At 39.4% G+C, this 141,280-nt stretch overlaps 2 protein-coding genes across 7 annotated transcripts; one reads left to right on the top strand and one right to left on the bottom strand.

The window, feature by feature from the left end:
* Positions 1–20,907: 20,907 nt before the first annotated feature.
* CNIH3 (cornichon family AMPA receptor auxiliary protein 3) lies at positions 20,908–70,083 on the bottom strand. Of its 3 annotated transcripts, XR_012586017.1 has the most exons (9): positions 69,701–70,046; positions 51,964–52,120; positions 48,443–48,569; positions 45,086–45,154; positions 43,221–43,268; positions 26,937–27,049; positions 24,108–24,251; positions 21,737–22,035; positions 21,080–21,643 (listed from the first exon to the last, which is right to left on the bottom strand). XR_012586017.1 is itself a non-coding variant. In XM_074579021.1 (6 exons), exons 1-6 carry the CDS (start codon positions 69,779–69,781, stop codon positions 22,008–22,010), a joined length of 483 nt encoding a protein of 160 aa, XP_074435122.1. In that variant the 5' UTR covers positions 69,782–70,083; the 3' UTR covers positions 20,908–22,007. The 3 variants fall into 3 exon arrangements, 1 of the variants encoding a protein (XP_074435122.1); XR_012586016.1 differs by lacking the exons at positions 48,443–48,569; positions 51,964–52,120 and having other exon boundaries at positions 69,701–70,083; XM_074579021.1 differs by lacking the exons at positions 48,443–48,569; positions 51,964–52,120 and having other exon boundaries at positions 20,908–22,035; positions 69,701–70,083.
* Positions 70,084–107,056: 36,973 nt separating this feature from the next.
* Positions 107,057–138,734, top strand: WDR26 (WD repeat domain 26). Of its 4 annotated transcripts, XM_074579024.1 has the most exons (16): positions 109,234–109,307; positions 109,556–109,655; positions 109,793–109,849; positions 116,537–116,673; positions 117,285–117,382; positions 118,205–118,361; positions 120,049–120,105; positions 123,029–123,167; positions 127,226–127,366; positions 128,737–128,856; positions 129,605–129,750; positions 130,286–130,364; positions 130,930–131,059; positions 133,812–133,997; positions 134,930–135,004; positions 135,512–138,734. In XM_074579024.1, the coding sequence occupies exons 1-15, from the start codon at positions 109,264–109,266 to the stop codon at positions 134,959–134,961; spliced, it is 1,623 nt and encodes a 540-aa protein (XP_074435125.1). In that variant the 5' UTR covers positions 109,234–109,263; the 3' UTR covers positions 134,962–135,004; positions 135,512–138,734. The 4 variants fall into 4 exon arrangements, with proteins under 4 accessions (XP_074435124.1, XP_074435123.1, XP_074435126.1 ...); XM_074579022.1 differs by lacking the exons at positions 109,234–109,307; positions 120,049–120,105 and adding an exon at positions 107,393–107,892; XM_074579025.1 differs by lacking the exon at positions 120,049–120,105 and having other exon boundaries at positions 109,125–109,307.
* Positions 138,735–141,280: the final 2,546 nt, after the last annotated feature.

Below are 141,280 nucleotides of genomic sequence, written 5' to 3' on the forward strand. Positions count from 1 at the left end.
TCTGGAAATATCACACCGGTTTCTATAAGCTAGTCATCGAAACTAATCTAGCATTTCCAAAATGAAACTCCTCACTGAATCTTATATAAACCCACTTTGTAAGCAGGGTAGCTGGTTCTTAAAACAAGGAAAACAAAGCCTAAGCACTACGTCGTATTTCCATTAATTGTAATCGTATCAGGTCATCATCTGTATTCAATCAGCAGAAGACCATTAGATCACCCATTCTTTTGAGCACTACTCCCACTTTGTCTGAAGGAAGCAGGGACTGCATTGCACCAGCGTAGCCACCATGAGCTCTGTGTTTTGCCTACCTCTCTGCTGAAGCTGAGGAGCTGCATCTTTGGTGCATTCGAAACTGCAGCTGAGTTCATGTTAGAGACAGAGTGCCCAGTAAGAAGTCTCTCCCTCTCTCCACTAACTACAGTCCATCCTTAGACAAGATCAAAACATCAAACAACAGAATGTTATTCAAAGAACAGCTGAACACATATAACAATATTTACAGATAAACTGCAGTAAAGATACAGAAAAAGTGATATTTTTTACAGGAACCCTGAGATAGTCTGATTGTGGCCCAGAACAAACAAGGTATCTTACTTTTATTTATCCACATATTTGCCACACCCATGGTCCCACCCCAGTTGCTGGCACTTAAACCTACAGACACGCATATACATGCACAGCAGAGAGTCCCTTCACTTGGGACAATAGTCAGAAATGGAGTTTAAAACGGGGCAGACTGCGCTGATGAGGAGCAGGAGGCAGTCAGATGAGCGTACTGACCAGCCCTGCTTACACACAGCTGTCTCCTTTTAGCCCCTTGTCCTTCTGTTTTCTCATACTTGTCCCTCCTCAAACCACCTCAATCCTTTCCTTTCCCAATCTTTGGTTCCTCTCCTAACCATCCCATTGTAAGACTTGTACAACCCACAAATGCTCTTTCCCTGCATCCAATAACGTGTCCCAGACCCCCAGGCAGTAACAACCTGAGTTATTGGGCCTTCCCCCATCTGCCATGGTGCTTCTATGCTTCTTTGTGTCACAGAGATGAGACCTTAATCACAGAACCTAACATAATATTTAAAAATTTAAAAAGTAATTATGATTAATGTATTCAGCAAACTGTTATTAGATAGTTAATGCACTATAGGTACTTCCTCTAGGAGGTTCAGTAAATGTACACAAGGGTCACTGCCTGTGATGCAGTTATTTCTACGTAGAAATCTGAGATATCTTCTTACTCATATTACAGGTATTTTGTAAGAGGATTTAATCATTTGAAACTATGTTGAGGACAAGGAAAGGGAGGTTAAATAGCAAGAACTAATCTTTGAATTAGTATGACAGACCAGTTCTGCACAAAATCACACAGTGAGAGAGTGATCAGGGACTCACTTTTCTCATCTCACAGGAACACTGAGTATTTATTTAATTTCTTTTGCTGAAAATCTTTCAGTTAAATCATGTCTAGGTTACCCCTTTTCCATTCTTAATGATTACTATGGACTTTTCTGATATAAATTGCATCCTGTATTGTTGAATGCAATTTCAAATTGTTAGTCTAATTAAGGAGTCTCAGAGTCACAAAACATTAATTAATCATGAAGTATCTAGGCAGTACATGTGGATATGCTTGCTCAAAATAAACCAGCTAGAATTACTTTTCCTTGGGACTTGTGCTTCTTCAGCAATTCTGAATACTGAATACTAGTTCATAAGTGCAAAAGTCATTGCATTCTTGTCAAGTTTGCCCAGATAAAAAATACATCCAAGCCCTCTGCAGCACCACGTTCCCAATAGTCAGCAGGAGAGCAGCTTCGTTACATGGAATTGCTTTTTCCCTCACCTACTGCCTGTCTCCACTGCGTGGCTTCACACACACACGATGTCAAACACAGTGGGAAGTGCCGTACCTGCCCTTTATCTAGAATACAGCTTGCTCTGACACGCTGACACTTGTTCTCATACTTTGGAAATCAAGCAAGTACTGCGTTCTGTGCCTCGGGACGCAGGGAAACCATTGCTGGTGTGCTACAGGATTACCTGTACCCACGCAGGGGATGTTCGTCTGGAAGTGCCGTACTGGTGGTGTGGTCTCACACACTTCATTCAGACTGTGTATCTGCATAGGAAAAATCAAATGCTCTGAATAGCTTAGAGCTACGATAAGGCTAGTTTCATGCAAATTTAGTCATCATTTTGCCTCAGTAGTGAAATACCTTCCATTTTGATTTATTAGGAGCACCTGATTGGTGTAATTGTTATACAGTTACTTTTCAACCGCTGCTATCTTGAATTATTAACAACAGACAGTTCAGCTGAATAACAATGTTCATTTTTGTATAATCATGTGAACATGTGAATTCTTTCCTCTGGCTACATTATATGTGCCCTGCAATAAAAATCTGAGATGTTAAGGCTTCTACTCAAATAACCACAGCTGCAAAGAAGCATGCAACCCCTAGAGAGGTTGTCCCTTCAATTCTTTAAGTAAAATTCAGACTATGTAGAAGTTAATGGCAAAAAAAAAAAAAGGGCGTGGGGTGGGTGTATGGAGAGAAAAAAAATATGCCCTGTGCAGATTAATAGCAGAGATGAACCTCATTCAGTTCCCCAAATTGTTCTTTTGCTCAAAGTTTCCACCTAGATTTCTCCCTAGCAGGGAAAGAGCATGTGAGATGCTTGTACACACACGTTTTCTGTATAGCCTCTGAGCTGTTAAATCTGATATCAGAAATACAATCCACAAAGGCTGGAAATCCTGTGAGATACTTTTTGTACTATTGCAGGTGTTCAGATGCTACGCAACAGCAGCCATACAATTATCTCCGTAAATGGCTAATCAGACCCGTTACGCTTGATAAAAACAAGTCAAAGTTTAAGTCACCGTGGAATACTCAGCCCTTTGCTTCAATGCCTGAATGAGTTTGAAAGGAGCAGGCTGTTAGAATAAAAATAACAGATTTAAGTACTAGCTGCTTTTCCGAGGAGAACGCATAAGGGAGCAGTTTGGGCTTAGAAACTTTGACAGATTAAAAGGTGAAAAGAAACCAAATGAAGAACAACTTCGGATCTTATCTTTATGTATGTAACGTGAAATATATACACAAATTTAATTAAATAACAGACACAGAGTTATCAGATTTCAGTGACAGCAACAAGCTCCTGCAGTGCTTATAATTATCATTTATTCTGTGCCATGAGATAGGTCTGATTAGAAATTGAAATCAGCTAGCTTGAGTTCAGGATTGTACTCACCATGATTATTTCGCTCCTATGCTCTGAGTAATTGCAAGCTTCCCAGTCTCCACACTTGGAATTGTTTTCTTGGAACTCAGATGACCAATAAGATACAGACATGGAAAGACAGAACAAATTTATCATTTTAAGTTCCCCTTCCTACTCACCTTTCCTTCTCCCTTGTTAAGTGGACTTTCGTCTCTACACCATCAATTAATTTAGCCTGATTGCCTGTCTGCTTCTCTTGCCGTCTTTACTCTTTCCTCCTGATTGCAGAACACAGACCGTGAATTTATACCTTTATCACCAGATCCCTTTAGTTCAGTGAGACAATATGAAGAGCCACCAAATATTTATGAGTTCTGCTCAGATATTGTGGTAATACACAAGTACGACAGCAGCTCTTGGAACCAGCAACTGCTAACCCTTGCCAGGCAACTCTGAACTCCATATTATGCAGTTGTACATGCCAAGAAATAAATCACTGTCTGTTGCACATGTTAGTTTGTATACAGATTTTTGCCGTTCACACAAGTGTTCTATCTAGCCCCTTTTTATGCAACAGTTAACTCACCCTCTGTATACATCACACTTACAGAAATTGCAGTTGCATTTAGAGATACGCTTAATATAGACCATAAACTAAAATCACAATTCCTACGTGGTATTTCCTAATTAATAAAAAAAAAAACCTAACAAACTCTTAAGTTTTGTTGAACGTGTTTCCTCTGATTTGATTTACACTATAATAAAGCTGTCATGGTCATGCAGCACTTAAAAGCTTCTCTGATCCTTCCTCCTCCCGTAAGTCTCATCACTCAGTCTGGAATATGAAGCACAGCATCTGCATTAGTATTCATTGCGTGCACGGCAACACTGACCTAGTGTCTCAAGTGGCTTTAATATTTTACAGACACAGGGATTAAACTCCATGGGAACATTGCACGTAATAGTGGCAGGGCAATCAGAGGTGAAATAAAAAAGATGAAAATTAAAAAGATCACATTCTATGTGATCACGCATCTACAGGAAAAATAATTTTACTGTAAAAACAAGCAGTTAACTATGCAACCAGTAATTAGGCAAATAGTGTCATTATTTAAGTATTTCAGAGAATATTTGCTATGGTTAGTGGATAGCTGATAGCGATAGCTTGGAGGATATCTGATAACTTTGTTTAGTTCCTCCATTAACTGCTGTTTAATCCAAGGAATGTCAAATGTCATCACTTCATGGGATGAACGACCTGGATCACAAGTTCCCACAGTTGTCAAGCAGACAGCAAATACCTAATTGGTAAGATGGAATTTTTAATGTAGTTGTAGAGACGTATTTTGAAGTTCAGACTCTTTGACCTTCACCTCCCTGTCTTCTTGAATCTCCAGCTGTGAAACAAGGAGAAGAGTTGATGTAACGTAGCTGCTGGAGTAAGCCATAGGGATACAGCCATTTGCTTGGCCAATTCATCTGGCGTGGCAGAGCCCAGCGCTACTCTCCTCTGTCACATCTTTGTTATAGCACTAATGGAAGTTGAAAGTCCCCTAGATTCTTAGAAGAAATGGCCAGTGTATGAGTAAAAAGTTATGAGTAAAAGTTGTCTATGTTAGAGAAATAATTCTTCCATGCTGTAAAAATAATAAAGTGGCTGCTGCATGGAGACAGGGGCATTACTCACGAAATACAGTCTTCCAGCCTGATGGGTGCTTCGGATGCTTCAGAGAAGGGACTGAATTTTTCCTTCAGACCAAATTCTTGCATCTTTAGCTTTCTTGTATTTTTAGCACTGTTTTAGTTTTTAGCAATTTTGCAGTTTTATAATTTTTTACATTTTTTTTTATTTTTTCAGGCTTAGCATTTATGTGGTTCTTATAGCTTTTTGACGATTTGTTGGGTTTTGCAAAGTTTTCATATTTTATGTGGTTTAGCGTATTGTAGCATATTATAGTGTTTTCTGCATTTTTTGCAATTTTTTAAGTGGGTTTTTTGTGGGTTTATTGTGGTTTTGTGTGTTTTGCATGCTTTAGCAGGCTTAGTGTGTTTTAGCACTTTAAGCGATTTTTGCATGTTTTAGTGTGTTTTAGCACATTTTATCAGGTTTAGCAGGTTTTCCAATTTTTTTGTGTCTGGCTTTTTTTGAAGGTTTTGCATTTTTGTTTTTTTTTCATTTTTAGCAGTTTTAGTAGTAGAGAATATTCCTTTTGCCTTTTTCCAAGCCACAGGGTATTTCTTAGCAGCAATAAAAACAGCAGGGAAGCAAGTATGTCCCCTGGCTACATCAGTTTAATCATCAATTACCTCATTTCTGAAGAGGAACCAGCAGATTTTCACCAAGATGCTACAAAAACAACAGAGAAAAGCAGAGAAAAAGTTTTAAAGAATAGCATATTTTTAAAATTTATAAACAGGAAATAATATTTTTTAATTATTTTTCACTCATTTTTCTCTACTGAATATTTGTAAGCTTTTCCCTCTTCAAATGATGGGAAGGAATCTGGTAACCAGAAAACCAAATTAGGGTTTAGGCAGAATATTCTCATATTACAAATCACCCATGAGGAGTTTGGTCTCATTGCGAAACCAAAAATCTTTTCTAAGAACATATAAAAATAAATATACATAAACATAAATATAAAATCAAGTTGTTTGATCTCTATCACGGCTTGGGTTCATACAGGAAACTTTATATATAAAATTAGCAGCAATTCTACTGTTACTATAGTGTCAGAGCACAATATAAGTTATGTTAACAGTTTGTAGCAGTGGCTTTTAATATGTTCCCAGTACAGAGGTAGGAAGTGACCTGGAATTCCTACAATATTGAAATGCTTTTACAAGAACCAAACCCAACCCAACCAACAAATCAATTACGTTCTTTAATCCAGGATTCTAAAGAGCCCTAGAAATGCTGGCTTTTGCACATCACTGGTGTGAATGACCCAGTCTCACCTTGGGAGTCACCGTTCAGAACTTGGAGAACAGAACTGTAACATCTCCTTAAGGACTTACCAAGGTTTCAGTCAAACTCTCTGACAGCATAATAAAGAGCTAGCATGTCATGGGTTGGTTTTTTTTTGCTTTTAACTGGCATTTTTTAAGCTGGAAATGTGATGGAATTGCTATACCACTGTGCAACCCCAACTTGCCTAATAAATTAAATACTCCAAATGAAAATGAATGCATTTTTGATCCACTATTACAAATTGTTTCTATAAGTCAGAACTCAACCTGCTGTGCTGCTGAGAGCAAACATTGCTCTTTGGTAATTGAAATGAGTGATCACTTGTCAGGCACCAACATTAGTTATGAGAGTTTTCATTCTCAAACAGATTCTCAAGTGAATTAACTTCATTGACCTGAATCAGAGGATTACAGGAGCACTGTTTTACAGGCTGCCTTAACCATTGTCTCCCTCTTCACTCGCTGAATGTGAATAAAACTCAATAATTCTGATTAACTGTCAGTAAACTAGTATATTCCTGACAGCTAGCATGTAGTCAGACCTGAAAAACTTCTATGCCATGTGTCGCAAACCACAGGTCTACGAACTGCTCACAGCGCTAACAAAATGCATTCGATTTCTTACAAACGGGAGCTGAGCTGACGAACGTGTTTGGCTGTTATGCAAATAAGGACTTACAACTTCTTAAAACCAAAGTGATTCAATGATACCATTTTAAAGGCTTCTGCTGCCACGGCAACTTTTGTAATATGACATGCAACATGTTAACCACTCAAAATCCCTTGAATTCAAGGTACCCAGCATTTGTGAGCTGTGACATCAATAATATTCTTTTCTCTCTGATAATTTCCATCTGGAAATTTCCTTATTCATTACAAAATTGGGTATTTCAACATTCATCCAATTTTAGAGAGGGGAAAATCAATGCTCTTAAAAATAAAGTGATGCCTCATTGACATAAGTCATTAAGATAATCAGAAATAAATCTAGGCTTCTCTGTCATGTATTTAAAATATCAAAATATGCTGCCTCTCTTCATTAGAAAAGGCTTTCTTTTGTTAGTGAAATGTGTCACGCTCAATGTAGTCAAATTTCTTTGCAAGCTCTAGATAAACCTTGCAATGCAGTGGTGAGACACAGTATCTTAATCTCCATTATAAGGGTGAAATAGCAGAAGTGTAGAAATGTCAGGCCATTTGAGCGTGGCCACATCATGAACCTGTGTCAGAATAAATAATTCATCTGCTTCTCAAATTTGCAGCAATGACACAGAAAATCTACCTCAAAAGGTCTGGTGGGCCTGTTCAAATGACCATCTACCCATATCATTGATTATTAAAATAAACCAATGTTCTCGGTTTGGAGGAAGAGAAATGGCTGTTTGGGAAGAACAGATTTTTGCTTTTTTCTGAGTTTTCTCTTCTAGTCCCAGCAACAAGAGAATAAAGAGACAGTCCGAATTCTATGACTCTCCAAAAAGATTCAGTCCAGATTTTAAGAACAGGGTAGTTTTGATTTTATCTGAATGCCTTTTCTCATTCCCATCTAGTACATAATGCTCTGAATGCCAGCAAAACAAGTAATCATTTTCCATGGAGGTCTTTAATGACTCCAGTGGAATCTCCAGCAGTTTCACCTGTCATGGTGGTGTTTCAGGTGTTTCTGTTTGTGACTACCCACCCTGCTCCACACCAGAAGTAGTGGAGGTAGCAGATGTGTGCAGGCTCCCCAGACAATATGGTCTTCAGTATTGTCCTGAGAGTTCAAAGGGCTGGTAAATGTGAGCTGATACTTTCACTGAAGCGGATTAGGGAACACTCACACATACCATCTTGTCAGCAGAGATGCAGGAGCTATAGCTCCTAGAAGAGAAACAGTGATAAGCAGCGAGTTAAGCTGCTTGGGTAAGTACTGATAAACCACTGCAATGAGACCTGGGAAAGCAACTCCAGCAGTGGGCAGAGACCTTTGCTTGCGTAAATGGAGGGGCTGTGGCCCCATACTCCAGTTTATCTGCTATGGGTGCCAGATGGGTGCAGAGCTTTCAGACTTCCCATGCTATCCTGCTTCCCTCTGAAGATAATTTTTGTCATCCACTTCCGTGTTTCCTCTCTCCCCTCCCTCTTACAACCACACACCTCTTGGCTTGAGAAATCAGGATGAGCAATACTTCACTTTGGGGGTGCTCATGTCTTTCGAGTGGCTTGTCAGAAGTAATGTTTCTGCTGTAGAATCACAGGTCAGAGCAAAGAAGTTGCCCTACAGCTCTGTTTGGCCAAGAGCCTGTATGTTGCAAGGGCTAGTGCACAGCTTTATTTCAGTTTTAAAAGTGGCTGGTTTGGATTCCAAATGCAAATAAGGAATTGGACCAACTGGTTATCTCAGTCCAATCTGCCCAGATGGATATCTGCCCAACTGGCTATCACAGCTGGAGAGCTCCGGGAAGACTTCCGCTTCATGACAGCTATAATTTAAACACAAAAAGTAAACATGGATGTTGGATGTGAAGCAGAACAATGAATAACACAGAAAATAAAAAAAATGTGGTTCTAATCACCCAATCTAAAAATATATACAGTTATGCTATCACAATGAGGGACAAAGGCCAAGTTAAAGCATCGAAAAGTAGGTGCAGAAACACTTAGAGTTCTGTTATTGATCACTAAAAACAGATGACAAAGTGGTTCATGATAGAATTTGATAATTAATATTTTTAAGGTGATACGTCAGGAATTTCTGTCTTGCCATTCTCATAACCAAAGAGAATGGGGACTTTCAATGAAACTGGGAATACGTTCTAAAGCAGCAAAAGATGTTTTTTTCCAAAACAACATCTAATAAAATTCTAGAGCCCATGGCAACATAAACCCAAAAATGTAGTTATGCATATATAAAAAAATGTAGTTATAATTAATGCTTCAGTGATGTTGACTTCAGGCTTCAGAAGCTTGTATTATTCTTTGGCTATAAAAAGTCAGGATGAGACTTAACATGATGGACAGATCATACCATATCTACTAACGCACTATTAGATGTTCCTCTAAGACTCCGGCCACTGTAGGAAATAGGTCACTGAGCTAGACAGTTGGTTTGAACAGTTAGGTATGAACATCCACTGATATGATCATCCCAGGCACTTCGTAGGACTTAGGGTTACCAAAAATTGGCATCTATCACAGGATGAGGTAAGTCTCCTTTGCCTGCAGTGAAGACACAGAACAGCCACCTCATCCATGCTCTGGTTTCCTGGGATTCTGCTGAGTTATGCATGGACACTTCATGTGAATATACAAACTTCCCATTTTTCTGACAGCTGTAGCTCCAGACACCACCTGGCAGAAACTGAGAGGACAGGCAATGGAGGAAGCTTTCTAAGAAGGAACAAAGAGAGACAGCTAGAAGTTCAGCCACCATGACGGACTGTAGGTGGATCAATAATCCAACCAGTTAGTTGAATCCTCATGTAAAGAGGGGTCACTAGTTACAGGCAAATTAACTACACAGGCCAATAACACTATAAGAGTTTTCCGAACATACTGGAGAAACCAGACTCAAAAGTCAGGCTTAAAAGACGACAACACGTCACTTCCAGTATCACTTGCTAACCTCTTTCACCCAGTATTGATGAAGAAGCTTTCCTGATAAATTCATCTCTGCACATATAGCCTACAAGTTAATTCAGTAGTGACTGAAACAGAAATTTTCATAGTTGGATAGAATTCATAAATACCTGTCTACCCTGAGAGGATATAAGGAGTCTGCAGCATCACTACAAATTAGCAGAAGACCCTTAAACAACTTGTATACTTTTGCTCCACCTCTCCAGGGTTACTATATCACTTTAATGTATTGATTAACTGAAACACTGGAGAAATAAAACTAGAACTGGCAGAGTAGCCCATCATTTAACATAACAAGAAAGCTGATCTCAACGTGGGTCAGTTAATAGCAGTTCCCAAGGAGCTACTCCAGCAGTCAGAATCAGCAAGGCAGGATAGACTCCTACCAAGAGCGCATCGCTCCTGATCATTGGCAAGGACATGGCAAAGCAGCGCTGCTTCGTTTGGCCTTTGCAAGGTGTCAAGAACCTTTTGTTGACCAGTTGCTCTGTCTTTATGAAAGCCTTGAAACAAGGCAGCCATGCAGAGAGGCTTTAATACAGGCAAGAAACTATATTCAGAGTTTCTGCAAATCATAAAGTTCCAGGGCAAACTTTTAAAAGGGCAGGTTATTTTTGTAGCCAACAATATTGGTGACTGCAAAGGTGGTGCTAACAGTAAACAAATTTCCAGGTCTTTGAGTTCTCAGTGCTTGCATGCAGTAGTTCAGGCTCTAGCCGCTAGCAGGGTGAGGCACACAAACAAGTTGACAAAACAAGAAATGACAAAAGTAATGTCCTCATTTGAGAACACACTATTTGTCTCTGATAAAATTTGTACCAAGGTCTGGGAACAACGTATCTGGTGGAAATAGAAACGTGTTTCATGGATGTTAAAAAAAGCTGCAGATATAAAACAGAGCCCTGTGATTGCATGAAAAAAAGCATCACCAGTTCATAATTACTCCCAGTGCACTAGGATAAGAGATTGTCTCCAGACATGGTCAACAAATTCATTATACTTACAACAATATTTAAAAAAAAAAAAAAAAAAAAAATCTTTAAAAGGATGCCTGCAGTCTGGCAGCTTTTATTGGGATTTCTCTGGAAAATATCCTTCTACTGATCACGACATAGGTTTTCACTTACACTAGAAACACAGGGACAAGACTTTCTAATCCAATGTATCAGTATCCAGCACTCGGCTGAGTGCTCATAAAAAAAATAGATACAGTCATAAATCGTTTCTGAACTTCTTTGAAGCCTATAAAACTGCTATTACAATCTGAAGGAAGCTTGACAGGGTTCATAAAAGATTCATTGCTTGTTGTTGTAGACTTCAAATGATGAATGAGAGAAGGTACATTAAAATTCTGCTGCTGCCGCTACCTCTTCAGAAAGATTGTGGAGGATAAATACAGCTTCTACTTAAAGGCAACAGGTTTTGAAAGAGTGATTCGCATTCTCCCATACAATTTAAGAATCTTATTTAATAATTAACTTAAAGGGACATTGTCAGCTCTCATAAGGCAAAACCAGGATAGAAAATATAACCGCTTCCTTCACAGATATTCAAATCAAAATGCTGGCTGCTGTTGTAAGAATGACAGTGCTCTGGATGACAGGCAGGACTTATCAGCTTTAATTTTTCTCCCACAGACCTTGCTAACTGCGTTTAGGTTTTCAAGGCCAAGTCAAAGAATGAGCACATTTGAGAAATGTCTTCAACATCCCTTTAAAAAAGGCTCTCAAACGACCCGAGGTGGTATGGCTTACAATGACCGCACAGCAGCTCCTGTGAACCCGCCAACAGCACTTGTCAAAAAGGAATTTCAAACAAACTGTTAGAAAAGCCACTGCAGTCCAGAAATGCTTCCTCTTCTTGCTCAGTATAATCCCCTAAATAATATTACTGCTTGGACCTGCAGACACACAGAAATAACAGAAGAGCACTTCATTTTGTTCATTATATTAACAGACAAGAATTTATTTAACTTCTAGATAGCTTGTGTGTGTAAGTGCATATCAAGGAGCATGAAGTTAAATACTGAAGCGTTTAAAGGCTTATAAATGGACAATAAAAGGGATATAGAAAAATGTTAGATTCCTTTATAGTTCACCTCATGCAATCTCTTAGAAAACATATACGTACATAAAAAAAACCCTGTTCTACTTGTTGAACTCAGGGATCTAGAACTGAAAACTGGAAAAGTGGCCAAATTCAAGGGTGATATAAACTGTGGTGGAAGAAACAAAGGTTAAACATGTATCCACTTTGTAGAAGTCTGGCACTGTTTAAGATGCTAACTTCCCACGCGGTTTTACTTCCCTTCTGATTATAAACACTGGTCCCATAATGGAGCTAACCTGTGAACGCTCCTCAACCACTGCAGTGCAAAATCAAGTGCACTGGCTCGAAGGCCAGATGCCCACCAGTAACCTGCATGACTCCACACCATGAAAGGTTAGAGAGTGCTTACACCAGTACTTACAACTGGGACACGTTCCTGTCTGTGAATGCAGCTCAGCTGTTTTGCAGCTGGGTTGTATCTATAAAAATGTATCATCCTTTGCCAAATGGAGGCAGCTTCTGATTCAGTCTTTTTGTGCTACTGCAGATAAATACATTTAAATATCATATTCCTGTACACATGTGGCTTTCTTTGTATTCCAGAATAAAAAGGATTTATATCCAATTAGCCCATTTCCATTTGTACCTAGTTAAAACCAAAATAGGATAATTTCATTCTCAAATAAACGTCCACAAGCAGACAAACGGTCAGGGTTAGAACCAGTGCCACCATTTTAGCCTGAGGTTGCATTGGGTTTGCTCTCAGTGCTACACCAAAAGATGAGTAAAACAGGATGTCATTGTGTGATAAAGGAAGAGGATGAAAGGTTAGAGCAAAGAGGTAGTCAAAGGGTGTAGAATATTGAAATGGGGAGCTTTTAGGATGTTTTTATTGTTTACATTTTTGTAGGTTTTTGGCAGCATCAGATGACAGCATTACACGCATTCAGAGGCTAAAGCACACTTAAATTTGTCAGCAGGCCCTAAGGCACAGCAACGTAACAGGTCAGGTACCCATCTTGGCAACAGTGGAACAAATACATTTTGACTAATTCCACTGAATTCAGTTGCTTCCTCGCATGAGAAAAAGTATTAATTATTTATGATTATACCATCTAGACATGTAATTCCCAGTTACAGCTATGCAGTGCCAGTCATTACTCAGATATGGCTCCATCTCACAAGTGACATGACATAATCTAAAGTGACAAGACAGACAAAATGAGGGGGAAAGGAGCACTATCACCTCCAGTTAGGAGGTGGTGAGCTGAGAGGTTAAGTGCCCGCCCAAAGTGACAAAGGAAGGCTGTGTAATGGGCAAGAACCGAACTCTCATTTTCTCAGTTCTGCTAACTCAACCATGAGACCTTCATTTCTTAAAGAGGGATTATCTGGCTTTGCCTCATTTTTATATTCTTTCCGTGTGGCTGATTAGAGGATGTACCCTGCAGTTAACAGAAATGAGCAGACCACGCTCAGTATTTTGAAGTATTTAGGAGTCTAAGGGTTCATCTACAGGGAAAGTGAATCTAAAGAGCAACAAAGGACTGAAGACTACATTAGCTATTCTGCAGTAACTTCCTCTGTGGGGACTTCCAGTGCAAACTACCTGTGAAACTGCAGACTTTTGCTTTACAAGGCTGTATAGAGTGCAAACAGTAGCACCTGGTGAGGAATAGCTACCACGTGGCAAATTCTTACTGCTTTCTCCTGCGTACTGAAGTCTTGGTATGTGCACAGGTGTTTCATCTCAAGAGGTTCTTAGGATCCTTAGCTCTAAAAAGTAAATATCCAAATTAGACTTACACTCCGAAGCCATTTAGGAATTTTTGAAATTTTTATCCTTGGTGTAAAGAAGTTAATAGTTTGAAAAACAGTTTCTAATTCAATGGATGTGCTGGATTTATGGTCATTTGAGAACAGAATCTGAGTCCTTGAACAAACACAGCAACGGTCCATCTGGCTTCAGTTGCCATCTCTGATAGCAGCCACCTCCAGACATTTCAGAACAAAGTGGAAAATACTTTGTAATACATAAACTGGTCATTGGATAAACAGTCTGCTGCACTCAAACCATTGGCAATTGGATGGCTCCTGAAAGCTGCGGGTTTCTAACTCTTCTATAATTTTACTATTTCAAATGTAACTATGTAAGTATTTGTTATCTATAGAAAGGTATAGGTTCACATGGAACAATACTGAGTATTTGGTGACCTGATACTTGTACCTTTTCTGACAATGCGTTCATTGATTAAAATGGGACACACATTTCTTTTCATGTTTCACATCTTTGCCTCTCAATTTTCTTTCAGTGCTCCCATGGTTTTTACAGAATCATAGAATTGTCTAGGTTGGAAGGGACCTTTAAGATCAAGTCCAACCATCAACTTAACACTGCCAAAACCATCACTAAGCCATGTCTCTAGGCACCACATCTACCTGTCTTTTAAATACCTCCAGGGATGGTGATTCCACAACTTCCCTGGGCAGCCTGTGCCAATGTTTGATAACCCCTTAAGTGAAGAAATTTTTCCTAATATCCATCCTAAACCTCCCCTGGTGCAACTTCAGGCCATTTCCTCTTGTCCTAATTACAATTCATTTATATAGGTGGATGACTACTCAGCACTGAAAGAGCGGGAATGCTGAAAATCAGGCCTGAAGAGCAACATATTTCAAAGACATGGATTTAGTACGCTTTGATACGTACTAAAATGCACCCAACAAAAGGGTGGGTGGGAGGAAGGCTTACAAAACCAATGTAGTCATGCTGGTCATTAAGCATAGGAATAAATCTATCTTCCTTTCACACACACAATAAAACCCCACCCCAAAACAGTGAAAGCTGAAGCTCAAGAACAGGTCAGTGAAAATTGCTCTTGCCTGACGGTATTTTTCAGCCTGGAAACCAGCATGTGCTTGTAAAGACAAGGTTGGTCAACATCATTGACAGCAAAGGGCTAAGAAGAGTTTTGGACTCTGATGTTCTTACCTTCTGAAAGGGCAAGTGATTCAAAGTGACAAAGCGGATGTCATCTGCTCTGTAGTAAATGTGGCTACATGACGAGATGTTTCTGGGCAGCTGAGAAGACATAACCAAGCTTGTATTTGCTCATATTCTTGCAGAACTGTTGTTGTTGACAACGGCAGCATTCAAGTGGGCTTCAACGGTCAAGAGACCGCAATAAATGACATCAGACCTAGAAATTACCTTTGAATAATAAGAATCTCTAGAAATTTGCTAAAGAATCTGCCATGTTTGCTATATTTTATATTTGCATTTTATTTGTGGGTTTGTGGGTTTTTTTGTAATGCGTTTAAGTTTGCTACATACTGACAGTCTGGTAAAGTCTGAAAATGTGTTAAATATGTTTTAGAAAAAAACATGTATTCTTATTCCGAAAGATGTGAATGTATGTATTGCTATTATAAGCTACTATTAACATCACAATTAGTATCTCCAGTAAGTCAGAGCTGTCAATTAACTCTGTCAGAAACACTAATTATTTGAAATGTTTAGAAATTAACTATGGTCAAACTTTGCATTCCTGTTAACTGCCGCAGTCTGATTATCTTCTGTCTTATAATTTATATTGCTTTTTACACCAAGCAAAATACTGTATTACCAAAAAAAACATATTAGAGATGAAGAAGAAATTCTGGTTTGCTTGCACTATTGTACTGTTATTTACTTGGTAACTCTATATTACTATGTACAGGTGAGAGCTATTCCATAAGACTGCTGTGTTACTTAAGACACTTCCATAAATCTTGGCATGGTTTGTAGGAGCTATGCTTTCCAGTCAATATTACATGCTAATGGTCAGTGGTTGCAAATCTGTTTAACAAGACTGAAACTGTCAGAACAGAGGGGCGGTCAGATTTCTTCAGATCTGTCAGGAGACTGGTAATATTACGGATACTTCATGGGGAAAAAAGGAGCAACATCTATTCAAGCTTTGGACTGAGTAAGAGATTTTGGCTTTTTAACTCCTCACTCCATTTCCATAATATATGACCTAAACATGGGGTCTCATTATTATAAAAAAAAAAATTAAAAGCACTTTACATCCCTCAAAGCTTTACTGAGAGTTTTACTACCCAGAAAGTCATGAAATTGGGCCACAGAAGTACATTTTCTCTTCCATGAGAAGCTGGCCAGCAATTTAAAGGTAAGAAAATAACTAATTTAATAGCGTAAGCACTTAAAAATATTTCTAGAACTGTGATGTATTAAATTGCAGCAGAGCATTATCTGCAGTAAACAGCTTCGTTCTTAGGCTGAGGTGTACCACTGAAATACATCATTAGAATTTTGTTACAGCATGTTCATAGGTTATCTGGGAGAAAAAAAGGGGAATGCTGTACGGTGGAGCAGCATTTACCCTCCTTCCCACCTACAACTGCATTACTGTGCAGAACAAAAATAAATCAGAGCAACGTCTTTATGAGCAATGAATGATCAAAAAACTCACCAGAGTAGGAATATGGATTCAGATCACCAATGCAAAGTTCAGTGCAGCATGAATGGCAGTCTAGTATTTGTTGCTTCCCAAATAAAAAAAAAAATCTTGCTTTATTGCAATCTTTTGATCTCCTGTTTTATTTGTATCAACCCAAGCTTTATGTAGCATCCAATAACATTTTTGATTAACTAAACTTATTGGGTTTGGGTTTTTTTTCTGTTTTTAATTTCCATTGGCCACTTGGTGGAAACTGGACAATGCTAAGTAGGGCTCATAGGAAATAAGAGGCAAGATTTCCATTGATTTCCATGAAACCATATTTTTACCAAGTTGGTTTAACTTTCTTTGACAGTCTGGCATGAGCGCTGAAATGTTACACTTATCCCTCTGGAATGCCTGTTCCTCTTCAATTAATATAACTCAGTTAAATGGATGTGATATCAAGATCTAAAGGATGGGACCCCTTCCAGCAAAACTCTAGGGAATTTCCAGTGTGAAACTATTTCCCACGTAGCTCTACAGTAACAGACATTAACCAAAGTCTATTGGAAACAACAGAAAATCCCCAGTAAATTCAAAGATTTTGGACCATGTCCTGTAAAAAAAATTTTTTTACAAAAATATCTGTGTGGAAACAGAATGGAGAAAGGAAAAGTAATAGATTGTTAATACCCATACTAATGTATGAGTAATCATGACCTCAACAGCAGGGCCAGATCATAACAACCTCAATGCAGTTCCTGTAAGAAGGTGTAGGTTGAAGAACTTTTTCTTCCACTTTCAGTGTCTTAGTGCAAAAGGAAGATTATGGCCCAAGAAAACAGATGGAAAAACATTTCTGACAGCTTAAGTGCAGTTAATTATTTGTAGGCGAAGTATTCTGCTATCAGCATTGATTTGCTGTATTTGAAACTGAAACAGTCATAGCAGCAACAATTTTATTCAGCATCTCTGCAATTACCTGACTATAAATAGGACAGGCAGAACCGCAGAGCAACACCTTGCCAACAGGGCTACCTTTTCACCACTTCCAGAAACAGGCAGCTACAGGCCAGCACACTGTGTAGCTACCCCTTTGGTAAGCAGCTCATTCAGGTCTCATCTTCCCACATTTTTTTCCATCTCCTACCTTTTTCCTTTAAGCAGATTCAACAGTTATGAAAAAAAAAAAAAGGCATTATATGTATGGAAAGATTTCACAAGGTAGGTATCACCATTCTCACTTTACAAATGGTGCAAATGAGGAAAATTAATACACATTTAACTGTGTGCTCATTGCACACCTGTTTGAAGAAGCAGAGAGAGATGACGTATTTTCTTATGACTTTTATGGGATTTATCTGTATCACCAGAGCATGTAAGAGAAGGAAACTGCTGGTCCAAAGTAATGACATTCACCCTTCCAGGAAAAGAGGCAGGAAGGGAGCAGGCTTGGGGAGGAAATCTCTAGCCTCAACCAACCAACAAGGAGGAACTGGAGACAAAAGGGACAGCATAGATTGTTTCTCCCTTAAAAGTGTGACATGGGGAAGAGACTGTCTTGTGACCAAAGATCACAGCCTTTTTTCTGTTCTTCATCAACAGCTATGCAGTTCTTCCCTTGCTTTGGTCAAAGTATGCTTAGCATGTGTTCAGCCAGATACATGGCCAGGGATTAAGAGGACAAGAGATATCTTGTATCCGTCATTCTTCTTTCCTTCCTTCATGCTTCTCTTATAAAATGGCTGGCACGTGTAACAGAGAAAATCACAAACCTGGTCTTGAGAACAACCACTATTCGTGAATAGAACTGTTCAGAGGGCAGACCGTACAGCTACAACACAGAAGAATCCAGGGTAAATTTCTGGACTTTTTACAGTAATCATACACTTCCTGTTATATTACAGGCTATTTGGCTTTAGAAAAAAAAATCTGTTTTATTTTGTACCCTTTGACAAATCCAGGGAGACAATTCTGTCATTGTAAGAAAATCACTAATTTGAATATCAATATGAAAATAGTATTGATGTCTACCTGCCACTCCAGCAGCACCACTATGTAATGGTTTAGCACTGGACTGCAGCTAAGTGGTGATAGTCTGTTGGAGTAACCCAGCAAGATACTGCAACGCACCTGGGTAACAGCACGGAGTAAGGAACATGCTGAGGGCTCCTGTATCTAACTCTACTGTCTGTGAGGTCCACAGATCTAGCAGCTTCTTGATACTGCCAGACACCTTAGAAGGTCTCATTACTCTTGAGGTTTGGGTTGGAGATACCTGCCTTACATTAAAACTTCCTCCAATCAATGCTTTAGCCAGTTTCATAAATTATTTCTGCTCAGGAGAAGCATCATTAAATTCAATGAAAGGGAAAGTATCCTCATATTAAACAATTTTTCCATTGACTTTAAATTAAGATTTTTCTTAAAGAGAAACAAAATGCTATAGAGAGTGGTGGGATTACTGTTTTTGAATAAGGATTATTGGAAAGAACTGAGAATGTTAGCTTTCATTGTCCATTCATAGTAAGGACTACTTAGGGTAAGATACTCTCTAGAATACTCTGAACAGTTGTGATCATCCACTCCTAAGAAAGATTAATTTTACTGGAAAGACAACAGAGAAATCCTTTAAAGACATGGAGAATGGAAAAAGCGATGGTTCACTTCAAACAGAATGGAGGCTGGAAAGGACTGCTTGTTCTATGTTTCAGGGTCTTAAGCATCACAAAATAAGGTGTACTTAGGTTAATGCTGGCTCAAAAGCAAGCGGAATAAATTATCCAAGAATAAATTTACCCTGGAAATGCAGAAAAACTTTCTAGTACCAGAGCAGTGAGATCCTGGAAACACTTGCTTATAGCAGTAGAGGGATCAAACAAACTCTTCTACTTTCAAGTGGAGTTTGATAAGTATATTGATGAAGTTGCCTGAAACACAGAACTTGTTTCAAATCATCTAGCACATCCATTCAAGCATTATGTCCTTGAAGTCACACGATGCTACATTCAGAAGATCTACGTAAGTGCCACTTGCATAAAGTCAAAGTAATGCCAGCTACAAAAACTCACAGAGCTTCTGCCCAGCCATGCCGGCAAGCAATCAACCTGCTGGCAGTCTAGCTCATGCCTAAATCTCAGGATTTGAAACTTGCGTGTTTTCCTGTAAGATGTGATCATTTTTTCACCCCTCCAGCCTCACAAAAAAATGCCAGGCCTTTTGATGAAACTGACTTTAAAGCATGCATCTGGAATATAGGATAACTGAATTAAAATTTTTACACCTTCTAAGCATCCTGGAAGATGTATGGAAAGATTCAGTCACCTGCTTAGAGTTGGGAGTTTTATGAGGTAGCAAGATGCCTAGAAGTTACCACTGTGATGCTGATTTGTTCTTGTGAATCTAGTTCCTATACTTCTGTTCAACTAGATGCTTCAGTTAGGATGTAGAGAAGGAATTAAGTTACAGATAACTGTCAGTTTTTTATGGGTTGTGCGTTAACTTTACCATGGCAGCAGAGTTTTATCAGTTATCTCAGTAATGACACAGCAAAGTTTCTTAGCTCACTCACACTCCAAGAGAATACAGTAGCATCAGTATGATTCCAAGAGCAGTTTAGCCTCGTCAGTAGTGAGTGCAATCCAAACTAATGAACCATCAGAGACAAAATTAGCTTCCCAATAACCTGATTTGGCAGCTTTTTTGTGTGCTTCCAGAATTGGGAATGCTATGTTGTAAGAAGTTAAACTACACCCAGCAAGACCTACTGCCTATGGCTGTACTTGTAAGTTAAAGAATGTCAGCACTTGGGACAACATGGTCATCTAAATATTGTTAGAATGACCCCTGGTATAATTTTTGCACAGGCCGGCTAGCACTCTTCCAAGCAATGGTCAGGCACGATCTGGGAGTTGGCACGGGCCAGGAACAGACAGTTTGCATGCAGCAACTGTGCTTTGCAGGCTAACAGGACCTAATTTTGTTAGTGTAGCCAGATCAAACCAGAAAGAGCCATGGCACTATACACACGCAGTCACTCCAGCTCAGTTTGCACCTTGCCAGACATGAGATGACTCCATTCAGCCATTGCTTCTGCACCATGCTCTAAAACAGGGTATGTTAGCACAGAGGCAGTCCTGAATGTGAGACTGCATTTCTCCTGCTGAAGTCCTGTGCCCAGACTAAAGAGTCCTCAGAGTTTGGTACAGGAAGAATCTATTGTCTCTCAACAGCCAGACCGAATTTGGCAGGGTCAGCAATGAGCTACTGCTAACAAGACCAGCTGTCACCAAGCTGCAGTACAGATAGGCCTCACGGCACTGCTCTATGCAGCATCTCTGGTATCAAGATATCTTACTAGCTCATTCCCAGTGCAAGAACCAAGTGGTCTCTGTGCATGGACTGGTGTTAGTCTTGATCTTACAGGCTTGCCTATTACCCAGAGCACTAGTGGCTGCATTGAAATACCTTAGTGATTTTGAGGGAACCAGCCCCGGTCCACTAGGTTCAGCGCTGAAATATATTTAGCAGCAGTTCTGGACACTTGACGCCTTTGACCTGTCAATCAAACAGATTAACCTAAAATATAAATAGATTGTGAGTATTTATGTAGATATGTATTTGTATATACATATATATATATAAAGATATACAGCCCATACATATGAATTCAAATGTGAATTACATGATAAAATTTAAAAACTTTTAAATTATAAAAAACTGAACATCTTTCAATACAAACCTCATACAAGACAAAACCATTTCGTGCATTCATTTCAGCTCAAATTTGACAGCAGAAATAAAGTTGCAAAACAGAATTACAGACCATGATTAGCTCGTCCAGTATTTTGTTATCCAGCATTGTGATGAATATAATACCGCTGTTACAATCCTCCTTAATATATGTAAGGTTTTACCTCTTTTTTGCAGCCAGAGGAACATTGTTCTGATAAGCACTTGGCATGATTAGGTCAAGCCCAGAGTATTTCTACATATCACTGTATGTTATTGGTGCATCACAAACGAAGTACAGAAACATACTGGCTGTGCACCTACAGGAATAGCATATCATTAGAAAACAGCAACTGCAAATTATTTGTTATTGTTATGGGTGGGGAAAAAAAACACTGAAGCAGTTCTATATGATCCAACATCCCTGTTTGATTAGTATCATGTGAATATCCCTGCAGAACAGTCACATGTTGTATCTGGACTCCAGTCGGTGCTCATTTTCAGAATGTGTTGTATAGCTGTTCTTTCCATGTAAGATGATCTTGCTGTCTGCTTCCTCAGTCCAGAACTGTCATTAACAAAAGAAACTTTGCTCCCTGGAAGACAGTAGGGGCTACAGTTTACAATGAGTCCACTTAACCAAGCAGCATTATCCCTGAAGAGGTGAATAGTTCTGTAACTTGGCCCACCTTGTTGCATTTTTTTTTGCTTTGTTTGGGTTTTGAAAGTCATTTACTGTGCCACACTGAGAAATGGGAGATAAACACAGTTAACTCAGCCATTCTGCCGTGGTACTCTGCTTCTTCGTGCTGGGTCTCTCTTTCACATACTCTATTTACTTCTTGGGTTCAAAGTTTTCATCTCTTTGCTTTTTTTTTTTTTAATCATGTATCACTTGGCTTACCCATCCTTGCACCTCCAGTCTTTGTTGTTTTCAGTCTTTTAATGATCATCTTTCAGTTAAGAGCTCACCAAAGTGTAGATCATGCTGAATGTAAAAGAAAGACACAATATGAAAGTATTCTTTTGAGGCATACAGAGCACTTTGATTTTTATAACCCTTTACTGTCTGTTCCTCATGTCTGACTGTAATGGCCTGTGCTTTCCTTTGCATTCTTTCCATCTCCCTAAAGCATCTTAATCATGGTGTATTCAAGACGGGTATTAAAAAGCACTCAAGAAATAACAAATTCATTATCAACATCCTACTGCACCACAAGCTGTGTTTAAGCTTATTAAAGTGCAGTCTGATGTCTGAATTTGAACAGTGAAGAAACAAAACCATTTTGCTTTAGCGTGTTTGATCTTTAAAACTTCAACTAGCAACTCCCAGCAGGGCAGCCAAGTTTTCCCTTGAAATTGCATTATTTTGTTTCCCTTAGAAAAAACTTCATGCAATAGAAGAAACATAAAATGCAGACACCAGCTGGCGTGAATCCATAAATATTAAATGCAACTCTGGAAAGCAAAGAAATCACAGTACATTGCCACAGCTCCATTTTACAGCAATTCTAATTCTGACACTACCCAGGAAACCACATCAAAAGTGAATGTAATTAATACTACTTTATTTAGCACCAGGCAGTGGATTTTGGCTCATGGCCACGTTTTAGAATGAAGGAAGCAGGGCTCAGAGGAAGCTGCACAACAGTAGAGTCCCAGCAGAAATGCTAGACCACACTACATAGCTGACTTTGGCACGGTCTTTTAGCCAACACAAAAACATGGGGTTAAAAATGTCTCTCTCTCCAGCCATGCCTGGCCATGTCTCCTTGCACTACAAACAGAGCTTTTCTAGCATAACTGCCATGCTTTCCACTCACACCCCTGTGAAGAGGACTGGTGGGCAAAGGCACCCAGCCCAAGCCCACAAGCTACTGGATGCTAAACTCCTGCTCAGATTCTCATGTCCCATCTATCTCTGTGAGTTAGGCATCTAGAAGCTTCTTTGAGTCTGGGTCCTTCTACTTTTTTCTTCCCTCTCATGTATGCAGATGCAGGCACATATACATGCACATATGGACAGAAAACTTTGTTGTCAATACTATTTAAAAGTAATATTGAGAAACATCAACCTGCAGCAATGACTCCTCAAGATATGGGGAACAACAGAATAGATAACAGACCAGTGATCGAAGGAAAAATAACATTTATCTTTTTCCACCAGCATACAAACATGTCTTACGGAAGGATTACTGCATGAAAAGACTGGCTCGAAGAGGCACTCCATGCAAATACATTATGGAAGAAGGAGCAGAAGAAAGGCATCATAAAATACCTCCATTTGAAGTGTGTTAACCTTCGCTGTCAAGTAGTTTTATGGTGTGATTACAGGGGTGACTAAAAGCACCTTGGATTCTGCCAAGGCCTTACGTTCAATATGATCCTCATGTATTCTTGCACTGGGCATTTGTGACTGTGCACTACGGACACCTGACAGCTGAAAGGGGCAGGGTGGACAACACACAACTGGGGTGTGTATCTTAAAGCATGTACTTAAATGAGGGGTTTGAACCACACACACGCTTACCCTGTCATGAAATGGAGATTGTAGGAATGACTACAGGCATGGTGCGCCCTGTTCCTGCCCACCATCTACCTACCCATTTACTTACCATCTTGAGCATCACTACATCGGCAGCTGTAGTATTTTTCTTATGATTCTCTTGAATCACAAGAAGAAAATCAGCTGATATAGCACAGAATATAATTTGATGCTAAAGTTGTATATTATAATTTTTATTTGATTTAATGTCTTTATCATAACGTTTGCTATTTCACCCATCCTAAGGGACCATACAGACGGGCAACCATTTTTTTCCTTGGGTTGGCCCTGTGGCCTGGCTCAGGCCTCGGATAAATGCTTAATATTCTGTACTGAGGTGTCAGCAGATATAACCACATGCTGTTGTAAGTGAGCATGCTTCCCTGAATCAAGATCAGAAGCAAGTTCTGTAAGACTAAGGAAATAGGCCGGTTGGTTCCAATCATTCCTAAATACAACTTCACACGTCAAATGAAAAGAAGCTCCAACTTCGTTAGCAAAAAGATCAGACTTACCAGTACAGATAGTAGAAGAAGGAAAGGAGATAGAAAGCTAGCTTGCACCAGGCCTCTTTTTGACAGTAACTCAAGGTATCTGCATTCATGACCGCAGGTGGATCATATGCTAGCTCTGAACTATCTGCTGGGCAACGAAAATACCTGAAAGAGCAGGAGAAGACATCTGTAATGACTCTGTAACATTCTGTACTAAATATGTGCAGATATACACCCTCCTCATCACCAGCTCAGAAAAAAAGCAATCTTCCATGATATCGGAGGAATTTTCCTCTCTTTTTCAAGCCTCTATTTCCAGACATTAAAATCAGGACGCTAGTCTAAGCAGGCCGTTCTTACAGAACCAAGCAATTAATGAATATGGACTTTCTGTGTTCTATTAATTCTTTAGATTGAAACATTCTACCTTCCTATATTTTTTTTTTCTGTCTTACTTACTAATAACTTACACATTGTGAGTGACAACATGTGGTAGCTTCTGATCAGAGTATGGAGGAAGGATTACTGGTCTTTAACTGCATCTACACAACTGATTTCAGACACTATGAAGGGTGGCAATCTCAACCGATAGCTCAGTTCCTTCAACTCTGAAAAGTCAAAAAGTCAATAGAGTGTAATAGAAGAGCTGGCCGACCACACGTAGCACTGCTCAAAAAAATTTATCATCCAAATAATTTTAATTGTCAAATGTTTTTTGTCTTATGTAGAAGAAATTTCTAGTTGTTCTCAGCAATAACCAGATGTTTGAGAAAATCCTGACAAAAGAACTTTTTTTGGCAAAGGAGTTTTTGCCTCAGTTGTTTTGCAATAAAAAGCAAAAGCAAACCAAAATGGAAGTCCTCAACAAAGTTAATGAACTGCTGTTAGATAAACATAAATCAGATGAAATATTGTTACTTCTGTTGCTTTGAAATAGTAATGTAATCACTGAAGACTGCCGGGATTGCTTATAGATAGATAAACAGACAGATAGATAGATATAAAAACCCCAAACAAGTGACCAGCAGCACACTTTGAAAGTAAATGTTCTCATAACTTTGCCTTCCTCCCTTCCAATATTAGTCACATCCACTTACAATCTCTAATACCATTACAAATTCTTTTACAGAGACCACAGGTGAAGCCTTGCTTAATTATCTTCATTGGGATTAAGATATTACTAAGTAACTTCCCATGGTTTTGCGCAGAACTTTACACAATGAACCCAAACCTGTTTGTGGTTAAATGAGCAGAAATTATGGAGTAATTACAGCAAAGCAGATGGAAAACCATGGAAACAAAGACAATCAAAAGTTCTCTCCAAATGTTGATATCATTATTTAGAGTCTGACCATTTTCACCTTGGACATAAAATACAATTTTTTAATTCTTAAAAAACCCCAAACTTTTATAACCAGTATTATTGTCATACTTTGGTTGTTAATCCTTAGTAAAACAGCACCATAAAACATTTTTATTGCACCCAACAAAAAGGGAGAAAAGCACTCCTAGCTTCACTCCATTTAGCTTTCTGAGAACTATACTGGCACTGTAACTTCTGAATAATACACTTCATCTTATGACTCTAGAATACTACAAAGGTTTGGCAGAAAGTAGTGTAAAAAAAGCTACTACTTTTTAGTTCCTGGTTGAGATAATGGTTTTGCCTTCTTTACAGAATTATTCTTCAAGCTACTTCACAACAGAAGCTATCTGCCACCATATGTATCTTTGTAACACAAAGAGACCCTGACAGACAAAAATCATCTGTGCTTTTACAAACATTGTGGAAATGCAAAACTAGTGAAGACTCCAGACTGACAACCACAAAAACTGATATCTCTTCGTTACCTTCAGAGGCAACAGAAGGCTGATCCTCTACCAGAATGCAGAGGAAAATGCAGTAGCTGCACTGCTTGTCCAGAAAACATTAAAGCTGCTCAACAGCAGGTCTTACATGACCAATTCTGAAAGCCCCTCGGTGAATATAAACATGTAGCAGAGGTCCAGAGCAGAAACACTCCCCACGTTTTCACGTGGGCAGGGTGAAGTCAACAGCTCTTCATCTACTGCAATCTCTATTCCAAGAGTCTCTAAAAGAGACTTCTCTTGCAGAACTGAAATTCTCTACTATACAGCAAGAAATAACTTATTTTATATTGGGGGGAAAAAAAAAGCATAAAGCTGCCAAAGAAGATGAGAAGCAAAATTTTGTAAACCTGACCAGTCTCTATTTCACAACTCCAATGGAAAGGTTTCCTTGCTAGGGTTGAATGAATAGGTCCGAGATCTTTCAGATATGAACTACCTTACGACTCCCTGTCTGTGAAGTATTTAGAGCCCCACCAAGTTCAGATTCCAGCCTACTTAATTTTCAAGTTTTCATTCAGTTGTGGTGAGGGCATCCTGACCCTCTTTGGAATATTTATCTAAGTTGGGAACTTAGATAAATTTAGAAAGCCACATTTATAGAATTATAAATGATGTAACAATATGTGTTTTAATAATAAAAAGATACATTTAATAATTATTCATAATTTAATATCAATAAATATTAATAATTTCACAAATATCACATTACTTTTTTAAATAATAAAATGTAAATTTAATAATACTTGTTATTAATATTATAATAATATGTGTATATAAATAATATAATGATACGTGTTTTCTTTACGTATCCTAAATGTTCATGAAAAATGTTTACTTTTTCTCTGGAAACGTAAGTTTCAGCTGCTTCTAGGCAAAAGATATTCAACAATACTCCTACTACTACACTTCATAGTTCATACAATCTGCACATGCAGACATAAGACTAACAAGCAGTCAGCACATAAAAGATGGGCTTACCTCCAGAAGTGATAAAAAAGCAAAGGAACATTTAACCCCAGAGTAAGCCACTCCTGAGCACACAAAAACATTATGCAGAAAAGACTATGGATAGAGTACTCCGGCAACACCAGCTAAAAAGAAAGGAACAGAAATAACAGACGTCAGTAAAACACCTCTTTGATTTTATTCATCTAAGCAGTTTTTCAGAAAACAAACCATCTCTTCAAGTCTTCTGTGTGTCTATCCCTAGGCATACCTCAGCTGACAGACGGCTTGGCTATGAGCAATGAGCACAAAACGCAGTGCCAGGTTTGTCCAGGTTCTAACCATGGCTGTACTCCAGGGGCTTGTTGAGAGACATGGGACAAATCACTTACTGTCTTAGCTGGTGCTCCAGATTTCTGTCTACAAAACATAGATTATATTACTGCCTCCCTCACAGAAGCATTGTGAGACTAAATGAATGTCTGTAAAAGAGTTCTTAAAGAACTAAGTGTCTTTACTGATGCATTCATGAAGGAAATAATAAAGCTATTTCTGAAGCTTCACTTTGATATTGTAAGAGCATCCTTGGAAAACAAAAAGGCTCCTTCTACCATTTTGATATGTTATATACACCCTAAAGAGATTAAATCCATTACTACATCAGTATTGCGACTAAAACACACTAAGACAGGAAACTCACTTTCTCAGTAAATTCCATGGTTCCCCATACTACTTGTTTCAGACTCAAGATGATTCTTTCTATTAAAAAAGAAAGTGAGTGGGCAGCTGACAGAAGCAGAAATTTATGTGATGTTGATTCAGAGTAGTTATTTCTTAAGGTATTTTGCTTTTTTCACTGCTTTCACATTTCTTAACTGGCTTTCTTCTCTTGTTTTCTTCCAATGCTTTTTCTCAGAAATCTCTATTTCTTTACTTCATTCAAGCCATAGAAGAAATTGATTTCCAGCAGTACATATTTCTCAAAGCTAGACAATCCCATACAGAGTTCATCTGTATCCCTTGCTGCATCTTGGAGCTACATCAACCAAAGTTAAATTACAAAAAGCATTTGAGGGGCTTCTTTTGATGTAAATTAATTTTGATCTGTCATATAATTAAAGTGAGCTCTATTTTTTAAAACAACATAAAACCTACTATACAGCTACTCCCAATGCCTACCTACTCCCATATAGCAATGAATTCCATCTTCTTGGTTCTACAAGTCTTTCCACTCCACATGGAACATATTTTTTTGCTTTCATTTAACTTCACTACTTGAAGTAGTTAGTACATTTGGATATCTCTCTGTCTTTGCCTTCAACTTAAACATTCTCAAAAGCTTATCTTACGTGGATGACAAATCATGATACAATTATATAGTTCAGATTCCAGATGGTAGTTATTTATCACTGCCGGATTTTTTTTTTCCTTTCCATTTTTAGAATGTGATTTACAACATGACTATAACCTTTCCCCAAAGAATGATTCATCTTCATCACAAATTGCAGACAAGAAAGGTCTTCACGATATACATCTACTCACTAAGCATCACAACACTTAAAAGCATATTACACTCATTATCACATATTTGATTTCTGATTCCAACAGAATCCACAAACTTAGCAATAACAGAACCCTGATGCCTGATCAGTGGGCTGGCTGGTAATAACAAGGAAGGAAACCCATGGTGAAAATTTATGCAGAGCTTAAAAAAAAAAACAAAACAAAAAATCTGCTGTGAAGCTAGAAAGGAAACGAAGCAGTGGACTCTCAGAAACAGACTCACTTTCCAGTCACAGTTCCCGGTGTAAATTAAATCTACCTATGCTTTTGACAGAACAACAAATGGGTCATTTATGTCTCTTCACTCTGTGGTGACATAAATAAATAAAGGATCAGTGTTGATCACAGTTTCTGAAGAGGACACATGCAAAGAAGCAAACAAAGCCCAGCTTGCAAAGCCAATCACAGTTTATATTCAGGCGATTTACCTACGAGACTACATCTAAAAGGAGTCGAGAGAACTGAAAGCTTATAGTGTAGAAAGGCACTAACAGCAAGGCTTGTGAGGAAAAGTAAACTGAATAGCTGAATAACTAAACAACTAAAAAATAACACTGCCTCAGTTCTTGACTGTAAGAATCATCCTGCATTTTGACACAACGTCCTCTGAAACCAATGAAACTTTCAATCAGCTTTAGCAAACACAGGATTCGGCTCCTGGAGAGAAGAAAGATGATTGAGAAACAAAAACATTCAATCCTTATTGCTCCTGCTGAGGTAGTCAACTGCAATAGCAACTTCTGTGATACAGATAGCTGTGCAATAGGAATTAAACTAAGGTCTTTAATTCATTTCTAGGAGAGCATATGCAGCCGTCAGATGGTAAACACGTTAGGATAGAAACAGTATACTTCTGCTTTGAACCAGGAACACCCTGATTCAGCTAACAACCGCTGCTGACGCAGTTCAAGATGAAGTCTCAAGATGGTTATGGAACACAGACTTGAAGGAGAAACTGGCAAAGCAGCACAGTTCTTAAGGGCTGCAACTTGGTCACTTTGAGTCCCACACTAATGAATGTCTTTAGGAATTTATCACCAGAAATTCCGCTGGCTGACATTTACCTGTGGAAAAACATAGGAAAGACTGAAAAGGAAGCCAATTTCTAGACCAAAATGCTGCTAATCAGAAACACCTTTTGCTATAACATAAGCAACGGAAAGAAACGGCTATACCTTTCTAAGTTTTGTTCTGATATGTATATTTAACTAAATATCCATATTAGTAAATATTCAAAATACTTACTCACAATCCATCATTTGCATTTAAAATGTAAAATCTCAGGTAGGTATCATACTCTTATCATTACCATCTGACCATAAATATTTAGTACATCCTCATACAAAGTAGTACACAGATAGATGCACATGTAGATAGATTGTTCCCCTCTAATTACAAAGAAAATAAGGCAGGCTTTGCTGTGTGTGTTCACCTAGGCTTGGCTGAACTAAAGCATGGGAAAACAAGCGCTGAAGCTAAGCACCTGTCAGCAGCTTCTTTGTGTTTATAGGAATAAAGGCCTCTGTAGATTGCAACTGCAGAAGGGCATCTGTTGGAAAGCTCAGTCCTAAATAATTTTATTCAGTTTCCTATTTCCTAAATATATTCTGTTCTTACACAAAAGATAAACCCATCTTTTTCTGTCAGTGCTTTTCCTCCTTATTCTGTTTATTACATATGGATACCTCTTTCTCAAATGTAATTTTGCTTTTACAGAACATTATATCATTTTGACATGGAATGACTCTTGCATTTTGTCTCACCAGTGAACAGGGCACATAAAATACCTCACAGGAATCAAAACTGGGAAGATATTATAGCAGGAATAGTAATCGCCCTTCATCAGTGCTATTAAATTCTTATGCTCAGAAAATCAACTGTAACAAGCGACTCAAACTGTTTTCCCAGTCACAGTTAAGCCACTGAAATGTCCAGACCTCCTGCTTCTGTCCAGCACTTTGCTTAGGACCAATATTCCCAAGTGCTACATAATAATAGTAATTCTCGCAGAATTGCTGTTTCTTCCCCAGAAAGACTCTGAGTCTACATCAGTCTCTATGTGTGCATGCCACACTCCATACTGTAACCACAGATTTCACACCGTACCCAGAAATTGTCAGCCATTATGCACTCTACCCTTCCCAGGGTTTCTGAGAGTCTTCATTACACTGATAGAGGCTGAGACAATTTCCCTTCTTAGTGCCTGCCTTCTCCTCCCACAGATGGCAGAGGAAAAATACTGAAGAGAAGTGGAGGTTGCATTTCCTTCACCTAACAAGTTGTTCACCTTACAAACACACAAGAATCTGAAAGCACCACACATGCACTGAATCACTCCAGGGCCCCACATTAGGCCCAATCTAAGTGCATATGCTGCTTTATCACAGTGGTTAATTCTGCTGCACTTACTTCTCCTAAAGGATGCCTGCAGCTTGCCACTGTGGTGCTGACTTTGCTGCTTTTTTCCACCATATCCCTTGCTAAAGCTGATATGTAGAACATTTCCTCATCGGTATCAGGGAAAGAGGGGATGGACATGTACCCAAGGTTTTCAGAACACAAGAGTTATTTTAATTACACTTTAAAGGCCATCCTAACAGAGCCAGCCAGAGCTAACCTGGGTTACTGAGAAGTATCAGCTGCTGTATTGAAGGCACTGTTAGACCGAAGGGAGACGATTATTTAATGACTCTGAAATTCTGCTAATTGAACAACACAGACCACAAAAATCAGGAATGCAGTGCAAGCAAATGGAAAAAAAAAAAAGGGGGGGGGGGCAAAAAAACCCCATCAGAAACACAAGGAGAATAGCAGTAGCATGTGCATTAGCCCAGACCAGGCACGTATGTGGAATGTACCTACACTGAAACAAACAAATCGTATCTGCTTGCTTCTGCTATTGCACAAACCAAAGAAGCAGAGTCAACTGTGTATAACTTAAATACACAGACCATACATCTTAACATTTGCAACAGTTTTAAACATGCTGCTTTCATCGATCAAACACATTAAATTTACTGTTGAAATACAGGAAGGCTTCCCACTTACATTTTCTAGTGTATTTTTCTAATCTACTTTAAATGATTTGAGTTACTTGAGTTCCAAAACCTCCTCTGAAAGGCTGCCCTAGAGCCCAACAGAACACTGTCACAGTAAATATACTACGGTTTTGAGTCCAAATTTTCAGGTTCAATTTCTTTCAGTTCTCCTCTTAAAATCCACACTTGCTTGTGTTTCTATGAGCTCTGTTCTCTAGTCACTTGTAGCAATTACTTAGAAATTCAGTTGCGTAATTAAAATTGCTATAATACCAACCTATAACCAAAGCATTCTAAGCAATTCAAATCCATGTTATGCAAACCTCAAGGTATTTAGCAGTTTGCTACATAGATGTGTGCAACTAGCTGAAAAGAAAAAGTCTGGAAAATGGATTCCAGATCATCAAAAGAACAACCTGCAGCTGAGCCTACTAAGTTCACATATACAGCTTTACATTTTATCTGGGGGAGAGCAATGGTGCACTCATGCAGGACTCAATGTTATGGACCAAATGCAAAGCAGAAATAAAAGAAAGGATATAACATCTGTGTTTTCATCCCTCCACCTTTCTGGACCACAATGAAATAAAGCAGCACAAAGCCAATGATTTGTAAAGGAAATTTCATTATTCTAATGCACTATTAAGAGCAGTATTAAGTGGATGTGAACATTAAGTCACTCCACAGCACAAATATCAGACAATGAAATGAATAACACAAAGAACCTAATTACCATTCTCACAAAGCACTTCGTATCCATCTGTAACACAGTACCAGATCTAATATTAAAATAGAGGATTTCTGGATGCTCTTTCCATCTCAGCTACTAAACACGTCTATATTTAGGCCTATTGTTTCACTTCTCATTGTCTCATTTTTGCCTTCTGCAACATGGGGGTTATTATATTTAAAATCTATAGACTCCATTGGAGCTAGTTTATGACTAGACTATTTAAGCGTTGTCATAATACAAATAACAACCTTAACAAGAGTGACAGAGGAAGATCAGGTCTTTATGGGACATTCATCAAGAATATCTATAAATATTTCTGCATTGCAGTGCCTATGGGAGGTCATAACAGCCAACAGGTAAAGAGGTTATGAAACGGATTTAAAAAAAAAGACTTCAATATAAGGCCTGCAGGGCACCAGCACAATTCAAAAAGTGCCCTGTCCTTGGAAGGCACGTCATTGAGGCAGATGTGCTGTGATCTTACAAGGGTATCTCCTCTGCTAACTGTTCTTTTCCACTCAGCAGGGATCAGGAGATACCTTCACAACCTTTCTTTTTTTAACGTTAATTCAGAACCAGTAACGGTAGCTGGGTTAGCAACCCTGGAGTGAGAAATTTTCTAATTTTCACAACAGAGACACAAAATAGGGTGAGAAACGCTTTCTTGCCCTGCCTCACTATTGTGTTTCAGACACAACCAGCCAGGACACCCCGCAGCTGGGTTATTCTAAGAGCTCATACCGCCTTTGTCTGTTCTCCCAAAACTGGTGAGAATGACAATTACTACCACAGCTGTTCATTAGGATATCGAAAACCAGCCCCTCATTTCACAGGCAGGTCTATGAATACAGAAATCTCAGTGATCATTAAAATGAAGTTCAGCCATCTGCATGGCACAGGAAGGGCCCTCGGGCCTTCTCCCGGGGGTCTGCCTAAGATTGACAGTTTCATGAATGCTGAAAACTAAGTGTTCACTAAAGGGCTGTTTCTGTATCTGGCGTGTAAAGGCTGTCAGTCTGAGGGAGCAGATTTGGTACAGTGCAGACATGGTAAAGACAATCCCTGCCCTGCTATTCTAACAGCTTCATTGAAAACATCAGCATCTAAATGCATGGCAGGACACTTAACTCCAGCAGAAACAATTTTCATCCATATAACAGGTATGATGTAAAATCACTGCACTCTATTTTTAGGTATTATATTGCTTTTTGTAATGGTGTAGTGGCTTTATAGGGTCTGATCATGAAGAAAATCCATAAAGAACATTCTGCTAAACACAACGGTGACTTTTGATTTGACCCCAGTTTCTTTAGTTTTATCAAAATGCAAATATTTACTTTATTGCATATCAAATTAGAGCAAATACAGCCCATTAGCAAGTCAAATTTTGCCAATATCTTCAACACAGCTCAGAAAAACAGATGCATAAATTACATTACCCCAAGCAGCTGAGAAGTACACTGCTCTCAGGAGTATGTTACAGGCAACAGTTACTCATATACATTTTTGCTGCATCTTCAGCCTTATTCTACTATTACTTGTGATGTCCTGATACTGTAAGGGCATATGTTTACATATCCTTCAGAAACTACCGGAAGAAGCTGAGTTGTAAGGCAAGAGGTCATCTACTACAGGCTGATACTTTGTTTGCCACTTTGATTATTGAATAAACATTTAAAAGATGAGATTAACAGCAAAATACAGTCGGTTATCCTGAAATAGTTTTATGCTTAAATATTTTCATGAGTAATAATATTATGAATAACCATATGTATCTCCCTTCAAAAGGTATTTCAATTTCCATCACGCATCACACTGTTGAATCTCACTTACTCCCTCGAGTAAAAGGTGGGTAAGGACCAAATAGTGACTGAGTCACAAGTTTGAACTCTTCTCTCTTGCAATAGTTTTGTAACTTTTCCCCTTATGATCTACCCCTGCTTTAAACAGCTGTGCAGGCACAGCAGGATATATTTTTTCATTATCCCTAGGTAAGCTCACAGACATCTTTAGGTAACAATTGCTAAAAATAACAATTGTTATCTTCTAACTTTTGAAAAGTGCTGAATTCAGGAACTTGTAAATTTGCCTAAAAATAGTGCTGGCACAATGCACATAATAAATGAGCACCAGTAGTGAATGAACTGCCTGCCAGAAATACCCTACTTCCTCTAAGTTCTTAAGTCCTATCTTAAGGACTTTCTGTCCTGCTATGGTACTGTATACAAGGAAAGGACGAAAGGGATTATGTTCAGTATTTTTATTGCAATAGTAATCCTTTCCAGTAAATATGAACCCAATATATTTACAATAAAATAAAAAGCGTGAAGAAGAGATGGCACTATCTCTAGTCAAGCAACATTTATGGGATTATTTCTGCAGAAAGTATAAATACTGCCAGCTCTTTGGTCCCAATTCTACTGTAAGTTCTGCAAACCAGTCACTGTGCCAAGTTCCACTCTTTCTGATGAAATTAAAACTATTGGGGTGCCCAAGAGACTAACTGAATAAGGCACACCCCCATTTTATACCATTCCACACTTCATAGATAATAAATGTAACAGAAGAGTAGGCAGAAAAGACTTAAGAAAGGGGAGGAGAGAAGCTTTTAGATGATCTGTAGTGAGTTCCCTATCAGAGTGCAAAAGAGGAAAAGCAGCAAAGGTAATGAAGGTCTAAGTTTTATCTATACTGCAAATTTATTGCAAGATTCAGGGAAAATTATTATGTCCCTCATGCAAACAAAATCTCTACCAAGTGGGAATCACTATCAGTATATTAACTCCATCCTCTTTTAGGCAAGTTGCAGAAAACAAGCAAACCAACACAGAGCTAGTGAAAGTGTAGAACACTTCAGTTAAAAATATTTTACATGCTTTTCCCGTATCACCACTTCCCCGTCAAGCTACATTCTTCTTTCTTTCACTTGTACAACCTAAGAACAGCCCCTCTGTTTACATGAACAGCAAATTTAAAATTTATCTCATACCTCTTTTGACTAACAAGAGATGCTCTATACCAAAATTATCCAAACAGAACACATCCATAAGTCATGACTTCCATAAACTAAAATTTGTGTACCAATACATTTTTATCTAACTTCAAATTTTATCCTTAGTGTGTAAAGTTACTCATTCGTAATATAAAAATACCTTGTCAGAGCCACTCTGAAGGCCAGAAGAAAGTTGGCTTTATCATTTAATAGCAGTATCTTTCAAATAAGTACTGAAATACATGCTTACCAGTTTTATGTCTCTCACGCATGCTCAATCTAACGTACTTTAAAAAGTCCTAGGTGACTTCAAACAAAAGAGAACCTAAATTAATTTAGTTTTATGAAAGATGGTATAATTATAGTCCAAGTCCTAACTGACAGAATGTGTACAGCATGGCTAACTTACATCCTGCAAAATCTGAAGAGCCAATCAATGCTTCAGAAACAGCTGCATTATTCCAGTGCCTGCATGCAAATTCTAGAATTTCTTCGGAGGCAGCTTAGAGCTAATTATGTTTGCATATGTGTAGCAGGGGAGTGTAGCTCATACTCACTATGATGTTGACAGAGATCTACCTCATCATATTGTCTATGTTTAGTACTATTTCTGTAGAGTAAGCATCACAAGTCTCTAAGCATACGACACAATATGATTTCACTCCCAACAGTCATCAATCGGACTACAGTAGTTTGAGTCTGACTCCAGACTGGGCTGGATTTGAACAGCTGCTGTACAGATTAAAGACTACACGCAATTATTAACTCAATGAACCATCAGAGCCCTCAAAAACAGGAAATAAATTTTTAGCTTCAATTAAAAATAAAAGATCCACGCTATGCCTGCTAACCAGAAAACCAAGCAGCTCTTTGAAAACAAGATTTCTATCATCAGATCAGCTGTGCAACCTTTCCTTTCCTGTTGTGTACATGTCTTGTGAGTGTAAACAAATGTTCTTCATATTTATTACCATGTGGTTTTTGTAGCACCTGGCACAAGGCTTTGTATTTTAGCTGAGTCTGGAAGCATTGCTGTAACACAAACACTAAGAAAACACATAATAGAAAAGGAGACCCAAGTCTTGCTGAAAAAAACTCTGGCTGAAGCACAACAGGGCCTTTAAAAGACTGAAGTATGCAACTAAGGAAATAAAAAAAGAATGCAAAATTCAGAGTGGCAAAACATAAGTCAGCGAATATCCACCTAAAGACAACAAAAGCAGATTTGCTCCTGTACTGCATTTTCTTCCAGAAAGAAGACAAAGAGACTGAAACCACTCTTTTGAATTTACTGAAGAAACCTTTAAAATGCAAAGAGTCTTCATATGATAATGTTAATTCAGAATATCACTGCTGTCCCAGTAGCAGATCATATGTTTAAACCTCTAAAAAAAAAAGGAGCACTGAGCAACTGTTTCATATTCATATGGTTTATTAGGCCAGATAATAGAAAGTTCAGATCCTGATAAAACTATCCCATGTGATCTGATCAAAAGGTACCCTGACTTCTTGGAAATATGTACCAGCCACCTTCCTTCATGATACAGACCTCTCTCAGTAATGGCCAAACCCAAAGGGAAGAAAATGATGATTTTCCAACAAGTAAAGCATTACTAGCTCAAGTGAAGTGTTACGAAGGCAATAGCTGAATTGTCTAATCAAAAACTTATATTTCTTCCCCTCATTCTGCTCAGAGTTTCTCATGAGTTTCACTGTGAATTTCTACACAAATTCAGACATATTTGGTCATAACCACCAACAACGCACTACATGTTTTTTATCTAACTGGTGTTTAAATTATAATAACTTCAAATCCCAATTTAAGTCCAGGCCTATTCCACATGAGTTTATGCTTGAATATCAATCTGTTTCCCATCTCAGAGCAATAGAGACTGCTCCAAGCTGTCAATGTCAAGGAGGGACTGAGAGTGCCCACAGAGAGCTACCACAGCTGCTTTCGTTGTAATTCAGTTTTAGAGATGAATGGTAATCATGAATGTCAAACTTGAAGCTGAACCCTTCCTAAATCCAGGGATGTTCAGAAAGCTTTTTGATATAAACCAACTGTTTTGAGTCACTGAATTGCAGTGCAAAGATTGAAAAAAGGAAAAAAAAAAAAGAAAAAAGATTTGAGATGATAGAAAATAATTTTAAAAATAAATAGTATTTACTTAAATCTTTTTATACACAGCAGTGGCTGCTTGGGTACAAGCTTTTGCATTGCACTGAGTCATAGGGAGACAAAGTATTGAACAACTACCTGCAGTATGTTTTCTATATAGATAATTCTATATTCATTCTTCAGAAGTTATTCATATTGTCTCTTGATTAGGGCTTACGCTTCCGGTCACTCAGTAGGAAGAGTCTCCTCTCCTGACAGTTTTCCCGCTGCCCAGATGATAAGTCAAAACTCAGCATTTTCATCATATTGATGAGGTAAGAAAAGAGAGAGCATTAGATACATCAAGAAATACAACAGGTACTGCGAAACCTGTAACATTGATGAACTCTTTGGTCTCTAATGAGAGTGGACAAAGCTCATGTGCTCCATCATTGTAACAATCACTGTTAACGGGAAAAATGTCACATGGTGCCATTTTTTGTTCCCTTTGTGATCTTTGTTACAGTAGCAGTTTATCAGAACTCTGGATACATACGCCTCTTTGTCCAGCAAGGCAGAATACCACTTATATTTCCACAGTTCAAAAATACCTTTTGACTAGACTAAAAAGTCTGTTTTCCTCTCAGATAACACAAGCACCTAAACTTCAAAGATGAAACGTTGAGTACTGAATGATACATACCACAAACCTGATATGTATTTACCCTGCAGATCTATCCCTCTAGTGTGGCTATGCTGCACCATTTTCTTTTTCCGTCAAGTATAACCAAATGAGGAATTAAAATATCTTTACTGAAGTTGTAAAGAATTTACAGCACTAATAAGATACAGATAAAACTAATGCTGCTATTCCCAGTTCTGCAACAAACTAATTGTCTTATTGCTGTAGTTTCTGCCTACGAGATTTTTCAATCCCAGGAAGAAAGTAGGATTCCTTCCTACATATGGATGGAAACACACAACTTCAAAAATTGCTTGTGATTATACATCACATTTGCTTATATAGCCTTACATTAAACGTTTTAATGAACCATGCTATAGGCTTACAGAAGTACTCTGCTAATGATTATCAGCCTGCAGACTGGCTAAAAGAATGTCACGCATCTATCAATCTCTAAATCCATGATTAAGCAATCATCTGACATATCCAGAAACACAGTTAAAATCCATCACATTATCTCAGGCTTGCCAGTGACTACGAAGCAGAACAATGGAACAAGTGATCACTGTAACAACCAGCAAATTTATTAAGAAGAATATGATCAGTCAATCGAAATCAGCTATGGTGACACCTGGCATTCTTCAAAGCGGTACGTCCACTGTAGCTGCTGCATGCAGAGAATGGTGGGAGCTACTGGTAGGTGAAGGTCTGGAACCTAACAAGGTCCAAGTACAAAAATTATTTCATATGGCAATTACTCCAGCGCACATTGCTCAGTCTCCTTCACCCAAAATATGCAGGAAAAAAAAAAGCTGAATCAGGATAAACATGGAGAGAGAGGGCTACTTTTTAAAAATGCTGATCTCCCATAATATTTATCTACAGGTAAAGTAGAACCACCTCCATACTCAGAAAATACTGTTTTCATCTGCTATTAAGGAAAAGCTAAAGAGCTAACTTGTTCCCTGTTAGCTGATCAAATGAGCTCAGTAATGTTCCACTGAATGTGTCGTGGTTTTCTTCCAAGCTTTGAGTATGTGCATTCAACACTGACAAACAGGCATGACACAGACACAGGATCAAGCCTTATCTTCTTCCTTGGAATGCTCCATCTACAATTGAACCTGTGGTGTTAACCCACAACCCTTCAAGCTTCTGATTACTCATGCCTCTGAATTACTGTTACTTTCATACATGTAAGTAATTTTGACTTTTTTGTTTTACAGACTATTTAAATATGGAAACACACCAAAACAAAATTGTATGCAGACACTCAGGTGTCTGGAATTATATATTATGCTCACTAGGTTTTACATTTTATTTACAGTATCTCAGTCTGAATAGAATTTCCATAATTGCTCTTTAAGCTAACATTGGTTTTGGTTATTTACCAAAACCTGTAAATACAGTAAAACATAACTGTGGTGTGTATTAGGGTATATACTATGGAACATAAATTTTAAAAATACATTTATTTTATTTTTACAGAGCAGTAAAAACCAGAACTGAATCTGGTAAACACCAGAACTATTGAGTACAGAATAAATTTCCACCTCTACTACTGCGGATCCAGCTCCACTGGAAACCACAGTGACAGAAGTACTAGAACAGAACAAGCATTGGCAAACCCCAGCCTTCTAACTAAAATGTTAGAACTTGCTTCAAAAAAGATTAGGCGAAGAGGTTTTGTTGTTGGGTTGGTTTTTTCCCCAAACACCACACCTGCTAATGTACAATCTACTGTTGCTGTTACGACTGCTAGTACAGGAGTTCTGAAGTGGCTAAGTTTCATTATTCAAAAGTTGTCCCTGCAGGGGTTGTTGTCTGTGTATTTGTATTTTTCAAGACAGTTCAAGTTCATCTGGAACATCTTTGAGACTAATGTCACCTTGCCTGTGGTTAGATTTCTTGCTGAATTTGCTCTCTTCCAATCATTCCTTTAGGACTTGAAAAAAAACAAACCAAAACAAAAAACAACCAAAAAATCCCCACACCAAATAAAAATCAAGAAAAAGGACTGAGTTCTGGTACAATATTTTCTTACACTTGCAGTTTTACAAATTTTATGCCTAACTTAACTAAAATGCTGCACTACAGCAGGAAAATGAGTAAAAGTCTGTCTTACCTACCTCGATTCCCTCCCAGGTAAGTTCCAGTTCCAGTTCTGCTGTTCATAAATCACTCTTACTTTAGTTTAATGGAGTTCAAAAACAAATATTTGCTGATAATTTGAGAAAGGTCACTTATATTGTTCAGCAGTGTTTGGCATGAGCAAACTGAAGTCTGAAATACGTTCGCTGAGCAGGACAGCAAGTTCAATCAACTTTCCTCCTTAGTAAGGATTTCTCAAATTAATTAAAAATTACGATGCATAACTTAATTTAAATTTCCTCAAAGGTAAAGTAATAATATTACAGTGGTTGATTAATGAAATAGACTATGTTTTAATGTAGGAAATTCCTAATTGTCTTTAGTGCTAAAATAAGTAAATCCAACAGGAACCAATCAGGTAGGTATACTTCTTGAAATATACTGCAATTACAATTATATAATATTGCTGTCATCATTAACTGAATATATTTTAATGACCCCACAAAAGTCATGGTAGATCTGTATGGCACACCTTACCTATCCCGCTCCTCAGCAGGGCTGATGAGCCCAAGAAATCTGTACTGCTGTATTCTGTACTGCTTTCACTAGGCTCGAGACAACTCAGTCACAACTAGCTTGTGTACCTCTGTACAGCACTGCAGTGCGTCGCGTAATCCTATCCTTAGAGAAACAAAGGCAGTTTAGCATTCAGCAACGCTAGTGTATGTCCTACGTGAATCATGTAACACTTGTATGACACACCAATTTCCACACAATGGAACATTCAACAGTTTACAGCACACACATACAAACACAAATCTATACTATAAAGCCCCCAAAACACACCACTGAATAAAATGAGATGCCTGTATCCTGGGAGAACTGCATTTCACGCTGGCTTCAGAAAATAAGTCCTTCCTCTCATTTACTTCAGCATAGAAGAGATTTGATTATGGCTATACAAAGTTCTTTATACATGATCAATCGTTCTCAAGTAACCAGAAAACTTACACTGATCTAATTCTAGTTCTATAGCACCATAAAACATGGTGCATGCATACGTGCATGTACACATGCCAGCACCATATATATCTGCTTCACACGACCCCTACTTGTTTTAATGATATAGAAACATTTTCCCCAAACCAAACGTCAGAAAATGCCTGGCTGCAGAACAATTATATCCTCCGTTCTATTTCAGAAAATGTAAATAAGTTATATAATATCTGGGGACATATCACATACCTGGTCACAGCTTATTAATAATCTCCTTCAAGTAGTTTTGAAATAAAACTGAAAATCAGTCCTTAAGAAACTCTTTGCCCACTGGGATCAGATTTATATAACATATTATATGCCCATTTAATAATTCCCAAGAAACCCTTCTAAAACCAGCATATAATGAAACTGAACTTATTTTTATAGCCCACCTATAATATCTTTAAAAAAATAGATTTACAGCAGATCTTAGTTCTAATGTCATAAATAGCAAGATATCACCATTTTTAACCCTTTAAAAGAATTATCTGACTTCAAGACATAGGAAAACAGATGTGTTGGTGTTTCATAGAAACAGACCTAAAGTCACACAATGTTTTAATGAGGGATATATTTAGTGCTTGTTGAAAACATCGTAACTGCTATTTTCCTGTATCTATATAGCTGGCACTCAACTGTACTTCCAGAATTTTCACCAACAGCAAATCCTTTATACTAAATAAACTAAAGCTTTTTTTAGTGATTGACAGATTTGAACACTACAGATCTCTGTAGTTACTGCACCTTCCTTTTCTTGCATATAATCTCTCAATTAAAACAAATGTGTCCCCAAAGAACTTTGAAGAGGCTGAATTAACAAACTATTGAAGTGAACCAGGAACAAGCCAGTCCCCTATGAATATAGAGTCTGTAATTAGCCAAAATGCTCCACTTTGCTGTTCACAGTGAGGCTGAGGCTCAATAAAAGTTAAACACTGATGCAGGCAAGGCATTCCCATGGGGCTCACATATATTAATACATTACCACTGACCGGTTGCTTTACATCAAATAAACTGGAACACAGCTTGAAATTGGCTGGCTGCCTATTTAATAAAATGGAAAGCTATTGGTGATAAGTATTTTCTCCTATTTTCATATCCCTAGTGTCATAAACAGGCTAAGTAAGTACTTAAATGTGGCTCCTAACAGTACCGTGCTCATAATGGTGCCAAACAGATATGACTCAGGTTCTGACTGATCAGAGAATGACACTTCAGAGATTCTGCACAGAGTCAGTTACACCTTTAGATCACCCCAGACCAATAATCCCTCGCACTCACTTTCCCAAAACCTCTAAGGATGAGGCCATCGGTTTCTTAAAACTGTATCTGAAGTCAGTTCTTAGCTCGATTAGGATGCAGTCATCAGTCTACACTTCAGTGATGACCTTTTTAAGCAAAAATGCAGCATAATTTAGGTGGCTCCATTACCACTCTGAGGAAGGTAATTTATAGAAACGAATACATAGAATAAAATAGTTTAGAACTATGATTGTTTTGGCTTCAATGGGACAGAGTCAGGAGAACAACGAGTGTTTATGAAAACCCTCTTTCAAGGTACAGATGAGTAACCCATGAATGTATCAACCCTACAGTTTATCATCTCCTAATCCCTCAGAGACTGAGGCACTCAGCATCTCTCTTGTGTCAAGTTAAAATAAATACTATATCAACTTTTCTATTCATCCAGTTAAAAAACTTAAACATTAAATATGCGGCTAATAAGATATTTAGTTTATCAATTAGTAAGCCACTGTTCAAAAAAAGGTATTTCTAAAGCCTGTACTACAACAATATCATCAGTTGGTAGGGCTTTATAGCTTTTTTTTTTTAATAGGTGCTTTTATAAGCACCTCAAGCTGCAACTGCAAAACGATTCACCACCTTCAAAAACAATGATCCAAAATGAATGGGCTGATGTTCTTTAGTTTCAGTTCTTATTCAGAAATCCTCTATTATGTTAGCCTTTTATAATTTGTCTTACTTTGTCCTTCCAAGGTCATCATGACTTCCACACGTTGCCACTGGATGGCTTTAATTCTCATAAACTTCATAAATCCTAGGCTAGTTTATGCTCACCTTTCGCAGGAGGAAGCAAATACGCTCAATATTTCTCAGCCGCTCTCTCTGCCAAGAAAAAGTGGGAAAAAGGACGGAGATTAGCTGGTGTTATTGGTGTTATAAATTAAAGACAATACATTACAATTAAAATGGGTCAAGATCATAATGAATGGCTGCAGAGAAGCAACACATTATTAATCTGAAACAACAGTATTCAATTCTTACCTGCTGACTGCAAGCCAAATGATTTACCCATTTCAAAGTTCCAATAAGTTATTTTTTCATCTGTTACTGGGTGTAACAATAACTGGGGATTCAAGTCTGTGTTAGCCTTGAGCCAGAGGCTGCAACTTCTTTTTAAGTCACCATTTGTGTCTCTATCCAATGGTGCCAATCTATACCACACAGACAAAATACGGGCACAAGCAACTATGCATGGGGAAAAAGGAAAATACACTTAACCAAAGATATAAGAAATACCTGCTAAAAATATTCCTTTTATGTCAATATAAAAGGCATCATCATGTATACTGTGCAGAAGAAAGCAATCTGAGATTATTGCTTGAGTTATCACAGAAAGTTTCATATAAGAGCATCAAATATGTGAACAGATCACAGAATACTTTGCTGTGTTTTACTAGAAACTCTACTATTAACTTTTTGATCACACCACTAATATGACTGAAACAGGGATGGATTAACTTCTTTTATCCTGGAGACCAATTCCATTACCATTTTAAAATAAGAGGAAGTTATGTCCATGGAACACCTTACAAGTTTTAGGAAGACAACAAATTACTGGAATTTGGTGCATATAAATACACATTTCTTGTGTGCAGTTCTCAAGCTGGCAAAAGTGAAGTCAAAATCAGATTACTTCCGGTATATTCAAAACCAGATTACTTCCACTGAAGTCCTCTATAGGGTTTCTTAATATAATTTTTCTTCTGTTCTCATTCTTTGCTTATGTGTTAGTGAACAGTAAACAAGTCTTCTTATTTGAAGATTCACATAAAGATTACACTTAAAATCATCAGTGGTCTAAGCAGTACTGCAAATCCCCTGCAGAGTTATGAAACAAGGTTAAACGGCAAAGCACTAGCTGCTGAATCTGGTTATCATTTGTAGGCAATTCAATAACTTGATACTCTGTAGAGATCAGATTCAGCACCTGTCATAATCATTGTAATTCCCAGTGAGATGACGGGGAACCAAGTTCTGCTCTCAGTTCTGGTGGTACAAATCTGATGCATGTTAAACTGTAGTCAGCTAAATCACCCTAGATTATGGCTTTAATTAACAGAGGAATTTTCATATGCTTAAATCTGGGTTGCATTTTGGTTTGTTAGGAAAAACTGAGTTTACAGTCCCAGGGTGATATTTAACCTTTTCCATAGAAGACGCAGCAGAATGTGTTATTTACTCTTAAAGTACAGGAGAATTTAGAGCCCCCCCATGGGATAGAGAGGTCCAGAAATGCACCTCTTATCAAATCCCTTCAAGCTTTTGACTCATTGATACAGACAGTATGGGAGAAAGTGGTCATCCTATGCTTGAAAACAGAGAAAGCAAATTATTTCAAAAAGGAAAAATTGTGCCACAGCATGAAAACATAAAAAGAAAGCATTAGCATCATATTATATATCCTTCAGTTTTTGAACTTCCCAATTATTTTCCTGCCTCCTTCAGCAAAAAGGAAAGCTATTACCATAAAGAGTTGCCATCTGGCTTCTTAAGACTGGCCCAATAAATCAACTTTCCAAACTACAGTTGACTTCACAACAGATTCTACATTCATCTCCACACTCATACTTTCACTGACAGCTCAGTGCATCTTCCTTTCTCTCGTAGCTGTTGCTTAGCAAGGCACTGGTTGTACTTACTGCATGGACTGGGTTACACTGATCTATTGGGCTTTTGAAGTCTGTCCGAAGTTCATCAAAGGCGATTATCTGAAAAACAATTTTTTTCAAATATTGTAATGAATGCTCATTCAAACACTTATTTTTGCTTTAGGGACCAATTAGATGCATCACCTGCCTTCCTCCATTTCCCGAGAAAATACAGGAAACTAGCTCCCCTGACAAACTCCTTTCAGAACTAACTAGTTAAAACAAAACACGGGATACTCCTATATATGACACCTAGAATCCATTAATTTGTCACTCTGTAAAATCATACCTATAGCCTTTTCAGCATTGTTGCTTTCCAGATTTCCTCCCTCATATCAGCTAGAATTCTCTTCTCAAACTTCCAAATGACATGAAACTATTTCACAAACAAATACATCTCCTGACTTGATGAAAAAAGTAATTAGCTGCCTGAAACACAGAGATGCATCAGATACGCTATTCCAGGTTTAATAAGTACACAACAGCTCCTTTTTATTAGTTGTTAAACCTTCTTCAGATATTAATTCTGAATTAGTATCAGCTTAATTATTATTAAGCCACCATTCACTATCAAGCAAACTCCTCAAAAGGTAAACCACTCTAGAGAAAAACATGCCGTTCCTAAATTCCAGCAGGTTTTAGAACCTTACTTCATTAATGGAGACCTCACTAATGCAGAGATGTCTTTTGCTCATGTCCTTTAGTTTCCTCCACTAACTGTTGGATTGAGACACACTGGTAATTACCACCTGCTCTTAAAGTACATCAGATAAAAGTGTCCATAAAAATAATAATGTTTGATAATGTTTTCTTGGAAAGAAAACAGCTCTAATAACTCTCAGCATATTTCATTCAAAGATCTCCAAGCACATTCTTTATGTTTGTATTCTTGTAATAGCTTTTCTTCTGCTTGCTTCACCCAAGGAATGAAAGCTCACTATGACAGGTACCACATAAATAGATGTTAAAACAATGATTCCTTTTTAGACGATTTACAACCCAGGAAAGTATTTGTTCTCAATAAAAAGATGATGGAAGTACAAGGTAGCAGTGGAATAATTAGTATATGAGTGCAACAACCATTCTATGACATGTTACAGCACGCCTGCTGCCTAGCTGTTCAAAAAGTAACCAACTGGGTGTCAACACAGACCTGCTGTATAGGTAAAACACATTCATTTTACAGATATGGAATGCAGGAGCAGAAATCCTGAAAACAGCCTATCCATGAGTCATATAATAATCTGGTGAGAGGCTTGAGAATAAAACCTAGAGCTACAGTCCACAAATCTAGGCACTACTCCACATCTCACTCTAATGCTGCATTCATCACACTGAAGCACATTTAAACTCAAAAGCATGGCATTTTACAAGAGCACTCTACAGAATTCAATTTATTCAACTATGACAGTCAAAGTGCCAGATTAAACCACAAAGGGAACTATAAAACATGATTATAAGAAGTGAAGCGTTTCTCCCCATGGATGCAGTATCTCTACAAGTTAGGAACTAGATCTGCAACAGATGTTTAGGCTAAAGTAAAAGGGCAAATAACAGAACCTGTGAGAGGGTCTGAGTACAATTGTGAAGAATAAGGCTCATGACACCTCTATATTTAACACCTCTTGAACAGATCTTCATATTCTCAAACAGGGCCAACTGTTAAGAGGGTAACAACCAGTCAGATGCACACACTTCTGTTTGTAATTGGGTATCAACATCGGCACTGACAGCATTGACAGAAAGGGGAAAGGATGACCCCATAACAGGCGAGTGAGCTGCCTCTCTTCATAGCTGTGCCACTGATTTACTTTGGGATCCTACACATCTCCTCTTTGCCTCACTGCACTGGCACTGACTTACTTTAAGATAGAAAACTGTTACAAGCTTTGAGTGACAACTGTTTTTAATAACATAACAGCTTTTCTTCTTTTGTAAATGTAGAAATGAGCTGAAATTTCCTTAAAAAAAAAAAAAAACAAACAAAAAAAACCAAACCCAAACAAAACAACAAGAACAACCAAACCAAAAAAAAACCCCACAAAACCCAAAGAGTGAATGTGCTGTGCTTTTCCTTTTGGTAGTCAGTAACAGCAACCAGGATTTTGATCATCGTGACGTGACAGCCTGTCAGCTCATGCTGTGAGGAAAGACTGGTCTGAGACAACAACAGGAGGAACCTGAATACTAGAATCGTAAGATCGACCCCCTTCAAGATGTCCAGGAAAGCCTCCAAAGATTCACTGGACACAGAGATAGGATGATAAGCCTGAAGCGTGTTTAGATGAAGAACTAGGTTGCTCTGAAAAACAGAGCCATTAAGGCAGGGCTCTGTTGAGCTAGCCTTAGCTAATGCAGCTAAGTGTTGAAGAAATCCTAAATGACAGTCTGGAAAAGAGATTACCCTAAGATATACTACACATTTAGATTTCCTCATTTTTTGCTTTCTCTTTTTTGTTTTTTTTTAACCAACATTCCCAACTCTGTAGTCAAAAACATACTCCATTTGCTGGCATTATTTTATGTCATGCTTGCATTATATCTAAGTGCATTGAAACAAATATGACCGTATTAAGTACATTGTTTTCATGGAACTAGTAAGTGTATATACAATAGTCTCACAGACAAACCTTTTGGGATGCCTGCAAATTATGACAATGTTAAGAGACATTCCTGCTACACCTGCAAGAAACAGATTGAGGTCTAGTATCAAGCACACAAGATTGGAGGAAAGTCTCTTCGGTAAAAGTTTCAGTGTCTTTCTGGAAAGAGGCTGACAGAAATAAATCCTCCTCAATTTTTAACATTTTATTTCATAAAAGTTCCATAATAGTTCATATTTTGTTAATTCCTCAAGAACAGAAATCCAGTGATGATGCAAAGATATCTATTGTAATTTATGAAAAAGCACATTCCTGTTTCTCAGTCACAGTGAAAAGACTGAAAGCATAACATCAGGCAGGCTCACAACTAGAAGGAATATAAAGAAGCTCCCAAAGTGTGTGTGTGGGCGGGGGCATTGGTTTTGTGTGTTTGGTGTTGTGAATTTTTTAAGTCTCACAATGCTACGTGTCCTAATTCTTAAACTGAAAATGAGAAACGACGGAAACAAAGCTGTAGCTTCTTCAGATTGGTGGTTACTTACAGTACACTATGTAACTGTGCAACAAATGATTTTGTATTACTGAAAATTAGAATAAGGCTGGTTTGTGCTGTAGTGTGGTTTAAACAATTAATTAGGAAACATCTTCCTTTTTCAATTATAACTAGCCTTGTGTAGCAGCTTAATGCCCTAGGGGCATGTGTTGCCATTTTTCCCTAGAAAAAAACAAATAACTAAGTACTTACCTCCATTAAATACTTCACAATGCTTTCACAGGCGGAGCAGTGTTCTGGCCATACTCCAGAGAAACAATCTTCTGCCCATTTCCACTTCAGCTGGATGCAGTACAGCTATCTATTTCCCATACGTCAGCTGATGGGAGATGCAGAATTCTCTGGGATAGCATCCTGGTATTCTCAAGGTCTGTTTCACCTCCAAAAATTGTCACACTTACCAGCATCTTGACAGAGCAGTTCATTTGGAGGCAGACAATGTAATAGATCCCAATCAGGGCACCTCACCGTATGAACTGCCGCCATTTCACCCTTGTAAATTAATGTATTTTATAAACCGTTCATTATCTTTTAGTTATCCAATCTAATTTGATCCAGGGTGGCAATTAAGATTCCAAAACATACATACACATGGACACCAGCGACCCCATCTCTCCAAAGGCCACAAATAAACAGACCATTCCAAAGAAAAATGACTAGCCTCTAGCCACAAAGCTAAACAGATAGCTATGCGGATAGCATTTTGAAAACATGTGACAGGTACTGATCTTACGCAGAGGAGAAATTTATTTCTATTAGTAAATATTAACGGTGTACACAGCTTCATAGAAAGAGAATAAAGACCGTTTGATTTTTTTTTTTTTTTTTTTTTTTTTTTTTTTTTTTTTAGGAACTCCAAGAGAAAAAAAACAAGTTATCTGTTTATTTGCAAAGCTATATCAGGAAAAAAAAAAAAAGCACATCATGTTTAGCAAAAATTTTTATCATTACTGCAGAAAGGGGCCAGGGACTGAATGGGCAATGAATATTGAACTACCTTCTGACTTGGAGAATTTTCCCTGCGATTCCACATTGCAAAACACTGCAGGAAATTTGTTCTGCCATTTCCCTAGCTGTGCTTTTTTTCCTGTTGATAGAAGCGTACTTGTGGGTGTTATCCACCTAATAAAAGTAAAGGTTTATAAAAATACTGGTTGCATTCTCTGGTGATTCACACCATCTGCAAATCTCATAACTCCAAGTTTAAGTCAGCAAAGAGTTTGCCCCAGTTTAAACACATACTGAACAGATGAGATTGTGATGACAACGTATGTTTCAGAACGGCTACAATTGCAATGATATTTATAAAATTTGTTTTCATTACCTGCACTCTCTGTGCTCATCTCCAGACAATAACAGCTTTGAATAATGAAGTATTCACATAAGATTGAATCTGAATTTTGTTTTCCTCTTATGCTTCTGCACCCATCAAGCTGAAAATTTCACCTATTAATGGTAGGAATGAATTACAGTATCTCATTTTTAGGGAAGATTTTGGTTTTTTGTAATCACTGAGCTCTTACAGAAATATATTTTAATTGAGAATGTGATGTTTTAGGGTGGCAGTGGAGTTGGTGTGGGTGTGAATTCAGTGACAGCAAAGAAGTTGGATATTATTGCTTATTGGCATCTCAGAAAAGTTAAGATAAAACAGAACTTGATGACAACCACGCTAATCACAGAACAGAACAGTAACACTGAACATATGTTTCCTTGCCACCACCCTGTCAATTTACCACAATCCCGTCTTGACGAGGTTGATTTAAACCGTCTTTAATGGTTGATTTAAACAATTTCTCTATCCCACCACTTTCATACACAGCTTTCACAGCACCCATACTGCCAGTTCATAGGCTGCCTGCAAGTCAGTAGATGGACAGAAGGTGGACAGGTTTAGGAGCATGCTGTGCTCCTAAACTTCATGCCTGCCCATCAACTGCTGTACAGACATGTTTGCTGTGTTTGGGAAATGGTGCTGAACATTTATGATGTTTGAACCATGTTGATGCAAGCTGGGTGAGTTACTTTGTTGGCTTTTGTTGAGCAGAAGCAGAAACAGACAAAACATGTGAGAGAGAGTCAGTCAGGAAAGAAGGACTTGAAATGGAATATAAGTGACTATCTTGACACAACGGAGTACAGAGAGCCCGTAGAGAGATTCAGAGAACAGCTACATCGACAAAGTGACAGACTGAAAGAACAATTTTTGCTACTCAATTCTTATCATGATATGAAATGAATCTGAACAAGAAATTTATCTATGTGGTCAGTGAACATTTGTTCAAGATGCTTGTTCCTCTTCCCTCTTTCTCTTATGGTTGAATTGATGTGGTTCATGCTACCAAGCAATGTAAACACGGCAAGGAAAACCCTTCCCCCTCCATAGGGGTTCCTCTGAGTCAACACCTCCACTGTGATCTCCAATGAGAACACGTGTTTGAGCCTAAGCAGCTGTTGGTCACAATACTTTCAACATTCTTGTAATACCCTGTAAATCTGTAGAATAGTTTTATTAATATTATAGTCTCCGATATGTCCCAGAGACCATACAGGACCCATCAGGTAATGTAGATGTGAGATTTAAACTGCTTTTTAAGTACTGTCTTCCTCCCCCTCACCAGGGCCACTTTTTGTTAGATTCAGTACTCACAGCATCACAGATGACTGAAATCAGGTCTGAACCAACCTGACAATTTTAAGAACACCATAAAGTGCTGACATTAAGCTAGGAGAAAAAAATGGAACTAAATCACTGGGAAAAAAATCTGCCAGCGATATTAACAAATCCTGGTTATATGATAGCAAACTATACATGAGTACAGCAGAGAGCAATTTGGCCTAGTTTGGTTCATTAGCACAAGAAAAGGATGGAATGCAGGTTGTGCTATGACAGGAAATATCTTTTTCTTTTTTTTTTTTTTTCCACTTGCCAGTTCTTGAGTGTATTGTTCATTATTTGTTTTTACTAAATATCTGATGGGCATGGGTTTTTAAGGCCCCAAAAAGAAAAGCTTATTGTATTATAATAAATCAATGTCTTCCTACAACATCTTGATTGCCACTGAGCTGCACAGCACAGCTTTCACAGCCTCTGAAGGCAGAAAAGACAGAACTTAACTTCCACTGCAAAAAAATACAGCCTACTGCAAATACTGTTCACTCTATCGTCTACCTGCAGCCCTTCAAAAAAGGGCATCAAATAAAAACGTGAAGGTACAGTGATGGGAAAACATCCAGAATGTGTGCATATGCACTTTATAAACATTCTATAATTATCACTTACATAGAAAATTAACTTCATGGAAAGGACACAGTCTCAGTTAAGAACATGCACAAAGCTTTCAGACCATACTTGCACTTCTTTGTAACAGAGGGGTTATCAGCTGGTTCACTTTTTAAAACACCTGGAGCTGGGTAGACATGCAGCAAAAGAGTAGTTCCAGATTCCCTTCACAAGTCACTTTCCGTCTTCAGAAGAGTGGACAAAGTAGGCTGTTACCGCTCAAGTCAATTCAGGAGAAATGAAACAGGCTAAACACAGAAGACAATGCTGTACAGCATCACTGTATATGCTGACAGGAAGCTGAAAAACAATCTTTGTTCTAAGTCTTGGGGTTAACTTTCAAACCCTTCAGAGAAATATCCAGATTAGTACAATTTTCTGCTTTTTGCTTCTTAAACAGGGAACTTCTACGTTCTTATTTCGTACTTACTTAGCAAGATGAGCATCTATGGTGCTCCTCACGCATGTTCTTAACAGTAGTGCTCTGTACCCAGTACTGGATCTGTATTTAACACAGCTCATGAAGGTTTTCTGGCAAGCTCAGAGCTGCTTCAATGTTCAGGTTCACTAGTTCAATCTATGACCCACTGAAAGAGCACAAAATTATTCATTAAGGTTACAATTGTAACTATAGTAAATTCAGTATTTCAGTGAGCTACATACTAAAGAGTATTGTCTTTACAATGCTGGAGCTGTGCAATATTACAAGTTTACAAAGCTGTTCTCACTCATGTCCCTAATGACTACTTTTTGGGTGTAAAAAGACTTCCATAAAGTAATAGTTCCTCATAAAATAAACTGCTTCAATTCACCAGGGATCCAAAATGTGTTATAGTACAGATTCACTAATATTTACTTGCTCAGGGGCTGGGGGGCATATGGTTGCTCTGTACTATGTAAACAGTTCAGAGAAGGAAATGAAGAAATACATATTGAAACTGCAGTACTGAAGGATTTAAGGCAGCAAAAAGTAAAACTTAAGCTACAGTTTGATCAAGACATGGAAATCAATGCAACATACAAACTTTCAAGAAAATGTTTTAGGTCCATTTTAGCCTCATATTTCATCCAGAAAGAATAGCTACCAATGATCCTGCACACTAGCATTTTGTTAACTAGCACAGGCAATCAGATCCCCATTTTCAGTAAGAGGATTAGGCGTACATATCAGAGTTTTCAAAATAATCTATTTTCTCCAAGTTAGAAGAAAAAGTATTTCCAATATTTACAATAAACTGATTCTGAAAGAATTTCCAGATTTAAGACAAAAAGCAAAATTTTGTTCCAATGCTACATTTTTGCTTTGGAGTTTAATTTGGTTTTATGAAAATTAGATTATATGACATAGGTTTAAGACCTCATTGTATTTATTTTAAAGGAAACACACTGCTTAGTAGATATTGAAACATTTTCTCTTCCTTTCTAGATCAAAGTATCTCTTGTTTGTCCTGTAATGAGACAGTAATGCTAGTAAATGTTATTAATTTATCGTCACTTAATTGTCAAAACAGAATCCAGGAAAGAGAATTGAAGGGGACCTCATGGGCTGTCAGCTTCAGCCCCCAATTTCTGCAGACACCACATCAGAAGATCCAAGTGGTAAAAACACTAAGCTTATTTTTAAAATAGAGAGGAGGCATATGATTTCCCTTTTCACTGCTCCATTTGGAACACAGCACAAACCTGCTGTGAAAGTTGGGAGCCTTCTCCTAACTTTTAAATTTGTTCAGAGATAACACAAGCCGTGTATATCATTGCCAAGACTGCTTCATTACAACAGCTACTTAGTAAAATGAGAAAGTTTTATTTTGCAGGAACTTGCATCCAAATTGGCACCACTCCAAAACCATTTGTCTTCAATTCAGCAGAAACTCCATCCCAGCTCATGCTAATTGACATTCACACAAACCCACACATACACACACAAATCTTATGCATTACAGCCCTTGTATGTGAATTAATAACAGAGCTAAACGATGCTGGCACTAAATCTCTACTTCATTTTTTCTCTAAAATAGTGGATTAACTCTTGGGTGTCTGGAGCTTTTTATACTGACACCTGCCACAAGAAACTAGATGTAACCAATCCCTTTTCTGAAAGCCAAAACCTTTTTCTTGCCAAATTTGCTTAAGAGTGTTTATACATAAGTTACATGTATCAAATTATCCCTGCATTATTAACCCCTCACTTCCAACAGTAGGGAGAAGGAAAATCCTTATGAACATGAAAAAAAGGGCCATGGATAATGTGATAACACAATAATGAGTGGCAGAGAAATAAAAAATGGTGAAATAAGGTTCCTTTTTTGGGCTTCACCTGGCTATCCAGCAGGCTCAGCTCTCTGTGTCTCAGGGGACACCACACTCTCCCCTTGCAGATCAAAGCAGGGACCAAGTCCAAGAAGAACTCTGTGCCTGCTACTGCATGCCAAGGGAAGAGGTGCCCCTGACAAGGCAGTGCAGCCGGAATTTCCTCTGAAGACAACTTGGAAGGAAGTGTACCCAGTCAAGCTGTGGCCAAAGAGATAAGAAAAGCTGCTTGAAACGCTACCTATATGACTGCATCATAACAGCTTCAGTTTGATTAGCAACTGTCTGAGCAGAGAGGCCTGACACAGCTCTGGTCTCCTCTCCACCCCTGCATCAAAGCCACACGGCAGGAATTTATATATGGCAGGTGTAGGATTTGTCGCAACTCAGGAGCTTCCGCATTAGTAATGGAATTCAGCACACCATCTAGAAATTGGAAAGAGTTTTATACTGGCAGATATCACCACTGCTATTTAGGGACTTCGGTATCCCTTATTTGAAAATATAACTCAACGATGCACTAAAATCTGCTGCTTTAGAAAGCAGTTCAGACTCAGGAGAATGGTGTTAGAAAGCCCTATAGGCCAAATACCCACAGTATTTGCGTGAGTTTGTACTTCAGATAAGGAAGCTCTTAACAGAGTTAATAAATATTGCCTCCCTGGTTCACATCACAAGCTTTCAGAATACAGTCTTAGCTCCCAATGACATGCACAAATGATGCACTACCTCTGTCTCTTTGTAGCAGGCAAAATACATGCTAGTTTAAACATACATGCCCTGAAAATGTACTAGATAACATCACAAAGACAAAAACCATCATTCAGCTTAAACATTACTAATGCTGCAATTTTACATGGATATTTTATCCTAATGAGTGAAATATGCAACTCCATGTTGCATGTTAGTATCAAAGAATAAACCTTTAATCCTTGCCTATCCTTGACAAAGTTCCTCCCCTCATCCCTTTATTTGACTGTTTTTAAATTCTTATCTCTGAAACCCAGCAAGCACTCTGATATTTGTAACAGCACTTCCCCATTAGCCAGATGGGTGTATCAGTCAATGTCTCAATGTTATCTCGTATGACTTAGTTCCGTGCCTTTCTCCATAAGATCTCAGCTACAAACCTGACTGGTATTTCAAGTTGCCATATCCGGGCACGTTTGCATCCTAATTATACTTAAAGTGAGGCTTAAATCCCTCTGGAAGTTGCAGTTACATGATCAATGAAGCAAGGACAGAACATAAAGCAAAAAAATTTGGAGCGATCTTTACACTGTCAAGTATAATTCATTTGGAAATCACCCGTCCTGACTTTCTGTTAGTATGAAGAGCTCTTCTCTATTAAGAGTGACAGACAGCAGTTGATTAGAAAGATTATTCAAAATTGCATGAATGGATGGGCAACCTGCCTCAAAAGCCAGAGAATTTTATCCTTTTTGTCAAATTTTATTCCTTTTGTTAAACATCTCCTATTAAAAAAAAGAAAAAATGGCTCAAATCTTGGTTTTCATCACACCTGCCCATGCAACTTGGTACCTTCCCACACCAGTGTATCTGAAATATTGGTTTTTAGGAGAACCTTAACACTACAGCCAAATAAAGCGCAGAGAGGAAAGTGAGATGAAAGGTATTCCCTTTCTTCTCTTATCTCTCCCCAATGTATTTACTTTTCTGAATATTACACTTATTAATAAAAGTAAACAATAATAACAATGCCTTGCAGTTATAAATCTGAAACCAGAACACCCTTCAAGGCAATGAAGGCCTTAACAAATGCAAGGAAAATATAATTTCCACTTTTTATACAAGGGGAAAAATGAAGCTCAGAGAAATTAAATTATTTGCAAAATCAGTGGCAGAAGAACCAAAGCCTCCGGATTGCTGCACCATATAAAATGTTAGGGGAAACAAAGAATACTGTCAGTAGACTAATAACATATGAGAAGTGGAACTATGCATTTCTGTCTGATTATTGTACTGTTGTTCATCTCTAGAGCAGAGCATTGCTTTAAGCAGTGCCTTTTTGGATTAAGATTGCAAATGGTTTTAAATCACTCAAGGGTAGAAAATTGTTCTATCTGTCAGATTTCACACCAACAATTGTATGGCATTTCCTTGCTCTACTTAACTTGAATTTTATATGCTGCCACTATTAAGCAACTCTCCATGAAGAAATCTGAACACATTGCGAAGGCAAACAAAGCTCTTGTGACTCCACCCAGGGCTGCACATATACCTGAGCACCTAGTCTTCATCTTTTTATTGTAAAGATATCTTTATTTATCTCTACATCTTTTGTCTGTAAAAGGATGTAACATTTAGGCCAGCACAATTTAAACTTTTTAGGCTCTAACTGAAAGCTTAAACTAACTTAACAGTCATGAAAATCTTGTAATTTCTCAAGTATTTAAACCAGATCCTAAGACTTTTCCAATAGAAATCCCAATATGCAAAATTAAAAACATATAATCTCCATTCTGCAAATATGATTCAAAAGGTTTACCTATGGAATTGTAGAGGTACAATTATAGTACTCTAACTAAATATTGATGAAAATCCACAAAGGAAGGCTCTCTTGCCAAGAGCACATGTGCACAAACATAGCAGTCTGCATTGGTATAGTTATACCACCGTATTCCCCCGCATAAATAAAAACTAGACAAATGAGAAAAAAAAAAAAAGCACAAAAACTATACTGATGGACAAAAGCAGTATTATTGCTTCAGCTGCACCAAATCAGATTTCCAAGTCTGCAGAGAGGTGCAGCAGAAACCACTAAGAACAATTATTTGGCAGTCACCTGAAACAGTCCACCTATTAGTAAAAGAATTAAAAACTCCATCCACACTGTGAAAAAGACAGAAATTTCTCTTCAGGAGTACAACCATACTATATAAAGCTTTGAGTGCTTTGAATGGGAAGTTACTATCTTCATGAGTTACTGGTTATTATTGCAACATTACAGACACAAATTCGAAAAGGCAACGCAATTTCCGAATGTAAGGAATTCACTTGTTCTTGTTAGTTTTGACAAAACTGCTCAACAGCTGCAAAATTCTGTTGCAAGCACAATGTTCCCAGAAGGATGATTTGATAAGTATTTATTGACAGATTTCTACAACTGCTATGAAACGGGCTCTTTAAAATAATTTCATCCAACTGCAAGGAGAAACAGTTTTACTGGCTAACAACAGGATTCTGGGCACAGATTTTACTTGCTTACCACAGACACTGAAGTATGTTCCCCAGTTATCCCAAAACTGAGAGATATCAACCCTCTCCTTCAGGAGAGAGACAAATGTCCCACCCATTCCCCAAACACAGAAATCAGAGACTACCTGTGCTTGTACCACAACTTTATACCCACTCACTGTCTTCCAGTCTAGACCAGCTGAAATCCAGCCAGGCAAAATCAGCTGTGCACGTATAAACTGCAGTACATTAAGAGAAGGAAGACAGGCAAGCAAGCTGTGCGGGAGGGATGATGCTAATATAGCTGCACAGAGCCTGTTTCTAAATAGGCTAATAGTTTTGCTCCCTGCAGCAAGAACACATTTCAAAACAGACCTCAAGCGGAGGACGAATTTTTAAGGTAAGTCCAGACTGCCACACTTCCCTCCCTCCCCAAAGGATTTCATCATTTTGTTGTCACAATTTTTTTTCTTTTTCTTTTTTTTCAAACCTTAACATTACTGCACCCAGTACAGGGAAACAATTCAGAAAGTAGCAGTATTCTGTGAATCAAACACACCTTTCAACCTTTTTTAAAGGAACACAAACAGTTGTTACCAATATTAAGAAAAAACCCGACATATTCAATTAGCAACAAAACTGGTGAATACACTACATTATTCTGAACAGAAAAGAAGCTTGCATGTACATGGAGATGCATTACTTAAGTTTAATTACATTCAGCGTGGTAGAAACAATTCTTCTGCCTCAGTCGACTTAACAAATCATGTCTTCTATCTCTCAACAAGAGAACCTGAATCATCAGGCTACTCTTTTTTTTTTTTTTAAAATATGGATAATAATGTCAGTCCCACTGCTGGTGTCATGCTACTGTGCATAAATATACATTTCACTGAAGAGATTACAGAGGCAAGAGACCTACTCTTATTTTTCTGTATAAGAATTTTATACCATGTGAGACCATTCCACTTAGCAGGATACCTGTGTCTGGAGACTCCATGGGTCACGGGTGAAGCTAATGTCAGGGTCTGAATCAAAGGTAGCAGATACGAAGTTGCAACTCCCACTCTCTCCTTCTACCAGTAAATCTTACAGAGGATTTGACAATGTTTCCCACCAGCCCAAAAGCCCAAAAATCTGTGCACCTTTGTAGGCTACGGTAAATACAGGTTGAATCCCTGCAGCAATAGGGAACTGAATATAAATCTCCCACACTCCTTGTACTTTTGTCACAAGCATGCTGCCAATATTCTGCCCTGCATATGGTCTCCTCCTCCTACATGCAATGGAGCATTTTATGTGGATTCTTTCTAAAACAAACACGTTTTTCCATTTAGATAACAAGATCAAAACTTTTTAAACATTTCAGTATCTAACCACATCTGATTTCTTCAGTTCAGCATCAAAACCCCAAGATTAGTTACTCACAGAGCACCAGTGACAACAAATTGACATGTCGTATCAGGAATGCTGTCACTTGTTAGTTAGGTACTAACTTGATCTGATAGTCAGTACTGTCTTGAAAAGCAAACAAACAATCTGTTATAGGGTGGATTCCCAGTCACAGCCACACGTTCAGCAAGCTAAGAAGGGGCATCCTAGCAAAGGTCATACAGACTCTTGCACCAGCTTTTTCTTCTGTCCTGGAAAGGAGGCAAACAAAGATGATATCTGCAGATAAACTGAACAAACAGAGGTATAAAGTTAGGCCAAAGCTTCACCCCCAGTCTCAATCTCTTCAATGGGCTAACGGCAAATTGTGGGAGTGTGGATCCAAGCTTTACAGCTGAGGTGTTGACCTCAGATTCGTGGCTCTGATTCTATACTAGCCATTCTAATGGCTAGTGCAGATGAACTGGTTTGTAGACCTCCCAACCAATCAGGGTGAGAATGAAACAGCATTATTTTCTATCCACACACGGGAGTGGGGAGGACAGAACTCTGCTTTCAGCACAAATGAGAGCACTGTTTTGCCCTTGCTTCTCTTTATACTAAACTCCATACCAACTCAGAAAGCACAATAAGAAACGAAACAGCTACAATTTTATTTCTCACTACCTCTATATCACAGACTCATTACTACAGATCTGTACATCTTCTACTTGTATAGGCCAAATTCTTCACTACCCAGGCTTTATCCACACCAAACCGAGGACAGGCCAGACACGAGTTGGTGAAAGACCAAACACAAAAGGCTGCCTAGATGCAGAAGGTACGAGGAAGGATGGTAGCCTGGTCACATTGGACCAATAGCAGGTTAATTCTGGATGGAGGCAATATAACTGACTACCTATAGATGTGAGAGGGTGTTTTTTTCTGTCCTTGTTTTTCCTCAAAATTACAAATAATTTCTGATTTACCCCACCTTAAATGCAATGTGCTCCCATGCAACATTTCCACTTGTCTTTTTTTCTTCTTATCAAACCTACAGTATGGGGAATATGCAAGGAAAAAGACACAGACACATTAAAGACACGAAACTCCATCTTCATAAATTATTCTCAAAATGAACGGAAGCACTTTTTCTATTAGTTAACAGCACAAAGCTAATAATCCCAGAGCTAGGAATGAACAGGATATTTCTGCAGAATAAATTTGGGGAAAGGGTAGTAAACAGATGGGAAAATGTACCAGAATAGATACAACTAGAAAAAATATTTGGTCCAAAGAAGGAGGTAAGAGAATGAGATCAAAAGAGAAGATTTTGTTTTCAGTATCAGTAAGATAAAAGTCATGGATGAGAGACTGGCCAGCTGGCTAGTGCTTTCTCTAAGCAAGTTTCCAACCTTATCACCACACCACAATTTATTCTATTCCTGAGCATTCAAAGATTCTACATATTGTTACAAGCTATTATTTTGACATTTTTAATTTCTGTTACACAGATATAGGCTTGGGAGAAGTATTAGCCTTCCTTTCCCTTACATGTTCCTTACATTGAGTTCTCTTCCATTTCCTCACAGATTTCACATTGCTGCTGCTACTTCTTTTCCCCTCTCTTGTGTTCTCCATTCCTACCAGCAGTGATTTATGCACATTCACCAAAATTCAGGAAACACATAAGGGCATCTGGGTTCTGTTGCTAAAAAATCTGCTCCAGCATGTCAGACATTACACCATACCCACACAGAAGACTCATTACACAAGCTGTCCAAAAACGTTCACCACCTGAACTCCACCATACCTTCTGGATTCAGGCAGCCTTCTCAAATAATTGTCTCCCAAACAAGAATTCTGTGTTCCCTCTTGTTAGTCTCTTACTCATACATATATTTTCTTCCTCTCCTTTGCTCTTTCTTTCACATCTTTCTCCCTGAATTCTTCCCTACTCCAGTCCCGTTTTCCCCCTTCTCACACCTTGTTTAATCCCCTTTACCCACATAACAGTGGGGTCCACACAACAATGCTGTCTCAGAAAGGAGCCCGCTGTGGGGCAGCAGGCAGAAATGCTGCTGGATCCGTGCTTCCTGCCTCCCAGTGGCAAAACAGGAGCCCACCTGGACCAGCAAGAGGCAGGACAAGGGAACAGTGGCTCTTCTAATGCAGGCAGCATCAGGCAGGGATAACTGGATTCAAGTTCTTCCCAAGTTTTCTTTCCTTCTCAAAAAGAAGCCAAGCAGAACTTGGAGGAAATAACTCCAAGGCCAAGACACACACACACACACGAAACGGCCATCAGCCATACAGCGATGTTTGCAGAGACAAGGCAAGGTGAAGCAATACAGCAGCAATGCAGCTGTGGTTGCAGAAATATGGCAAGGGATACGGCAGCCCATAAAAAATGATCAAACTTTGAGAGTAAAATAACAGCAGCCCAAAAAGCATCCTCATCTGTTCACCTATATTCTTATGAAACTTCTTAGTTTAATACAGGAGCATGGTTAAAGCTAAGGATACATTTCAGCATAGCTCCAAACAGTCCTGCCACTTAAATGATCATCAAATCAATTTTCTAAAGGATCTGATAATAGTGTTTATATAATACTGAGGGAAGTGTAACACTGAAGATCACACAATCAAATTGATCTCAGTGGAGCCTTCATTACACTTGCTAATAAATGCCCATTCTGTGAATGTACAAAGCAGTTTATACTTAGATGGTGATACAATGTGAACTATTTAGCCAGAACTCATAACGCAATAAAATAATAGTGCAACAGAAGACTGACTAAATAATCAAACACTTGAAACAGTGACTCACAGCATGAAGATGGTTGGCATTTAAATGTATTCAAAAATCAAATGTCATTCTATTAAAAAAATGGTGCTTGTATCAACAATGCCTGGCACTTGCACGGTATCCGTTATCAGAGAATTGCAAGGACTACAGCTTATTAATTCTCACCATTTTGCTGTAGATCTCCTTAATTTTTTTAAGCTTCAGTTCCTCCAGTGACGTGCTTAGCTTAGACTTCCAGTTGTATTTAAAAAAAGAAAAAAATCTATCTCTGATAGCTAGAATATGACATGACCCACAAAAATGTAGAAATACAAAAGGACCCAAAACCAACTCAAAGGTTTTTCATGACCTATTGCATTGGTGAGGAGTTACAGGCAGTGGGACAACTCAGTGAAGGCACTATTCCTTCATCTCCCTTATGTTCTGCTTCATGTGCTCACGTTATCAAAATTGGAGCTGCAAGTTCAGCAATCCTGCAGTATCTTGCTGAGAAAACCTACTTCTATTGTAAATGTTTTGTGATTTTTTCAATACCTTCTAATGTAACTTTTCACAATGACATTCCTAAAATAACTCCTTGCTTTATATACTTTTTCAAGTGGAGAAAAATACAGACTCCTGTCCTGCCTTCACAAAATGCACTGATGATCCTCTGAATTTTCCCGGGCACATAATGAAACACTAAGAAAAAAGATGCTGTGTCCCAGTAGAAAAGTTCTGTACTCAAACTGGGGGGATAGGATGGAGAGACTACAAGGTGAAAAACTGGCTGTACCATCAGACTGAAAGGGTAGTGGTCACTGGTTTGAAGTCTGACTGATGCCCAGTTAGGAGTGGAGTTCCTCAGATACCAACACTGGAGCAAGTCTTGTTTGACATCTTCATCAATGACTTGGAAGATGAGTCAGATGGAGCAAGTTTGCAGATGACACCAGACTGGGGAGATCAGCTGACACACTGGAGGGCACAGCTGCCATTAAGAGCAGCCTTGATAAGCTGGAGGAATCGGCCAGCAAGAGCCTCCTGATGGTCAGTCAAAACAAAGGCAAAGTCCTGCACCTCGGACAGATCATCCACATGCACTACTACATGCCCGGGAACAACTCAGCAGAAAAGGACCTGGCCATTCTGGTGGACAAAAGGAGAGATATACAAGGAGAGACTGAGGGAAGTGGGTTTGGCTATGGTGGGATATAATTATTGCATTCAGTTTCCTGGTGTGGGTTAGACAAAAGTCAGCAGAAAAGTTCTCTCAGGGGCATGCACCAAGAGGACAAGAGACAAAAGTCAGAAGTTGCACCCACAGAAATTCCAGCTGTGTGTAAGAAGACAATGTTCACAGTGAGAGGAGTAAAGTACTGGAACAGGTTCCCAGAGAGGCTGTGAACTCTCCATCCAGGGAGAGTTCATAAGTCAGGAAAAGGCCCTGAGCAGCCTGGCCTAACTTTGAAATTAGGTCTGCCCTGAAGAAGAGATTGGGCTAGATGATTTCCTAGGTCCATTCCAATTGAAATTCTGATAACCTTTTATTATTTCTTTTAACAGGAACTGGTTATTTCTGAAGTTGCAATTATCAAAGAACATAGGAACTATTCTGTCAATAAAATTGCATCTTGGTCTCCACACCGCCATCACAAATTGAATTTTTTTATGGGAATTTCCAACTGTGAGACATTGGAAGTTGATCTAGTAAAGTAAATAGTATTTGACTTCTTCTACCTTTACCTCATCAGCTGACTCTGTCCTGTGACTTTAAGTGACTATCTCTTCAAAGGGTGGAAATAATAATAATTCTTACCTGTTTCATATGGGAGAGACATTTTGGTCCCACAGAAAGTGGAAACGTTTTCCAAACCACCAACTCCAGCAGAGTAAGTCTCTCGCTATCCCCAGCTCATGACTTAAGTGAGAATTAGTTTCATTGCCTGGTAGAACCACCTCCAGCTGGCAGCGGCAACAGTGTTTATAAGTGGTTATAAGCACTGAGGAACGAGTCAAAGAGAAGTCTAGTCTCTCTAAGGAGAAGATTCTTATTCTCTCCTGAGCTTCTTCCTCTTTCCAAAAAAATATTTTGATAAAAGGATATTTATGTTGAGATGGGGGAAATCCACTAAGCCAGAGGTCTGCGGGTTGAATTCAATGTTTTAAGTGTGATTTAATGCAGTATGTGGTGGTTGAATAAACAAATATATGTAACAAGAGCTATAACCTCCTGCCTCAGACTCAATCTGAGAGTTGTACTCAACGGTCTAATAAAATATGACAGCTATATTGCCTTGCTTATTAACAAGCATAGACGTTTTAAAAAAAGCACTAAAAATACATTATTTACCAATTTGGACACGAAATCCCTTTAGTAAACAGATTTTCCAACTAATCTGAAGACCAAAAAAAGTACTGGATATGTGACAACTGAATAACATTTAAATAGTTCTCTGAATATTTTTGTGGACGCACGAAACTCCACAGAATAATTTATTTTACACAGATAATGGAGTCTCTGGGACTTGTAAAGCATCTGGAATTATAGCCAGTAGCAACCACTCGCAATTTAAAACCTTTCTCCAAATAAATCTCATCATGACAGTTCAAGCATACGCAGAGACCAAATTTAATCTTTCCACAGCATTTAAGTCTGTGGTAGAGCCCAAAGTCTTCTATGATTTTTTAATTATTATTTAAGCATGACAAGGTAACTAAACTGAAATATACTTATTTTCCAATATATAATACTCTGCTCCACAGCGTATGCTGCCTGGCCTAATATCTGTCTGTCAGCATTAATGTGACAAACTTCGGAAAGAAAAGTTGTAAGGGAACTGTCAAACTATGTTATAGCCAGACCAATCTGGTTTTGCTCTGTCTTTAAAAAGAGTGGAAATATCAGACTCATTCCTTAAACTGTCATGACTATGAAACCTTCAGGGACAAATGTGCTTAGCTGCTTAGAGAAGAAAAAGTGTCTTCAAGAAATACGTATAACATACAGCAACAGCATTTGTGCAGCTGTTCAAATAAAATCAGATTAAGATTTGACGAATCACATAATTATCCAATATTCTCAGAGAACCGAATTAATGACTGATTAAAAGAAGCCCTGAACTTCAATATCTGAAAGAAAATTCAATCTTGACCACAAGTCCGTAAGGAAATTACTTTCTTTCAAAGACAGGCTCTAAAGCACTGTAAATGGGTTAAATTGAGATGACTGGCAGCCTTTACTGAAGAGAAGCACAGGTTCAAGTGAGCTCGTGGATCTCTTTCCTGGTTTCAGGTAAGAGAGACAGCTATCCTCCAAACCAAAATTACAGAAAGAATAAGACACTGATACACAAAGAATACTGATATACTAGCACCTAGTTTGTGACCAAAGGGCTTTGCTCAACTGAATTTGCTATGAACCCAAACTTTAAATGATTCTCTTGTGCACTTTTTATGTATCCTTAAAATTAAGGTTGCACAATTTATCAAAAATTAGGCTAGGAATTTTATGAGGAAGCCTAAGTGAGTCAGATACTGAATACTCACTAAATTCCCCGTATATAACTCTTGGAGAGCTTTCAAATTTTTTTATTTAAACTACTGAAACTTGAGTACTAATAAAATACAATCCACATCACCAGGACAGTCAAAAAACAGAAGTGGCAACATCTTATACATACATAGCATCTTCTGTCAGAAAGTAAAGGCATTTTAGGGGTGACATGCAGTACTTGGGAGTTCGGTTCCGTTACACACACTTAGTAAATGAGAAAACAAGGCCTAACTGTCTGCTAAACATAACACACAAAGCCAACAGCAGGAACAGCACTAAATATAGGTTCCAAGGGCTTCTTTCACTGGCGTTTGCAAAAAAGGATGCTTTATTTTAAAACTAAAGGTCAGTCTTAGCCTATATTACTCTGTTCAGCCACTGCCTCTCATTGTTTTTAAGTATACTTGTGAACTTGTGACTGCTAAGTCAGGCCAAAGTCATATAAAGATAGCTTATCAGGACTAATACTATTCTCACACCTCAGAAGAAAAATAAGGGGGCGGGGGGGGGAAGCATAAACAAAAAAAAATTCCATGCTCTGCTGCTTTATTCCTCTTCTGCTTGGTTCAAGTCTTGTCATGCCAGAGAGCTGTTCACAAATTCATTTGAATCACAATTACAACAGAATACTCCAAAAACCCATCAAAATTTGGTACAACTTCTCAGGCAGGCACCATTAATTTTTTTCACTGGCATGATGCTCCTAATACTTTCTGACAATCCTTAAGTACTACTGGTTATGAAGCAGTCGCACACACTCAAAGATATGCTGGTATGAGTTCAAATAGAGATAGTCCACCACATCAATTCTTTTTTTGAACAGTAATGTTTTTGGTATTTATGAATTGTTTTACTGCAGTATTATAAAGTGGAACCCTTTGAAAAGCTCTTTTCGTAAAGCTTTCCTTAAAATAACAAATCAAAAAGCGGGTAATTTCATTTTAAAAGATTAAAAAAGGGAAGGACTCAGATTACCCAAAACCAATGTATTTGAAGATAATAACAATGCTGCAGGACTTTACACAAGCATGTCACATTTTAAGTGATGACAAATAAACCACAATTTTGTCAACTTCGGTCAACTTCACTTCAGACCCAACTCAGTGCGGCTACACTAGAAACGAATGTGGTATGTCAGATCTTGTTGGGACTTCAAACAGACTTGGCGTAGCTCAGTTAAATGTTAACATGAAGCTAAATCTTAGTTCAAGATCGTTTAGGAATGGAGTAAAACCGCATAGTAAAAAGCTGTTTATAAAGAAGAACAAGAGCTGAGGACAGCAAAGTAAAGATTCCGCAATCATTAGTAAGACAACCATATACTCTGCTCTTGAGCTTACAACATGATCAGACGAGGATATAAAATTCTGCTGTTAGTTGTATCATGCAATCCCCCCATAATATGCTCAGCGACATCAGTACCGATGAGAGGACACCTTTGCCAAAACACATTTAAATGGCACCTCAGCTAGTAAAGCAACCAGAGCACTAGCGTAACTGCGTTTCTGCAGCAAGAGTCACAAGCAGCACATACTCAAATCAACTGTACCAAGGTATCTCTGTGTATTACTTTTTCCTCCCACAAGATATTCTTTCAACATTTTGACGCTCGCTAACTTCATTTGTAGACCGTCTCATTTAGCTGTTATACATTTGGCTAATATGGCTTCAAACACAACCAACTTTACCAAGCTGTAAACTTATGAGAATTCGAACTCAGGGGAAGGTTCTAGGACTCAGGTGGAAAAGTTTTCCTGAATTTTGAAAGTCATAGCGTTGCATAAAGTATACTCTAAACACTGAAAGAGCTGTTTGAAGCAGCCTATATAATTCTAGAATGGGAATGTAAGGTTCAATTAAATTCCAGAGGCTGGTTAGAAGAAAACAGGCAGAAAGGTCATCATCCTCAACTAAATTCTTTAGTACTTTTCCATAACAATGGCACAAAAACACCCACTTCTACATGATGTTTCTAATATTGTGCCATTACAGATAGAGGTAATGTGGTCATTGAGCAACCTAAATGCTTAAACAATTCCCATACCACAGAGACGGGTATTGGTACTATGTAGTACATGCAGAATTCAATTTTTCAGCCCTCTCCTTTCATTTATTACGTATGAGTGAAATTCCAGCAATAATATGTTAAGGTAAATCTTGTGCATAGCTTAAACAAATGTTACTGATAGCATCTAGTGTGGTTTTTGGGGTTTTTTTATCATGACACCACTGGCAACCTATATGAAAAGATCACTCAGAGATAGGAAAAAAAATTATTACATGTTCCAGATGTCTGAAGGAGTTTCTGTCTTTTATTTACAATTCCTTTAAAATATTCCAACCAGCTTCATTCTGTCTGTCCCCAAATAGTACAGAGCACAGGAATGTATGGAGAGCATTTAACTTCTTACGACGAAAGGCATCAGAAATGCAGTTTCCAAAAATAAAAATCCTCATTTTACCCTCTTCTTTTGTTTTCATTTCACAGTTTTTGTTGAACCTATTACATCAATATTAATGAAAATTATAATTCATCTGACTTCCCAGCAGGAAGAAAATGAGATTTTGTTTGATCCACTGTTAATTCATTCCAGATAACTGCCCAAACCTCAGCCAGCTTCAGGTTAGAACAATATGAAGTCCAAATGCTACCATTCTTTCTTGTCCTTTAAAATAATTTACAAAATATAAGTTCTCGTTCAGTCTTAGAACCTCAGAAATCTTTCAGAATGAATGCTCAGACTAATTAACAACTTATTCTTAGTAACAAAATGTGTTGGTTTTTTTAAAAAACAAACAAACAAACAACAAAAAAAAAACCTCAACCCAAAACACTTAAAAAGCATTTTAACAGGAAAATATAATTAATAAAAACCTCCACTGCCCTTATAAAAACCTATTTAAAATATACCTACTGTCCCTTACAACTATACTACAGTGAACAAAATCAGGTCACAGGGAAGGAGTAGGAGTTTTGTTTCTTGGGAAAATTTTCACACCGAGATGTTTAAAGTAAAAGAAACTCCTGTGACTCAATACATAAGCTACATGTTAGACTATATTTTAGAAGTAAGAAACCAGATTATAACAGTTCTTATAGAAAGGATGATAAAAATCCTTGTGTTTTGTGTATGTGGATAACGGGCATGGTCAAAAGTTTATTCTGGCAGGGTGTTAAATCTATTATTCTATGACCTTTGCAAACCACGTATTTTAATAGAATTATTATCTATTTATAAGAAAAGAGGGTACCAATTCTTGCTCTATTACAATGGAACAGCATTTCCAGCCATTTTCAATTTCAATCCCTCAACAATTTTTCCACAGACATAACAAACATGCACCAGAAATATAAGAGTATTGACAAAAGGTTTCCTTTCTTAGTTGCCTCTTATGGAGCTCTAATAGATTACTCTCCATAAATGTACAGACTGAAAGCTGAAAAATGTTCCACTAAGAGTAAATTTGCAATAACTACACTGATTTATCGAAGAATAATTTTCCTGAAGTACTGTATGTCTTCAGACAACAATTTTAGTCAAGAAAAAAAGATGACTGGTAAAACACAGTAGCAGAAATAAAATATATTTTAAAATTATTAAAATTGTCGTAGTAATGAAGGAAATAACCATTTAAGTTTTTGCAAGAGATTCAGAGTAGAATACACTTTTAACTCAAAACCATTTGAAGAAGCTGTAGAATTCCCACACTTTCGGGGACCTAAAGGTTTGGGGGAAAGGAGGGAAGAAAACATAAGTCATCAATTTTACCACTCCTTTTTTGAGACAACAGGAATGCAGAAGTTGACTGCTAGAAACCCTTTTCAGCCTTGAGGTACTTGACACCACTACAGTATTTGACATTACCATCACACTTTTGTGGTTTCATTACCAGGAAAAAACCTGTAATTGCACCATTAACAGTTCAGAACAATCATATTTCAAAGAATTCTCACAACAGAGTGATCTGTTTCATACTTCCAATATGCTTACATAAAACTAGGCTAGCATCTTTTACTCTCATTTCAATAAGAATAAATTCTGCACCTCCCTTGCTTGTTAGGCAAAGGAGTTGTTTGGGTTGGTTTTTTAATGTTACTCCATCAGGTATCTGCAGTGGCATTCATGAGACTTGCTCTCTTTTTCACCTCATCCCGTTCCACCCTGAATGTTTATGGCATGAAGTTATTTGTGTGGCACACACATAGCGTAAATAACTCCAAAATACGTAACCGTGTAAAAGAATTGCAAATTAATTTCACCATGGCAGAAATAAACACCTTCTAAGTCACCCGCTTAAGACCTACCACAGTCACCCCGCGTACAGTAAGGCACAAGCACCACTACTTCTGAGCGAAATGACCGAAGGTGGACTCAAACATCCAGCTCATGCGTTAGAAACGTGAGGAAGTTCGACGTTCAGATCCGGCTGTAAAAGAAGTCACGGACCTAGTAATTATTATCGGAGGAAAAACAACCTGACTGCTTCATCAGATACGGGGCGGTTTCTCCCTCACAACTCTCTGTTCTCTGTCAAGAAAAAAACCACTTGCTCCTACCTCGAAGATCTCACGTTTTAGCTCAGCCACTGCCAGAGCCAGGAGCACCTTTTACCTCGGCCGAAGCCGGCAGGTCCCCACAGGCACACGGCCGGGGTAGCACCCGGGCTGCAAGCGTTAAAGAAATAAAACAATAACCCACGCAAAGGTTTCACGGCGCGCTCTGTCTGTCTGTCCTGTCCCAGTCCGGCCGAGGGGGAGGCCTCGCCTCGGCTCCTCGGGCGAAGGGATCCCGATCCCGGCCCCGGCCCCGGCCCCGGCCCCGGCCCGTCCTGCCGCCCCGCTCCCCTCACGGCACGACCTCCGCCCCCTACCAACAGCGCCCAACCGTTTTTTTAACGGTCTCCGCGCGCGGCGGAGGGGCGGCGGGGGGCCGGGGTACTCACATGCCAGATGGCGAAGAAGATGAGGGCGGCGCAGAGGACCAGCGATAGCATGTAGCAGAAGGCGGCGAAGGTGAAGGCCATGGCGGGGACAGCCCTCCCCACCCCTGCCGCCGCCCGGGGAGGGGTCCCGGCGGACGACCGGGAGCTCAGGGACCCCCGGGAGCCCAGCGGGGAGAGCGGCGAAGCCACCGGTCGCCCTGACGGCGGAGCGGAGCCTCACACACACACAGGCAGGGCAGGGCAGAGCCGGGACGGAAGGTCCCCTCAGAGCCACTCCCTCCCCTCCGCCGAGCCCGTCCCGACCCCCGCAGCGCCGTCAGACTCTGAGGGGACCCGGCCCGGCCCCTCCACCACCGCCGCCGCTCTCCCCTCCCCGCCGAGGCGCGGCGGTGGGCGGCCCCGCCGGCGGGGCGACCCCCAGGGGCGGGTCCCCTCCGCGGGGGTGGTGGCGGCGGGGGGCTCCGCCGCCGCCCGGGCAGCGTCTGCCGTGAGGGCCGCCTGTTCCTGACTGAAGTCACATCACGACACCGTGAGAGGAACGAGCGTAGGCTGGGATCAGTTCAGGGCAAATCCTGACAAGGTAATTGTATACCTAAACTTGAAGTAGTTTGGGGGGGTTTTGTGTTGTTTTCTTTTTAATTGGTTTGGTTTTTTTGTTTTTTTTTTTTTTCCTTTTAGGATCAGGTTAATCTTGGTGAGACGTGCCCCAGTGTCCAGGCGCCTCGGCCTCGCCGAGGAGGGGAGCGCGGCCAGCGGAAGGCTGAGGCAGTGGCAAGGTGTCATCCAGCATGGAGAGGCCAGTGCCAAAGTGGCCATCCTCTGATGGAGAGAGGGACAGGAACGGGGACAGAAACCGAGCCTGGGCGCTCATAAGCTGAAACAGAGTAGCTCAGCAAAGTAGGATCAGCCCGCCCTTTCCCACTAGATGAAAAAGATGTTTACTGTTAGAGTAAATAAAGACAAACCTGTCTTAAATTAAAAGGAGGTTATAGCGAGGTAGAGGTCGGTCTCTTCTCCCAAGTAACAAACAATAGGACAAGATGAAATGGCCCCAGGTTGCACCAGGGGAATTTTAGAATGGATATTAGGAAAAATTTCTTCACAGAAAGGGTTATCGAGCATTGGAACAGGCTGCCCAGGGAAGTGGTGGAATCGCCATCCCTGGAAGTATTTAAAAGACCTGTAGATGTGACGCTGAGGGCCATGGTTTAGTGGTGGACTTGGCAGTGACAGGTTAATGGACTCAATGATCTTGCAGGTCTTTTCCAACCTAAATGATTCTATGACTCTAAATGCCACAAACTGGGAGAGTGCTCTTGATGACTTTCATGTATAAGCAATATCCAAATTGCTGAAGTACATATTTAAAATAAGGAAGGAAGGGTAAGCCCCTGCCTTCTTCTGCATCCATAGTGTCTCCAGACACAAGGGTAAGCCCCTGCCTTCTAACTGCATCCATAGTGTCTCCAGAGCCATTTCTGCAGGAGATCAGTTTCAGTTTTACCATCAAAAGTTCTTCCACCTCTTTGGAGTGCATCAGCTGACACAATGGGTCTCCATCCCTGGAGGTATTTAAAAGACATGTAGATGTAGCGCTGAGGGACATGGTTTAGCAGTAACTTGTTAATGTTAGGTTAACAGTTGGACTTGATGATCTTAAAGGTCTCTTCCAACCAAAACAATTCTATGATTCTATGAATATTGCAGGTTTGTAAGCAAAAAGTGTTCAAAAGAAAATATCACAGAGCCACCAGAAGTTCCATTTAAAAATACTCTGAAAACCATGGATGAAAGCTATATATTTGAAATATACTTACAAAACTTACGAAGAATTTCAGTTCACAGAATTTTTTCTATACTTTTATGTATACTTTTATTTCATGGTACAGAAGATTGTAATTCCATCAAAGCCAAGTTCAGTACAAGCTTTCTTTTTAAATATTTAAAATATATTTTTGTTTAAAAATATGGTATATTATTTTTAACATAATATCCACTTTTAACCTGAGGAAAAAGTCCTGATTTGGATCAAGAGTCAAGGCCAGTAATTAATAAACCAATCAGGAATAAACTGATTGATGTAACCTTTTATAATCGAGCTGCTCCAGACTGTACATGTGGTTTGATGCTTTAATTAAGAAGGACAGAACACGGCAAATAGTAATGAGCTTTGCTGTCATACAGGGATGCAGTAAATGCATTGTAATTCTCTGACCTTTTAATTCTTTTGTACCTGAAATCCTGCAGAGCGTATGCTTGCGAAAGTAAATGGTTTATTCATAACCACACACTTTGAAAAGAGCTGTAAATGAGGTACAGAAGTCATCTTTGGATTTACTTTTTTTTTTTTTTTGCCACAATTACTTGAATATCTGGATATATATTACATACGTTAAGATTCAACACAGAAAAACTGATGCTTCCAAGAAAACCAGAATAAAATATTTCTTTCTGGAGTACTTACACATATGCACACACACAGAGACATATATATATACATATCTATAAAAATATACATATATTTAGGTATCATAAAAGACAGAAGTGGAAACAACCATCAAATATCAGTTTAGGACTTAGGACTACACTCTAAGGTAAATATTCTCCTCTTTTTCATTGTGTCTCATATTCATTTACATCCCAGCTATGTATTTGTAACTCTTCAATGAACACCAGGCAAAATATTTGTTTCTCATTTTGCAAGGAGACAGTTCCACAGCAAAGCACTTCCAAGAGCTCACAGTCTTTCCTGGTACTGATTTTGAAACATATGTTGCCCATTAGCTGTATTTCTAGTAATTAATCGTTGCTAGCAGCTGACTAATTACAAAAGTTTCTGATATGCAGTGAAAGGAAAATCTATCGAGACGCGTTTAGGATGCTTTTGTCCTACCAACTTCTTCTTACATTATACCATGAGGATACCTTAAGTATCCTGAGATATTTAAGTGATAGCAAGTGGTGGAAAGATTTCCCTTTCACTCCATACGTCTCTGAGATTGGTCTCAGTAATCACTAAAAAGTCTTCCTTGTCTCCATTTCGTTACAAGCTCATTACAGCGCTCTGTGGCATGAAGACCTCGCAGCACAGAGCCGTTCCTTTGTCATTTCTGAATGAGACTGCTGCAAACTGCCGCATCTGGGGCAAAAGGTGCAAATAATATGGATGTGCCTGGCCCTTTTCTCAATGGTTTCTGTGAACGCAGCAGGAACATCAGCCTGACTATTAGCTCCCCATCCACTTCTAAGGTCTTGGTCTTAACCTTCAAATGAACTGATGAATCTGATTCTGGCTGCATGAGAAATTACAGTCAAGCACCCAGCTGTGCTCCTTTGAAATAATGCCTATCACAGAGGCCAGGACGGAGGGTGAGAGAGCTGAGGAGGCAGCATTATCAGCTGAAGGGATCTGGAATAGACAAACCAGACAAATACAGAGTATAACCACCTTTAGAAAAAAAGCTGGTGCTTTCAAAACTGTTATTTTAATGCTTCTTTTCCCAAAATACACAAAATTACATCCACACATTGAGACACACCTGGGTTTCTTATCTATTATTAGAAATAAAAAGCCCAGAGGTTCTGCAGCAGTCCATTAGCAAATGCACTAGTCCTTGCTCTCTGGTGGTCAGCAGCTCGTTTTAGCAGCCACAGTCTCAGATTTAGCACCTCATCTTTCATTCTGCTGTCTTCAAAATTTCACAAATGCTCGTGCTTCCTCCAGGTCGTGTATTTGCAAGCCGTTCCCAGAAGGGACCTCTGCTCTCACCCTGCAGCACACACCTGTAACCCGGGAAGGCAGCAGCAAAAAATATTCAGAAAGCTGAAGCATGGAGATGAATTTCAGACGAAGTAAAAAGACAGTAAGAAACAGAAAGTAAATTCATGTTCAGATTGATTAAAAAAAAATGGTTTGCATTCTCTCATCTTTAACCAGAAACTATTTATTTTAAATGTATTTTCTGATGGGTCACACAAGGTACTTCAAGCCTGACAATACTTCATAGCACAGGTTTTTACATGAACTGGTTTTGTAGGCTGTATCCCACAATGCACACAAACAGATCATGACAATGTGTTTGTAAAACCTTTGGAGAAAAGGTTTTTACAAAAGACTGTAAGGGTCCTTGCTTTACTTGAGCATATTAAGTTTTTGCATGATACAGTTAGCACTGAAGCATATTTTGTGGCTTGGGTTTGTTGTTTGTAAACAGGAAGTATTTGCCTTTACCACGCATATTTATTGGAAAATATGACTGCAGGTTCCTGAAGGAACTAGAGAATCAAGCAGACCTTCTTTTTTGCAATATAGTCTGATCCCAATTCCATACAGAGTCATCACAAGAGGACAGACGGTGGTGCTGCTTTTGTACAACCGGTACTGAGATGCTGATTTTCAAAGCTATCACTCTGCAAATATCATCGTAGGTCGAAGCACAAACAGAGAGGGTTTGGGATTTTTTTACTTAAGGATGGATTTTTACTTTGTGAGGACCTTTATGAAGGGACCATAAAAATTCAGTCACTAGGTAAATAATAACAAAGGAGTACATCTGGTGAGCAACAGACATCCCTTGAAACCAAATGACATCCAATGTTCCTATAGATGTTGTGAAAATAGATTTAGTAGATTTATGAATTCAGGATGTCCTTACGTTAGCAGGTCTTGGAGCACTTGATTTTATATGAAATGACCTTTTGTGCTAGATAATGAAAGAATCTGAAGGTACTGAAAGAAATTTCCAGTGGCTAATTTATAGAACAGCATCAGAGATGAGAAGAGACTGCTAACGAGTCCTTTCAACTCCCAAATAAGTACCACAACTGTATAAACCTAAAGGACAAGCCTTTATAAGACCAGTAGTCCCTGAAGTGCGAGGCTAAAATCACCATAAATCCACCAACAAGGTGGTATACCCTCAGACAAGGTGGTTCATAGTTTTAAGATTCATATATTATTGTTACATTGTAGAGTTTTAAGTGTAACATATTACTGAATGCCTGCTAGAGTAAAAGCCATTATATTAATTACAGTAGAGAATTGTCATTCATTAGATTGAGTATGTTTAAATAGTACATCTGACTCTCTCGGTTGTGAACTTCAAGTAATACTAAATTATTAACAATGCTAATATACAAATTGCCATCTTTGGTCTTACAGCTAATATCCCATAGAGATTAATAGAAGCATTTCATACCCTTACACATTATTATTTCAGATTATCTGCAGATTCCAAATGAAACGACTGCATTACTTCATGGTCAGTTCATTTTTGAAAGGTTACTTTTGCAATAATAAAGGCAAGTGACATTTTGTTAATGAAGTCTTATTCTCAGACACCAGGAATATGGTAGTTCACAAATCCACTGACGAGAATCTCATTTTACCGCCAGGTGAATAAATATGCTATTTTACCAGCAGTTAGCAAGAATACTGTTTCCACCCTCTTATATAGGAACTGGATGAATAAATTTTAACTACGTTATCATAGGATTATAGGAAAGTTCAGGTCGGAAGGGACCTCAGGAGGTCTCTAGTCCAACCTCCTGCTCCAAGCAGGGCCAAATGCAAGGTCAGACCAGGTTGCTCAGGGATTCTTCTGGTCAAGTCTTGAAAACCTCCAAGGATAGAGATGGCCCAACCTGTCTGGGCAACCTGTTCCACCGCCTGTCTCAGGTTGTCTTCAGCAGACTTGTCAGTTCACAGTCTTAATTGCCTTTGACATTACCTGATTTGCTTCTCGTCAGTACATGGAAATTTTACACAAGTAATTCTTACTAACATTGGTTAATCCTGCTAAGAAGGAAGTTCATTTGGGTCTGTGCTGGGGAGAGAGTGGGCTCCAACTTTATCAATTCTGAATAACTGAATTCCATCAAAGGAACAAAAATGGAATAACAAATCTTCTGATTAAGTAACCTATAAGAAATCCTTCATCAGTCATTGAAGATCCCGCAGAGTTAGCTATGCTAATAAGATAATTTGCATAAAATATGCATTTGTCCAAACACAGAAATAACATTCTGGGCTAAATTCCTCTAATTTTTATGGCGTTTCATTTTTTCCCACCCTGGAGCCTGAAATATTCTGCTAATGTACAAGCCCTGCTGTTGCTCCCACCCATTGCAGACTGTATCAGATCACACCTCATGGCTCCATTATTCTGAACAGAGAAGCCAGAACAAAGTCAAATATGTGATGCCCTTCAACAGTTCTCCTTCTCAGAGGAAGATTAAACTCTCTCATATTGAAACAAATGCTCTTCCTCTTTATCTCTTTATACTGAGACTGCTGCTGAATGCTCATCCCTGCTGTCCAGAAAACAACAATCTGGTGCAGTAAACCAAGGCCTGGTGTCTTCGCTATAGTTTAGAAAAAATTCAGTATTTCACCAAATCAACATATGTGTTCTAACGGAATTAATGGTCTTAGTCATTTTTAACTTGCATGCATAAATGAATAGTTACAATATGGTCTGCATAAATGAAAATGTTGGCTAATTAATATGTAAACATTAAATTACGGCTGCACTTATTCAGAAAAAGTGTTTTCCCTTTTGATGCAGTTTTATGAGAGGTGAGAACATCTGTGACGTGAAAGGAAGGCGAGGTTATACAGACATACAGCAGCGTGCACTGCTCTGACAGTACAAACGGACTGGTTGCCATCAGCTCAGGACCCTTCTAACCCTGCCTCCTTGTCCTCTGCCTCTGCTAAATTAGTATCAGGTTTTACTGATCTCTGTTCAAAGGGAAAAAAATAAATTGCCCAAAAAACACGAGTTGTATTATTAGCATATCCGTTACAGAATTCTTTATCAAATGCTGAATTTAATTAAAGATTGTCCAAACTGATCCCCTAAGCTTTTGTAACTTTGAAACGTATTTCTCATGTTATACCAGAGAGAAAACTAAAAAAGCATAAATAGGGATATTTATGACTGTAGGAATTAAACTATTGATTGTAGCACTCTGTATCCACTTAGAATTTCTAGTCAGTTCAGCTAAAGTCCCTTATAAAAACTATTTTAGCGTTTGACAACAAGAACTGAAGAATTTATCTGCAAATTGGAAAAATACCAGAAGAAAAGGTTGGAGGTGGCAATGGAGGAGTGGGAACATGTTTAGCAAGAAGTCTCATGAGAATGCTGTGCTGAAAGATCATTCCTGTTCTAAATATAAACCTTTAATACATTAGCCACCCTGTTTTTAACATCGTATAAAAAATATCTCGTCTGAAGCAGAACCAGCAAGACAAGGCGATTCTCTGCAATTTACCCATCTCTTATGAATTAGAGAACAGGAAAGGTTTGACACCCTGGTTGGAGGTTCTAGCGCATTTTGTACCACAAATATGTTATCTTCATTTGGGTTCTGTCGTTGGCTTCTTTCTGTTATCTTGAAAAGTCTAAATAAACTTGCCTAGACCACAAGAATCACATAATGAAAATTTGGGTCTAGATCTTAAGTAAATATTCAGAATGCCGTCTGAAATGCTCAATTTAACTCTAGGAACAGCTAGGAGCAACAGTGATTGTGATGTAGTAAATAAAAATTCTGCCCTTGTTTGGCTTATTTTTGGAAGTTAATATAAAATCTATCATTCAGAGCTGTCTTTTTCCAAGTCCTATATATTTTGTACCTCCATTAATCGGTAAGGACAAGGTATGCTTTCTTTTGTTAAACTGTCACTTTTCCTTCTGAGACCAAAGTGGTCGAGAAGTAACAGGCGCCAGCTCTAGTCATCCATGGTCTCCAAATGGAGCTCTCTCATGTTATTTCTTAAAGCCTTTACTTGTCACTCAGAACTCTGAAGCAGTTGTTCACTGGAAGATCAATGAAATACAAGTCTCAGAGATTACTAGAGAAATGGAAGAGCTAAATGCGATCTCAACTAGTCATTACCTGGGAAGAGAACAATGACTCGTGTCAACTTCAGCCTGTTAAACAGCCTTTAAGAAACTATTGTGACTCACAGTACTGCGCACGCACACACACACAAATTCTGTTTCTCAGTTCAAGGCATTTAGTTCTTCTCTAGAGAAAATAAGCTCTCTTCTCCTTTAACCTGCAACTGCCTTATTGGAATGTAAGTGCCGTTGACATCAGCCAGGTAATTGATTCAGAGGCCTAGGTGCTATATGTGTGTTTCTTGCTGGCTGGGTTACATAAACTAATGACCTATAAACTAATGTGAAAAAACACATAATGGGAATGAACGTGTTTTTTTCCCACACCCTAACAGATATTGTAAGACTTTGTTTTGGATTTCAATTTAAGTAGCTCTCAAAATCAAACTGCCTCGAGGCAGGTGTTTTCTTTGTGGACGTCGTTATCTAAAAGAAAAATATTTTCCAGCAAGTATTTAGGTGGCGGGATTATTTTGGCTTCTGAAGTATTCATTTTAATGACAATAATTATGTATTGAAACAATCAACATAAGCAAAACTATTCAGATAAGCAAAGCTAATCAAGTTGGCAGAATCAGGCTTGAAAGGGAAGTAAAGATGACACTTTAGCAGTACTGCTATTTACAACCTATATTAATGATCTATCAGTTACTGTTGTCACTAATGTGTGTATATGTGAGATACCTTCTGAGAGGTACTTCGTACATGCAGATAACTGAAAATCAGAAAGTGCTTTTGCTGAGCTGAGCTGTGGAACAGTTTTTTGTGGTAATCTGAATGTGACCAGACAAATCTCAGTGGAGATCATACTGCAGGAAAAGGTAACACACTGGACAACCCCCTGAGTATTCTTCATATATTCATTCTGGCCCAGATAGGGAAGCTAATTTGTGATAATTAGGGTGTAAATTTCCAAGCACTGCAGCTTAGCTGCCCTAATTCCCACTAAGGCCGCTTTGTCTTGCCAGGAGAAAGTAATCTTGCTTTGCAAGTACAGTAAGCTATTTTGCCTTTAGCACTAAGGAGTCTCCGGCAAGAATAGTGTGAATTAGTGAACTGTAAGTTCACACACGATGTGGAATCCTATTAATTTCCTTCTGTAAAAATGCCCATAAATAGGGGAGGTGGCTTGGAGCTGACTAGCAGGCTAATAGATGCCCAGAAAGAAAAAAAAGTCTATCACAAAAGTCACTGGGAAGATGAATTCAGACGATCAATGTCCACAAAGGGCCATTACTGAGTTCGTTCTTGCCTTGAAGAGGTGGGACTAGTGCCTCCCAAGGAAGAAGGTAGAATTATTGCACAGGAGCTTAAGTAGCTGAGTAAACAGTTTGATCTGCCAAACATCTAACTGTTCTTCTGAGTAAGATGAGTACCTGCGTGTGGCAAGGTGTGCCCAGGCTGCATCGAGCCTGACACAGCGGCCGACGGAAGCTGTCCTCTGGTGGCTGTTCACCAGCCTGTCTGAAATAAGCAAATCCAATTCCTATCAGAAAAGCGTCTGCCTTGCAAAACTCCGAAGCATACCAAGCACAATGAGATTTCCCTGCTAATCATCTCGGTGCAAGCGAAGAGGAACAAAGACTTAATTACTCTTCTGCTCCAACAAATGGTACCTCCACACTAATATCCAGAAACTGCGCTGGGGAGCGTGTGCACCTTTACCCGTTCCAAAATTATCCTACGTGGATTGTTTCATCCTGCAGGGCTGCCAGGTTTGAATTAAACCCAAGTGCATTATGCAGTTTCCAATCCTTTGATTGTACGTATCAATATTCTTTCTGTGGGACTTTCTTTGAACTTAATAAAATTATGCTCATAAAACACTGACCATCTGTCCGAAGGGTCGTACTGTGTTTTCTTAAGATGTAATTTAACAGTGTTCTGTAAAAGGCACAGAGGGCTGAGAGTTGCTTCAAGTCAAGTAAATTTGCTTACTTGTTTAGCAACGTATTCTCACTTTCATTTCTTAGAAACCAGAGGGAGCGGTTAAAATGAATGAAATTTACTTGTTGACTTGTAAGAAGCAAAAATAAAAATGTTGCTCCTGTTAGATACAGAAGTGCATGAATACTGCCTGACATCTTCCATTTTTGACACCACACAGCCAAGGTCTTCTTTGAGAACACGACTTTCAGCTTAGAAACTTGAGTCATAGAAACATTAATTTAACTGTGCTGCAAGGCAAAGATATATTCAGTTTGCTTGAATTCCTAGGCAAGGTGGGAAATCCAACTGGAAGGAGTCTCCAGATAAACTAAGTGCAATCATCTGACTGCATTTCAGTCCAAAGCCACACCAACCATAGTCATATAAACTCTTTTCATGCAGTCTGTTAACTTTAGGGTCTTCTGTCCCTGAACATCGGATGTGAATTCCAAACCCTGTAATTTTGGGCCCCAAATCTGAGGCATCTGAATTCACTGCCATATTATATTGTGAAAGTAGATCACCACATGACTTCACATCTGAATATCTGTCAGATTCGTAGGGGCTAACAGCAGATGTTCAACCTTCTGTATATACAACTTTTAAAATGAGCTTTTGTTTCAATACGCAAGTTTTATGGTATCTATATGTACTGTGAAAATGTGCTTCACCTGGATAATTAATATTTGACTATCTTTGACAGCGATAAAAATGTTCATTAAATACTACAGAACATTATGAGACAGTCTGAGATATGCACGAAATGTCCCTACAGGAAAGCCAGTTTACCTAAGAAGACTGGCACACATTTCCAGTGTGGTTTATATTTTAAAAGTTGCTATAATCTCAGATCAACTACATATTTGAAAAATCCTGAAAGACAGATGAGGTTCCAGAAGACTGGTAAAGATCAAACGCCATCTTCAGAGAGGGCAAAGGGAATAGCCAGGGATTAATTAACATTTCGGCATATTTAATTATTTATTACATAAATTTTATGTTAATTTAAGTTAAACAAATACCTAGAGAAGAACAAGGGAAAAAAAAAAGAACAAAGAGCAATGTTTAATCAAGGTAGAATTGTATCACATGAAAAAAAAATCTTTCTATAACAAAGTAACAGGCCTTGGGAAAAAGAGGAGCAATTAAAACTGCATATCCTAACTCCTAGATTTTAACACTGTTTCACACAACATTTTCAAATGTAGGTAAAGGAAGCATGATTTGGTTGACCTTTTTATGTGATTATTAACATCGTGTTGGGAAAATGCAGCTGGTTTTGCTATTTGTGATTCACTGTCAAAGTGGAAGGATTTTGCACATGGGATTGTGTAGGATTCTATCTCAGGTCTAGCACCAGTCAAAACTTCCGTTAATATTTTAGATAATCCAGTAGAGAGGATTATTAAATACCTTTTAGCCATCAGCTGCAGAGGATCCCTTAACTACCTGTGAAAGGGTAGGATGCAAATCGAAAATCATCACAAGTTAAGAAATCAGTGTGAAAAGTATACGCAACTCAACAAAGAAAAGGAGAAATACTGCATTTAGGTAGCAATAATTAAATGCCCAATATTAAGAGTGGGAACAATCAGCCAGCAGTCCTCACAAAAAGAGCTGCTTGTTTTATCAGAAACTGAACGTGACTCAATAGAATCAATCTGGAATGAAAACAGAAAACATTGTACTGGGATATGTAATCAAAAATGTAGCACTAAAGATGTGAAGTAATGAATTTTTGGGACGTTACACTTGTGAAAACTACATGCACAAGTTGGAGATAGTTCAGGCGATATTCAAGATGTAAAACACATGGCCTCTGAGATAAGGCAGAAAGAATTGAGCTCATTTAACTGAAAGAAAACTCTGAAAACCTGCATTAAAACAGTCTTCAAATACGCAAAGGGATAGTGAGTGTGAAAATGGAAGATAAGATCTTTGCCCACTACAGATAGAATAAAATGCAATGGCCTTAAATTACAGAAAGTTATTTAAATTAGAAATCAGAAAGACTTTTCTATTGGTAAAGGCAATCAATTAAAGGAACAGGTTTGCTCACGGAGACCAATTCCATGAATTGCAATGTTTTAAGAGCTGTTTACACAAACCTATGTCAAGAAATATTTGATCTGGCTTTTTGACAGGTAGTTAACTCAATGGCATTTTGGTGTGCCTTCCAGCCCTATTACCTGTGATTTTAAAATATTTTAAATCAGAGAGAGAATGCTCTAATTTGTTTGAATAAAGTTAAATGAGTAAGGGAAAAACCTATTGGCTTATCCTAGGGAGGGGGTCAAAGCCCCATGCTTGTCAGTGTTTAAGAGGCATTTGGACAATGCCCTTAATAACAGGCTTTAATTTTTGGTCAGCCCTGAAGTGGTCAGGCAGTTGGACTAGATGATCGTTGTAGGTTCTTTACAAGTCTTGTCTTGTCTCCTCTCCTCTCCTCTCCTCTCCTCTCCTCTCCTCTCCTCTCCTCTCCTCTCCTCTCCTCTCCTCTCCTCTCCTCTCCTCTCCTCTCCTCTCCTCTCTTCTCTCTCCTCTCCTCTCCTCTCCTCTCCTCTCCTCTCCTCTCCTCTCCTCTCCTCTCCTCTCCTCTCCTCTCCTCTCCTCTCCTCTCCTCTCCTCATTCTCATTGTTTCACACACCTCCAGCAAAAGAAGGCACAGTACCATTAACCAATGAAATATGCAGCAATTCCCACATTACAGTGGGAATCATTCTCAGGTTGAACAGCAGGCCAGGAGTATTCTATGAAGCAATTTTTGAAAAGCTATTTTCAAAATGGATTTATGGATGCTTAGAAATATTTTTCAGTTCTCAGTGAATATAAGTTTCTCATATTCAGATTGGAGAACAAATATTTTTCTCCCAAATGAAAGAAGTAGCTGTTAAAAGAGATGGGCATATGATCATAATATTATAATAGATTCAGATTATTGTGTAGGTTTCAAACCAGAATGTGCTTAGAAAAAACAAAACTCTTTGTCTGCATCTGCAAAATAAAAGCAGGAATAGGAGGAGAATACACTATATCACTTTTGTTTAAGAATTCTGCAATCCCCAAAATTACATTCAGTATTATCTCTTTAATGCCCAATTGTGACAACAAATGTAACAAAGGATATTCAGGTTCTATATGTGACGTAGTGTCCTGGTTTGAGGTAAAACAGAACAAATTTTCTGTCCAGTAATTTTTCTTTTCAGCTAAGTTTCTTCCAACTAACTGAACCCTGTGAAATTAACAGTGTATTTTTAAGACAGCAGTCCACTTCCAGAGTGGTAAAACCTGATTGCTTATAATTTATACCAAGGAATGGTATGCAGGGAGGCTCTTGCTTATACTTATTGCTATAACAACCAAGGTCAGCTAACTTCATTACTTGCCCCGCTGGAGGGTCAGAAGTGGAAAAGCGTAGAGGGGTCTTTGAGAATGGATAGAGCTGTAAACCTTTGAGGGCTTACTCAGTGTATGCGATGTCTTTACGTAAGTCTGCAACAAAAGCCTGGATAAAAATCCTGTTCAGAGCAGTCTGGCTCCAACTTTGCTCTGTTTACAGTCATCTTTTATTCTGCTATTTTATGACTGCTAGATATTACAGTATGAATGAACTAGAGAGAGAGAAGTGGGAGAGACGTGGGAAAGACTGAAGAAGATGAAATATGTCTGGGATAAGAGAGGATTAGGACAGGGATTGACCTTTCAGCACTATAAGCAGTGCAGGGTATGGACCTGTATGGTGAAGAAGTACCTAAGGAAATCCTCAGATCTCTTGTCCATGTCTGCTTGAAGTTTTGACACATCTACACCCACCAACCACCAGGTTTTGTACCAGGGGAAAATCCCAGCAAAGAATGACCTGGTTGTGAAAATTAGACTTGTTATCGCCGTGTAGGACAAGTGAATTAGCACCCAGAAGGCAGGTTGCAACGGAAAGGTGGGGAATAAAGAATTGTCTCAAATCATTAAAAAAGGAAAGGTCCAGTTATCTTATGAGTTGCATTTTGTGTCCAGCTCCAGGCTCCTCAGTACAAGAGAGAGATGGGTATACTGGAGAGAGTCCAGCAAAGGGCCATGAAGATGGTATGGGACTGGAGCATCTCTCGCATGAGGAAAGGCTGAGAGAACAGGGACTATCTAGCGTGGAGAAGAGCAGGCTCAAGGGCATCACATCAAATACCTGTATATAAATATCTGAAGGGAGGGTGCAAAGAAGATGAAGCCAAGCTCTTTTCAGAGGTGTCCAAACACAGGACAAGAGGCAACGGGCACAAACTGAAATACAGGAGGTTCCCTCTGAACATCAGAAAACACTTTTTTACTATGAGGGTGACTGAGCACTGGCACAGGTTGCCCAGAGAAGTTGTGGAGTCTCCATTCTTTGAGATATTCAAGGACATGGTCCTGGGCAACCTGCTTTAGGTGACCCTGCTTGAGCAGGGGGTTGGACCAGGTGACCTCCCACTGTCCCTTCCAACCTCAACCATTCTGCAACTCTGTGATTCTGTGATCTACTGCTACTGAGCATGGGGAGCAGTCGGTTTGTTTTGCAGGTTTCCTAACTTTATTTAGCAGTCATGCCACAGAAATCAATGACGTAGATCACAGGTGAGAAAGGCCCCAGTTTCTTGAACTCCAAGCTGATACAGTTTGAGCTACAGAGACAGAAGAAACACAGCAACTCTGCAGATGATAAAGCAGCAACTCAGGTCTGTTATCAAGAGTCTGACAGAGTTCTTGCCAGGTGACTGTAAAATACGGGTTTGAAATCATTATTTTAGCCTGCTATTGTGAGTAGAACAAATGAAGCTAAAAGTTCAAGGCTGTAAACTTTCTCTAAAGAAATCAATGGGAACGTAGAGTCTGTTTACATTAGACATTTATGCAATCCCCATTACAGCAGTGTCAGTACTCTTCCCAATATTTAATGTACTTCTCTTCACAAGAATGCTGTAAGGTCAGTAAAACTGCACCATCAAAAATGTAAGATTCATGAACCCTGAGAGAAAATGCTGTGATAAAACTCAGTAAACCAATCATGAAGAGTAATCCAGTGATGAGCTATCTCCTTGGAGGAAAGCATACATGATTTTTAGGTCCTGCTTTTAACAGTTCAGACCTGCCAATGTCACCGAAACCAAGTATACTGGACTGTCTGTGCCTGCACAGATCAGCTGAGCATGGGCCATCAGTTCAACATAGAGCGTGACAGGTGTGAGACAGTTATGGAGCTGTTAACATGCACATGTGCATCTGCTGTCATCCAAGTTTTGGTCATCTGGCAACATGACGTTATTTTCCTGCTGTCTGAATACCCGTAAGAACATGCTGTTCTGGAGGGTTAGCAAGTATGTTGCTTAACTACTTTATCCAATGAGTGATTACATTTAATGTAGATAAATAAGCCTGGAAGCACTACTTAGGCACGCACCTAACCAGCTGAACTTACAACTCAAATAACTGATTTTATGAATCTGACCCTAAAATGACTTACCAAAAGCCACAGAATGAGCAGTCATTGAGTCTCAGTCCCGGGCTCTCGTCTTAGTTGCATGACTGTCTTTTCTGCCTCATTATGTCTCTCTATGGCCTGATTTTCCAAGAAATAGGAGAATATAAATCCAGGACTGGGCATACAGGGCAGAAAAAAAATCATGTTGTGACATCTCATCAAAGTTTGAATGTGTTTTTTCATCTTCCAGGTCCTTGGCTTTACCAGAAATACTCTGCTAGTAGTTCCCAATTAATAGATTTCTCGAAGTGTCTGTCAAACTGCAATGCTATTCATCTCTATATGTTATCAAATGAGGATCCAATCCTGAAGCACTTCCAAAGTGCAAATAATACCTATGTATTATATATACAACTAATAGGTTTTACTTTTCTGAGTGTACCTACAGATGTTCCATGAGTGTGGATCACTCATATGAAGAAGGCTTTTGAATCAGATCCATACCTCACAGATTACATTTAAACCAAAAGTCAAAGAACCATGAGAGAATATATTTTGTGTTTAATTTTTATTTTGCAGGGAGTTTATTAAAAAGTAAGTTGTAAGAAAGCTGGGTTCCAGCTTCTGCAAAAGAACAGAGGCAGAGTCAAGCTACGTCATTTATTCTAGGCTTGAAAACATTCTGTGTGGCCATTGAGAGGTTAAGTTCTTTAGAAAGCCCAACACCAATTTCAGCAGAAAATCTTTTCACAGCGCTGATATCAGAACACTCTGGGACTGAAAGGCAAAGCCTTCAGTTAATCCAATTCTGCCAAGACAAATGCCTTCTCAAATTTAGTGTTAGAGGGAGCATCTTCTCGAGCATGAGCTCTGGAGCCTACAGCACCAGGCAGGGAAGGGTGCAGGATGACAATTGGCAAGAGAGATGTCTGCTACTGGCCCAGATTTCTACATTTGTGGAAATCCGACCCTCACTTTCACCACAGCAGCTCCTGAGAAGCAAAGAGGTATCCTAAAAAATATCAGCGCTGGAAATAAATTCTAGGTCTTAAACTGAGAGTATGCATAATAACCTCAATTTTATGAGCGTGGTCCGGAAGCTGTCATTTTAACAGAATTATGCAGATTTGGTGCCCCCTGCTGTCTTTTCTTTTACTGCCAGAGTGACTGGTGAAAAATACTAGTAAGTGCTAAATGCACCCAACTGCACTAAACACCCCCCAAAGGGCAAATTGAGGGTCCTGCTCAAAAAGACACATTTAAACTAGAGTGTAAGTCCCCAGATTCACAGAGGGTGAAGCATCCAGGAGCTGAGTGTGGCAGAGCCGTATGTTGGTAGAGTAACGATCACAAACAGCGGGAAAGCATCGAGTGCATCATCACCAAGGGGAACCCCACGGAGACCTGAGCTTCAGCCTTGGCACACCTCTATTGCTTGAAAGCAGGACGACAGAAAAGACTCAGTCTTTTGCAGGGATAAAACCACATGAAATCCTTGTGGTCTCTCTTTCCGCACTCAACACAGTCTGCTACATTCCTGCCTCTCACCCCCAGATAGAGAGTTTAAATAGGCCCTAAATACTTTTGTATTATGGTAGCATCCAGAAGTCTCAAAAAATATTAGCATCAGTGGTACCCCCAGGTACACACTGCGTGCATCGACATAAGCTTTGTATCAACCAAACTGGAAGACATGCTCCAGGAGCATGCCCTATACACCAAGCTCCTGCAAGGGACAAGCAAAACCCTTCCAACACACACAGCACAGCTGTTGGGATGGCAGCACAACCTGTTTCTCCACAGAGCCAATCCTCTCAAGCCACATTGCATGCTAAAGTAGACATGGTACCCACTCACCCACTGAATCTCACTGCCACCAAGGGCAGTTGTCTAACCTCTCCCTCCCTCTAGCTGCTTGTTCCCAGTCCATCCATTTCATTTGCACCAGCAACCATCTGTGGGCACACAGGGCTTGCTTAACTTCCAGACTCAATTAAAAAGTAATCTCACTCTTTTTTCTTTTTTTTTTTCCTAGGGCTGGTTTTCTGTTGGATCAGTTTATTGTATGGTCATGTGGGTGCCTGGTCTGATGTGAGAAGGGAGAGGAATGTCCCTTTTGGCAGCAGTACAATCTTAGATTGGCTTAAGGTAATAATGAAACTTCTGGCCTAAATCAAATAAGGGCGTGAGGTGCCAACAGGTGCCAACGGCTTGTCCAAGGCAATACAGCACATTTCTAGCACGGCTGCATTGAAATCCTGCTATAAACAAAGACTGAGATTTTATATCCCTTCTTTTTTCTTTCTTCATTGGCTTCTCTCCTCCTTCCTTCCCTGTACTTCTCCTGGAATACTACACAATATAAGTGATGATGAAGCAAAGTCACACTGCCCCATCTGAGCCTCTGCAGAGTGGCAGACGACTTTCAGAAGAAGAATGTCTCTTTAAGTGATTTCTACTGTCAATAAACATCAGGGTAACAACTGATAATTTTGTGTGCTTATTCTCAAAGACATTCCTTTAAGCAGGCCTGTGTTCAGTGGTCACAGCAATGAATCGGTCAATTACTTCCTCCCTTTGCTATCTGTGCTTGAAGATGAAAACAACACCATAAAAAACTCCACAGAGAAGGAACAGCCCTGCTTTGCTGACACAGGGGCATTTAGGGACCAAGACTGGTGCCTGTATTCCTGAAAACACTGGTGCTAAGAAGGGGTTATGCTGCACTTTAAAAAGATGCGTGGCAGAGGATCTTTCATCATTTCATACTCCCCTCGTGTTGGAAGGCTTTTAGGACTGACATTGAAACTATGAGTCACCGACTGTTCTGGAAAGGCTTTTGGTGAACCAGATGACATTTCTGTCATTTGTAGGGTCTGAGAAGGTTTTTCAACTTCCAGGGAAAATAATTTATCCAGCTTCTCTGACACTTATTTACACACACAAGTCCTAAACGGCCATTTTAAACTCTTGAACTCCTGTGACTTAGTGAGATGGTATGATCTGTATTACATCTGCCGTAGCAGCATTGAAACAAACATCCTTTATAAAATCTTGCTCGCTCCCACCATCCAGATATCCTACTTTGTGTATTGCACATTCTGTTTTTATACCTCAGCATTCAAAACACCAGAAGGCAGGATTTTGGCCTGGAAATTATTAAATGTTGCACCCTGATACAAAATCAACTTGCTTACTATATCCTTTATATTTGTTATTTTACTCAGTGTACTGGCTGAAGGGGCTGCAGGGGCGGAGTCTAAAAATTCACTTCTATCTCCTCTGCCCGTTGTGTACATCAGTGGTCTGTCCTCTTTTCACCTCTTTGCAGGGTGAAACACATCCACACACCGCCATGTCAGGGTTCTGCAAGAAGAAGATTACGAGGGTGGATCCACTTATTTCAATCTCCCAACACAGCACTGCGGCTCACCCTGCTTCCAGGCTCTGGGGCTGCTCCTGCAGCCTCCTTCTTGCTCTTTTTCCAGTCCTAAACTCTCTTCTTTCTCTCCCCCCCGCCCTTTTTTTTCCTCCCTGAAATTAATAAATTAATGTGCATATCTAGCAGCCACCACTTGCAAAGAGCCAGGCCTCGATGCCCTTGAGAGCGAGGAGATAATTTTGAACTATTGAAATGAACTTGAGCACAGGAAGAGCTGGTTTGTCACAGAAGGGTGGTGTGAAGAGGGATGAGCACAGAGGTTTAAGCCAGAAGGTCTTATTATCGCTAGACCTCAGGGCACTGGCTAATCAGTGGGGGTGTAGCTTTATTGGAAAAAATGTACTTTATGATATTTACGTCTGTATCTGAAACACTCGGTTTCTGTGAGACATCAGAGAGACTTCCTGAGCCACTGGTGTGCTGCATCATAGCAATTAACAACAACCACCAGGAGATTCCCTTCCAGTGCACGCCAGGTCCCAGCGTGCAGGAAGGGATGAAATACATCACTACTCATGCTCTTCCCAACACATAAAGTAAGATAAATATCAACATACGTGTCAGACTTGTTTCTTCTCTCAGCATACTCTTTTCCCTATAATTCAAGTATTGGAATACATTTCTTCCAGCTAGCACATCTGGATGTTCTCACCTCTAAGAATGCAGATTTGCACATTGTGAGTTGTAGCTTTCTCCTCATAGGATAAGAAAACACTTCTGCAATAAAGAATACAGAACTGGGCAACAAAAAACCCAAACTCAGTTTACAATGTAAACAAAAGATCTTGCACTTACTACACTTGGTAGACATCCTGCCTAGAACAGGATGGCAAATTGCCCGAGGCTTTGTTTATGCTGGCTAGCAAAAAATGCTATAAACAAAGTAGAAAACAAATGTGTTTCTACCATGATTCGTCCAGTCTGTGAGGACTAAAATCAAACTGTTTAAGGCTAAAAAACAACAACAACAACAAAACCAAGTGGGAAGACTGAAATGAGCTACATGTAATATAAAAAAAAAACAACAAAAAAACAACCAAGAGCCAGCATCTGTGACCCACAGCCAGAATTCAAGTTATTTGAATATAGAATAAACAAGGGAGGGACGCTAAACAAAAACACGTTTCTGTAGCAAATATCCGTAATTCAAGTTTAGTTTAAAGAGCAAAAGATCCGTTCATGGTCTCCTTCCAGAGGCTAAACTAGAACTGTACCAAGTGCATACGTACGTCAGTACCTCAGTAAGCACCAGCATGTATTCGTATGTTAGAACGGCCTTACAGCACATGGTTTTGTTCTTATCAGAAGCAGGAAGACAAAAATACTCTGCCTTTTCTTCATCCTGCAGTTAAGAACACCAGATGAGAATCTATTAGCCTACATAGTAAAGACTGCATTTTATGAAGCGTTATTTCATTTTTTGGGGGTGCACTCTTCTGTCCGTTTCCATCTGTTGTTACCTGTTGTTACCTTTAGACTGTAAGCTGTTGAGAGTAGGGACTGACTTTCTCTTTGTGTCCTTGTAAAGATCAGGACAACAGGATCTGAAACCAGGACTACTAAATGTTACAGGAATCCACGTAATGACATATAAAAATTCTGTATTTTTCACGATAAACCAACTTAGCTCCAATACGTGTGGTTGTTTTAAGGTATTTTTATGTTGAATTCAGCATTTAAGGATTTTGGCTATGACAAGTAAATATTTCCTTTATGTGATCCTATTAAATATGAAACATTGGTGGTCATAAAAATTTAAAAGAAGTGTGAAAACTTTAATATTGATGTTCTTGGAAAGTAATGCTGTAACACCGCCTTTTAGCGCGTGTGCGTGCACATGTGTCTGTCTGTCTGTCTGTCTGTCGTGGTTCTCTCCTCACCCTAACAGGAGTAGACTTGCCAGAATGCCTCATTGCTCCCTCTCTGGCGGCAGTTTCCCTACAGGGAAACTGGGTAGGGTAGAGATGAATACATGGTGGGAATTCAGATGTCATCCCAATTCTGGATGTAGACAGCGTGCAGGCACGCAGGGAGCTGAAGAGCACGGCTGAGGCACAGGGTACAGACACAGCTAACGCAGCTGAGAAGAGAGCCTTAGGCAATAACTGACTTTGCAGCTCCACCTAACCTCCAGGTTTATAACTGGATGCCTTCTGACGTTGCTCCTTTTGCCGTGTAACTCCTCTTATCGGTAAGAAAAAGCTTAGTTCTATGAGACATTCCCAAACAATAGACACAACAATATATATAAGGGGCATGTGCTGCTTGGTCGACTGAAATTAAATATTATGAATTTTGATTGTATACCTTTATTTAAAACATGCCACCAAGAGTAAATATTTTATGGCCAGTGATCCCTAAACAATAGAATTGAGTTTCTCATTTAGCAGCTATATGGGACGAAATTTGTATCCAGTGCTCTGTAATAAAACACAGCTCATAAAGTAATCTTATGCTTTGGAATATAAATATGACGCATTACACACAGCATATAATTTAATCATTCTTAACTATGGCATAAACGGTTGGAGGTGAATGCCGCCTAGACTGATACTAATTACACCTTGCACCTTTATGAACGTACTGACTGGAGTACTTATCAGCCACGCACACAAGCAATTTGCTCTAAGCCACACAATGAGTCAGTGGCAAACAAAGGAGGGGAAACAAGGTCCCTTTATCTCCCAGACTTCTGAGCCAGCTTCTCGCCAACAAGAATTAAAAGCCATTTCATACTTCACAGCGATAAAGCAACTTTTTGACAGTCATCCAGCGTGTTTTATCAGAGTTATGACCACAGGCTCACAAGATATTAAAAAGCTTAGTACAAGTACATACAAATATATATACACATATATATATGTGTGTATATATATTTGTTAAATACGGTAAAATGGATGAAAGTCTTACAACTCCTAAAATAGCTTATTTTTACTATCTGTACACACTCCCGAGGAAAAGAGTACTACTCTTACAAGCACACATTTATTGTGTAAACCTCAGTATTTCGTGTAGCCTTTACGTTCACTGCAGCCATTCTGTACTTTGTTTTTATGGTTCTTTAAATGACCACTGGGTGTCACAGTTATCAACAGTAAACTCTACGCTTGTAGGACTTTTCCAGGTTAATTTCAAAACACAGTCATATCATCAGAGATAATACCGATTCCTATACCCATAATATTAATAGCCACCCCCATTCCAAGATGAGGAAATCGTTTCCTCAATAAAAATAAAAATCAGTCAGAGTTAATAGAAACCGCGTCCTTTTGGAAACTATAGCAAAATGGAGATTTGCCTTGCAAATTTAGTCTACAGGTAAGATTCTGTCATACTGCACATTTGTGGAGTATTTTCACTGCTAGACCAGAATAAAGCAATTCTAGACTTCATGGACTTCAGGAATAATTTCCATAGGCTTTCTCTTTCAAAAATTATGTGATGGGAGAATCAATTATTTCCTCTCCATTTTTTTAAGAAACGTTTTAGACTTTTTTAAGAAACATCTAAACATTTTAGCTGTGTACATAAAACTACAGACTTAGGCTTCAGGTCCCAGCTCTCAGAATCATGCAACTAGCAGAAGAATATGATTTTTTATGTTTTTTAATTTAAAAGTAAGTTTATGGTCTTCATCACAAAAAAAAAAAAAAAAGTGACCCCGGTATAATCATTGCCTATTCAAGTTTGCAGTTAACAGCTTTAAATCATGAGAACTGCTTCATGTCTTTGCTCAGTTGTCAGCTCCAAAGGGACAAGCCAGTGTTAACCCCACAAAGGACCCCACGAGACGAGGTGTTTATCTTGTTGGCTGGTTTCACCCACCCACATTTATGCCTTGCACCTGGAGTACTGGAGAGCTGCTCCATGCATCCAGAGCGTAGGCAGCACCAAGTAAATTATTTGCAATTAGCCAGGCTAACATACTACAAAATTAAAATCATGTAGCCATTAAGTTTTAGTTTAGATGCCGTATACTCTGAACGAATACCGTCAGGAAGGGCTCACACAGCTGTAGACACTTGGGAGAGGACATCGTGGACAGCCAAAGTGTGTCAGGACAAGCAGCCTGATGCTCCTAAGAGCCTGGGGCCACCACGATGTCTGCAGGATGCTCAGGAATCGTGCTAAGGTCTGGAGATCAGTCCAGCAGGTGCTGAGATCAGTCAGGGACTCATGTTTGGGATCATTCTGGACAACAAAGGTTTTTTTGGGATCTTTGCCAGGACCTGTAAGATGTGAAGAAGGAAGAAGGAAGCTATTTCCTGGCATATATTGGAGTCCGACATTTGAGGACTGAATGAAGGAGAGTGGACCTCATTCTAACTCTGTCCCCACCAGCTGGGCAACTTGTAGCTGCTGCTGCATTTCAAGTTTTCTCATTTCCTACTTTTTCTTACCCATCTCTGACTTCTGAAATGGAGAGAACTAAAAACAGGAGCAGAGAAGAACTTAATCGCTGAAAATCAGGCTCAACAGAAGCACTTACAGTTCCTGGCCACAGTTCAGGTGACAGGTAAGAGATACAGGCTGAGACATGGGCAGGTGAGACAGAAATGCCAAACAGGCACTCTCATAAGAGATGTGTAACACATGGCAGGCACCAGCCTCTCTCTTATGTACTATGTTTAGGGCCCCAGATCGCCTTAAGCAAATCACCCTGCCCTGCCCAGCATTTTCCAACTCCTCCATTTCAGACACTGGCTGCCGGATTGGTGAAAATGACTGTCCCAGTCAGAAATGTATTCATTTTTTATTTTTTCCTTTAACCTATTTTCAAGTCCAGATGTACACAAAAAGGCACACTCAGAAGAATGTAAGCATTATCTAACACATAAAAGATGGATGCAGAGAGGAAAAGAATTAAGCTGTTCTTCAGGCCCAGCACGACACGATAAGAAGAAATGGGTGTAAACTGCAGGTGGGAGGTTTAGATTAGACATTAGAAATGGCTTTTTAACAGTAGGCATAGTTAAGGACTTGAATAGATTGCTTGAGGAGGCTGTGAAGGATTTCAAAAATGGGTTAGACAAACATTTATCAGGAATCATTTTGGTATACACGTCGCAGACTGGAGCAAGGAATGGATTGCTCAAAGTCCCTTCTGGTCCTGTTTGCCTGTGATTTTACGGTTCAAGGATGTCTAATGGCCTATCTTCTGCCAGGGATCGGTTTTAAACAAATCTCACAATCTTAAAACACTGCCAGCAAAAAAATAGGAAGGATATTTTTTTTAATTAACATTATTCTGATTCCCTCTCTCCTTACTCAAAAAGCCCTCCCACTTTTCAACACATTCGACTGCAACGCTGAAAACAGCCAGTAAAATACTGAAAGCTTTGTACTAGCAGCACTGATAACACTGTGGCAATAACACAGCAAGTGATCTGAAATCTGTATTTCTTTTGACCAAGTTCTCGCCCCTTATACCCTTCTCTCCTCCTCCCCACCCCAACACAATACATAATTTTCTAAATTACTGGAACCATTATGCACACTTTCATTAACATAGCAGGTGCAGTTATTTAGACCATTAATGTCCTAGCAGTAGTGTAAGTTGGGAGTGACCCCACTGCAAATTAACAGTTCAGACACAAGAGGTGAATGGTGCTTTAAAATACAGCTGGAAATCTTCCACTGTACCCAAACAGGACTTGGTCCAGGGTCCTTGTCTGAAAGCTGCCGCCTTAACACAAGTCACTCGAGTTGGAGGAGAAAAGCGTTACAGATTAATTCTGGTTTGGGGAGAAAAGAGGCTCTTTTCTTCCAGCTGAAGTTAAAAGCTGCCAGCAAGCATCAGCAACCTATTTGGAAATTTTGGACTGACTCCTCATGTGATTTGACCATGGACTTTTTCTCCTCTTGCTATTGATTATTTCTATGAAGTCAGTTACCAAAAGCTTCTCTGATTCAAATTCATTCTTTCTGCCCTTTCCCTTCACACTACTGTGCCACTCTTTGTCTTCCCTTTCCCTTTCCCATCACTTCTCAACAATAACTTCCTTTGCCATAGTTTGAAAGAGTGATGCCAACGCTAAGAAAAAACCTACAGCGGAATGCCCCCTATTCAAACTGTTCTGTTCATGTTACCTTCCCATTTTGTCTCCTCTTTCTAAACTGTAAGTTTACTGGGGCATGGACAGACATTCATTTTATGCTTGTACTAAATATCTACAAAAGTAGAGTTCATTTTGCCTGGGCCTATAGAGATTACTGGCACTTGGATGTTAAAAATATTGTGTTTATGTACTGTAAGCAATGCAATGTAATGTAATGTCAGATTGTGGCTACTACCACATACCTTCCTAAGGAAACGGAAAAAAAATAACCTCCAGGAATTCTTCCTGAAATATTACCAAAAAATTATGAAAAACAGGAGATGCAAAAAGGACAGTATGATACATCACATTGAGAATGCTCCTGTGCTGTTCACAACCCCACACGCCAAACCACACCGACAATTACTGAATACAGTACTGGCCACGGAGCGGGGTCCCACAGTGTTTGTTTGGTATTTGCATCACCTGTGCTACATATTCTGAATAACTTTGGGTTAGCTACCTGACTTATTACTCATATAAACCTATAGTTAAATGTAGGATATGACTGCACAGCTCCACGCAGCACTCCTACCAACTAACTCCAAAACAAGATGCTGTATAGGTGTGTCATCAGGGCGCTCCACCCTGGCTAATTAGCGCGGCAAACAGCTGGGAAGGCAGGCTAAGGCAGGAGACCTGCGGCTTCCACAGCCCCAGCCTGTAGTCCAGTGTCCCTGCGGGAACTGGAATGAAGAGTAGGTCAAGTGTTAGACCCATCTGACTTCAAAGACTTTAAGAAATAGCCTTCTGATGTTTAGGTAGAACATACGGATGTAAAGATAAGATCTGCTTCTCTTTTAACTGAGGGACCTCTTTAAGTGAGATTCCGGTCCAGCTAGACACAGCGGTCCTTCTTGTTTACTGCCGCCTAAATTGCTCTTCTTCTGCAGAGCCACAAGGATGGCAACGTGATCAGAAGTTACAGCAAGCTGGGTCTTATGTTGCTGTTGATTAATTACATCAGTCAATAAATGCTAATTTGCTTCAATGGACCCTACTGTGACCTCACTCCAATACGAATTACAAAAAAAATGCACCGAAGCCAGTAGAATTACACAGGTGTAAGCCAGTCTTAAACCAACGTAGATCTCATTTAAGTAAACAAATAACAGGCCCAATCTACTTGAACTTACTAAAATAGAAATCTATGCCAAATATTATTTAGGATAATCACCACGAGTCATACCTGGTGAACCTCATTCTGATTTTACTTGTTCTTCCTCACATAAAACTTCTGTAGTGTAAAGAAAGGAGGATTAAGCCAAGCAATTCCATGAAACCATTAGCTTCCCGCCACAAACACGAATCAGACACGCGTAAGAATAAAAAGCCAGTTTGGCAAGATACCATAATGCCAAGTCAGGTCAGTCAGGTTATAATATTTTCTAATTAACACTCTTCCAAGTTTCAGTGTTATTTATTTGCACGTCAGTGTCACTCAGTACAATATGATATTCTTTCCTGCCTCTGAAAACCTCTAAAAAAAAACCCCAAAACTTGCAGCCTGATCTGTACAAACAGAAATCCAATCTAATGGCAAATAAAAATAATGGTTGAACTTGACAACCCTTGATGAAAACATCTTTAGAAATAAGAAGACTGATACACATCCCCTGATCAAGAAAAGCATACATCATCAGAAGCTGAGTATCACTAAAGACATGATTTCTACATCTTATTTTGATTACGTTTATCCAAGCAGCAAAACTTCCTCCATCTCAGAGGCTTTATATCGGCCTGCCCCTGAAAATGCTCCTGTTTGAAACATGGAGTAGCACTGTTCCCTAGGGATTACAAAGGCCCAACTTAAAATTCAGCAGGTTGAGCCTGCTAGAAGGATTCACTAAAAAATTAAATATTTTAATCATGTTTGGAAATTGCCTGATAGTGCAATAACTATGCGATATTATTCAAGATTTGTTTCAAAAGCTAAGTCGTGGAAGCAGTTCTGTTGACAATCTGAATCTGCCTCAACTTACTGTGTTCAGAATATCTGTAGCTGAAAAAATTCAGACCAAATATCCATAGGCTTTTTTACATACATTAAATTATCTATAATTTAAATTAATACTTATAGGTATACATGTTATGTAGGTAAAATTATAGAACTATATAAAGATGTTGAAAGGCATAGCTAAAATTGTCATTCCTATGACAAACTTTAGAACATATATAAAGTAGCATAGTCTTATTTTTCACATAATAGCGGGCATTTATTTTGTTAACATTAATTAATATTTTTAAACAATATTGACCAAAAATGCTAATATTTAATCAATGCTAAAAGTAGTACAACAATATATTAGTTTTATGCAAAAGACAGATTTTTTGCATCAAATATCTCATAAGACTTCAGTGAAGTCATAATGTGTTGATGCAAGACATTTTAAGGTACCTGCACGGCCAAGCTTTTTTAACAATGAAGTAGATGATCCTAAGTCTCTTCTAAATGTTGAAATAATGTTACCAAATTTTTGCCAAAGAAGGCATTGCAAGTACCCATTATGGGGCAAGTGACCTTATAAAATTTAAATGAATGGGTTTAGGGAACAAAAGGACATATTTTAGAGTTTTGTTGAGAAAGCTTTATTTCCAAGATGGGATAGCTGATACCTGTAATTTGTCTTGTTTCTACCAAGGAAAAGAGACTGTGGGAATAACAAGAAAATGCTGGCAGTTATGTATATTCAGAATGCCTACTGCCTTTAATCAGTAAAGGTTATTAAGCTTTCATCTTGTTTTGTTCTCCTGTGCAAGTATCATAATATTTCTATAAGAAGTTAAATAATTTGCATATTCTTCAAGCAATAAAACTAATTGAGCAGCAGTGACCACTCTTCACTATCTAATGAACTGCATATATTAGGCTCTAGCTAGGCCCAAGAACCACAAGATACACACCCTGAAGAGCCAAGAGGATGGCGAGCTCTGGGAGCAGCTTCCAGGTAGGAGGTAGTAGGTCTAGATCCTCAGAGATCCCTGAAGATCATCCTAGGATCTTTCCTGAGGATCTCCTTAGAGACCTGCTGCTTCTTCAGGTGGCCTCAGCATCCTTTCCTGGCTAGTATTCTCCCACAGTTGAGTATCAGGAACCATTATGACCTTAAAGACTGATGACAGATGATGAAGAAGTGACATGACAGCATAGCTCCAAATTGGCTTCTGAGCTGCATGCGATTCATGAGCCACATTAGGTTTTCAACTGTCATTACTTACTGTGCCTGTCAATGGCATACTGGCATCTTTCACCCATGATGACACTGTTTGCATTTTCAAATCTACCATTACAGTGGTAGAATTTAGGCCAGAATTTACCTCTTTTAACTGTACTCATCTAGACGTTGGTGACGTAGTCTAATGTAGTTGGGCTAGGGTCCCCCTAATGTCAATGGAGAAAGACACCAGAAAGTGATTCATTCCATCCTAAGATAAGTATCTGGAATGAATCACCTTCGTGGGTGCCTCCATCTTTCCAGAGGAAGCCTAGGAAAATAGCTTGGGCTAAGTGCTCAACTTACAGAGACATAAAGTCAGGCTAGATGAATATCATAAACTATGTTTTTTAACAACAAAGTTCTATCAAGGTTTTCCTGCTAATGCCATTGTTACAACAATAACAGCAAAACAGATTTATCAAGCTACCTACTTTGCATTTGTGTCAACGCTCCTGGCAAAATGGAATTTGTTCCGTTCTGCTGTGTCTTTGGCACTACATGTCTTTGGCAGTGGACTTCTGACAACACATGGGGGTTCTTTTAGCTTCAGGGACACGAGCCTTTGTTTTTAGGAGAGAAAGCCTGAGCTCATTTCAGAATGCACTCTGAGGTTTTGAGTGGCCATGGTAGGCGACATAGTTACTTCGAGGTGACAGATTTGTTATAATTAATAATACCAGGTTCCAACTGTGAAAACGCAGCAAATAGTACTACCCACAGAAGTATGTCTACACATGCACTGAAATATTTAAAAGACCAAGCTTCTGATCCTAATTTTAAAAAACTTCCCTTTCCTCCTTCCAGCTGGAACTACTTCCCATCGTGCCTCCCAGTTCTGTGTGTATCCAACAGGACATGCTCCTCTCTCAGATGCCACGTTCTTAAGAAGTGCTATTAAACAGGGGATGCTCACAAAGAAGGAGTTAGTATTTATAGAAAACTAGGAATTAATTCAAAAATTATACAGACGTCATTGAGTATACGGTATCATTTTGTGCACATGGGTAAAAATAGGAATGACAATATATAGGGTGTCCTTCCCATTAGTCAAACTGGTAATGAGTAATGCAGCCAAATGAATGTCAGTAAAGCCTACCCATCACGCCATGCTTCAGAAATCCTCTCGGCACTCCTCTTTAAGAGAGAAGACACAACAGCATAAACGTTTAATCTGCATGTGTTTGAAATGACTATATTACTTATGAGGAAAAGACTCAAATAAGGTATATTAGTTACTCCAAACAAGTGTCAGTAAAGACTATCTCTGCCTATATTCCACAGGCCGTACCCTCTTCAAAAAAATAAGTATTTTAGAAGATTTGGGGAACGTTACATTTTCTATTTGAGAAATCAGATTTGTTTAGTACCAAAGACCCAAATATATTAGACAAAGACACAAAAAACCCCAACTGTAAGATACTAGGAGCCTTTGGAAAAGGATCTGAATAAACTCTTTTGGAAATTGTAATGTTTAAAGGTCATCAGATCACATGGGTTTAATATCTTACTGCTTGCTGTTGGCTACAGAAGGAACTTCTGTCTTGCATGAGTGTCCTTCTGAGAGCTCGAGTGATGAGACTTTGACACTATGCAATACTGTTGGGCCATGACTCTGTTTCCCCCTCCTGCATCTCAGGCCAGTAAAGTTCTGCAACAACATTCTCTTTGAAGCATGCGGAAGAAGTACTTTTGTGCTGGGTTATTGGTGGTGTCTTGTGTTCTCTGTTATAGTAGCTGTTTGAAACTTTATAAGATGTTAAGTATGAGAATTAGTGCCAGAGATGATGTACTGGAAAATGGTGACAAATGAGATGAAGCGGTGAAGATTTTTTTAGTACGTAAATGTATGGAGCTACATGAAAGAATCTTATTATCTAACTTTGTAGCTCTTCATTTCTGATGTAAATACAATGCGCCAACAAGTATGGAGAAGCTTGTGCAGAAAGTTGGATTTTAAGCAGAGATAGAGTTGCAAGAGAAACTACAATTTCTCTTAAAATAAGGGGCACTTAAATAATAGTGCAATGACATTCTTGTGACACTAACTTTAATCTCTTGTCCAAAGAAAATAAGGTGAGTCTGGCAGTTCACTTGCTTTTTTAAATGCAGACTTGGAAAAACCATATATTCTGGATTAAGAAGGAAAAAAATACTACTTAGGAATCCGAGGGCTCCAAGGAGCTATTCACGAGCTTAATGTTAAGATATAATCTGCTGGTGATTACGTAACAATTTCCCCTCTCTGCCCATTCCAGAGTGGATATGAGATACTACAGCCTACATGCCCGGTCTTGAATTTTTAGTTCCAGGTGTAAAAGCTCATTGCAATACAACCCTCTAGAGAAAACAGAAAAAGCAGAGAGAAAGGACTAGTTTACATGTCATTCTGGCAGAGGCAGGGCCTAATTCAATGGCTAGGCAATAGAAAGTGGTGCGTTACCCCACTCGGGGTTAGGCTCTAGGAGCTATGTGGGAGTTGGCAGACACAATTAACAAGCCTGAAATAATAATTGCCTTGAGAGCTAGCAAGAAGTAAAAGGCAGGGGAGCGGCCCCCCAGTAGGAAAAGTAAAATAACTGCAACAATAGAAGGATAAATCTAATCTTGCACAAAAACACCAATAACCCATTTGAGCCCTGGCCATGAAACTGACACGCTAATATTAAGGAACACAGACTACAGGAGATACTCTAAACAACAGGCTTGGAAAGCCTCATGGGACAAAATCAGTGCTAGGCTTTTCCGTGGAATACCTGCCAGCTCCTGCTGCACACAATGGTCAGAAAGGGATTTAGTAAGTGTTAAGAGTGAACATTTATGCCTATAAAGATGTGGAGAAATAAAAAAAAAAAAGTCCAAGCACACTGTTATTCTGTCGGTTGCAAGTGTGGAAACATCAGCCTGGAGAAGAGGAGGCTCCAGGAAGACCTTATTACGGACTTCCAGTACCTAAAGGGGGCCAACAGGAGAGATGGGGAGGGACTCTTGATCAGAGAGTGGAGCAATAGGACAAGGGGTAACGGTTTTAAACTGAAAGAGGGGAGATTTAGATTAGATATTAGGAAGAAATTCTTTACTGTGAGGGTGGTGAGACACTGAAACAGATTGCCCAGGGAAGTTGTGGCTGCCCCATCCCTGGAGGTGTTCCAGGCCAGGCTGGATGGGGCTTTGAGCAGCCTGGTCTGGTGGGAGGTGTCCCTGCCCATGGAGGGGGGGCTGGAACTACATGATCTTTAACCTGGATGACCTTCCAACCTGAACCATTCTATGATTCTATGATCTCTTTAAAGCACTGACATGGTGGCCTACCATCTTTCCAAATCCTGGCTACACATAACTTCCTAATACATCTGAAAAAGACTGATATACCACAGAATACACAGCCGGATTTTGCAGGCTGCTATCGAGGATAGTCCCAGACAGATAAATCATGCATGCAGAGCAAGTCTGACATCAGACTCACAGCATATGCAATATTGTCTTGCTGTGCATGCTCAGAAAAGTTGCACAGTAAGTACAAGTCTAGCATCAGACCTCTTGCACATGCATGTTTTGTCTGCCTATACAGAGAAGTCTGACTTCTCCCAATACATGGTATCCTGCACATCCAGAAAGACACCTATGGCAACAGAAATACAGGGAAAACCATGCCATGTATGCTCTTCCTATGAGAAATTGTATTGACCATATACAGTTGTGACATAATACGACAAATCCTGAATTAAACAGGACATTCCATATCACATATAATCCTTAGCACTTTCTGACATTTATTTTGTTACCATGCCATGCTGTGATTGCCCAGGAGAGCACAGAGGTCAGCATCAGTGTACATATGTGAATTTGGCGGACAGAAGACACAGTGTGATTACCTAATATTTAATTATGTTACAACAATAGCACTCATGCCCTTACCCTTGCCATATGAGCTCATCTGCAAGGCAACATGATGTCCCTACTGAAGCTTTGGGACATAGCAAGCCCTGAGACATGACAATTATTGAGTCACCACTATTGTTCCCCCCATACCACAGGGATTCTTCTAGGTGTATTTATAAACACAGCAAAATTAAAGTTGGGCACGATCCTTTCCAGGTCACTGGTTCATCCTCCTGCTCCAAACATGGCTACCTTCAAAGCTAAAGCAGGTTGCTCAAAGCCTTGTCCTGTCTAGTTGTATCTCCATGGTTGGAAAGTCCACAGCCACTCTGGGAACGTGTTCCAGTACTTGACCACTCTCACTTTGAACTTTTGTTTTCTTATACACAGTTCAAATTTCTCTGGGTGCAACTTCTCACTTTTGTCTCTTGTCCTGTTACTGCACAACTAGAGAGAAGCCTTGTGCCACCTTTCTCTTGCCCTGTTGGTGCACATCTCAGACAGAAGCCTTGTGCCATCTTCTCTATAACTCCCCCAGGGAAGGTGAACACTGTAATTAGATCCTGGTGTAGCCAAACCGACTTACTCAGCTCCTCCTCATACATCACGTGCTCCAGCCCCTACCACCTTAGCAGCCTCTGCTGAACTGGCTGCTGCCAGAGGACACAAAACTGGACAGTGGATATCCAATGTGACTTTACCAGCGCTGCACAGAGAGCACATACCTGCTGGGTATATTGATAATGCAGCCCTGTAGGTGTTAACTCCCACGATGAACAACTTCTGTCCACCAGGATAGCCAGGCCCGTTTTCTGCTGAGCCACTCCCAAGCCAGTCGGCTCTCAGCCTGTAGCGGTGTACAAGGATAGCCTGTCACACGTTCAGGACTTTGCACTCATCTCTGTTGACCATCACAAGGTTCTCACCGGCCCACCCCTGCAGCTTGCCAAGGCTACTCTGAATGGCAGCTGTGGCCTCCAGCACATCAGCTGGTCTCTCCAGTCTGGCGTGGAGATCAGCTGAAAACTTGTTGAGGGTGCATTCTGTCCCACCCCCTGAGTCACTGATGACCATACCAAACAGGACTTGCTTCAGTATCAATTCCTGATCCCCCCTAACTGGGCATCAGTCAGACTTCAAACCAATGAGGTGCTACCCTTCAAGCCTGGTGGTACCGTCAGTTTTTCACACACATAGCCTGCCCACCTCCTCCACTTCTCCCCAGTTATAAGGTTACTGAAGAAGACACTATCACAAGCCCAAATAAAATCAAGATTAAATGGCATCATCTGCTTTCCCCTTGCTCACTAAGCCTGAAGCCAGGGGCGTTGACATAACTGAACTTAAAGGCATAAAATTTGCCTTTTTTCTGTCATTGGCAGCCTTCTAAATATCATCACAGCCCTTCAAAATATCATAGGGAGCGAGCACATAATAACACTGGCCAGCTCCCTCAACGCTCAAACGCATGCCATCTGGTCCAGTGTACTTGTATATGCCCAGTTTGATTTGGTGGACTTTAATTCAATCCTAGTGGTTGTGGGTAAATCACCCAATTCTGCAGCAGACCCACATTCTTCCTTTTCTTCCTTTTGCTGCCGATGTGCTTGTAGAAAACGCTTTTTGTTGCCCTTCACATTCTCTTTTCAGTTGCAACTCCAGCCAAGCTTTGGCTTTCCAGATTCCACTCCTTTACTAAAATACCGACCATCCTCTGCATGAAGTGATGGAATCGCAGTCCATTGTTGTTTACTTACAAACCCTCTATCTGTTGAATCCTTTCTAGAAATGCTGTTTAAGGAAGGTGCTTGTTTTTCATCCATATCTCATCTTTAGAAAGTTGCAAACATATGCAGGTGCTTGTTCAAGAGTTTATTTAGCTGAAACGGTGGAAAATGCCATTGTTCTAAATTATTCTTTCTTCCTTTGTTGTTTGTTGTTAGTTGGTTTGTTTCCAGTAACCTCAAATGTGGTGCAGAAGAAAAGGAAAAGTATACACATATATACCTGATAGGAGGGAATCAAATGATTCATTATCTTCACCGTGCAGCTTTGACTGCTAATCCAGGTCTCCAGGATTTTCTCTAATATTTTGTAATATTTCAGTTCTGCTTAAGCAACTTCATATGATTATCATAAAATAACCCAGCCCCTTAATGAAAGAGTTCCTTCCTATTATTCAGATCTGGACTTCCTGCCCCATCCTCTATAACAAAACGAAAAAAAAAAAAAAAGAATGAGAGAAATTAGCCAAAGTTTTATTAGTTGCAGGCAACCCATAAATGATGAATTGAAGGGTGGCTTTCTTCAACTTTCCAGACTTAGAAAAGGAAGATGTTTCTTGCTTTTCAAGCACTTATATTTAGTCTAGAGTGTCCCAAGACAGTTTTCTTACACATAAAGATATCATATGTTCAACATATTCTACACTTGGTCATTTCATTGGTTGTTTTTTATATGGAGTGATGGGTCTCTTCGGTCTTCCAAACTTTCACGATAACTAAGAAGTGTTTCTGAAATATTTTCTATTAAAGATATGGCTCTACACAATAGGAAGTTGTTTGAATTATGATATAGTCAGAATTGCACATATTCTGCATAGTTATGTATTACCTCTGTACTTTAGCAACATGGTCGATATTATGCCAGCTGTATTTAAAGTTGCCAAAATTTGTCTTTAAAATTCCTCTTTTGGGTGTTGATAAGTTTGTCAATTTTTATTGCTGAACCGTTGCATTTATTCTCTACATTTGTGAAACTTGGAGGATGTCTGAATATGATGAATGCATGCTTTATTATAATAAAGTCCTCGGTCACAAGTGAGATGTGTTTTGTATTTAACAGTTGATTCATCCAGTTGCTCAAAAAGCTTCATGCTTATACGGATCACTGTTAAATCTGTTCTCTCTCATAATGGTGCAGAATAGAATTAGGATCCAAATCAGGGCTCAGCTCATGAAAGACTGCCAAAGCATACTGACACTGCCCCTTTCCCGATTCTCCTTTTCCCTGCTGCAGGGAGGAAGGTCTGCTAGCCACAGGCCTGTCTCTCGGGAACCCCTCCTGATGAGTAGGAAAGGCCTATGTGAGGGAAAAACCTTTCCTATGACTAGGAAAACCATAGGTGACAAAGGAGGAAAGGAGCAGGAACTGCTCCAGGAACTTCTGAATGATTCCCCTTATACATCTTTGTATCAGCTGGGATCCTGAGAAACCTTCCGATGGCGTGTCCCAGCCCCCCTGGCACAGGAGCCAGAGCCTGTGCCATCCCAGCAATACCGAGCTTCTTACTCCAACTCTTTGTGTTTCTGCTGGGATATTTCCTTCCCCAGAGAAGGGGATGGGGGGAGGGGGTCAAGAACTTTCACTGCAATTAATGCAGCAATATGTACCTCTTAAAGGTTATCTTTTCGGTTCTTTTCAGCTCCAAACACTACTCTTACTCCCTGAGAGTCTTTAACTGAAATTAATGGGGGAAACGGCAGCTCTGTGAGACCCTTCTCTACCACAGATAGGTATATAGAGGCCCTTGCCCAGCTACAGTAAAGAGATTCTGCCTTTCTTTCACCACAGATACACTCTTCACAGAGACATCAAGACAGCAGCTGCTGCATGAGAGCAGCAGGCTACACGCAGGTACCAAAAGCAGTGACTGACAAAGGAACGCCAGGCTCTCCAGGCAGTGCGAGGGCAGCGCAGCAGGGCAAGCAGCTGGAGGGACAGTGGCACAAACTGGAATGGTGGGAAGGGGTTTTCACCCTGGACACTGAGGCACAAGGTCAGGAAAGAATGATGGGCAACTTCACCTTCCTGAAAACCCAGTCTTACTCTTTAGAGTTCACTTTCAGGTGCCGTCACAGGGTCTATGCTGCTCTCTGTACTGTTCCTGTCATCTTTACTCAAATCTTTGAATTACTGATTCAGTGATGGCACCTGGGGAGGGGAAGGACTGAGAAAGAAGACCCCAAGAACGATGAAAAGACAGAGCAATGGAGATGAGAGGAGATACGGCAGTGGTGAAGTGGCTAAAACACAAGCAATGCCTTCTCCGGCAATGGCTGGTGAGCCAAGGAAGACAAAATCAGCATGTTTCTCTCCAGAAGACCAATGCTGAATTTAACCCTACGGCCACACCTGGGCAGTGCTCAGTGACAGCCCTCTTTCCAACCTCTCCCTCTGGTGTAAGAGTGCTTCAGCTGGCATCAAACACCTTCCGAGGTCCCTACACAGGGACACGGTACAGGACCTACTTCAATTGCCAAGGCTTCCATGAGGTGTCATCTTCTCTGGTTTCATTCCTTTCATGGATTTTGTCTCTTCACAGACTGGTCTTGGGCCCATGGTTTCCCTCAGCCAGACTTCTTCAAAACTGCACTTGAAAGAAAGCACTGTTGTCCAAACTTAGCATTTTAACGTAAGTCGGTAACCTTCAGTGCTCCTAAAAGCTCAGCTTCTGAAGGCGCAGATGATTAGATGTTAATCTCAGCTTTCATTAAGAAAAAATAAAAGTTCTGTTATTTCCTTTTGGGTTTTGGAGAAAAGCTTGAGAATATAAAAAATGAAAATTCCAGGCTCTAAACCAAGTAACACACAACGTATTATTTCAAGACACTATTTTTAAAGACCCAAGATTTCACTCGTCTCATGACTTTTGACTAGAGACTTGGCTGAGGACTGGAGTTTCCCCTCCATCGCACAGTAGGGGATGGGAGGGAGACACCTCAGAGTAGAGACTGGGACCCCCAAAACGCCTAGCTGTCTTCCGATACCCTGTCCGGACACATGTGCCCCAACTCTCAACGTTTCTGGAAGATCTATGGCAAAAACGTCATGTTCCCCCCGCTTCTGTGCCAATGCACGCAGCAACTGCAAAAGACAAGACCAGCAGCGGGTCCAAACTCTTCCAGCAACCAACTTGGCCAACGACAGAATGCGAATTCATTGAGCATTTCTGCCTTTTTTTTTAGGAAAAAAACCCAACAAAACAAAACAGATTGCTTCAGGAAATTATCGTAACCCTCCTCTGCCCGGTCACCTCTGCTGCATTACGGGGCCCGGTGACGTGTCGGGGCGGTGGGCGCACATCGTGCATGCCCACCACACACACCCTCACACGTCTCCGCCATCGAGCTCTCGCCCTGGGACCGCACACCCTCAGGACCCCCGGGATCCCCCGGGCAGGACGCCTGTGTCCCCCCGATAGGCGGCGGCCCACCCCGGACCCGGCCGGGGGCGGCCGGCGGCGGCCCAGGAGGCCCCGTCGGGGCGTCGGCGGCGACCCCGCGGCCTGCCCCGCCGCCGCCCCCCGGCACCTATAGGGCCCATACCCCACCCCCAGCCCCGGGCGGCGGAAGTGTGTGTAGGGGGCAGTATAGGAATTTCCTGTGACGTCCCGGCCCGGACTCCATTAGGCTGCAGCTGGGCTGAGAGAAGACAAACCCAGCGGGCAGCGAGCGGAGCGGGCCGGGCGCCTGGGGCTGCCGGGCGGGGGCTCAGGGCAGCGGCGGCCGCCATCGCCAGAGGGAGCCCCGAGCGGGCGGCGGCGCTGCCTCCGGGACCCCCGGGGGGCACAGGGCCCCGCTCCGCCTCCCCTCACCCCCGCCGCCCCCCCTTCCCCCGCCTCCCCCCTCCTCGCCCCCCCGGCTTCCCACCACGGCCGCTCTCGGCGAGGAAACTCTGGCCTCCGCTTCCTCCTCCTCCGACTCGGACACCGGCGGAGCCTCCCCGCCCCCGCGGAAGAAAGCCCGGGCCTCCCCGGCGGCGGCGGTGGAGGGAGCAGGAGAGCCCGGGGCTTCCGCGGGCAGAGCAGGCCTCACCTCGTCCCAGTCCCCCTCGCTCCCCGCCGGGCTCGCCCCCGCCGCCGCCCCGCACAGAGGCGGCAGCAGCAGCAGCGGCGTCGGCAGCGCCATGCAGGCTAACGGGGCAGGAGGGGGCCAGCAGCAGCAGCAGCAGCCGCCGCAGGGGCCGGCGGGCCCGGAGCTGGGCTGCCTGGGCGCCCAGAACGGCGAGGCCTCGGCGGGCACGGCCGCCGGCGACCAGCTGGCCCACGCCAACGGGCTGCTGCCCTCGGCCAACAGCGGTGGCGGCAGCCCCGGTGGCCTCAGCGTCAACAACGGGGTGCCCGCCGCCGGGGGCCCCGGCCCGGCCGCCGCGGAGCTCGGGGGCGGCGGCGGCAGCGCCCTGAAGAAGAAGAAGCGGCTCTCGCAGTCCGATGAGGACGTGATCCGGCTGATCGGGCAGCACCTTCACGGCCTGGGCCTCAAGTAAGTGGCCGCGGAGGCCGGGGGAGGCCGCGGTTGGGCGAGTGGGACCGCAGCCGGGGGCGAGGAGGGGGTGCTGGGGGGGTGGCTCCTTCCCTCCCCGCGCCGGCCGGGTCGCCCTGACCGAAGGGCGTCGGTGGGGCCGGGGGAGGCCCCGCACACACATGCGCCCCGCCGCGGGGAGGGGGCGGTGGGGTCGCAGGGGGCCGGCGGTCCCCGCGGAGGATGGGGGAGCTGGGGCGGGGGGAGAGGAAGGGACCTGCCGGGGGGAAAGGTGGTGGGAGAGTGGGGTTGGTGGCAAAAACTACCCCTGTGGCTGCCTAGTAGTCCCCAGAGAGGAGAGACCAGTGCTTGGGTGCGAGGCAGAGCAGTGGGGACAGGCCCGCTCGCAAAATAAAAAATAAATAATAATAAATAAAAAAAATGGAGCCGGAGATGTGTTTTCTAAGGCCGTGGCGGTCAGTTCGGTGTGTACCAGGCGGGCTGCCTGTGAAGGGACAGGCCCAGGAGCTTCCCCTGCCAGGGATGGCAATATGGAAGTCGAGTTGCACACCGATAAGGGCAGATCAATACAAATGTGTTAGTGGGGGAGAAGTTATCTGGTAAACATAATGGAGCCCGCAGCTCGGCGTTGGGGGGCGGGGGGGGTGGTGGCAGCGGGGAGCGGCTCTCTTGCAGATGAGCTCCAAGATTTGGCTTGTCAGCTGGGAGGAAGCGAGCGCAGGCTGAACTGCCACTTAAATAGGCTGTTTGGTTTCACTCTGAAAACCTTCGTCCCTGTAGATGGCGAAGGCCTCTGCAGATTTGTGCTGGACACGTGTTTTTGATAATAATCTTATCTGTCGACTAGAAACAAGTATGTTGGCGCTTTCTCAAAATCAGCATAGGAAAAATAATTTCCCAGCGGAGTCGGGGAAGCCTAAGAATTTAATCGCAACGCTCACTTCGTGAGTGAAGCTAAAGCCAACATGTCATGATTTTGGAAGGGGGCTAGAGAAATCCTGCAAAGTCTTCATGTAGCTACCACAAAAGAAGCCTTCAAAACACACTGTGGAATAGGCCAACTAGAAAGAACTCAGTACATAAAATAAATTGCCTCTGACACAAGAGGCAAGTTTACAGCAGCAGACAACTCGTGACTGTTCATAGACGACACCACAGTAAATAAGCTATTTTTAGTGTAAAAGGGGGAGGGCTACAGGTTCATGAGTTTGTTTATTTTGTTTTAAGGAGCTGGTCTTTTAATATGTGATGAAGAAGAAAAACTTAGGCCTGTGGCAGATGTAGTAGCTCTCCATATTGTTTTGGGGGGAGAGGGAGGGGGCAGGGGATAGTAGCCAGTAGCTAACAGCTTTCTAGTCTGTATCTTCCTTCATGAAGTCTATCTTCTGTGCAGGGATGGCTGTTTGTGGTGGCTGGTAAGTCACATACTTTATGGTACTTCAGCAAAGCTTTCAAGCTCATTGACAACTTGCTTTGGCTATAGGTAGCTGTTTACATGTCTCGGGCAACTGAGATAGTCTTTTTGGACAAGCGTCTGAACCTGGTCACAGTATTCTTACTTTAATAAAGTTACTTTTAAATATGGTTAATTGTTATCATAGCAGGCGGTATATTTGTGAGGGTAAAACTGGTCGGGTTTTTTTACACTGTATCTCTCCTGCAGCCAGACTGTTGATCTTCTCATGCAAGAGTCAGGATGTCGTTTAGAACATCCTTCTGCTACCAAATTCCGCAATCATGTCATGGAAGGAGAATGGGATAAGGTAACGTAGGGCTTATAGGACTGTATTAACCACTGTTTAAATTTATAGTATCTGTGAGAGAATTCAAAATCCACCCTCCTTATATACTTTTTTGTTTGTTTTTTTGTTGTTTTTTTTTCTTATGCCCATTTCTGCAGGCTGAGAACGACCTGAATGAACTTAAGGCCTTAGTGCATTCTCCGCATGCAATTGTGGTAAGAGGCACACTTGAACTCTTTCAGAGCTGTATAGTTGGACTAATTGTAGTGATGTAATCTTTCACTATGGAGTTGGTTGTCTGTAGTTCTTGTTTTCTTTTTTGTTTACTTTAAGTGGCTTGCATGCTATCACAAACGTCACACTAATCTGAACTTTTTAATTCTTTTTTAGAATGTGAGATAGGAAGCCCAAAAGTATTGAGGCTAATATTTGGTGTACTGAATGTTTAAACTTTGTTAAACATGCTTAACTGATAAAATATAAATCCTGTAACAGTCCTAAAATAGGTCAGTTTCTGTAGAAACTGCCTATGTTGACTATTAATTTCAAACTTGAAATACTTCTCATAATCTCTGCGGTGTTTATGGGAGTTAGGTTTTCTTGAGGGAAGAGAAGTTTAGAAACAAAATGTGGAATTGGCATTGTAATAGCACATTACAAGAATATAGAGGCTGCTATAGACCATGAACAATGCTGTTGCTTTTCCAGATGGCTTCTAAAGAGCAAATGTATTTGTATTGCTGTTCAGGATTTTATTTAGAGCTTTTTCTCTTTGGCTGGCTTTTTTTTTTTTTTAAAGATGAACCTAGAAATAGAGATTTGTAGGTCCCGTGACTTGACAATTACAATATGGGTGGTTATGATTTCAGGTACTTTGAGGAAAGTATTTCTTGGTTTCATTTTTCTGTCTCTAGATACCAAAAAGTCATTACTTAGCTCTTCAAATGGCTTGTTCTGTTTTGTTTAAATGTTGATTGTAATGAAATGAAGTTAGAATGACTAAGGTCACTTAGGAAGAAAACAGTAGCAGGGCTTTTTTTGAAGTGTCTGTAACTGTCAACAATGAAGAATCAGCTGATGGCTGCTTAGCTCTACTTCTAGCTGATTCATTTGTTGTCAAGACAATTTCCTGTCTGGGGGAGGGACAGAAAGAAAGAACAGGAAGTGAAGTAGGAAAAACAGATGTTTAACAAAACATCAGAGGGTCCTCGAGAGAAGTTTACATTCTGTTCCATTAATTTGGCCAAAGCTTAGCATCTCTTAATTTGACTAGTAGTTCACTTTCTCTTTTCTCAAAGACTTTGATATACGTAAGACTTACTGTTCAAATAGTTTAGAATATTGCATGCAGCTTTCAATAGTTTGTGGAGACTGAAGTATGAAACCATTTTATGTGAATACAAATGGTCCTTTGAAGCAGATTTTTCTCATGTTTTGAAATTCTGGAGTTATCAAGTTTCTCTGTGGTATTAAAGTGTTTTACATGTATGGGAGTCACGAGTTTTAACTGAGTATCAGCATTGTACTTTTTGGAGAACTTAATTTGAGGAAAAAGGGGATGTTTTCCTTCTGTTGTTTTGGAGGGCTCTGAAAGCATGCTCTTCTTTAATGTTGATGTCTAACTGCTTGAATTAAGCTTAGTGCAATAAAAATACTTGGTTTAGAGTAAACTTCACCTGAACCAAATATGAATTATTTTCTTTTTAAACTTACTCTCCTTTATATAAACTTCATAAATTTAAAACAGATAACAGTATAAGTGTCTTGCATGTCTGTGTTAGCAAGACAATACTGACTTGCAAGGATAAGTTGAGCTCATGCGTACTCCATTGCCTGCGTGCTGTCTCCACCTCCCACCCCACCCAGCTTTTTTGTACATGGTTGAGATTACGGGTGGTATTAGTATAGTCAGCACCCGGAAAATTAGTGAAAGATCATTAAAGGTAAGGAGGCATGCTTTATGCTCGTAGGTAATCCCAACTGCAACTAAGTCAGAACTATTGAAGATGATAAATGTCTTGATTAGGGAAAGTCCAGACAAGATACTACTGCAGGTAGCTCTTTGAAAACAGAAAATTAGATTTTGGGTTTCCTGACATGTGACTCATGCTATATGACTAGATCTTTCAAAAATGTGTGCGTACAAGAAGAATGGGTATGTAAAAGTTTAGATGACACAGAGTATTTAACAAAGTAGGGTGTGTGTGTGTGGTGTTTTGGTTTGTGTTTGTTTTTTGTTTTACTTATAGTTAATATGACCTGGACAAAATAACCAGGATATATAGCTGCTTTTGAAATGTCTGGTCTGTGAAGGCAATGTGTATGTATTTTGAAAATTCTACTCCTGTCTTAATTTCCTTACTTCTGCAAAGTGCTGTAAGTTCTACAGGTGAAAACACTAACTCTGAAATGGCTGATCTCAATTTGTAAACCTTTGATGCTGTGTGTTGATATGTTGGGGGGGGACACCACAGTCTGCTATTTTTATTTGTGTCAACACAACTAAGTGCTATATAGTGTGTGATTAGTCATGTTTACTTTTACAGCATATAAGATACAGCTGTCTTGAGACAAACTGTAGGAAAACTTTATAGTTGATTCAAGCATGTTATTTTTCCCTGAGTAATGTTTAGAAGATATCAGCTTCAAGCCAGCCCGAGGCTTTGCTTACTTTAGGATTACTTGGGCATGTTACGGCATCTGTCTTGGGTAACTAATTTAACCTGGGAAGAAATCTGGAGATTATTCCTCTATAGTCATCTAGAATATACTTCCAAATTGTCCTCTTTACTTTTTATTTTCTTTTACTTAAATGGGGCTTTCACCCAGTGCTGGAGGTATACAGCCCGCAGCAGGCAATAAACAAAAAAAGGTGATTTATATCTTCTTGTCGGAGCAGAGTGCTCCACCTGCCTGTCGGGTGTCTCTCTTGCTACCAGTGTTAAAGGCAGTTCCCTGTTAGATTGAATTACTCATTAAGTGACAGGATTTGATATGGTTGAAGTCTTGTTAAATTCTACAGGCCAGAATATTTTTTTCCCTTTATGTTATCAAGTCTTACACTTAAGTTTTTGATGTTTTTTAAGTGCTCTTGTCAGTGTTTTACAAGACTACCAAAGTAATAACAAGTACAAAGTGATGAAAATTGGGGTCTTAGTTTTAAGAGGCTTCAAGCAGATAGCTACTGTGTTGGGTTTATGTCTTGAAACATCAGGTGATGATTTCAGCATGTCTTTTAGTTACCTTGTTCATTTCAAAGACGAGTTGTTTAAGCAGTGTTTACTTATTTATTTTGAACTCTTAGTACAGTGATAAAACTGTTGTGGAGCTTATTAAGATATGCAGGTCAAAAATAACCAAAACCTAATCCTAAAATTAGGTAGTTATACATTTTAGTCTTTAAACTTCTGAAGCTTTGCTACCATAACCAGTGATCAAAATGGCCCAGTTTCTTGACTGTGGGAGGACGCTTGTCCTGTATTTTCACAGTTGTGTTGCTGAAGCTTTCACCTTCAGTTACTTAGTGATGGTGAATCACAGTGCGTGCAAAACTTCCTAGAATTTAAGATTCTGCAAGGTGGGTTCCTACTAATGATTAGGACAATCAAGCAGTAAAGTACTAAGCATTCATGTTAGTAATCAAAGGCTGTAGTTTGAAGAAAGCAAAGTGCTAATTAGTACATACATTAAAACAACCTCTTCCCCCCCCACCCCCCACCCCCCCCACCCGGTAAATCTGTTAACTCTTAGTGTTGCCCCAGGGTGGTCAGAGGTTCAACTTGCACTGAAGTAATAGCTTCTAGAAACAACAAAGTAATGCACTTTATCCTTGTCCTCTCTCTAGAGTTGAAAGACAGGATGAAGTAGTAATAACTGAATAGAACCAGCCAGACTGCAGTGATGAAACTGGTGTGTTGTGCTCTTCCATGGGTCTTATGGCATGAAGAATCTTTGCTATAAGCTAAGTGATGGTGGTGTCTGGGTTTAAGTTGTTCAACAGCAAGGAGTGTAATGATGTTGAATCTCCATTACAAACACTGAGACGATAACAACAAATCCCAGGCACTTCTGTTACATTGTACATGGTATAATTTTGGATTATGATAACTCTTATTTCCCTTCTTTGGAAAGCAGATAAAGAATATGGAGAATGAGTAAGCTGTTCTGGGTGCGATGTGTCATATCAGTTTTATACTCGTTCTATTCTACTTAAGTGGTGGGATTTTTACTTTACAGTTGACATTATAAACAGTTCTCTTTCCTTCTATAGCAGAGGTTATTTGGGCTCTAGAAGAGAAGAGATGATGTACTCAAAATAGTCTTATCTACCCTAAGAAGGTGGTATTGGAAGTAATTAGGAATACTGTTAGTAGGGTATATAAGTAGTTGAGGGGAAAATGAAGACAAAATTCAGCTGTTCAGTGAAATCTGTCAGCAAAGTCTATAGTTGCACAAAAATAAGTGGCAGGAGGCCATGAGTGTCCCGATATTAAAAAAAAAAAAAAAAAAAAAAAAAAAAAAAAAAGACTTGAAATACGATGTCACTGGAGTGTGACTTGCCTTACGGAGGTTGTATTCATGCTGTTGTTTGAGTATGCTGTAGGGCAAGTTTTGGAGCAGTTATCAAAATAGCTTAGAAAATCAGTTTAACTTCCCTATCAACATTTTACTCTAGTCCCTGCCTTTTGCTGTAGATAAGCAGTTTTAAATTGTAACTTATCTTTTGTACTAATTCTCCATTATGTTAACAGTAGACTCCTGCATGAAGTGTACAGTGCTGTGTTGTTCTGGAGGCTTTTATATTTCTAATATGCCAAAGTCACACATGACGCTGATGACTTTTCTTTTTTTAAATTATAAGTTCTGAAGTTGTACCTCTTTGGATAACTTGGCAACAGCGTTCTGCATGGTAGTGTTCCTGTAATGCTACCATGGAATTGTTAGGACTGGTGTTGCAAAAACTGTTTTTTAGGGTTTTCTGCACTTTTTACTTTTTCCTCTAAAGAAATGAAACTAACATGCCAAGTCCTAAAAGTAGGGAGTAATTAGACACAGATATGGTTATCACATTTAAGGGAAAGATGATATAACTTTATATTAGATGCAGTGAATGGAGAAGGAAGAGTTGGAGGGATTATGGTTTTTATTACAAGCTGGAAATAACATTATTTTTTAATCTGATGGTGATCATCAGTATGAGGTGACCAAGAGGAGTGAAGTATGGTATGTGGCTACTACCTGAGCACCTCCATGCATCCCAGTGAGCATGTGCATAGCTGTGAGAGGAAGCTCTTATCCCACCTGCTGCTAGTATATAAGCCAGCAGTGTGAGGTCTGCTGGCTCACTGCATAGAACCAACCACTGAGGCTGTAAATAATTGGGATATCTTTCTTTTGCTTGTCTACATGGCAGAACACCAAAAAGTGTTGTCTTCACCTGGAAAAAACATACAGTGATGCTCTAACATTCCAAATAAACTAAGCAACAGGATAGGGAATGTAATATTGTTTGCCTGTCATGTACGGGACAATAGAGTACTACAGACATGTTAGAACATAAATCACCTTTACTATGTAATGTTTTATGCTTCACAAAGCTGTGTGGTAAGTTAATAGCACCATACGTAGAAATTTTACTCTTTTGAAGAACTGAACATCTGTGAAAGCTAAGGGTGTCTTATGCTTTAACTTTGGATTTTACACATAGTAAGCCTTAAAGTTTCATGTAAGCTTTAATAGGACAGGAACATCTTAAACTTCATGATTATCCCTCTACTTAAGGCGGCTAGCAGTGTGTTTGAAACTGAGTAAACATTGACCAAATATGAGCATGAAAATAATGAGGTGCCTGAGGTCTGACAAAGCAAAGGAAAACAGCGATTGAACTGGTGGTGTATTCATTAGAAAAGCAAATGTAATTTGCTACACTTAATCTTCGTTCTGTTTCTCAGTGATCTGTCTTCAGAATTTATTTTTCTTCTTTAACCTGGTGAGTCTTGTGGACCGGAAATGTCTTTTCTCTCTGGTAACTGTAAAGAAGATGTGCAAACACAGAATAGTTGGTTTCATCTGGAAACAACCAAACTGTGTTTCTAATAAATTGATATTAGAAACTTCTTGGACTTCAGGTTTTTGAATATAGTAAATGAATACTTGATTTTTCTTTTTTTTTTTTTTTTTAATCCACAAACATTTGTTGTTGGAATAGCAGGCTTGATTGTTTTTTTTTAAAGGAAAACAACCAAAAACTGTACAAGATGAAAGGAACACTATGAAATAGCAGTGATTACTTCTGAGAAGTGGTTTCTAAATATAGGAAACTATTTTTTTTTCTGTAATCCTGAAAAATGATACAACACACAGGGAAAACAATTTAACATGGAACTGCAAAACAAAACCTCAGGCAGTGTCGATTTGTTATTGCTGTATGTTATGTGGCTATGCAAACATTCCATGTCAGCTCCTATGTAAGCAGGATGAGCACTTGTTGAGTGGGCCTGTTGTGTTGTGTGCTGTGATGCAGTCCTAAGTATGTGATTATCTGCTTTTGGGTGCTTTTCTTGATAGAATGTAAGATTGGGAAGCCCGTCTAATTCAGGGTTTGAAGAAGGGTGACTGAAAAGGGAGTGAGTGTGAAAATGAGACAAGTTGAAGGGGCAATCCGAGAAATGAGATAGGAAGATACTTGGAGCCCTTAAGGCAGGAAGGGAATTCATGGCTAACTTAATCGCTGCACTGTTGTTGAAAAACCCAGGAAAAAGAAAATAAGTAATGAAACATTACATATAGCTGTATTTCTGAAGGGCATAGTAGAATGGTTTCTACTGTTCTGTTTAGGCTCAAACGTTTTCTGAAACTTCAGTCAACCTTTTTCCCCTGACTGCTGCTTTCTGTCATGTCAGAGGATGAAGTTTTTGCTGCTGCAGCAGAAGTACCTGGAATACCTGGAGGATGGCAAGGTCCTGGAGGCACTTCAAGTTCTACGCTGTGAACTGACGCCTCTGAAATACAATACAGAACGCATTCATGTCCTCAGTGGGTAAGTGTTTGGACTTTGAGAGCCCTTTCGGTGGGATTTTCAAAGGAATTATCTAGGTCTTGATAGCTGACACTGTGAAAGAAAAAAAAAAAAACCAAACAAACACCTCAAACTATATTAAAGCTATTATCCTGTTGATTAATAAGCTGTAGTGAGATATGCTAAAATGGCGAGTAAAGAAGACTGTTCAGTAGACAATATTCTGTTTCAGATGCTTGAAAACAACCTGATTATGATTTACTTTTGTAATACTAGAACTCAAATTAATACATACACATGCATGGTCATCTGATCTTGAATTATTAACCTGTTTTCTTAAATTTAATGAGTAAGTGAATATAGTCTGGTTTGTTCTTAGATGAAAATAAGACATTTCTAACTTCCTAAAATCTGTCCGTGTTTGTTTACTTCTATTGCCAATTTGTAGATGCTTCTGAAGGTGATGCATGTTTGTGTGGAATAGTTCCTTGCCTTTTTTCCTATCAGTCTCAAGCTTAAGTCATCTGTTTCCAGTTCGTTAAGAATGTTATGATATATATCATGCTTAAAAGTGAAAAGAATGATTCCAGAAAGACTTGGTCTGTTGGTGTGTGTGCGCTTTTTTCAAACAGGTATCTGATGTGTAGCCATGCAGAAGACTTGCGTGCAAAAGCAGAGTGGGAAGGGAAAGGAACAGCTTCCAGATCTAAACTTTTGGACAAACTCCAGAGTAAGATGTTCTAGTGTTTAGAATTTATTCCCACCTCTGAAAATCTGGTACATCTTACATAATGACATATCCCAGGGAATTGACTTTAACTGCATTTGCTAGTTGTTGTTTTTGTATTTCTTTGTTAATGGGGATATCTTTAGATGCCTATACCCTTTGGTCTTCTGTATCTAACCTTTTGCTGTCTCTGATAAACTGTTTGTAATAGGAACTTGTATTTCTTAGTTCTGCTGCATGCAGTAATAGTATAACTTGGTGACTAAATATGCAGTTCAGAGTGGCGGAGAGTGTTCTGTAAATGCCAGCTATACTGAGAGGATAAAACGAAGAGTGGCCTGTAACCACTAGTGATACTAGTACTGGTTGATAGTGGTCTCAGACTTTGTTATGAATTACAGTTCTTCCTCTTTCTTGTGGCTGGTGTAATACTATGTATCAGAGTTGTAAAAACCCATGGTATTCTTTATTTTGATAGTGTTAATAGAGAATTCCTTAAATGAACACAGCTGATGCTGTTGTTTTATTATTTAAAATATTTTGTTAAATACTGGGTTTTGAGTTAGCTTGTGTAAACGGTGCTTCTTGGCCAGGATAACATGTGCTATAACTACAAATACCTTGCATACAGTTCTGCTTTTCAGAAGTTCGTGTTTCTAATTCCCGATGTATAGCTGTAAATTTGACAAGCTGTGTGCACTTTTTTCCTGTAGCTTTTAAGCTTTATTTACTAAGGTCTTTTCCAAAAACACTCAAATCAAAATATGCTGTTACTTCTAACTTGGTTTTGATATACCTTTGTTTTGTTTTATTACTCTTCTAAAGCGTATCTACCCCCATCAGTGATGCTTCCTCCAAGGCGTTTACAGAACCTGCTACGTCAGGCCGTGGAACTACAACGGGACCGGTGCCTATATCATAATACCAAACTAGATAGTAATCTAGATTCTGTCTCGCTGCTAATAGATCATGTTTGTAGTAGGTAAGAAACCCTTGCTACTTGTAAGATGGGCAACAATGTGTTTTGTCTTTTAAAATAATCTAATTGTACCTACTGTTAAAAGGAACATGACAGCTCTCTGAGTTGGTTTAACAGGTGTTGACTGGAAAAAGACAGTTCTCATTAAATAAGTAGTGGGGGAGGAGCAGAGAAGGTGTGTATGAGAGACTTTGGTAGCTGGATGTGGGGTAAATGGAGTCAGAACGAAGCTTAAAATTTTAATCAGATGGGTATGAAAAGAATATATTACTATGCTAATCCTTAGCCACTTGTTTCTTGTAATGATGGACAGCCAGTCCGTTTATTCATCAACACGTGATTGCTCTGTTTTTTTCTCTGGAGAATCACTAGTATGTTACTTATCCAGACTCTGTCTTCAAGCTTGCTGGAATGCAGAAAACCTACTGAAGCATACTTCATGAAGTCAACTTTAATAGTGGCCAGTGAGGTGCTTTTAGACGCAAAGGTTAAAACAGGGTAGAAACATGCAGTAAACATTTCTGTTTTACGTAATATGTAATATGAATGATATAGAGAACTACTTTCTCAGATTTTTAAGATAGTAAGAATTGAATGACTCTCACATCTACATATTAGCTCTTAAGGCTATCTGGATAACTTTTAACAAAACTAATGCTGATTCTGAATCTTCAGAATGCCATACCGTAGTAGACACGAAGCAGGAAGATGTTTGTTTGTAACAAATGGCTGACTTGAGTGGTTTTTTTCTCATCCAGCAGAACTTGGACGATGACCTAAAAACTCAGTGTAGCTTTTATTGAAAACTGTACATGGTGTAATAAGGGAACCATGGCTAGGACGGCTATAAAATATATGATACCCATATACGTTTGTTCATGTAACAGGCCAACCCTTGGGCTTATGAGGGAATCTTTTTTTTTTCATGTTAAGGTTAGCTCATCTGAGGAAGTTAAATGCTGATAAACTTGCTTGTAGAAACTTTCTGAACTTGGCTGCTTTGACTTACGTTCTTGGGTTACTTGGAATCTGTTTTTAAAGATGCAGACTTCCATAGTACCTCACTGTAGCCATGTTAAGGTTTTAAAATTAATATCCTTGGCACTTTATGTATTCAAGTAACTTTTTTTAGATTATTGTCTAGCTTGCAATTCTGCTACATCACATTGTTGCAGCAGTTTTGTGTGTGCATGGACATTTGACTGTACCCCCTTTTAAGTGCTATTGGAAATTATCAGATACTGGAATTGTGGCTTCCCTACTTCAGAAGTGATTCTTAAAATCAGACTAATAGAAAGAGATTTAATTTTAGTCTTTTTACAAGTCCATAAATAACATTGGATGTTCTGTAGGGGTTTGTGATTACTCAAACCCCAAAGAGCATTCAAGCCAACTGCAAAGAACATGGTTTACTGAAGTTGGACTTAGCTGAAGCCAGACATAAGGTAGTATATGCAACAAATCTGGACTTGAATGTCACCTAACTGAATCTGTTTGCTGACATAAGTTTAGCCATAGGTGGTGTGTCTGGATTATTTTTCTTTTCCACCTAATGTGGTACTTCCTAAACTTGCATATTTGGTATGTATACATACATACTCATGACTACTTTAATTTCAAAAAAAACCCACTTCAAAATAAAGGCTTCCATTCTGTCCTCAACTCAACCTATTGTACCTACCTATTGCAGGGGTCTGAGATCAGTATGTGGTGCGCTGTACGTGCTGCCATGCTTGGGCATAATGAGGTGAGTTAAAGACAGTGGAAGCCAAATTTTGATTAAACTGACAGAAGTAACAGTAGTCTAATAGCTTAGATGATTTAAGTTCTGTAATACTTAAATGGTAGAACACTGATAACTTTCCCTTTTTTATTTGGAACTAATCTGTTTTGGACTTCTGGCAATATTTTCATCAAGCATGCTTGCATTGCACTAATAGGTAAAATATTTAACTAAAACTTAATCACTTAATAAGAGTGGGAGATAAGAGGGAGAAACTGCTGGGAGTGAAGGTGAGGGATTTCATCTTATTGTGTGTGAGATTTTGATAATAAAGAATTGATGCTCTTGGGGGTGGTCTTTTTTTGTTTTGAGAGCCTTCAGCCTAGTTTCAGTTTGTTTGGGTACACTCTGCTTCCCCCCCCAAATTCTTTTGTCTTGCTTTCATGTAAATAAACTTTAGTCTGAGTTTAGAAACAGTGAAGCCCCAATGAGAGGTGAATGCTGATGCTTTCTAGGTACTAGCTTAATGTAGCATTTTTGAAAAAGAACCATTTTGGAAGTTGAGGAATAGATCTTCTGTTGTATGTACAAGGAATAAAAAAGTATCTCTTTGATGTTTTATTTATGATTTTGAACTTCTGTAAATACAACAGATAACTTTATTAGATACTTTGTTTCAGTATGTGAACAACATGATTCAAGTGTATTGTGCTGAACAGAACAATTTGTAATGAAACACTTCAAAAAAGAAAAAATTAAAAACCTCTGAGCTACAACAATACCTAATTACCAAAACCAGAAACTGGTAACAACTGGTTTTGATTTCTTGTTTCAAGACTGCTGCTATTTCCTCCTGCAGAAGGTTTATTTAATGCATGCTTTGCTACCTGTGAAGTCAAACTTGCCGGATTGTATGTTTCATTAGTTAAGTGAAGAGAACTTTTTGTGAGAGCACTCTGATCTGACTGGATTGCAAATAGCATAGTTCAATACTGGGACATGTCTGCAGCAGCTGTATCGACTGTGCCTGTTACCTTTTTTAGGAACCTAAAGACCACCTTACTATGGAACTTGTGTCCTCCAGCATTATGCTGCTTGCTTTTCATGTCTGCAAAACCTTGGCTGTTTTTCTTTATGCTTTAAAATACAAGAGCTATTGTTCTATAGGGTATTTTTTTTTTTAAATGGAATATGCTGGAAAAGGCTCTTTTGGGACACAGTGTGCCCCTTGTACTTCGTATTATGGATAAAGACTCTTTCACCTTCTAGAACAAATTGCTGCTCTGAGGAAAAACATTAACTTATTACAATGTGACTAAATAATAATGAAATGCTCTTCCTGTAGGTGCACATATCTATATAAGGGCTTGCCTACTTCCCTCTAGACTTCAAGGAAAACAAAGTCTTCTTTCATGGGTGGGGCTTTTTACCTTGGGCTCAGTGTTGTTCTAGTGGCAACTAGACAGCTCTTGGTCAGCTTAAAGCGGGAGCGGAACAGACTTGTGTTTCTCTATAAACGAGTAAGTAGACATACCCAAGGAAGCCAACTACGGATATGTATATGTACATGTACACTTTGTCTGTCCTCCTCTACCATAAGACGGGAAGTGAGGGATGTATGGTTCTTAGTGCTGCTCAATAGTCTTTAAGCAGGGAGTATAGGAAGCATCTTCTAGTAAAAGAAAATGGATTGAGAATATATAGACGCTGTATTAAGCAGAAATTTTTCTAGCTTCTGATAAGAAGTAGTTTTTTTGGTGTCTGTCAGCCTGGCTACCACCAAACTGTATTTTTAAATGCAAATTTACAGGAAGTAGGGTGTTGGGTTTTTAGGTTTCTTTTAGGCCAGTTTATGTCCATGGATAAGTATGTTCACAGAGACCGTCGTTGTTACATTAGTACTGCTGTGTCCCATTAGAGTTGTGTTGCCCTGTTGGCACTGAGCACCATAAAAACTCAATGTAAGACTAAACCGCTTCGGGATCCCTGCAGTTCAAGAAACAACGTCTATGGTTAGAGACTACCTTTTAGTGCCTCTGAACAATGAACTTGTAGTTAACTGGAGTACTACTTATAAAAGCAGTCATCTACTGTAAAAGCCTACATTGATTTTAGCTTAGCTCTAAAATTCTTGTACAGTGGGCAAGCTATAAATAAAATAAAATTTGTCTCTAGTGCTTGCCTAACTTCATATTTTGACTGTTAGCTTTTCCTCAGTATGTAACTAGAAGATTAAATATTAGCTCTGGAGAAATGTTTGACTCTTCTCCTTCAGTAGTTTATCATATAATACTTTGTTTGATAAACACTTAATGTTTTACAAAATAACATAGATTTTGTGAGGGAAAACAGTTCAACTTGAAAGCTCATAATGGTATCATGTTAGTTATGCAAAGAAAGTGAAAAATGGCACAAAATGAAGGGAAGGAAACACCTAACTTACTGCAAGATCACGTTCAAGAAAAAGAAGACTTCTTTTACTCCACTTTTATGTAAGAATCACTCCTAAAGATTTGGCAAGATACAGCTAAGCGAGTTAGGTAGTTACAGAAACCTCACATGTAAACAAAACATTGCATGTAGGGTTCAAAGAGTTTGGACTCCAGTATTTTCCTTATACATCATAGAAGCGTATAGTAATTACTGTTACACTCCTAATGAGGTCAGTTTTCTTATGCTTTCATGTAATTTGGAATAAATTATGCAAGTGGAATAGGAGTAGTTCTAAGTTCTTAAAATTAGTTACGATCGCTTGGTGGTATCAGCTTTTTACCAGATAAGACACTTCATTCTGTGCTTATTTGAAGCAGCTGTTAATAGGGGATTTTTCCAAGTTGTCTGCTCTTACACTTAAATAAGTTTTTGTTTTAATTTTTGCTAGCTCAATTTTAAAAAAAATCTTAGTGCTTTCTTATTAATCTGTGAATCCATCCTTTTCTTTTCCCAGGAAACAGTTCCCATGCTATACACAGCAGATACTAACGGAGCACTGTAATGAAGTGTGGTTCTGTAAATTCTCCAATGATGGCACTAAACTAGCAACGGGATCTAAGGACACAACTGTTATTATATGGCAGGTTGATCCAGTAAGTGTGCAGCATCTTAAATGTGTATGATTTGTCTTTCACTTCCCTCTTTTTTTTCTCTTTCTAGGATTCTTTGATTTTTTTTTTTTTTTGTATGACAGGCTAACATGTATTGTAGCTGCCGACTAGGGTATTTCTCTAGGGTGTAAAAGACTGAAGATCACAGTCAGTGTGAGTTGGTGAAGGAGGACATTGAAAACTCACAAGCCTGAGTGTAACAGGCTTGAACTGTTGGCTGCTTTGGGGCAGGAGCTTTGTGTGCCCCTAGCTGGTACCACATGGTAGAGCCTGCTGATGCCCTCCAGGGGAGCTTCTCAGCTGGAAGGGCTCGAGAAGCATTGGGTGAGAGTGGAAGGGGCATGGCAGTGAGGAATCTTTCTTCTAGTCACTCTTACTAGCAGTACTTCTAATCTGTGTATGTGCCTAACCCCTTTCTGTTCCCTTGTTATTACTACTAGTACACTTGGATCCAACTACTCTATCCATTTCACCATTTATTAACTTAGTTCTGAGTAACAAAATGGTATGTGCTAAACTGAAGTTGTATCATTATACCACTCCATGCCAGTTGCTGTTGTAAGATTTGCCTTGGCTTGAGGCGAGGATTTAAACACTTGTCAGAATTCACTGACATGTGGAAGTATACCCATCCATTTTCTTACAGACTGTGGTTTTAGGATTTGATACTAATATGTGGCACTGTTTCTCTTATATGAAATATCCTACATCTACAAGATTTATGTATTGTTACGTAAATAAAAAGATTGAGCAGTGAATCTAAGACTGTTTTAATTGATTGGTGGAAGTGATATGAAAGTATGTCCATGTATTTCATAACACTTGAAAACTGAATAAACTCGAACATACGCACACAGTATTTGAAGTTGTTAACGCTTGTAAAACACTATCAGAAGTAAGAATCGTACAGTTTTTAACCTACCAACTGGTATGCCAAGTGGAAGATGAAACGTTTTTGCAATTCCATACTGGCTTTCAGTAGGATTTGAGAGCTGAATTTAATCCTTTCCTTCCACTACAGGTTAGGAAGCCATATAATTTGGGTCCTTTTTGCTGTTAAGAAGATGGGAGAACTTCAAACCCTGTTCTGTGTGCATAGCTGTTACATAGCCTGTGAGCAAGTGCTATGGATTTTTCAGGCGTAGAACCGTTGCGGTTTGTTTATTACTGGGGCCAGTGTGCTCTGGGCCAAGAGATGCATAATGGCATAATCTGACTTCTGTTATTTAGTTAGGAAATGATCTGTATTTTTTGTGGGGTTGTTTTTGTTTGTTTTTTACCAAAGTAATTCTCTAAGTAAATTAAGGATCAAATCTTTTTTGCAGTTGACTTGTCACTTGATTGTAGAGGCCCATCTTCCTTTTATATTGGTGGGTTTTAATACCCAACATCTTGATTAGCACATTTTATAGTGAATTGTTAGCAAATATCTGGTGAGTGTTTAGACTAACCTTCTTGGCTGAGGGTTACTAAAGGAACAAAATCTCTAATAAATAGTGGGAAAGCAGCTTTCTGTAGAGTTTTATCTTCTGTATTTGAGTACTTTAAAAAAAAAAAAAGTAAACCCTTTCAAGGAGCTAGATACCTCAATAACATTATGCCACATAACTTAAATAGTTCATTTTCATATTTGCCAGAGCACGCTTCTCACATTTCCTGTAGCAGTTGACAGTGCCTTTTGAACCATAAGTTTAATCAGGTTTTCAAAGTTTTAGGTATATAGAATTATTCTAGTCTATATGTATAAACTACAGGGAAACATCCATCCGACTCTGTGTGGACAAGCCATGGGAGAACACTGTTTTAAATTAACAGTGTTATATTTCTTTTTCCACGCATACTTCATGTGTGTGAGAATCCTTCATTTCTCCCTTTCTTTTCTTCATCACCCCTCTTGATGTGTAATGACATTGCTTCCATGTCTCTTCTTCGTTTCATACCATGAATTTCTTATTTCTTTTCTAAGACACAGCTACATGTCTGAGCTGCCTTAACCCATGCTTCTGTTTTTCATTTTCATTTGTTCGTTTTGAAGTTCTTACGCAGACTGAGCAGCATTAAGTAATGTCTTCAGTGAACTAGGATGTCTGTGTGGAAGACATTATTTGACTGTTACTAAGCATGGCAGAATCTCTAGAGCACAAAGGATAAGCACAGTAGGCGCATCACCTTGTCTGGCACATGTCTTCTTGGATAGAGCTCTCCAACTTGTTCGTTACAGAAACCTTCCTTTTTTTTCTGCACTTCCTAAAAACTGTTGACAGGTTTTTGGCTTTTCAGCCAGGGATCTCAACTACTACAGAGTTAAGTTGATACCTGAATAGTTCTTTCTTCTACATAACAAAAATCTGGGAAGCTAGATGTAAGGGACAGAAGTGCTGGTATTTCTTTTGGTGGTGGGTGGGAAGCAGATTGACTAAACTTGGGGCTGTTTTCCTGAAATATCATTGACTGCTGGTCTAGAGCAAAACATGATATAGCAGTTTTGCTGTATTTGCAGAGAAGTATGAGAGATAGCAATAGCCACAAAGTACTATCATTAGAAGAGGAATAGCAAACGTGATACAGAAGTGACAGGCTACTTAATCCTGATGTAAAAAGAAACACATCAGTTGCAGGCACGCTCCAGGATGTGAGATGATGTCAGACATGACTCTGTTTCCTTGCAGATCAGTTTAGCTACAGACACAGCAGTGTCTAATGCATTCCAGGAATAATAATTAGAATGGAAAAGGGGACTTGAGGAGGTCCATTTGTTTGCCTCTTTTTCAGTGTGCTTTGAAGATTATTCTTAGCCTGCTTTCTTTTGAAGAATTTAGCTTTTCTAGCTAACAGAACCTTCAAAGCTGCAGGCTGGCTGAGAGTCACCAAATCCCTTGCAGCTGATCCCAGGAAACAGTTCTTGGTGTCACTCTGTTGACTGTGTTCTTTCTCTTTAGAACCAGGAGGTGCTCTGCTGTTTAATACTAAAACAAAAGAAAGAGAGGGGACAATAAGAGACATCAAGGTAGATTTTCAAACAAGTCACTCGTTTTAAAGATAAGTGGGAGGTATAAACATTGCCCATGCAGGACCCGGGGAGTGGGGGGAAGAAGGGGTGAGGGAGGAAAATCTACTTGCCCTTTTCCAACAGGCTTCACAAAAACTACTGTCAACAGTTTAACAAGCTCAGTTCTACTTTCTGTATATGCATGTTGCTGTCAAGAGTCAGTGCTAATACTGTATTGAAGCAGGTTTCTGTATTTAGGAAGCCAGTGTATGGTTGTTTCACAGTATCCAGCTGTACTATTTATTTTGATAAGCTGCTTGAAAGTCAAGTTCCTCTGACAAGGCAGCAGTAGAAGAGTTGTAGCATAAAGGTGATACAAGGTACTCTGTGTGAGCCAAGTATGCTTCATTCACTAAATCTGGCAGAAAAGATAGAACAGCTTGCTGTAGGCAGCACTAAGAACACCTCTCAAGGAAGCTTTTAAAAATATCTTTCTGTAAAACTTTTCCTGAGCAGCACACACAAAATATACTCAAGTTTATAAAAACATTGGCACTTGGAGGTTTTTCCCTTCTCAGCATGCATAAAGGTTTTGGCTCTCTGTTTAACCGTAAGAGAGTCCCGGCATGTCTTTTACTTTTATGAAAGTAACTTAATTATGTAAAATATGGATAATGGTACTTTTGTATACGAGTAGATGTAGAGAGACTTGACACTACAGAAATCTTCTGTACTAAACCAAGTGTAATGTAATGTGCAACTCTGTGTGCAACAGTATTTTGGGAGTTTCATGTTCAGAATCATGGAAGACTAGAACAAAATTATCTACAAGTGTTCTTGTTTTGCACGTTGAAACTTAGAAGCTTTCACTTTGTTTCTACTCTGTAAACTAGCAGCTGCTTTTCCAATAGGAACCTATTCATATGCCTTGTAAAATGCAGGTGCCAAGTTGCATCAAGCAAACTTGCCGTGCTGTGCTTGGACACGCTGTATACGTGAAATCTAGTAGGAGTTTATTTGCATTATCTTAACAGAATCTCTCTTGTTTCAGGATACTCACCAGCTAAAACTACTTAAGACGTTAGAAGGTCATGCGTATGGTGTCTCTTATATTGCTTGGAGTCCAGATGACAACTATCTTGTTGCCTGTGGCCCAGATGATTGTTCTGAGCTTTGGCTCTGGAATGTACAAGTAAGTGGTGACTAAGAGTAAAAAATAAGACTTTGTGGTCAGCCTACTGCTTTTGTTTCAATATGTAAATATGCTAAGCATGAAGGAAGTCGCTTCTACAGACTTGTACGAAGGTGTGATTGTGTAAAGAAGAGAGACTGATCTTTTTTGGTTTTTTTCCCTAATTTGAAATACAGACTATGTTGGCCTACAAATTCTGTACTCCGTTTGTACAGAAATGAAATTAGAGTTCAAGTTTAAGTGTCCAGGACTGTGCATCAATTTTAGTGTATCTGGTTACAGATCACTTCTGAGAAGGGATGGTGTAAATCCATAGGACCTTAGAGGGCTACTGAAGAGATGAGCAGAGTAAATTAATCAAGAGAAACACAGGGCAGAATTATCATCTAAGGGGAGCAATTGCTCGCTGAAGATTTTGATAAGTAGCAGAAGTAAAAGATACAAGTTATTTTTATTTTGTGTAACCCTCCCAGTGATATTGGTGGAAGGTCCACAAAGGCTTAAATGTATGATTTCAGAACTTTGTTTTTCAGTCAGACACTAGATTATTTAGCTGTTTCCTCCATGAGTTGAAACACATTTTCTGCTATTGATTTTTTTTTTTTTTAACGGACACTTGAATTGATGTAAAAGCTTCCCCTACCTTGGTTGTGGTTTATATAGTCTTTCTTTTACTGTCTTGGACTCCAAACTAATTTAGTTTCCTAAAACAAAAACGCTTCCTTTTTTTTCACCCTTGGAATACTTTTCTTGTGTTCAATTGATTAAATTGGCACAGTGAAGGCCACTAGAGCTGGCACAAGGGAATAGAGAGAAGCCTTTACTGTTTCGACAACGGTAAGCCATTTACTGGCTCTCTGTCGTGTGAAACAGTAGTATTATAAGCTGTGGATGAAAGCTAAATTTTGGCATGGAGAGCTACAGCTCAGGGAGGAAAATGTTCTAAACGCTCTGATACTCCAGCTTTTTACTAAAATATATTTTGTCATCTCCACTTTCTTTTGGTCTCCTCCTGCGTCCTTGCTTTCTATGTTTGTTTTCATTTCATATTGCTCGTCTCTTATGCGTTCTTCCAACTTCTTTCAATTCCTCTCTTTACTTATAATCTTCAGTTGTCTGACACACCAACTAGTCCATCTCTCCTGATTTGAGGGACAAAAGAAATTGTCCCAAATCAAGTCCAGGCTTACTGGAGATGTTGAAGTAGTTCTGCCTTTTTATTGCATTATTCATAGGTTTGTGTTGCTTTTTAATAAACTTGTTGAAATAATGCATTTCCAAACACTACACATGTCAGATAAAATTATCAATGCTTTTTTGGGAAAGGGCTCTGGCCTTATAAGGCCTTGCTGCCTTTGTTTATTTTCCAGACTGGGGAGCTGAGGACAAAGATGAGCCAATCTCACGAAGACAGTTTAACAAGTGTGGCCTGGAATCCTGATGGGAAGCGTTTTGTAACGGGAGGTCAGCGTGGGCAGTTCTATCAGTGTGTAAGTTCTCTGCATCTGTCCCATTGAAAAGAAAGCAAGAAGTGAAAGTTCTGTCACAGTCAAATCTGAGGCTCGTGTTTTTTCGTATGTGCACACGCTAAAGCTTCTGATCCTTTGTAATTCAAAGAAGCAATACAGTAATGCAAGTATTTCAGCAGCACTTCTGTTTGTATGTAGCAATCAGAGGGGTTCAAGCATCTTTTGTAGATGCCTAAAGGAGAGTTTGTGGGCTGGGAATTTCTTTCTTAGCTGCTTTTGTCCACAAATGTTGTTTATTCCACAGGTTTTTTTTACTATGTCTGTCTTAATTTTTTGCATGCTGTCTTTGCTTAGTGTGAACAGAAATTTGAAACCCTCATTACTTGACTAGTGTTGATTTTGGGTGGTGGTCCACAGTCTCACCCTACTTTATTTGTCATCTGAATTGGTGCCCAGAATAATAGTGCAATATGCAAACCTCACCCACTGCAAAGGTGAGCTCTGTGACGTGACGTAGATTGCACGTGTCACGCACAAGAAAATAAGTGATGAAAGGCATTCTTAGCTCTCCAGGACAGTTAGATACCTACAAAAGCTCTTGGTTAAGACAACCAAGGCCTAATTCATTAAGTCCTCTCTTTTACAGGGTGAGATTGCTTTCTGTAGCAATTGTCTGAACAGAAGGTGGAAAAGATGCTTTTGTCACAACTCCTCAGAAATTTGAGACTAACAGTTTTGTTCTGTTTTTTGTTTTTCTCTTTGTGATTAGGATTTAGATGGTAATCTGCTTGACTCCTGGGAAGGGGTGAGAGTACAATGCCTTTGGTGCTTGAGTGATGGGAAAACTGTTCTAGCGTCGGACACACACCAGCGAATTCGGGGTTATAACTTTGAGGATCTTACAGACAGGAACATGTAACTACCTCTTTCTTTGGTTTTTGAACTCCTGGTTCTTGCTGTCAGAAGAAGATTGAGGAAGGGTTTGTGGAGCAGGATGGGAAATAAATTCTTAAAATACTCTCAGTATTAAAAGAGGAGGAGGACAACATGGGATAAGAATTAATGACTTCCAGTTGCAGCAAGAAGCATTAGATCGAGTATTAGAAATAACTTCATATAAGCATTGGAGTGGGTTTCTGGTGGATGTTTTGACACTTCTGTCATCAAGAGTTGTCTTCATCTCGATTCCTGACATATTTTAGTAGATCCTGCCTTGAAGTTAGGAGTTGGATTTGAGGTCTGAAATCCCTTTTGGTCTTGGGATTTGTCATAAGTGTAAGCAAACTATCGCGGACCTGACTTGTACTGACATAAAGAGACATACCTAATTTCAAATTCAGAACTATCCTTCCCTGATAATATTGCAGAGACAGGACGTGCCTTTTGTCTTGGTGTTGCATCATTGTTTGGTTAAGCGGACTCTTAACACCAATGTGTCTTATCATTTCAGAGTGCAAGAAGATCACCCTATTATGTCGTTTACTATTTCAAAAAATGGCCGTTTAGCTTTGTTAAATGTAGCAACTCAGGTGAGTTGGTGATAAGTGGAAATGCAAATAAATCTGCTTGCAACTGCTACCCATTTTTAAATATTTAGATGCGAATTGGAATATTTGATATTAAACAATTGCATTTCATGTAATACGAAGGCCTTAATATTCATAAGCATAGCATGGCATTCTCTGACAAGAAGGCAGTCTCATTTTTGAGACTCGCTTTTTTTGACTGATTTACAGTCGAGTTTCATACTGTGAAATATGTACCATTAAATGCTAATATGTGGTTATTGCATTAAGAAGCCAGGTACAGCAAGAATTGTGGCAGGCTGACATGTCTGGGGATGTGAGAATTAGATTTTATTTATTTATTTCTACTTTTGGAGCCTTGGGTAAGAATAGGAGCTTTCGGAATAGAAGGGACCACAGACTGGAAGTTTAATCTAGTAATTTGGTATATCTTTATGCTTTTGATTTAGTAATAGTACCGAAGTTGGCTGAAGTAATGTACTTTCATGTTTAATTTTTTATAGTGTTTCAAAAGAATGCAATGAATAATGTTTAATGGTAAAATAACATTCTTTATACTTACTCCCAGGGAGTTCACTTATGGGACTTACAAGACAGAGTTTTAGTGAGAAAGTATCAAGGTGTTACACAAGGATTTTACACAATTCACTCATGTTTTGGAGGTCATAATGAAGATTTCATTGCAAGTGGCAGTGAAGGTAACGTCATTCCCCTTTGTGAAGAAAACTGGAACGCTGTATCCTTCCTATACCTTACTTTTATAATGTTGTTGTTAGCAACTGTCATCTATAAAAGCAAGCAGCTGATTCATTAAATAAGTTTGAGGAGCACTGAGATTGTGGCATACTTGAAGAAATAATTGTGTGCTAGCAGAAAGAATCTCTTCAGAGGATGGTGGTAGTAGTAGAAAGCATTAATGACACTTTTTTGTGTTGCTCCTCTAAAGCAAAAGCACCTGCACAGTTTTAATTAGAAGTGGGTGGGGTGTTCTTGACGCTTTTTCTTTTTGTGGTATGGTACTTAGGTCTATGGCTTGACTCAAAAATACTTCTGGGTGGTAACAGCATCATTTGCCTGTTGAAGATATAGGTGTGGTGAGGTTATTTTAATTTCAGTAGATTCATCATCTTAATTATGGACAGAGTAGTTTCAAATTAAGCATAGTCTCAAATTAAGCAGTTGTTGACATAGTCTGGTAGGGTTTCTTGGTGATCAAAAGCTTTGTGGTATGTTTTTATTCAACTGTCTGTGGCAAGGATAGAAATTAGTTAATGGTTTGTATCTTAAATTGGTTCGGTTCTGTCACTGATGTATTGCCATCACCTCCTATGGAGGTCACTTAAGATTCTAGTCTATGTAGGGCTAAGAATTACACTTGGAACATGTAAGCAATCACTGTTAGTACTACATAACTCACAGCTGTTAGGAAATAAGGTTGGCCAGGATATTTACTACTGTCCTTTCCTGGAAAATACCAAATATGTCTAAAATAAAAACAAATTTTACCCTGTGACCAGACCCAGTGGAATAGAAGGACTGAAGGACAGCACCTCCAGCCCTCCAATCTGGTGTGAACCTCTTCATGCTGGAACAAAGTTCTTGGTTTGGGACCCGAGTACTTGAAAGCTCAGGATTTGTGTTGAGCCATATTGATGTGTAGGTGTAGATACTACGTCCCGCGCCCCTCCCCCCCCCCTTATTTATTCTTTATTATTTAATTGTCTAACAACTACTGAGCAGTAACTGAAACTGATGGCACTCTATTTGGATTTGGACTGTCTGAAGCTGTTGCCTCTTTGCACTGAATTGTTGTAAATGTGGCTACTGAGAAAGTGGCCACAAAAAACAAGTGAACAAAACAAAAATGACATCGCTTTGTTGTAGCCTTTTTTAAAAAAAAAAAAAAAAAATATTGATTACACTGTCATAACCTCTTAAACTTTAACGTATGTTGTCAGCTAGGTAGGCTTTTTTCTAACACATCCCTAGGAAGAAAATGGAGGTCTCTTTCTGAGAGGGGAAATTTGCTGCCTTAATCTAGTTAACTTGTTTTTTCCAAAAGAAAATACAGGCATTCTGACAAGCACCAAAGTACTGGTTTGTGTTCAGGCTCTGATTCTCCCAGACAGCAGAGGCTTGCGTGTCCAGTGTTTAAGCAGAGAGTGAATTGTGTTGTTTGATTAATAGCATGGATATGTAGTCTCTTGAAGTCCTAAGTGGAATGTAAACACAACCAGAACATTTGCATCAAAGCAAGTATATATAAAGGTGATACACTCAAATGAGCTGATTAAGCAGAAGACAAGGGAGTTATCACATGGTTCCATGATGATATTCTAGCAGGTAGGTCAGAGAGAAAGTTTGTTTTGTAAGGGCTTGGGAGGAGGAATAGAGGAAAACTGGTTTGTTTGCTAAGCCTTCAGGATGACATCTACATTAAAACCTTTCAAATAGATTAAAATACTTTCATTTGATATGCTAGACCTAAATACTAGGCTTTTGTGTAATACTAGTAACACGTACTTGTTCAGTTTGTGTAGCTCTCTTTGGAATATTCCAAAGACATTCCTAGAGAGGTCAACCCACAGGCTTGTTAAAGGCTGCTAGTCTACAGTTGGGAGGAGAAAAACAAAACAAAACCCCAAACAACTGGTCTTTTATTCTTAAATACGGTTAGTTATAAAGCAGTACCACTTCTCTAAAAATTGCAGTGGAGTGTCTGACCAGTTTACTATTCTATTTCTAGCATGTTCTTAGAAGTAATTAAAAGCTTCCTATCACAAAATAAGATCTGTAGGGCTATTGCATCTACTTTAATATGTACAAATTCATATCTTTAAATGATTAAGATACAAGAATTAATTGTTGTCAAAGACAGTAATAGCTCACACTCTGAGACATTAAGCTGCTTTGTCCTCCCTCATTTGCCCTGTTTGCTCTTTCACTGGAATGTTTTAGGTCTTCAGTATTAAGATGTATTTCGTAAACTATAGAGTGATCTTATCTAGTACTCATCAACAGGTGGTGGTTGTAAATATTCTGCGTTAGTACTCATGACTTTATAATGCATGTACTAATCTGTAAATATGAGTGAGGGGAAAAAAATTATCTGCAAGACTTCCTTTTGAATAAGGTTAAAACTTCACATCTTTAACTTAGGAGTAGTTTGGTTTCTCTTTAGCTGTGTATTGGCGTATGTGCATTGTAGTGTTGAAGGCGAACATGCCTTTTAATGGAAGAGTTTTACCCATATTATTTTGATCACTTTTAGTAGAAAAAATTTGTTAGTGCTGTTGCACGTTCAACAGACAAGCTTTAGACATGGGTTTTGCAACACAAATGGGGTGTCTTAGTTGCTGAGAGCTTGTGTGGAAGTGCTGTTTGATATGGCAAATCGGTCTGCGCAGAACAGTGTTTCTCATTATTTTTTAAAATGTGTATTTTATTTAGATCACAAAGTATATATTTGGCACAAGCGTAGCGAGCTGCCAATTGCGGAGCTGACAGGGCACACGCGTACTGTTAATTGTGTGAGCTGGAACCCACAGATTCCATCCATGATGGCCAGCGCCTCTGATGATGGCACTGTTAGAATATGGGGACCAGCGCCTTTCGTAGACAACCAGGATATTGAAGGTAAAAAAACTGTGTGTTTGTCTGTATTCTCTAATCACTAAAAGCTTACATCAAAGGCAGTTGGTTCTGTGGATTTTCTTTACCATAAATAGGATCGAAAAATGCTTTTAACTCTTGGGTTAGAATTGTTACTTTTACTAAAAAAAAAAAGTTACTGAGTTACTGATTTATTTTTTTTAATGTATGGCTGTTGATTTTTGTCTAATTACTTGTTTGTGGAATAAAAAGGAAGCAACTGGTATTTCCAAAATGATACTCAAATTTCTGACATGGCCCTATAGAAAACCATGGTGTCACTAAGACCTCAGGATTATATTATCTTATTTATGTAGAATTCTAAAAAAAAAAAAAAGCCTCCGATGCTTGAGATTTAATAACATACAATGTTATTAAAATTTAAAGAATGCATTCTCACCACACTGCAAACTGAATAATGGTATTACAACGCTTACAAAAGGAATCTCTAAAGTCTAGAGAGAGTGAAGTTTCCCCACCATAAAATACATGCACAATTGATTCTTTCCTACCCATCAGCAATCATCTGTGTCCAGGAGAGAGACACAACACAATACAAACCCCCCCCCCCGAATTGTTAACGAGATGACCACCGCGGGGGTTGTTCTGCATTTTATCGGCTTCTGTCATTACACATTCAACCTTGTGGTAAAAATTTACAGTAGACATTAAAATGAAACACAGTGTGTCCCATTGCCACAGGACCTCATGGATACTAGGTGTGGACCTAGTTCAAGGGGAACCCAGACAAAGTAATCAGAGAAATCCATTGAGTGCTACTAGATAAGTAAACACCTCTAGTTCAGAGTGTCCCTTAAGCGAAAATGAATGAAAGTTGGAAGGATATCAGGAGGAAAAATTACCTCCCCTCCCTGCTCCTGTGGTTTCTGACGCATCTGCTTCTGGTCTTGGATTAGGTGGACCAGCCTGGCCAATCTCCTGTTTATAACACCTTCAGTGCACCCATAAGGACTCAGAGCCTCTACCCTCCAGTTGGTTTTACTCGTGGTTTTGTTTGCTTTCTCCAGTTAACTGCTTGCTCTCTTTCTTAGTCCCTCCAGAAAATAGGCTAGTAAACGCCATAAAAATCAAAACAATAGAAAATGGATTTCTCACTGCAGTGCTTCCACAAGAGGTGTAGCTGCATGGAATAATACCTAACAACTTAGGAGTCTTAAATGGATGACAGACAGTTTTGTAACTAGCACGCTGCCCTGGAACTGGAATGCAAATGTGTGTTTTCTTCTTTTTGGAAGAGATGCCTTTTGTGTACCAACATCTAACACGCTAAATTACTCTCTAAATTAATACAAATAATGGTATCTAAATAAGTAACTTTTAGCATGGGATTTGGCTACAGTATAAGATCCATTAACTAATGTGTGTTCAGTAAAACTTATGTCAATACACTGTATTAATGACTTTATAATAGAAATATTAACTATTGATAAGATCATCAAGGTGTGATTTCTTTCTCTTATGTTTTTGTTTTTGCTCAGAGGAATGCAGTAGCATGGATAGTTGATGGCGAATTTGGAGCAGACGACTTCAGTTTAACTTAATTAGTCGTATTTTAAATGGCTTGGGATTTGGTGCAAACAAACATGATTGATAGCTGGACAGACATGCTCGTCATGAAAAAGAACCATTTCTGAAGCCCGGTTGGGGCCAAACATTTACCACCTTGCTTCATAGTAACCAGTCGAGATGAAGCACGTCGTTAGAACGTTGTTGGACACCGTGTTGAAATTACCCCCCCATCGGTTGTGAAGAACTGTGCTACATTCAGGCTAACCATTGAACTCAATATATATATTTTTCCCTCCTGCCTTTTTGTCTGGCAGGCTACTGTTCTTGTTGCTCTTCTGTGTAATGAAGTTTAAATGCTTGTTTGGAACACTTTATTTAACAGTTTAGAAGGCTTGATAGAAAGAGTGCTTTAGTCTGAAGAGTATACATTGGATAGGAAAGTATTTCCTTCTCTTGTTTCTCAAGTCTCTCTCCGCCTTACTTAGCTTGAGATCTTTGCAGCTTGGTTCATGGATTCTAGCCTTGCCCGTTGCGCAGTATATATCAATTGAGATGATAAACCAATGAACTATGTCAAAAGCACTCTCAGTATCACATTTGACAAAAAGTTTTGTACTTTTCACATAGCTCGTTGCCCTGCAAAAGGGGTTAACAGCACAATTTTTTAAAAATAAATTATTTATAGGATTAAAATGACTTCATTTGTATACATTTGGAATTAAAACAATGCAAGAAGTGTCGTGAAACATGGTATCACGGATGCTTTTCTGGAGTGTCTTGAGACCCAATCAAAAGCAGTGGCTGGAAGGAGCTTTACGTAGGCAGTGAAGCTTGTTTTGGAAGGAGAAACTCACTGTCCATCTTTAGAGATATTTAGGAAAAAAGCATTCAGAGTGCAGCACCAGGCTAAGAGTTTAAACAAGACAAGGTCTTTTGGGTTTTTTTTTAATTACATAAATGTGTGTAACAATGCTGGTAAAAGGTAGACTACACCTCGAGGGAAGAACATGTTGAATCCTTTCTTCACAAAGTCAACATTTTGTAAAAGTAATTAACATACAGATCGTAATTAAACACTTGTATTATGGTGGAGATCTTTCTTTGTTTGATAAACAAAGGTGTATAGATTATTTTCTTTTTGAGATTATACTTTTAAGTTTGCAGATTTAAATGCCTCTCCCAGGCCTTGTTGCGAGTTGGTGCTGTGAACATCTTGACACATCTAGGAATAGTTCCACTAATATCCCATGTCAAGAAAAGAGAAAGACATTTATAATTTAAGTATTTATTCTTTTTGACATAAACAGATGGCCTCTGTGCTTCTGCACTACACAAAAGTTCATTATGGGATGGCACTGGATTCCCTTTTGCCACCTTGGGTGGAAAGGTAGTGTTGGTACTGCTGTGGAGTAAAGAGGGAGCAGGGAAAGGCATGCCGCCGAGAACTGATGTGAACAGGAGTGTGGACTTCATCCTTTAATGAGATAATGATCTAGTGTCCTTATTAGTCATGTGTGGAAGAAGGGTGGGGGAAGGTTTGCTGGAGTTCCTGGGAAGTGTAGCCACTTTGACGAATGGGAATGTGGTGCTTAACATAAACAGTCCCTTTTTTCTTTCCCAAACAAAGTGAAGCTTAGCAGGTTAGATTTTTTTTCTTTTGTTTTCTTGCCTTGTGTGTAAACTTAATTCTGATACTTTGGTTAAGACCAGCCCTGAATCTGACACACTGCTCTTTTAGTACCTCCAAAATGAAGTAGGAACTTAACATTCTTGGCAAACTATACATTTGCCTTAAAATTAAGGTGAATTTCTTGGGTGGCAGTTGCTGTTCCACAGTACTGGGAATACCTGCGTCAACTTAAAACTACGGATTGGTTCCTTCTTCCGTTGGCTAGTTCTGGAGGAAGCTCTTTGTTTCTCTTCCTAGTTGAGACAGCGTAAGAGTAGTCAGTCTTGTTCCTGTGGCATCAGGGTTGTAGGGAAACAGACAATTTCCTAAGTTCAAATTTGAGTAAGCTGAACCTTTGGGTTTTAAATAAAAATTGAGTACCTAAATTGTAAACAGTGTTTTACGTGTTCAAAACATGGTATAATTCATAAGCAATGCCAGTATGTGAATCTTTGGAAGTTACCCTAGTGTTGTCTTACTCTGGAACTTACGTTTTCAAACAAAACATTGTTTAGGGAGAGTCAGGAGCATCATCCTGGTTTTGATGTCTCTTAACAATGTCTCATACGATGGTCTGGTGCTCCTTGCTTACCTCGTGCTCATGGGACTTCAGTGGGAGCGTTAGGCAGGTGGTGAAGGCTGGATCAAATCTCTCAAGTTTAGACTTAAAGCCTCATACGCACTTCAACAGGCATTTTTAATGTGGTGGCCATATCAACCAAAGTGAGACTCCTTCCCTGGTACAAGCTGTGTCGGGGTGTGGATGGGCTGATGCCTACGTTCCACGGCAATATGTTCTAATTAGAAATCTAAGCTTATTACTTTTTGCCAAAATACCGCCCCTCCGTTCTGGGGTTTCTCTTCTGGACTTGGTTTGCACCTCTCAAATACAACTCAGATATTTAGAAGCAGAGTTAGGGGGAAGCACGTGTTCTGATATCTTCACTTTAGTTTCATGGTGCAATTATGCAACGGGAAGGAAAGCTCCGTATAGATGGCACCGTTTCCGGAGCGTGTCAGTAAGAGCATGTTTTATAGCTGTCTGCTGCTCGCAGGGGATGAGCAGAGAGGAAAGAAAGGTGAGAGGAATCTTCATTTGCCCACACTACTTGGTCACTGACGTGTTAGATCTAGCGGTAACAACTGCCATTCCAACCTCTAGATTAAAGGAGGAACCTAAACTCTTGCTAACGTGTCACGTATTCACAATATGTGAATTGAAAAGTACCAATACTTTTTGTGCACAGACTATAAAATGAGACTATGGGGGGAGGGGGGGGAACCAAGTTTGCTCATTTGCAACACGTTGATTTCCATGTGCTTAAAAATGTTCATAGGCTGGAGCCTAAGGCTGGAACAAGTACACACCCGCAATAAATCGCTGTATTTCTAGTCAACAGACCCATGGTTTTAGAGGAAAATACTGTAAGCGTGTACTCCTTTTGTAACTTTTCTCTGGTTGGCTGTTGGCTTAAAATATTCACAGTGGCCCCAGGTTATTGTTGAGGCAGATCTTTGAGAGGAAAAAAAAAAAAAAAATTATGCCGAAGCATTTTATTATCAGAATGTTCTTTAGCTGTTCAGGTAAGTAATTTTCAAGGCACAATGGAGCATAAAAGGGAAAATGCTAGATTTGTCCTTGTTTTGGAGGGGAGGGTAGTGGGGGGGGAAATGACACCTTTGTTTTAAATTCCCTCTATCTTTTCTAAAGTTCTCCAACTTTTAAAGTTAACTTCTTTTTATGATTAGAGCAAAGATGCAAGCTAGAAATCTATCCAGATCTTGCCAGTTACTTCTCAACTTGCCTTCAAACAGGTAACGTTTAATAGAACTCAGTACGTTCTTGGGAGTTTGTGTCTAGTTGGATAATCTTACACTGCTAAGTGATACTCTCACCCCAAATCAGTCTTGAAGGCTTCCTTAGCAGGAAAGCGGGACTCGTACAGTTAGCTGTAGTTTGAGGGGAGATGTTGTAGACCCGAACGGGGAGGGGACATAGAGAATGAGGAATGGACGTAAAAAGCAGGATTTACTGACCAACAGATAAACTACTGTAACTCAAGGGGGAGGAGGAAAAAATGCACTTTCAATAGTTTGTCCGTATTTTTAGCTACAAAATACGCTTGTATCTAATCTTTTTTTATTTGAGACAACTATTAAGAGGAACACCCATCCCATAAATGGCTAATCCTCTTTTTGACCTCCTCCTGACTTTTCCACGTTGGCTTGAGCCCATTTTCAGCTGCCGTACTTAATTTTGAAAACTGCTACTTTTAACTATGTTTAGAAAGGAAAAAAAAAAAAAAAATCCAAATCATTAACTCCGACACTTTTTTCTAAACAGGGTGGACTTAATTGAAGTGTGCAGTGTTGAACTACTGCTACAGTAGCTGCCTCTAGTTGTTGAAATAAACTGTAGGCAAGTTTTCTGTCTATTAATCCAGATAATCTGGATTCAATACAATGCCTGTGCGCGTGTTCCTCCCGCCTGGTATGAATGTGCGTGTGCGTGTGTTCCGTGAACAGACAGAGAACCAAATGTTCTAGGTACTTGTCATGTTTTATTGCATACTTTTAAGTCGTGTGTATGTGAAGTGTCCTTTGACCAGAAGGTTTTTGGTTAATATCAGTATATTTTTATAAATTTGAAATTCATCGTGCCCCATCTTTTTTTTTCTTTTTTTTTTTTTCTTAAAACACTTTTTTTTTTCATTGTTAGGGTATATGTGCTAGATTGGAATCTTTAACATTTTTAGGCACAGATGGAAAAAGTTATTGGCTCCTTGAAAACATATGGGACAAAATGGATCCTCAAAGCATGTATGTACTTACAAACCAAGCTGTAGAGATCACGAAAAGAAGTTTTATTGTTGATCTCAAGATTTCTAAATTGTCAAGATTTATATGGAGTTGTGGTGGAACTAGTTAACACTTAGAGCTTTTGGTATGTAATGACTATTTGCTATGGACTGATATTAAATGTTTCAAAGGATTGCGTTCTTAAACTTTCTGGATTTTTGTTACTCTCCTCGGATTATATTAAGTAGTTAAAAATTTCTTTGCTATATTACATTAAAAACATAAGAACTTTGGGTCTCGTATTTATTTTCACTTGTTTTACTAATTATTTACAGAACACCATTTTAACTTTTTTATTTTATAAATGTGTAGTATTTTAAACATATCTTTAAAAATTGTTCAATTGGAACTACATTAACTTCTGATTTGTTTTTATTAGGATTTTTAAAAAAAAAAAATACACTTTTTCCATGTTGGTGCACAGCACTTAACAGAAATGTTTGTATTCCCTTTCTTTCAATTCAATAAACAGAATAAATAACTGGAATGAATAGTTCTTAGTTTCCCTAACTTCACTTATATGACTGACTTTGGATGTTAATTTCTTGACCATTAATTATAGATTTCTTCTGCATTTGTAGTATTTCACTTTCTTGCTAGGAAAATTAATTTTTGGCAGTTTAGCTGAAGATGAATTCACTCGGTGTTGTCTGCAGGCTTTCCAGTTTCTGACGTTTGGCTCTAATCTACCTCCCACTTGCTTCTTCACTGGATATTTAGCAGTAACATTGCCTGCGTCCCGTTCTGTGCTTATCTAATTCATTGAACATCTGCCCCTTTGTGGCTCTGTGAAAGCCTTGGTTCCTTAACGCTGGAGCTTGCTTAAATACCAGACACAGGTTGCTTTAGGTGGTCGGTGGGTTTTGTGGGTTTTTTTTGATACCTTCAAGTACCTGCATCTCCTGCTTAGACTTCTCTTGAACTGGAGATCGGGGACCTCCAGACCCTTAGATCTGAAGTCGATCTAAGGACCCTTTGTGGCTGAGGGCTCTTGAAGCTACTTCTCAGCTCTTGCCTTTGTTCCCTCCGACTAATGCTGTGTTCTTGTTCCCCTTCCCTGTGCCTTAAAACAGAACCTCATCTTTGTCCTGCATTTGAGGCATTTTTCTTCAGCTCTAGCTAATGTCCTGTTCGATACAAAGCTGTGCCTAAATTTGCCCTCCCCTTCCTGTAGCTCTTACAAACTCAAACCTTTTGCTGGAGTGCATTC

Source organism: Larus michahellis, chromosome 3 (assembly GCF_964199755.1).
Source record: "Larus michahellis chromosome 3, bLarMic1.1, whole genome shotgun sequence".
NCBI classification, from domain to species: Eukaryota; Metazoa; Chordata; class Aves; order Charadriiformes; family Laridae; genus Larus; species Larus michahellis.

Excerpts from the sequence above, each read along its gene's own strand:
- CNIH3 (XM_074579021.1), bottom strand. The coding sequence starts at position 69,781 with ATGGCCTTCACCTTCGCCGCCTTCTGCTACATGCTATCGCTGGTCCTC. Across the intron at positions 45,155-69,700 it reads TCTTCTTCGCCATCTGGCAT|ATAATCGCCTTTGATGAACT; the intron begins GTGAGTACCCCG and ends ATTGTTTTTCAG. Across the intron at positions 43,269-45,085 it reads AGTGTAACCCAGTCCATGCA|AGAGAGCGGCTGAGAAATAT; the intron begins GTAAGTACAACC and ends TTTTCTTGGCAG.
- WDR26 (XM_074579022.1), top strand. The coding sequence starts at position 107,537 with ATGCAGGCTAACGGGGCAGGAGGGGGCCAGCAGCAGCAGCAGCAGCCG. Across the intron at positions 109,850-116,536 it reads ATTCTCCGCATGCAATTGTG|AGGATGAAGTTTTTGCTGCT; the intron begins GTAAGAGGCACA and ends CTGTCATGTCAG. Across the intron at positions 133,998-134,929 it reads AGACAACCAGGATATTGAAG|GTGGACCAGCCTGGCCAATC; the intron begins GTAAAAAAACTG and ends GTCTTGGATTAG.